General features: G+C 40.1%; 1 long non-coding RNA gene across 1 annotated transcript; it reads right to left on the bottom strand.

Annotated features, from left to right (window-relative positions):
• Nucleotides 1–36,500: 36,500 nt before the first annotated feature.
• On the bottom strand, nucleotides 36,501–133,568 carry LOC116270532. Its single transcript, XR_004178604.1, has 4 exons — nucleotides 132,057–133,568; nucleotides 131,205–131,376; nucleotides 77,663–77,794; nucleotides 36,501–36,726 (listed from the first exon to the last, which is right to left on the bottom strand). It is a non-coding gene; the product is annotated as an uncharacterized LOC116270532 (long non-coding RNA).
• Nucleotides 133,569–144,179: the final 10,611 nt, after the last annotated feature.

Here is a 144,179-nt window from a genome sequence, read left to right as displayed (position 1 = left end):
CAGAAGGGTCAAACAACCTGCCAAACAAACTGACACAACTAGTAAGAGGCAGACCATCACCTTCTGTATTAATACTTGGGATTCCACCATCATACTTCTCACTAACTCTATTTTCTGAAGTAGAGATAGTAGGACTCACCAAAAGTTCCACATGCTCCTCTGTACTTCTCAGGGGCCTTGCAGTAGGCAGGGCTATGTGACTGGTTCTGATCAATAACATATGAGTGAAAGTGATATGTGAAAATAAGCACTGTTGTGCCAAAGCATCCCTGGGTTGAGATGGTGACATCCTATGTTGGAGGGAGCCTAGATCCCAGAGTCTCTGCCTAGAGGAGAATTGCTCTAGAAGGTTGCCTGACCTGCACTGGACTTTGTGTAGCAAGAAATTAGCTTTTATTGTATTAAACCATGGAATGTAGACATTTATCTTATTAGTGTTAAGTGAGGTATATCAGCTGTATATTATACACTGTACATTGACTCTTAATACATTGATCTTCTTCCTCCTATTTCCCTGCTAGCTATAATCATATATCTGGACTTTTGATTACCATAATCTAATTTCATTAGGAAGGAAGTGATGTAAAGGATTTCTAAATTTACCAGTAATCAACAGGACCATTGATTTCATACAAATGGAAGAAAATTTTTTAAATATTGGTCTTATACTTGGACAGTAATACTTCTAGGGATAATTAATCCCTAATTCTTGTTAATATTATTTTATCAACCAACTCATAAAAACCTTTAAAAATTAACACATCATGTTCAAAATTTCAATATACTTATTCAACAATCATGGTTTAGGCACTGACCATAGGCAAAAATGAATGAACTTATTAGCACTTATTTGAACTTAGTCAAAACAGAAAGAACAGTCAAGGACAGAGGAAAACAGGGGGTAGAATTTTGCTTAACTGAATTACAGAGTGCAAAAAGTACTGTACAGCCAAATAGAGAGGTGCTTGCATGTAGACTAGGGAATTTGGACCTTTTCCTATAAAGAGTGAAGGTTTTTGAGTAGGAGAGTATAAGAGTCGTGCTTCAAAAAAAGCCGTAATCCAACAGTTAAGCGTAAAATGAATCAGGCAGAAAGACTGGAGGCAAAGAGCACAGTGATTGACAGTCTGAGATCAGGGACAGCGGAGTGGTGAGAGGAGGAGAGGGCTTGGAGAAATATTACAGAATAAAATCAACAGGGTTTCCGTGTACATTTGGACTCGGGTAACAGAGTGAAAGAGAAGAAGCAAAGAGATTTTCCTTTGAGATTTAGAACCTGGAAAACTGACAGGACGTTGGTTCCATGAATACACAAAGGAAACACATGTGTATTCCACGAATACACAAAGGAAGCAAACGGGAAAGAAAAAAATCACGTATTCAGCTTTATCAAGTTATTTGATGTATATTTTAACACTGTGTATCTCCAGAAAATTAAAAAGCTTCTTTCAGAGATGTCAGAGATGTTGTGTGTATCGATTTTCTCTCTTCCTGGAATTCTCCTTATCAGTTCTGCTCTGAAAAGTCCTTTCATCAGGAAAGGCCTAACTCCAATGACAATTCCTTCTCTGCAAGCCCTTTCCTCCCCAGTACTCACTGTCAGGACCCCTCCTATTGGCTCGTAACCATACATACACCACTCTTTAATATTATGTTATTAACCAACTCATAAAAACCTTCAAAAACTTAGCACGTCATGTTCAAAACTTCAGTATACTTATTCAACAATCATGGTTTAAGCACGGACCATAGGCAATAATGAATGAACTTATTAGCACTGCTTTGAACTGAACTGAATGAACTTAGTAGCACTAATATGTTCTGTTTTGAACTTAGTCAAAACAGAAAGAACAGTCAAGGACAGAGGAAAATATGGGGTAGAATTTTGCTTAACTGAATTACAGAGTGCAATTAGATTGCAAGTCTCTAGAAAACAGAAAGATGTATGCTTCCCTGTGTGCTTTGGCATCATCATAACTGTATAATGAATCCGTTCATTAAGAGAGAGCTAGCCTGTTGCTATATGGGGAAGGGGTTGCTTATTATTCATGTTTGTACTATGGCATTCTCACGGTTGTTAAAATACACACTCAATATTTGACAAATATGAAAGTTTAAGCACTGTTTGCATAGTTCTACCATATGTAATTTGCTCCGATTATTGGAAAATACCATGAGAAGAAATGTAAAAGGTTAATACAAAACAGATGGCCTCTCCCTTGTTGACCAAGATGCTGCCATGAACCCTACTCATGTATTTCAACAACTAAGAGTAAGGAATGGCCATGAAACACTAGGTTTTACAGATTGCAAGACAGACACACTCAGAGAGAACTTTCTTTGAAGCTTCAGCAGTACCAGAAAGAAAACTTCTCTGCTTCTCACACCCAGATTTGTAGTCCCTTCCTTCTGAATTTTCTAAAATGCGTGCATTACCCAAGAGATCATATGAAGCATATCTCGGGAAATCTGAAACTTGAGGTAGATAAATTTATCTTCCCTCCCCTCAGCTATAAAACTGAAATGCAAAAGTGAAATAGGCAATCTGAATAAGTATTAAAAGCAAAGTTGCTTTAGGATCCAATGCCAATTTTTCTCTGAGACAGGGCTCAGATTCACCACTTCTTTCCCAAACCATCAGGCTCAGAGCCCATTTTTAAGTTCACTCAGAGGAGCCAAAGGGTTAAGAGATGATCCAGAAAGCATAATATGGCATGTCAAATCACTCTATTTCCAATTGAAATGCAGTGTTTATTATTTAGACTTCCCCTTTCCCTTCCTGCCCTACTTCCCCCAAGCAGAAAGGCACTCCTTTTTTTTATTAAAAAAGAAATACATTCTGATCTTAATTTAATCATGCAACTAGCATGAAAATGAATTCAATGAATAAAATTGTCACGAGGGGTAAATGATAGGATTCTCTCTTAGCCAAGTGTTCTGCCTAAAATTAGACTGCCTTTCACGATTTACTGCTGTTATTAAGTGAACGTCCTTTTGACAATAAAGCAGTGCTTCTTGGATGGAGAGTGCTCCGGAGCCCAAGCTAAAGTACTCAGTGATGGACGACTTTGATGGGCTCCAGGGACCTCACCATTTCAATGCTATAGCCTGTTCTTTGTTCACCAGATGAAGACACTCAAGAAGGGATATGCAGTTCAAGACCAGCACTTGGAGAAGGGCGCATGTAAGGACGTAGAGTACCTTGTTTCTGCCATGCTAACATGATGAATTACAGTGTATTAAGAAAGTGTTGACACATGTGGGAATAAGTTCTTGACAGGCTTGCCAGTAATTAAGGCACATTGTATGTAAAGTCACTACAAAACATTGCAGTCTGGTTCTTTGTTCAGGGTCCTCTGCCAAGGGGTGTTATTCATAAGCTTGATGGAAAATACTTGTATCTACAAAATCTCTGTGGTTCACAAGATGATGAGGGCAAAAAGGAGAAAGCTTGGGCTTTATAAAAGCTTTCAATGTTCCTGCCGCTAGATAGATACAGCAATGATTTCCCTACTGCTCCAGAGGGCTGTCGATTTGAAAAGATAAATCACCTGAGAAGTATGGGGGCATAACAGGACATAGGGGATGCTCGGGAGAAGCAGAACAATTTCTGCTCCCATGCAATGCCTGATCATTTATCCTTAATACTGCCACCTTTAAAGTTCGATGGAAAAACCAAGAACTGCATAATAAAGCAGTATTTGTGTCACATTCCTTAAGCCCACCTGGCCCCTCATCCTTGGCTACTGCCAAGAGACTGAGCTTCCTATTTGTGATAATAACCAAGTGGACCCAGAGCTGACAAGCCCACAGCCCACGCCAGCTTCAGACCAGAGCCAGCAGACTTTGTCCAAGGCTGTCCCGCTTTGCTTCCAACTATCTGCACAGTCTCATTCTTTAGCCCAGCGCAGACCTCAGGACCAAGCTCCCAGCCAGAAGCCCTAAGGAAACACATATCTGAGTTACCTCTCCGGCTGTCCAACAAGATTTAGGACATATATGATTTGCAAGGGCCGTACTATATGTCATCTGGCACTTTTAAACCTTATTTTCCTAATAAATTGTTTTATTGAGTGATAAGAAACAGAATTGACATCCAAGCCAGGTGTAATGGAAATTCTTGGAGTTGCACATCACTAGGAACCAAACTAAACCTCTTGTTCCCTAAGAAGAGTTGAACTGAAAAGTTCATGTAAACAACAGCCTCACACTGAGTAATTTTCACTGGAGAGCTATTATTCCAAACTGCATCTCAGTGAAGGACAGATATTCAGACTGGACACCCTACACTCAAAGGGCTAAAAAGACAGACTGAAGGTAGGGATGAGCTTTCACTGGTCTCAGCTTATCCTGCCAAAGGGATGGCTTCCACTTCATTTGCTGCTGAAATGAGTCAAAATGTCAGAACTCTCTAAGACATACACGGTGAGCCTCTGACAATGGTTCTGGACCGCACTGCACTTTAGAATCACCTGTGGAGCATTCACCCAGTGCCCAGGAGATCCTTTTAAAGCTTCCTAGATGATTCCAATATCCAGGCAGAGTGGAGGGCCACTGGCCTAGGGGAATCTAAAAGTCCTATGAACGACAGTGACAATAGATACTCCACAAAGAGGCCTTCCCAGTGCAAAGTGGATGTTTGTCACAGAATTGCCACACTGTGTTCAGGTGACCTGTCATTCGCTGTATTCACAACTACTTTCTTCCCTTCAAGAAAATATGATGCATTGATTTTGTATATAAAACTATAAAATTAAATTAAAAATATTTCATGTTCAATATAATTTGGAAAATACAATGTAAAGAAAAATATAAAACCCCGAATCCCACCAATCAGATGTGTGACTTTAACTATTTAAGGTATTTATTTCCAATTTTTTTTCCCTAAGCATAATAGTCTGCACATGCATTTTGTTGATAAAATATTGGCATCATACAGGGTCATACAGGAACAGCTTACTTATATCATTGGGATTAATTTGTTCCTTGAAAGTTAAAAAGAATTTATCAATAGAACTATACAGTTTTGAAGGCTTTTGTGTATATATCTTTGACAGTAATTATTTTCATGATTCTATTTGCAGATACCTTTTTTTACTTTTAGAATCAATCTTGATAATTTATAATTTTCTATGTAGAAGGTCCATTTATTTGAAAATTTCCATTTTTATTGGCCTAGAATTGAATGCAGCATTTCCTTATAACCCTTGCTATGTTCTCATATGAATTATTCTCAACAGGAGGAGGCAGGCAGTACTGAGAGAAACGGTAGCTCATCATCTCCTGGAGGGCATTTTTAGAGCACATACCCCAACATTCTGCTAACGTCCCCAGTGCACCGGACTCCCACCCACCATCTGCCCCTGCAATTGTTGAAACTCACTGAAGTGGAATGAGAGCAACTACTGAGGGGCACACATTACACATGTGAATGGCATAAAGTCATTAAGAGAATGCTGAGAACCACCCCACAAGGGTCTCCTACTCCAGCCCCTCTTCTAGTGGGAGAGACTGCAACATCACTGGGATAGTATGACTGTCATCTGCTTCGCCCGATAAGAAGCATGACTTGAACAAACACACGTTATGCACATGGTCATTTGGGGCTAACATTGCTTAGATTCAGTGTGGAATAGACCATCCAAACTCATAAATCCTACGCATGTTCCTGCTATAAACAATTGGGCTACACAATTAGATTCAATTACTTTTCAATTCCAAGAACTCAATCACCTCTGTCATAAGATGTTCATTACATCTGAATTTTTATTTTTGCTTTCTTGGCAATTTACAATCCTTTTTAACATTGGCCCTGCGGAACACATGGAGAGCTTCCAGACCTGTAAAAAGAACTAGGCGTCTTTCTGGACAGCTCGATGAAGATGTATGCTTAATGTGCAGTGGTAGTCCAAGAAAAAAAGCAATAGAAGTTAGAGGGATTTGGGAAAATATGGGATATATTATTCTGTTTCATAAATCATTCATGGCTTATCTTTATCATTTAGGGTCACTCTCTCCCAAAAGGAAAAAGGATTCCACAAAAGAGCCATAAAAAGGGAACAAGACAGGGTGCAGATTTTCACATACAGAGAGATTGGAAAGAGCAGGACTTTGTTTTAGGAAAAAGAGGGCAATAACTCAGAGTACTTAGAGAATGTGAAATAATGTGCCGAAGTGTAAGAAAATGAATTAAACAAGTGAATGAATGAAAGTTCAGCATGCTATACAAATTAACCAACTCACTTAAAACCTACATAGCCACAATTATAACAATGATTCAGAAACTAACCCAATTTTTATGAACTGACCCAGATTACTACAACATTTATTTAAACTGAATTAAAGACAATTTTTGATATAAAATCATATAAAACTCCAAGTCCTAAAAGACTAGCAAAACAAATTGCTGTCTGACTTCCTTTCTGTACTAGAAAAACTACCAGCCTCTAATTTAAATGTTATCAGCTATACTTTAAGAAATTATGCAAATAGATCAAATTAAGTAGTTTTGGATAAAATACAGTCCTACATAAACAAAGGTCCACCATGAAAATGTCATTTTCCTGGAGGACTCAGTACATTAAATGAAATCTAAAAATCATACAATAAAAAAGCAGCTTTGTTAAAACAAGACTCTCTGGGAAACACTTAATAAAGATGATTAACTTCCTACTTGGAACAACTGAAGAATGAAAAGCTTTGGCACATTTATGAGGGTAATGATGAGCGGCCTCACATAAATGGAGTACACACAGCACCATGGATAATGTACCCTTCCTTATTTTTACATTCCACTTAGCCTATAAATGAGTTAAGAACATAACTACATGTGTCACAGACACAAAGATTAAAAAGTTAAGACTAAGTGCTTAACAGAAACGCACCAGCAACAGACAACCATCCCTACCTCTATCCTTTAAAAGCAAGCTGAAAACTTCTTGGGGGAGAAAACAGTATGAAGACTTAGGCCCTAAGAGCCAGAGGACCAAGGGAAAGACTGATTTGAGTTAATAATGCTTCCAGAAGTATCACACCAAGACCATAGGTCTTCCAAGGTTCCAGCATTATTCAAACAGTAATTGTTTCCTATCTCTTTACAGTATATCTTCTTAATCCTTCGATTGCATACCTAGCAAATAACAAGTAGTTTAATAATTAAGTGCATAGGGTAGCACAGTGGTTAGCACATTGGGTTTGGCATTAAACGAACCTAGTGTGAGTCTCAATTGTGCCACTAACTAGCAAGCCACCTCAGGTGGGCTCCTCAGCCTCTCTGAATGTCAGTTTCCTCACCCTACCTCATGGGCCTTTTGTGGGGATTAAATGAGAGGCAAGTGCTTTGAACAGTGCTTCTCCAAAGGCAAGAACTCTATAATGTTAGAAAAACAGCAGCAACTGCCTATGTTATGTGAAAACATAGACTTGTATAAGCTGCACGAACCTTCCTAAAAAGCATTCTGACAATGTGCTTCAAAAGTCTCAATAGTGTTAATACAATATCCAGCAAAAATGTCACCTCTAGGAATACAGCCTAGGAAAACAGATGCTCATGTGTACAGAAATGTTCATTGTATTAATGGCTTTTATTTAAACTTCTCATTTTCAGATAATTGTAGATTTACATGCAGCTGTATGAAATAATACAAAGAGATCCTATGGACTCTTTCCCAAATTATTCCCTAATGGAAATAACTTACAAAACTACAGTACAATATTATACCCAGGATACTGACATTGATACTGTCAAGATGCAGAATATTTTCATCACCATAGGCTCCCCCATGGTGCCCTTTTGTAGCCACTCCCACTCCCTTCCTGCCCCCACTCCCCGAGTAATCCCTGGCAATCACTAATCTGGTCTTCATTTCAATAATGTTGTCATTTCAAGAATGTTATGTATATGGACTCATATGGTATGCAATCTTTTAGATTGGCTTTTTATACTCCATATAATTCCCTGAGGATCCATCCAAGTTGTTACGTGTATCAACAGTTCGTTCCTTCTTATTGCTGAATAATAGTCCCTAGTATGCCATGTACCACAGTTTAATCATTCACCCATTGAAGGGCATCTAGGTTGCTTCCAGTTTGGGGTTATTAACATATAAAGCTGTTGTGAACACTCGTGTATACGTTTTTGTGTAGGTATGAGTTTTTCTTTCTCTCAGAGGATGCCCAACAGCTCAATTGCTGGACTGTATGGCAGTGAATATTTAGTTTTCTTAAGAAGCTACCAAAATGTTTTCCAGAGCAGCTATACCATTTTACATTCCCACCAGCAATGCATGAGTGATCCATTGCATTACTTTAAACATCAAAACCAGTAAACCACCTCGATTTCTACTGACAAAAACAAATCATGCTATAGCCTTGGCATAGACCATTATTCAGCTATTTAAATTCATACATTTTAATTGGAAGAAAATGCTTACCATTTTATGTTGTTTAAAAATTCAAATATGAGTACAAATAAATATAACTATTTAAATACATACATTGTGTGTGTGTATGTGTATATATATATATACACACACGGGCAGGTACACATGCACATATACACACAGAACTAGAAAGCTAATGAAAATATAACAGGGCTAACTCTGAGAAACATAAAAGTTTTTTAGTACTTACTATCTGGATTTTCTACATTAACTATGTGCCGCTTTTATAATTTTAAAATGTCAATTAAATTAGGATTGTCCCACTAAATCAATATCTTTTCTTTAAAAATTAGCCCCCTAATATTCTACAGTATGATGTATCATTATTTATTCAGTCTATGCCCTGATTACAAACACTGATAATTTTTCCACTTTTGCTACTTCGAACAATGCAATAATAAGCATCTTTGAATATATATTTTTACACCCTACTGGTTTCATGCAGGAGAGATTCTTAAAAGGCAGAATGGGTCAAAGAACATGATAAATTTTTCATTTTAATCTGCTGGATAACCACTTTCTTAAAAGAGGACATTTCACATTCCCAAGTACAATTTATGAGAGCTATTTCTCCACACTCTTTTTACTTCTTGTTATAAATCTTTTACATTCTGGCAAATAAAATGCATGAAAATGATAGCTTGTTTCTGCTTTGATTCACATTTCCATCACAACCGGTAACGTTTGCACCTTTTCATGTGTTTATTGCCTGTCTGATTTCCTCTTATACTACCTATTGATATCCGTTGTCCATTTGAAACTGGACATGAGTTTTTAATTTTTCTTATCAGTTTGTAGAGTTTTTTAAAAAATATAAAAACATTAAGTTCTTATGTTAACATGTATTAAAAGTATTTCTCCTTATTTTCAACTTTGTTTACTGTGTATTTTTCCAAGCAAAGGTCTTTATTTACTTATTTTTATATTGTCAAAGTCTTTATTTACTTGTATTTTGTATTGTCAAATTTGTCAATCTCCTTGGCTTCTGGGTTTCTTGTCTTGTTCAGAAGTTCACCTCAAGGTTATAAAAAGAATGACCTAGGTTGCCTTCTATTATGGTTAATGTCTTATATTTAAGTTCTTAAATTTATTTTATTTTTATATAATAGTCTTTGTATAGGATGCATGGTAAGAATCTACACAGATGGGAAGGAAAGGAATTATTTCCTTACCAATTTAAAATGACAAATTCCCATATGAATTTGTAATTACTCCTGGACTCTCTATCATGATTTATTTTTTATGCTGATGCCACACTATTTTGATTAAGTAGCTTTATAATAAGTCAATTTTCAAAATGGTTTTAGAATTACAATCACACTTTTTTGTTTACATGAACCTTAAAATCAGTTATACCCATGATATATTAAGTGAAAACATCAAGTTATTGAACAGCATATATAGTAGGATCTCATGATCATAAAAAAAAAAATAGCAAACACTGTGGAGGAAGGAGGGAAGTGGTATGTATGTGTGTGTTTGCATTAGTTTGTATGAGTATAAAGAAAAGTCCAAAAGAACACAAACCAAGCTGTCAACAATGGTTACTCCGGAAGGATGAGATTAGGAGGAGTAGAAATAAGCCCTCTCACTCCCCCAACCCTGTCATTTGGTTGCCTTGTGGTTTGGCTTGTTACAAATATGCTGGTTTGGGGGGGGTGGAAAGTCCACTTAAATATTTTAAGTAAATAAAATATAATTTTATTATTAGATCTGGAAGAGACCTTAGAATTTATTTCTTCCAACTCCTACTCAAATAGGAATCTCCTTGGCAATATCTCTGCCAGATGGTCTTTCAGACTGTTTGAAAACTTTCAGAGACAAGGAGTTATCTTGTTTTTGCTCAGCTGCCTGCTCTGTCATTGGAGAGCTCTAATTATTAGGAGCCTCTTTCTTACATTTATCCTAAATATATCAGTTTCTAATATTCACCCCGATACTGGGGTCTGCCTTCCAGAGCAACATAGTATAAAAGGACTTTTTTTTGCAGTTTTCAACACATTTAATTGTATGCTCCACCATGAGTTAGGCCAATCCTTCAACTGTAATATTATTATTAATTATTAGTTATGTTTTTAGAGTGTATCATGTATTAATAGTAGTCATTGTGCTAAGCATTTTACATGGACTTACTTATTGAATTCTCACAACAACCCAGTGATGTGGCTATTGTTACTATCCCCGTTTTACAGATGAGGAAAGTAAACCAGAGAGGTTAATGAATTTGCCTGAAATCATTTCACTATGAAGTGATAGCACTAGGACTCAAATCTAAGTCTGTCTAGCTCCAAAGACTACATCCTCACTACTACACTGCATTCCACTGCTCCCTTATGTGTCTGCAGTAAGCTGGCAGGCGAGAGGCTGGCTGGTCTGGGTTGGCCTCAGCTGAAATAACTTGTCTCTGTTCTGTGTGGTCTCTCATCCTCCAGCACGCTAGCCCAGGCTTGTTCTTATGGTAGGGTTTCAAAAGACAAGGTGGATATACCCAAGGCCCCTTAAGGCCTAGGCTTAGAAATGACCCTCACCCCCATCATTTCCATTGCATTCTGTCAGCCAAGGCGAACCACAGGCCAGCCACATCCAAAAAGATAAAGAACAGATTCTCAACTGGAGGGGCAATACAACCACGCTGCAAAAGTAAGAATATAGGGAGGCCATTAATTGGGGCCACCGATGCAATCAATCTACCAGAATTAGATTTACCCACAGCAGAAATGTATGTCAAAGAAAGACAAGGGCATGGAACCAGTGGACAACATTTGACCCTGTAGGTACATGGAAGAATGCATCACCTTCTGAGTCAATGTGAAATAATGCCATCATCCCTCCATTCTCAGAGTGGTAGGGTGCATCATCAACTGTCACTTGGTCAGTGGCTGTGCCACACTTTCTAAACACTGGCATTTCTTATTATCATTATTATTGGTGGACAGAAGGTCTCAGTTGATTCACAGGCAGCATTTAGTAAAAATATTCTGGCAAACAAATGCTTTATCTAACACCACTATCTCTAAAGGATAGAACTGTCCATAAGAGGTGAAAACTGGCCTGTTTGCACTTGGATAAAGGCCCTAAGACCTCCAGACAGATCCACTGTTGAAACCTCTATTTTCTATGTGTTCTATTCTATGTAAAATTTGTATGTTTTTCTAAGGTTCAGCTGGATAGGACTTTCACATGACCATTCCAGAAATAAACAGACAAGGATTTAGTGACTGTGTCAAAGTATGTCATTTTGTTAACTTACAAATGTTGACACTGACTGTTGACAGGTAGTTAAGAACTGTTTATAAGAATTGTAGGCAAAAAAAACGTAGGCTTTTTCAAGTGTGTATTTACTCAATATTTAAAAAATTAAACTTAGATTTTCTATAATGTATAGGAACACATCATCTATTTTGAACTTAATATGACACATAAACGTGTTTATAAGAATTGTATTCCTTTCTGAAAAGTTTTTTTAATCCCAAAGAATTTTTATGTGTTTTGGAGCATGTATTTATATAATCAAAGGTTTAAAAGTTTTAAGAAGTATAAAAATGGCTGAACCATGTGAAAGAATTCTGAGAAACCATGGATGAGAGGCTAATGAAATATTGGAGAAGAAGTTCAATAAATCCCAAGACTAAAATAAAATTCTAGGATGATAAAGACAGTGAAGGAACATTTGAGAAAGAGAAGAACGCTTCGAAATAAGAGGAAAAACCATAGACAAAATCAAAGAGAAATACCCAAAGCAAATAATTTTTTGGAGAAGTACTTCAAAGAAAACATATGAGTTAAAATATGTACAAGGCAATGCAGATAATGTCAACAAGAGTTATACACATAGAATAAATACAGTCACATTCTGTTAATAATTGCTAAGAGCTGATAGATGACAGTACACTATGTCAGAGATGGCTAGCGTACAACAATGTGAGATGATCACATGCTACTACTTACTAATCTGAGGGTTATAAATCACCTTACATGTGTTAGTAAATTCTTATATCAGCTCAGCTGATGTTGTAGCATCTTCCATAAAGCCAGGAAAATAGGACTGGGGCATGGACCCAGTCTCAGGGCACATTAATAGCATACCTGGAAGAATACCAAAATCTTAACCCATAAACTTGTTTCCTACTCTTGGTTCCACTTCCCCAAAGCAATCCATTGAGATGGTAGACTGATTGTCCCTGAATTAAATTGCCAACTTGTAACTGTTACTTTTATTCATGCAATGCTGCTGGGCTGCAGAAACTCCAGTTTGAAATAGTCCCAGGCTCTGCCTATTAGCCCAGCTACAGGAAAAGTTAAATGCTGGAAACGAACATCTTCATGTATTTCCTTATTTGATTTAGTCAAGCTTAGGGGAAAACTCATGTGCCTATTTCTGTGCCTGGAAAGCCAGCTTGACGACCAGAGCTGTTGAGTCAGGAGCCTGGACACAGGGAGCTCTTGGCCACTCCTTCCTTTGTTGCCAGTTCAGCTCATGTCCCATGAAGACTTTTGAGTTGACCGTGACAAAAGAGAATATGTTGACAGAAAATTCATGCTTGGAAATATTTCTTACACAACTTCAATTTTTCTTTCAATGAAGTTTGTAACCCATTCAATAACTAACAGGGTAGCGACAATGTGTACCAATCAGCTGAGTCCAATCTTCAGACCAAAGGTACTATGTCACCTGTTGTGTACCCAGGACAGTGGAATGTAATTCCACAGCAAGAGAGTTAAAAAAGGCAAAGGCACCCACAGGCACCAGATCCAAAAGGGAAGGCACTCTCCCTTTTCATTTCATCCTATTCTTCATACACAGAGAAAAGGGGAAATATCTCCAGGGTGGAAGGAGTTATTTTCAACAGATTTCAGCAAAGTTGAAAAAGGATTGAGGGAATGAATGAAGACGACCATAGGAATAGGACCCATCATGAAAATTACTGTCATGACAAATAAAATAATGACAGTTTGGAGCATTATGTGTAAAATACAGAAGGAAGACCATAACAGTAATGAGAAAGCAAACACAGAGTAAATGTGCAACACAGAGATCATAAAGGTAGATGTGTGTGACAGAGAGATTCAGAGACAGAAACACAGAGATGGAAACATAAATGAATAAGGCTGACATGCAGATGCAACTTTCTTTCCCTAGGTTTACCTGATTACAGCAATGAAGCCATTGTCCAGTCCTATTCCTGAAGGTTTGGGGCTAGAAATGAGAACAGGAAAGGAAATCAAGAGTAGAGAATGGACCAGCATGTTAAGATTGGCTGTAGCTGCTGAACTAACCTTTAGAGATTGGAAGGCGAGGTCTTGGAGGACTTTGGACACACATGGAACAAAGGGGATTCCCTTAAGCAAAAGCAGAGCAGGCATTCTGGTGATTGACGTTAGATAGGAAGAACCGGGGCTTCCAATGAGGCCATTTTCTTCTCCGTTGAGACTGGACCAACACAGCTTGGTTACAAGCTTCACTCAGGTATTTTTCTGCTTGTCAAAAAACCCCATAGTAGTTTTAACTCCGGGGTCTGCATGAGGAAGTGAATGGAGGAGGCAGGGGTTCTATCCTCCTGTGCAACTGACCCACACTGACCCACCAGCTCATGGGCCCAAGCCACCCAGACACCTCTGTGCCACCCTCCAGGTGTTTTTTCCCTACCCAGTCATACTGCTGAGTTGTCCCAGGAATGGAATGGAGCCATAACAGTGTCTGGCAACCACACACAAATTCACAGTTCCAAAGTAGGATTTGGGGAATGAGTTCAAGCAGCCACAAGATCTAGCCAAGGGCATAAAGCCAAGAGTCACAGTGGACAAGGAGGCTGGAGGGCAACCCGAAGATCATGAGTTATCCAAGAGAAGAGGAAAGAGGAAAAAGCAACTGAGCCTTTTCTTAGCAGATGGTTCTCTGTTGTCAGTTGACTTTTATTTTTCCTCATCAGTTACCACAAACTTTAAATTCCATCTCACAGTTGTGTTTCCTTAAAATATTCCTTCTGGGACTTGTGAATTTCATGTTGCCTCTCATCATTAGCCTATGTTGTTGAGTTTTGTTGTCCTTGGTTGCCTATCTTTTTTCCTGAGTAGTTTCTGGTCACCAGATGACTTTGCTACTCATCCGTCTCCTTGGCAACTGATTTAAAAAATTAGCAGTCAGTACTAATCCCAAGGATTAGCTCTTTATTATTGCATTATTAATACTGTGTTTCATTAGAGACACTTTGTTGTTTTCTTTTGGCCTGGCTTCTGGTCTTGATTTGAACTGTGTGATTTTAAATCTATAGTTTAATACAGTTGAAAATGTTTACACATATGCTATGTATGTACGCCTACGTGTGTGTGTGAAATTATTCCAAACAATTATGTATAATATATGCCAGGTTTTTTAAACTTCCTTTTGTTTTTTTTTAAATAGGCCTAACATACCTGAAAAGTACAGTTCACCCTTCTGAATATGCATTCTCACATATATCTTATATATTTTGTAAGAGTTTCTCGGTCACTTTGGAAGCTGTTTGAGAAGGAGGCTCTCAAATGAATTTTTCAGTCTTTCATAAAGACAGGCAACTATTCCAAAATCAGGCAACAGCCTTTAGAATTCTAATTTCTGCAACAATAATGTCATGCCCCCACAGACAGGCTTTCTACTGAAATATGTTTCACTTACTGAAAAAGCCCCTTTAAGCCCTTGTAAGTATAGCCTATTTTTTCAAACAATGTAATACGCGGGATGAAATTCCTGATTCGTTAACTAAAAAATTTACTACAATGTCACAGATAATAAACTCCGAATTATTTTTCAGTCAATCATAGCGTAAAAGACTCCTTTTTGAAAAACTAGAAGTGGATTTGTTTGTGTGTACGTGTGTGTGTGTGTGTGTGTGTTTTGGTCATACATGTTCATGGCAGAAAAATTCAGAACTAAGAAGAAAAAAGAAAATGAAATTGCCCATCATCTGTAATATGGCTGATTTGTTCATCTCATCAGTCTTTGCAGTTTAGGATTGATGCTAACAGATATCGCAGGTGAGCCAGACAGCTCTCAAAAGCGACTGAAGTATTAACAAATGCTCAAACATTAATTTCCCGGAGAGAGCCAGAGCCTTCCACTTGCTCCAATCTCTCTAATGATAGTACTGATAATAACAACACTCATAATTATTATTTTCAGTTCAGCTAACATTTGAGTATTATATTAAGCCACTAGTTAAACACTGGGCAGACAGTATATTACTTAATATTCACAAATGTTTTATGAAGGAGTCATGATTATTCTCCCCATTTTGCAGGTGAAGAAACTGAAGTAATAGTTCAAGTTCTCATAGGTGGAAGGGGAGGCTCTCAGCCTGGTGATCTATTTCTAAAGGCAGGTTTTACTGTCACACCAGTGGACTGTCAAACTTGAGCGGCCATAAAAATCACCTGGAGAACTCATTCAAATGCCAGATTCCCCAGCTCCAGTTCTTGATACTCTGATTCTGTAGGTCTGGGTTGGGGTCTAGGATCTACATTTTCAAAGCAGCCCAGAGGTGATACCGATGGAAATGGTACACCAGGAAAGTGCACTACTATTCTGCCTACAGGAATGCAGAAACCATGAACTCCCTTCAGATAGCTCTCTGTTCTAGAAGGTCTTTATCCACAGTGCTTCTTAACCTTTTTGGAGGGATCCCAAGACCTCTGAGAATCTGATGAAAGCTATAGACCTTCTTGCAATCAAAATGCACCAAAATTTTTTTTTTTTGCATTCATTTTCAGGGATTTAAAGCCCATAACCCCAGATTAGGGCTCCTGTTTTATTTAGTCTTTCTCTACCTGTTCTTTTCTCTTAGCCTCATTATTCCCACTTCTGAAATAGGGACACTAACCCTGCTGACTGCCTATTTTGCAAGGCTAGTTTGAGGATAATTTTTTTTCATACAAGGATTTTGAGATACAGAAATAGAAACACTGCATGTAAACTTCATGCTCATAACAGAACTAGAGAAAGAGGGAAGAAAAGATGTGAATAGAAAGAAAAACTTAGCACTGGTTAAGAAAATGACGAGCAAACAAACATGAGCATAATCACAACAGTCGTTTGCCATTTGTTGAGCATCTACCATGTGCCAGGCATTGTTCTTCGAGCCTTAAAATAATTTTTTCTAGTGTTCACAACAGCCCTTTGATGGTATCATCTTTATTATACAAATGAGGAAATCTAGGCTGAGAAAAACATTAAATAATTTGCCCAATATCAAAAAGCTAGTAAAGTGACTCAAACCCAGGTCTGTCTGTGTGCAAAGCCCGTCCAATTTTTACGATGTGAGGATACGGCCGCGGCTCCTTTCCAGACCTGATTCCATACATGGACCAGTCATTAGTTTCTGAGGCCAGCCCCTGGAACAGGGAGCCTTAACCACCTCACTCTTCCAACCATCAATTTCCCTCCTATGATGATAGCTTGCAGCACTCCAACAGGCCTTAGTTACCATTATCAATCAGTTGCTTTGCAAAACAACAGAAGGCACTGGAAATACTTAGGTTCCTGGTGGCAGGGCCACAGAAGACAAATCATGGCGTTATAAAGGTTAACATCTTTAGGCTTGCTCTGTGGCAAGTCTACTCTCGAGGCACTTGGGACCAGCTGCATGAATCATACTTCTAGATGTCGTTCCAACTAGTAGGAAACAGCTTTTCCTTTAAATAAATTTCACTTTCAGAAAAGGCTTTAAAGCACATTACAGATAGGCCCATGAAACATTTGGCTACATGTAAATCCTTCCACAGCAAAAGGAAACCTCCTTATGCACCAAAAAAGCGAAAATGAAGTCCAGGAAAGTCTTAGCTATAAGGACCAAAGAGATATCTGGTGGAAAAGAGTGCTTCATTCTCTTTCTGTTTCAAACCCATAACCATTATTTTGAAGGACTCTTTAGTAATAGGTTTTAATAGCTAGAACAATAACCCAGAAAAGTGTTAACTGAAGTGTTCAGCCCAGCAGGTCATCTGCTCTCCTTCCCACAAGTAACTCTACGCCATTCTCCTCCACTGCCTCAGCCCATCCTAATGTCTTTTCCTAGGGCTGCTTTTCACATCCTTGTTTTATGGAATAAAGCAGTAACCCAAGCTTGCCTCAGCACTAACAGATGTTGCAAGGAATCGCTTCAGCTTGAATCCTGTCTCTCTCCCTTCACCCCACAACTCCTCTCCTGTCAACACCACCAGCCTTTGCAAAGAAATTTGTAACTCCAAAGGCACTGGTTATTTTTTTGCACCATTTGGTGAACCTTCTTCAGCAGAGTTTTTTTTTTTTTTTTTGAGACGGAGTCTCGCGCTGTGTCACCCAGGCTGGAGTGCAGTGGCGCGATCTCGGCTCACTGCAAGCTCCGCCTCCCAGGTTCACGCCATTCTCCTGCCTCAGCCTCCAGAGTAGCTGGGACTACAGGCGCCCGCCACCACGCCCGGCTAGTTTTTTGTATTTTTAGTAGAGACGGGGTTTCACCATGTTAGCCAGGATGGTCTCGATCTCCTGACCTCGTGATCCACTCGCCTCGGCCTCCCAAAGTGCTGGGATTACAGGCTTGAGCCACCGCGCCCGGCCTTTCAGCAGAGTTTTTTAAAAGGAGAGCTGGCTCCACTAAATATCTTAGTCTATTGTTGGCTGGTTAGTAGAAGAAATTTGTTACATCAGTCAGTTGCTTTTCTTGTTGTCAGAGATAAGATTTTCTGATCTGCCTTTGCTATTTATTGACTAACTTCATGACTTTCAACAAATTATCGTTTGTCTCTGAACCTCAATTTTCTCCTCTGCAACACTTTCCCTTACCTCTGACATAAGAGATCATGTTTTCAAACACCATAAACGAGGGTACAACTATAATGCTTTATTATAAGTTATTGCCATCAATTTTATATTACATGTCATCCGGAGGTCACTGAAATACCCAGGAGCAATGGTTTATTAACACAACAGACAAGACCACCCTAAACCTAGGCCCTGATGAATAACTTAGCAGGCTCAACAGTTTTCTGAACACAGAATTTAATCCGTAACAGAGTCAACATTTTATTAAACATAATAAAATGCAAAATCGTGAATTTCTAATTGCTTACCACTTACTAGACTATAGTGGAAAAAAACACAATAGCTGGAATTCAGGAATCAAAAGTAACACACCAGCAGTTTTGCAAATAATTGTCTAAAACCAAGGCACTAGTAACTGGGGAGGGAAACCCTCTGTAATACCTAACTCAGGAAGTTTGATTCAGCCCCTCACTGGCAAGTTGTAGGGTCAGGGTTTCCTGCAAAGAAAAGAATTCAATCTGGCTAACTTAAGCAGAAAGGGATTTATTACAATATACTAAATAGCTTACAGAACATTGGGAGGGCTAAAGAAACAAACTCTAGGTTCTTCTAGAAACAACTTACAAGTCACACAACAGAACCAGGCCTCCAAAGTTGTTGCCTGCTGATTGGGAAGCTGAGCTACAAACACACCCACTGCCATGATATAGACTTGGGCAAGCCCTGACTGTGGCTGTGGCTCCAGGACTCCATCAGTTGTGAGATGATCTGTGTCAGCAACAAGGGTGTCCTGTTCCCTGCCTTCCCACATCCATACTCAGTCCACACCCATGGCTAATGGCCAGGCAGTGGGGCCTTTGCTAATACTGCTACAGAGAAACCACATGCTTCCTCAACCATCCTTGCCAGGGGAAGTGATGCAGTTTGAATGTTTGTCCCCACCCAAATCTCATGTGGAATTCTAACCACCAGTGTTGGAGGTGGGGCCTAGTGGGAGGTGTTTGCAACATGGGGGCAGATCCCTCATGAATGGCTCGGGCCATCCTCCTGGTGATAAGTGAGCACTCGCTCTGAGTTCACAGTTCTGGTCATTTAAAAGTGTGTGGCATCTTCCCCACTCCCTTTGTTTGCTGCTGCTTCGCCATGTGACATGCCTGCTCCAGCTTTGCCCTCCGCCATGCTTGTAAGATCCCTGAGGCCTTCCCAGAAGCTCAGCAGATGAAAGCACCATGCCTCCTATAAAGTTTGCAGAACTTTATTGCAGTGAGTCAATTAAACCTCTTTTCTTTATAAATTACCCAATCTCAGGTATTTCTTTATAGCAGTGAGACCACAGCCCAATCAATACAGGAAGCAATGCCCCTGCTTCTCTTTGCCTTCCAAATAAGAATGCATCTAAACCACATCCACAACTCTGACTGCAGAGGACTCCAGAAAATGTAGTTTTTAGCTTTTAAACCTCTGCATTATATAAAGGTCCAGTAGAAGAAGGTTGAAATGGATGTTGAAGGACAACTGCTCATGCCCATCACATAAGTCCTTGACTAAAAGATTCATCTTTGCAATCCCTTCTCCCCACCACCCACCAAGACACCTGGAAGGCATATGGGAAAACTAAGGTGACAAATATAGCAAGGGTTTGGTTGTACAAATAGATGGCACAGAGTTGGCAGAACTGTTTACATTAGGCTTCTTAGGAGGGTAGGTTACAACCAAGTTGAGTGAACTTCCCCTGTATAGTAATCAGGCAGCAAAATTTAAGAAAAAGCATTTGTCTTCCACTTAGGTCCATCAGGGGACATGGAATCGTTTCCCTCCCACTGGGGTCTGAGTTCATTATGTGTCTTTACTATATGCCCTACTCACAAGCCAATATAGGGTGACTTCTCTTCCAGTGAGACAATCAGATTACTTATTGGGCAGAACTTCCTGGCTCATCAAGGGTTCTATTAGACAGGATAGTAGAAAATCATCTATTTGTTAATAAATACCTAGTCAAAATAGCCTTTTCTCTGCAAGGACAGTTGCTGTAGTGTTGATGTTTGTATATATTTCACAATAGGGTCTTGCTTTCAGTCTCATTACTATAATGCTGTGTTTGCACCTTCTGTCATGTGACTCTGAATTCCAAGTTCCCATCACATATTGAACAAAACTCTTTTTTTTTCTGTGATGAGGTTTTGCTCTGTTGCCTAGGCTGGAGTACAGGTATGATCATAGCTAACTGCAAGCTTGAACACCCAGGCTCAAGTGATCCTTTCACCTCAGCCTCCCAAGTAGCTGGGACTACAGGCATGCACCACTGCACTCAACTACTTTTTTGTTTGTTTTAGTAGAGACATGGTCTCACCATGTTGCCCAGGCTGGTCTCGAACTCCTGGGCTCAAGATTCTCCAGCCTCAGCCTCCCAAAGTGTTGAGATTACAGGCATGAGCCACTGCACCCAACTGGAACAAAATTCTATTGTGCTACTCTATGCCAGGTGCAGGAAACACAGAAATAAATAAAACAGCACAGTCCCTGCCCTTGTGGAGCTTACGGTCTAGTGACAGGTTCTGAAAAGATGCTTGGCACAATACACAATACCATTACAGCTCTGCAGTCTGCGTGGGAGTTCTGAGAACAAATTCCTCCAGAGCTACTCACCTTTGGACTTTGTTCCCAAACGTTAAGAAGTCTTAGCTACAAAATAAAATTGCTTCATTGTTTGAATGTGGACGATCCTCTGAAAGAACACACTAGGTCAGGGCAATCTATGGACCAGGTGTAGTTTGCCAGGTGCTAAGGCTAACCCTGGGCAGATATTTCTGTTCTGAAGTGAGGAACCTAGAACTGAAATAGCCCATAATTGAGGAGTGGGGCTTCTGGTGAAGGTTCTGGTGTAGTTATGTCACTGCAGAAGCCTCATGGAAACTCCACCTCACTGATGATTAACTGGCCATATATGATTTCCATTATCTTCCTGGGAAACAGGATGACAAGCAAGCAAAAGTAACCCAGTCATGAATTCCTTCACCGTCTGAATCGTACCTGCTTCCATTTAGCAAAAGAAAAAAATCATTTTTAATTAAATTTCCCTCAAAATCCACATGGGTTTAGATTGGGGGAGGTGTTAAACAAAAAAAAGGGAAAGTTTTGCCAAAAAGATTTTAAAGGAGTTCTCTAGAGAGTTAGCGAAATGCAGACTGCTAAGCTCCCCTACCCCCAAGTCAATTCCAGTTTGTTTTGCATTTACACTGGAATTTGTGGTGACATTTCCTTCTATTGAAACAAGACACACTAGTCACGTTGGGCTTTCTGGTTCCATATTTGACAAGAAAGGGCCTAAACTTTGTGCATAAGACTTCTTTCCAGCTCTTTTCAACAATCTATTATGAGCAAGTGCTGGACATTTAGATTATTGAGATGAGTAAGTTATGATCCTTGCTGTCCAGAAAAAGTGCCTGCACCTCACAAAGAGACCAAGTCAAGTTCCATTAAAAACCAAGGGCCCTGTCTGACAATGGCTACACGTGAGCCATTCTACGTGGGCTTCAGGCAAGTATGGACATAAATTAAGACCAACCAGATGAGAAAAGTAAAGGCTGCTTATTCAGAGTTTGCCATAACAAGAGAGCCAGCTGCCATCATTTGCATTTTGGCAGAGACTCAAAGGAGGGCAGGAGAGTGAGAAAGATTTAGAGTGGAAAAAAGGGAGAGTCCATTCCCACTTCCTTATGCTGACAGGCTCCAATGAGGCCATACCTGGGGCTGTGCCTGAGGAAGCTGTAGCTGAGCTAACCAGAAGCCTGGCCTTCTATGGGATCGGTTAGGGGGCATAGTTGGCTTTCTCTGTTTGGTCCAAGTTGGAAGTCAGGACAAAAATTAGGGAACCTGCCAATTATTAATCATGTCCTGGCCCTTCGGGGCTGATTGTTATAGAAGTTATTGTTTGGCTTCTTGGATCATGACTAAAGATAACGATCTGGTTTCCTGCAAGTCTGACTTCTAGCAGGCTGGCTACCTGGGCTTTTCACTGTAGATAAGAGGATTGGTTTTTTAGGCAGGTTGCTGCAGGCTGTGGGTCAGAGTTTTATTTTTATATGGGGTCCAGCCATCGTCCATTTGTATATTCAGCTCTCACAAGTCTGGGGTTCACTTCTGTCCTGGCCCCAGGACTCCATTTGGCATTGGCTCCCCTTCACAGTGCAAGCATGAGAGGTTCCCACCTGGGCCTCCCTGGTGTCTCCTGACACACCGAGCCTGCCCCTGACTGACTGCCTCCGAGAATGGCTCTTTTTTGCATCATTGCCCTTATTCCACTCTGTGTAACCTAAGAAGAATAAGCCTTGTCCACAAAGAAACAGCAAATTATCCTCTATAAAACAGCAAATCCTTGAGTCATTCAAAACCCTATGCCAAGGACCTGGTTTATTTCTAATGGTTTTAAGCATCTATGGGCATAAGAATCCATTTGCAAGCATAATAGCAACACTAAGGCAAAATAGAAAATATAAACATTACTGAACAAAAAGGCACTTACAGAACAGCAATGTACAGCGTTCCGTTTTAAATAATATGTGTATACATAGAAAAATATAGAGAATAGACAAAAATCTCAGTTAAGTTCTCTCTGTTATAGAATTAAAAGTGTCTTGTTTGAGTGAGTTCCTACATTTTTTTACTATCAGTGTGCATTTCTTAGGAAATAATAAAAATTTTCATTTATTGAAAGTCTATAGCATATTAAAAAAAAACAGGACCTGCTCATAGCAAAACATCTGACTTGTTAATTCAGTAAGAGCCACCACCTACCAATCTCCACTTCTGTAGTTATTATCCTCTTAATAACTACAGCAAACCTATGAAGTGGGTGTTTCTGTCCATTTTACAAATGAAGAAACCAAAGTGCAAAAATTTTTTTAAAGGACTGGGCGAAGAGCAAAAAGCCTGAAACCCGCGGCCTAAAGTGAGAACGTACATCTCTGTTTTCCTGCTTGAATGTTGCCTTTTCCTAAACCAGCCATGGCCCCGCCCCACCCCATCCTTTGCTTATAAAGACCCCAGACTCAGCCGGCAGAGAGAAGAAGCAGCTGGACAATGGAACGACTGTGGCTGGACGTCAGAGAGAAGCAGCTTGACTTCACAGGGACAACATGACGATGTAACTGCAGAGAAGAATCTGGCCCTGTGAGGGGTGGATTGCAGCTGATCCCAGTGAGTGGAACTTGTTCCCGCCAGTACCGAAATGTTTGGCCAGTTCCAGCACTTGTGCACTCCAGTTCCCTCCTCATTTGCTTGCATACTCCCTTCCCTGAGGAGTTGAAAGCAGGCACGCTGAGTAGACAATGCACCCCCTTTGTGAGTCCCACAAAGGGGTCAGGGAAATATCCTGCTTCATATGGAGGTTCTTCAAAAAATGAAAAATAGAACTACTATATGATCCAGCAATCCCACTTTTGGATATTTATCCAAAGGAATTGAAATCAGAATCTTGAAGAGCTATTAGCACTCCCATTCTCATTGCAGCATTATTCACAATAGCCAAAATATGGAATCAACCTAAATATCTACTGACAAATGAACAGATAAAGAAAATGTGATATATACATATAATGGAATGGTACTCAGCCTAAAAAAAAAAAAAAAAAAGGTAATTCTGCCCTTGGGACAACATGGATAGACCTGAAGGATATCATGATAAATGACATAGCCAAACAGAGACAAATACTGTATGATCTCACTTATACGTGGAATGTAAAATATTCAAACTTACAGAAGCAGAGAGTAAAGCAGTGGTTGCCAAGAGCCAGAGAGTGGGGGGAAATGGAGAAGGGATGGTCAGCAGGTACAAAATTTCAGTTATGCAATAAGTTTGGAGATTACTATACTACATAGTACCGATGGCTAACAATACTGTATCACATACCTAAAACTTTCTGAGAGGGTAGATCCTATGTTAGGCATTCTTACCAGAAGATAATGGTGATAAACATAAAGGGACAGGAGAAAACTTTGGGAGGTGATGAATATGTACATGGTCTTGATGGTGAGGACGATTTCATGAGTGTATACTTATGCCCATACTCATCGAGTTGTATACATTAAATATATACAGCTTTTAAAAAACAAAATTATTACTTGCTATGGGGCCTCGCTATGTTGCCCAGGCTGGTCTTAAACTTCTGGCCTCAATTATCTTCCCACCTTGGCCTCCCAAAGTGTTAGGACTACAAGCTTTTCACATGTTAACTATACCTCAATAAAGTGTTTTCTTTTAAATGAATGCTAATCAGACTCTTGTTCTTTCCTCCCCTGAAACAATTAATTTTCAGATTATCTGCTGCTTAAGTTTGGCTATTTTGATTCTATATTTTTGAATTTGAAAAAGGAGTGGATATTCATGGAAGAGATCTGGTGTAGGAATTATCATGCAGAACTTGAAGCAGTATAATTTAATTGTGTAAAATGACCCAAAAGGAAAACACTAAGACTCAACTTCAGAATTTGTGACCCTTGTTAAAAGGTTTTGGGAAACTAAAAATGTCACACCATCTTAGATACCAGATCTGTACTAGGAAACTGAAATTTAAAACTGCAATTATATAGAGTATTCAGCACACATCCCCAGGGGTCCCTTTAATTTGCGTAAACTAAATAAAAGAGATAAATGTTTGCATGGAGTTGGGGAAGGTTAGAATCTTGAATCATCTCAGTAATTTACTAAAATAAACCTCACCATAAACTTTGCTTACTTTCTTCACCCAGAATCAAGAGACCTGAAAGTAATGAAAGAATGAGAGGAGAGGGTTTATATATTTTTTATGTTTATGAGACAGCTGCGTCTTTTACTGTAGAAAATCTCACTGTCAGGGTTAAAGACTAATTTTCATCAAAAACTCTCTTTTGTTGATTGCTTATAAATATATGGTCTTTTTTTCAAAAAAAAAAAAAAAAAAAAAAAAAAAAGACTGTAGCTTCCTTTTGGTCTTGAATGTCTCCGACTCTCAGACTTGGTCTCTGCTCCCCAAGGTAAATTACTTTGCAGCAATTAAACAAAATAGCCTTCAGCAAAAATACTATTTTTCACATTCAATGAAAAGCATCTCTCCCTTAGTGTTGCTCCAAGATATCTAAGTCCAGGACTTTAGACTTGGCAAATGTTTTTAGAAGCACCTATGAAGAGAAACAGAGCCAAACCTGACCCCACTAGCTGAGTGTTTTATTTAAAATGCAAAGGTTTTCATCTACAGATAAACTAAGTGCTGTAATAGGAGTATTTCTGCTCCGTGGTGAAGTCTACCAGAAACAAAATCTCAAAGGGAAAGGCTACCAGCTAAATTGAACTCACTAAAGTTTCCTCCAGACAATAAAAGCCAGGTAAGTAAGACAATTGGAATAATTCATCCTCCAGGATCATAAAGCAAAAGGGGCAATATGAAACGTGATTCTTAGATTGGAAAAAGAAGTATACAAGAGTCAGAAACACCCTTCCAAAATAAAAGTGTGGGTGGAGATTAATTAAATGTTAGAAGTTGCTCTGATACGTTTTAGTCCACAAAAAAGAATTCTTTCCTGCCAGGACTAAGTGTCAGGTAGCAACCTCAAGTCTAGCCACTTTCAAACAAACACACAGGTATGGCAGCAGTTCAAAGCAGTCAGCTGTGAGTTACATCCAGCTGACTTCATCTTGGACCCTGTCTTCTGCATTCATTCCTTATCCAGCATACAGTCCACAGTGTGAGTCTGTCTACGGAGCTGGCAGACATACCTGGCACTTCTTTTGTCTCCACTTTCAGCTTAGAGTTTGCAAAAAAGCCTTTCTTCTCCAGCTTTTCTTTATCTCTGGTATTTGACATCCCCCAAATCCTTATGATCTACTATTATACCCATCCCTATACACACTTGGCTATATTCTCTTAAGAAGATAACTTCAAAATATATAAATCATAAATTGATGAGTTATAAAGAGAACCTGACACATTACAACTATAGTGAAAGATTTTAATGTTCCCAAAACAAATGAGGAGGAAGTAAGTAAAGATACAAAAGATTCAAACAATGGAATAAACAAGCTCAATCTAAGAATGTGTATCACATACAGAATGTCATTCATTTTAACTATACACAAAACAATTTTTTAAATATCTTTGAAGTAAATTAAAGTGGTCTCAACAAATGCCAAACAAATGACATCATATAGACCACAGTCTCCAATAAAGTAAGGAATCAATTAAAATTTTTAATTCATATATTTAAAAACTAAAAAATACTTCTAGATAATTCAAGGGTCAAAGAAGAATTGTAATAAGAAATATAAAATATTTATAATTAAACAATGGAAGCATTTATATTCATGTGCAGCTAAATAGGAAAAGGTATAGACTTAATATCAGATTAGGAACAGAAATTTGTAAATTATTAATTAATACATTTAACTCAAAACATTATTTTAAAAACTATAGAGTAAGGGCTGGGTGTGTTGCCTCACACCTGTAATCCCAGCACTTTGGGAGGCCAAGGTGGGCAGATCACTTAAACCCTGGAGTTTGAGACCAGCCTGGGCAACATGGCAAAAGCTCATCTCTACAAAACACACAAAAATTAGCCAGGCATGGTGAAGCACACCTGTAGTCCCAGCTACTCTGGAGGCTGAGGTGGGAGGATCATCTGAGCCCAAGGAGTCAAGGCTGCAGTAAGCTGTAATTGCACCACTGCACTACAGCCTGGGTGACAGAATGAGACCCTGTCTCAAAAAAAAAAGGAAACTCAGAGAAGGTAAAAGGAACAAAATATGATAAAAGAAGAAATTAATTAAACAGAAGAGAAAGAAAAGACAGTATCAACAAAATTGCTCTTTCTCTGAATAGATAAGTCTTTGGTAAAAGAGAGTAGAAGAAAGAGAGAGTGTGTACAAAATAAACACTATTAGAAATGAAGAGAGACTAAGTATAGATATAGTAAATGTTTTAGTCTATTCAGGCTGCTGCAACAAAACACCATAAACTAGATAATTTATACACAAAAATTTGTTGCTTACAGTTCTGGAGACTGGGAAGTCCAGCACCAAGGTGCCTGCAGATTTAGTGTCTAGTAAGGGCTGCTTTCTGCTTTACGTATGACATCTTCTTGCTGTGCCCTCATATGGTTATGGTAGAAGGGCTAAGAAGCTCCCTTCCATCTCTTTTATGAGAGCACTAATTCCATTCAGGAAGACACAGCCCTAGCGACCTAATCACCTCCTAAAGGCCCCACTTCTTATTCTATAGCATTGTGGATTTGGTTTCAACATATGAGTTTTGGACACAAACATTCACATTAAAGCAGTAAAGATTTTGGAAAACTGTAAGAGAATACCATTAACGAACTTGCCAGTAAATATGTAAGAACTTAAAGATCATGGAAAGTTTCCTGGAAAAATATTACAATTTCCCAAAACTGACTCAAGAAGAAGTAGAAAACCTAAAGGGAAAGTAACTCAGTAATGTACAACAAAAAAATTACCTTCCCATAAAGAAGCACCAAAGCATGAGGACCAGACAGGCTTATAGGCATGTTTTACCAGACCTTTAAGAATTAAATAGCCTTTTTCTTTTTCAAACTATTGCAGAGACCAAAAGATAGGAAAGTTCTCTACTTTCTTTCATGAGGCCAGCAAAATTTTAATATCAAAACTGAACAAAAAACAGCAATAGAAAGTGAAATTATAAGCTCAATCACTTGTATAAGCATAGATGGAAAAATCCTACATATAATGTTAGCAATTAAGAAAGTTTTAAATAGGAATGTAAGGATAATTTAATAGATGTAAAATCTATAAATGTAAATACTATATGAATGAAAAAAATCTCAAATATACCATATTATGTGATAAAAATCTCAACATCCTCATATAATACAGAGTTTTAACCAACCAGGAAGAGGAAAAAAACTTATTTTATCTAGATAAAGTATACATATAGGCCTAGAGCCGTGGCTCATGCTTGTAATCACAGCACTTTGGGAAGCCGAGGCGGGTGAATTACCTGAGGTCAGGAGTTTGAGACCAGCCTCAACATGGAGAAACCCCATCTCTACTAAAAATACAAAAATTAGCAGGGCATGGTGGTGCATGCCTGTAATCCCAGCTACTCAGAGGCTGAGGCAGGAGAATTGCTTGAACCTGGGAGGCGGAGGTTGCGGTGAGCTGGGATCCTGCCATTGCACTCCAGCCTAGGCAACAAAAGCGAAACTTCGTCTCAAAAAAAAAAAAAAAAAGAAGAAGAAAAGAAAAAGTATATACATAAAATAAACCTCCTACTTTGCTATCAATGATGGAAGCATCTGCTTTAAAGTCAGAAACACAATGAAGACACCTGTTATTTACAAAACTGTTCAACTTCTAACTGGAGGTCTTTCCCAACTCAATAAGACAAGAAATAGAAATAAGAGAAAAATAAACAGGGATTCAAAACTGTCATTAATTGTAGAACTTATTGTCCACAGAAAATATTTTGAAAATTACAAACTTTTAGAATAAGAGAATTCTATAAAATTGCAGAGTACAGGATCAATTAATAAAAAATAGATCAATGACATTTCCATACACAAGAAACAACCAATTAGAAAATGAATGACAAATTAAAATATCTATTCCAAAATAAATGGAATTTTTTAAATCTGTAAGGTTCTTGGGAATAAATCTAAAGTAGTAATTACTTGAAAGTATGAAACTATATACCTTTAATGAAAAACGTAAAGGAACACTCAAGTAAATGGAAAGATACATCACATTCATTTACCAGAATGCTTAAAATATCATAAAGATATCAATTTTTCCCTAAACTGATCTAAAATTTGTATTTTCCCTAAAATTTTAGGGAAATTTGTATTTTAGGAAAATTTGTAATTAGAAAATTTGTATTTTTCTAATTAAAATTTCTAATTAGAAAATACATTGGGTATATAATATAATATATATACCCAATAGCTATAATATGTAATAATGTAATTGTTAAAATCATATTCCTTATATTACAAATTTATAAAATAAAAAATAAAAATAGCTACCAACTATTGAGTATTTATTATGTGCAGGGCACTGTGGTAATTGCTTAAGATACATTACTTATTTTAATCTTAACAACTGTATGAAATAAACATGATCATCCCTATTTTCCAGATGAGTAAATTGAACCCCAGAGAGATTATAAGTGGCCTAGCCAGCTAGAGAGCCATGACACTAGAATCTGTCAGACCCCAGACCCCAAGCTCTCAGCGTTTGCATACATTGCCCTTTATCTCTGAAATCACAAGTGACTGTTCCTGATCCACCTATCCACAAACCTGACAACTGTTTCCAATTTAAAGCACCAATAACTGGAGCCATCGAGTCTACTCTGAAAGTCAGATTATGGGGAAAGGCAATAAAAAACTTGCTTGTTTTTACCTGAAATTAATCATTCATTCTGCTGAGAGGAAAGAAGACTCGAAGAAACAAATTGAAGATGTTAATAAAATATCCAGGTAGTACTGGTCTTCTTGATCTCCCCAAACCACAGAACAAAGATTCCTATGCAATACATTCATTTCCTCCCTCAGTCCCAGTGGCATCATTTGCAAACACAATGAAGGAAAGAACTAAACTGCACTTTTTGGGAAAATGTTCTAGCATCCTTTTGTTTGCTTTTCTCTGTGCAGCGAGATATTACAGAAACTCTGAAAGTCTCTAAGTGTAAGGAGATGGAAGCAAAGACACTAATTATTCTTTAGCGATCCTGAAAGTTTGCTGATAAAAGAGAATGAAGTAGCAAGAGGATATGTAGCCAGATTGGCCCAGTCAGAAAGTGAAATTTCAAGAAAACAGAGATTGGGAAAATTGAGACAAGCTGTTCTTTAAGAAGGAAGGAGCAAAGTGTCATCTTTATTTTTAAAGTTGATGGCATATTCATTTTTCAGACGTTTATAGTTTTAAGTTTTAAAGAAGGAAAAAGTGAAAACATTAAAATACTGAATGGACAGAGCAGAACTTCCCATTAAAATAAATACACTTTGTTTTATTGTTGGGAAAACTCTAACGAGTGCCAGACTATTAACTAAATTCTGTCATTTTTTGAACGAAGAAATTTCCAGTCTATTTCCAGAGGGTAGGTTAAATTGGTATCTATTTAAGATATCTTGGAATTATAAAATTAAAAGAAAATATGCTAAAATACTTTGAAAAACTATACATCTTAAACCTCCTGCATAGCATGTTCATGCCAAAACCTGCTTCCTTTGTGTCTGAAATATGAGGCTATTAGCAACATTAACCTGAAGGAGACTCCTGCCTCAGTCTACATGGGGATCATTTTGCTGCATGGCTAAGAATGCCAGCTCAGTTGGTGTTGATCTTATAGGTATATTGGAGACTGAGAAATCTGATATCTAATTAGCACTAGTATTTATGCATTGCTCAATTTATGCATTGCCTCTTTCTCACACTCTACTTTTAATTGACAATTCCTGTCAGCTCTGCCTTCGAAATTTATCTCAAATCCAACTCTTTTTCTCCCCTTCACCACTTGCACCTTAGCTGCCGCCACCATCATCTTTCTCTTAGACTGCTGAACTAGTTTTTGTCCTGCTGTTGCTGCTGCAAAATATTCTGCACAGGGTGGTCAAAGTGATCCTTTTAGAACCTAAGTCAGATAGTGTCACTCCACTGCTCAAATTCTCCAACAGCTGCCCATCTCACTCAGAATAAAATCCAAAGTCATAACCACAGCCCGTAAGGCTCTAGTAGATCTGACCCCTGGTTACCTCTCACACCTCAATTCTTACCTTTCTTCAAGTCCTTCGTCGACATGACCATCAAAATGCTGCTCAGCAATCACACTAACACTCCTTGCCCCATTCATTTCCCCTCTCTCACAATTACTTCTCCTCTCTCCTCAAAGTCCTCTCTCATTCCTGCTCTCAGCTGATGCTCTTGCTCCTTGTTGTGCTAAGAAAGCCCTAGCAATTAGAAGAGTCCACCTGCTCCCATCTCTATGTTTACCCACCTACCAGCAATTAGAAGAGTCCACACGGTCCCATCTCCATATTTACCCATCTACCAGCAACCATGCCCATTGATTTGCCCTCCCCATGGATGTACTGGCTGTGCTTGTATTTACGGCCAATCTCTCTTCTCATGCATCAGATCCCTCCTCTCTAACCTTCATCAATTCTCTCTTCTCCTGTATCAATTTTCCCTCTCCCCTGGATTCTTCTCATCAGCATACAAACATCATATAATTTCTCCCTTCTTAAAAGTAAAAGAGCTCTCTCAACTTTGCTTCTGATTTCTACCACCTTAATGCAGCAAAACTTCTCTTAAAAAAAATCTTTACTTTCTGTCCTCCCATTCACTCTTGAACCCACTACACTTACTCAATGCAGATCTAAGCCCAGTGGTCAGTTCTCAGACTGCGCCTTGTGTGACCTACCAGCATCTTTTGGCATAGTCCATCACTCCCTCCTCCATACATTTTCTCTGCCTGGCCTCCAGGATGCCACGAAATTCAGGTGTTGCTCCTAGTCAGGACTTACTCTCTTCTGCTCCCCTCACCCTATTCCCACCCCAGAACTCAGCTTCTCTGGCCTCATCTCCTATCAGGGTCCCCTCATTCTCTATCACTAGTAACACAAGCTGGCCTCTTTGCTGTTCCTCAAATAAGTCAGTTTAAAAGGTCTCATCCTTGCTCTCATCTCTGCCTGGAATGCTCTTTCCTCAGCTCCTTTAAGTTTTTGTTCAAATGTCACACAATCAATAACACCCTCCCTGACTACCATATTTAATATTGCAATATCTACCAGCCCTTAAACTTACTACTCCCATTTATTTCCTTCATGACATTTACCATTTTCTAACATACTGCAACATTTATTTATTCAATTTAAGTCTTCCCTTTGGCCAGAATATGGTCACCTTATCATTCAAAAGTTATTTGATGCAGATTTTTTATTGCAGACACCTGGCCTGTAGTAAGCATGTAGCCAATCATTGTCAAATTAATGAAGCTTTGGCTTCTAGCATATGCGTTAAAATAAATATCACTATTGGAGACATTATATCAAAAAGCTGAGACATACTTAGGACCCCAAACTAATGAACAAAATATTCAATAATAAACTATGTTAAGTTCCCAGAAGATTGCTCAGAGCTGGCTTGGCCAACATAGAGAACCGTTTCCATAACCATGGTGGGAAATACCAATCTTGAAAAGAGATGCCTCTCAAATCTTTAAGTGAGCCAGTACCCTAGGTAACTAAATGAGTAGAGAAAGTTAGGTTCTGGTTTATACATAAGATTATCCAGTTGCCAGCCCTCAAATGCTGTCGCCCCATGAGTAGTTTGCTCTTAAATTCTTCAAGTCTTCGAGTAGACATAATCATTTTACAGAAGCCCAATTCAGAAACAATTATACTGCAACATAAGCAGTAGAACCATTTCATGCCAAGCTAATGACTCTAGGACATGCAAGGCATGACTCTCTGTACAAATCCACTTTAGAGCAGAGGTCAAAACCATTAAACTAATGGTGAACTTGAGTCCCTGGGCTCTGAGTGCCCCATGACTCCAGGGGATTGAGATTTGTAAGAAAAATACTAAACATAGAGTCATGTATAAACACTCTAAAGGATTCTTTATACAAATGCCTTTTTGTCTAAAATCAGAACTCTAGAAAATAGAACATATGTTTCTACATTTAAATTGTTAAAAATCATTAAAAAGACATTCAAGAGTTGAAGTAAAAGAAAAAAATTCTCAGCATGAAGTATGAAGATATTACTGCTTGACTTTAATAAGAGTTCTATTACATCCGTTCTTTTCTGTTTAAAATGTTCATTATAAAGCTTTAGTCCCTTTACGTTTTCTTAAAAATCCAAGCTTTGCAACTTCTGAGAGATTTGGTGTTAGTGTGATGAGCTACCTTCCCCCTCCCCAAGAAACATCCTTATTGAGACTGAGTTTCCTTGGGCTGGTGGAGGGAGGAGGTGGTGAGTGACCAGGCCATATGATGTCAACATACTACCACAGAAGACAAAGATGAAAAACCATGTTCATGGACTTTTAAATTTAAATATGTAAAATCCTTATAACAAAAAACACTCCTACACAGAGACTAGCTAGCTCTTCACCAAGCATTTTCTATTCTTGCCCCAATTTCCCAGCCTCCCTTGAAGTTAGCCATAACTGAAGGCCAGCCAATGAAATATGAACAGAAGTGATGTATACCATCCCCAGGACTTAGCATATAAAATTTCTGGAGCAATGTCAGTTTGACGTAGATGGGTGTGGCAACCTTAGAAGTCCTAGGTCAGAGATGGCAGAGCCACAGATGGAAGAAGCCCAAGAAAGAGCTATAAATGACGACTTAGAAGAGAATTACCTATTGAAATAGAACCAACATTGGACATTACATAGATGTTAACATAATTTTATTGGCTGGACATAGTGGCTCATGCTTGTAATTCCAGCACTTTGGGAGGCTGAAGTGGGCAGATAGCTTGAGCCCAGGAGTTTGAGACCAACCTGGGCAACATGGCAAAATCCTGTCTCTATAAAAAATACAAAAATTAACTGGGCATAATGGCATGTGCCTGTTGTCCCAGCTACTCAGGAGGCTGAGGTGGGAGGATTGCTTGAGCCTGGAAGACAGAGGTTGCAGTGAGCCAAGATGGTGCCACTGCACTCCAGTCTAGGTGACAGAGCAAAGCCCTGTCTCCAAAAAAAATAAAAATAAAAATAAAAACTTTTTTTTGTCTTGCTGTGTTACTATAGCTCTCATTACTTTAACAACATGGTATCTTAGTTCAGAATGGTAAAACTCAGTGAAGAATTAAATTACTAATGCCTAATCTATTTAAGGTAAGCAACTGTACACCAAGCTCTAACATACATTGTCTCTGAGCACTCAAACTCAACAGGCTTGCAACAGTTGTAAAGAGACTAATACCAGGGTCTTCTTTTTAATAGCTAAAGCTTTCAATTCGCTAAACACTCGAAACTTCCATAAATAATGTAAAAACAAAGATTTTGTGTTGCTCTTGCTACTGTTGAATAAAAAGAGTCATGGCCTTCTTCACTCTGATCAAGCTTCTCCCAATCCAAACCTTCAAGAAGCCTGAGCATTGGAAAGAGTAGGGGAAGAAAAATAAAAGATCTGGGAGAAGGAAAGCGTCCTTGAGCCATTGATCATCTGCACAGGGTAAGGGAAGAAATTTTGGATTCAATATAAAATTGAAGTTCTGATTTTACATGAATAAGACTTTTAGTGCCTCAAAATATCTTAATAATTAAAACAAGGAAAGGTGGAATAAAAACAACAGATAAACAAATAGAAACATAGATATAAATCTTACCATATCTGCCAGTCACCATGGCTTACATCTGTCCATCACTTCAGGAGGCCAAGGTGGGAGGATTACTCTTGGCTAGGAGTTTGAGACCAACCTGGTCAACATAGCAAGGTCCCATCTCTACAAAATTTTTTTTTTAAACTAGTTGGGCATGGTGGCTTATGCCGGTAATTCCAGCTATTAGGGAGGCTGAGATGGGAAGATTGCTTGAGCCCAGGAGTTCGAGGCTGCACTCGAACTCCACTGTACTCTAGCCTGGTCAATGGAGAAAGACCCTGTCTCTAAAAATATAAAATAATTTTAAAGAAACCTAATCATATCAGTAATAACCTTAAAAGTAATAACATTAAAAGTAAATGGTCTAACCATCCTAATTAAAAAGCAGAGATTGTCAGGCTGGATTAAAGAACACAACCTAACCACATGCCATTTACAGAAATCACACTTTAACAAATTAACAATATTGGGAACAAGAAAAATAACAATGCTACAAATTTGACAGTTATTAAAATGATAATAAGGGAATACTATGAGCAATTTTATGTCAATAATTTCAACAACATAAGGAAAAAATGGACAAATTCCTTGAAATATACAAATTATCAAAGCTCACTCAAGAAAAAAATAGGTAACCTCATTAGTCCTATATCTATATCAAAAGGTGAATTTATAGATAAAAACCTTCCCAAAGAAAACTCCTGGCCCAGATGCTTTTATTGGTCAATTCTACCAACATTTAAGAAAATAGAAAATCAATTCTATACTAACTCTCTCCAAAAAGACATCCAGATTGGAAAGTGAGAAGTAAACCTATTGTTATTCACTGATGACATGATCGTCTATGTAGAAAATCCAACAGGTCTACAAAAAAAAGTTACTAGAACTAACAAATAAACTCAAGATTGTAGGATAAAATTAATTTGCAAAAAGTCCATTTTTATTTCATACACAAGCAATGAATATTTGGAAATTGAAATGTTAAAGTATGTGTAATTGCATAAAAATATACTTAGGGATAAATTAAACAAAAGATTGTAAGATCTATAAACAGAAAAATATAAAATATTACTGAGAAAAATTAAAGAATATTTACACAATTAAAGATATATACCAAACTAGTTTCGAAGACTCGAAATTGTTCTCCCCAAATTGATACATAATGGCAATATCAAAATTAGCAGACAGAAGGAAACAATAAAGATTAGAGCAGAAATAAATAAGAGAACAGAAAAAAATCAGAGAAAATCAACAAGAGTTGATTTTTTGAAAAGTTGAAATTGACAAACCCTTAGCCAGACTAACTATAAAAAAGAAAGAATAATTAAATAAATAAAACCAGAAATTAAAGTGGAGACATTACAACAGATACCTAAGAAATTAAAAGGATCATAAGGGACTATTACAAACCAATATATAGGAACAAATTGGATAACCTCAAGGAAATGGATAAATTCTTAGGAAAACACAAACCACAAAGATTTAATCAGGGAAAAATAGAAAGCCTGAACAAACCCATAACAGATAAAGAGATTGAAGCAGTAACTTAAAACCTCCCAACAAAGAAAAGCCCAGGACCAGATGGCCTCACAGCTGAGTTCTACCAAACATTCAAAGAAGAATTAATAACATTCCTTCTTAAACTTTTCCAAAAAATGTAACTAGAGGGAATCCTTCCAAACACATTTTATGAGGCCAGCATCACCTTAATACCAAAGCCAAACAAATATACCACAAGAAAAGAAAACTAAGGCTGATATCTCTGATGGATGCAAAAATTTTAATAAAATATTAGCAAACTGTTTTCAACAACACATCAAAAAGATCATACATCATGAACAATTGGAATTTATTCCTGGAATGCAAGTCGGGTTTAATATATGCAAATCAATCAATGTGCTACATCATATTAACAGAATGAAAGATAAAAACCACATGATCATTTCATCAGATGCAGAAAAAGCATTTGACAAAATCAACATCATTCATGATAAAAACTCAACAAAATGGTTACAGAAGGAACTTACCTCAACACAATAAAGCCCACATGTGAAAAGTCCACTGCTAACATCATAATCAATGGAGAAAAACTGAAAGGTTTTCCTCTGTGATTCGGCACAAGGCAGGGATGCTCACTCTTGATACTTTTATTTGATACAGCCAGAGCAACTAGGAAAAAAAAAAAAAAGTAATGGGGAACCAAATCAGAAAGAAGTAAGTACAATTGCCTATGTTTGCAGATTACATGATCTCATATAAAGTAAATCCTAAAGACTCCACAGAAAGAACTGATAAACAAATTCAGTAAAGTTGCAGGATTCAAAAACAACACACAAAAAATAGATGATATTTCTATATACTAGCGATGAACTATTCAAAAAGGAAATTAAGAAAACAATCCCATTTACAATAGCAGAAAAAATAAATAGGAATAAACTTAACCAAAAAGGTTAAGATTTGTACATTGAAACCTGTAAAACTTTCGTGATTAAATTAAAGACACAGACCAATGGAAAGACAACCCTTGTTCATGGGTTGGAAGAATTTATGTTGTAAAAATATCCAAAGTGATCCACAAATTCAATGCATGGCATTCTTTACAGAAAAAGAAAAAACAATCCTAAAATCACAAAAGACCCCATTACGCATACAATTTGTTTTTACTTTAAGTTCTGGGGTACATGTGCAGAATGTGCAGTTTTGTTACATAGGTATACATGTGCTATGGTTGTTTGCTGCACCCCTCAACCCGTCACCCACATTACGTATTTCTCCTAACGCTATCCCTCCCCTAGCTCCCGACCCCCGCAACAGGCCCTGGTGTGTGATGTTCCCCTCCCTGTGTCCCTGTGTTCTCATTGTTCAACTCCCACTTATGAGTAAGAACATGCGGTGTTTGGTTTTCTGTTCTTGTGATAGTTTGCTGAGAATGATGGTTTCCAGCTTCACCCATGTCCCTGCAAAGGACATGAACTCATCCTTTTTTATGGCTGCATAGTATTCTATGGTGTATATGTGCCACATTTTCTTTACCCAAGGACCCTATATAACCAAAGTTATCTTTATCAAGAAGAACAAAGCTGGAAACATCAGTACTCTCTGATTTCAAAATATATTACAAAACCATAGTAACCAAAATAGTATGATACTGGTATAAAAATAGTTACATAGACTATTGGAACAGAATTTTAAAATCCAATGTCCAAACTCAAGAAAAATAGAAGCAAAATAGGAAACCAGAAATAAATCTGACTTATAACTATAAAAGCAAAAATTCTAAATAAGTATTAGCAAAGAGAATCTCTCAATATATCAAAAGACTAAGTAGAGTCTATTTCAGGAATAATAGGTAGGTTACTATCAGGAAATTAATACATCCATTGAATTAAGTGCAGCAAAAAAGCAAAAGATAAAAGCACATATCCTATCAATAAATACTTAAAAGGCATTTGACGAAATTCAGTAGCCAGTCCTTACTAAAATAGGGCTAGAAAGAAACCACTTAAATTCAACAAAGAAATTTTCTAAAAGCTAGCAGCAAATTTTAAAATCATAACTACATAAAGATGATCTGTTTCACATTATGTTAATGCTATTACAGGTATTATAGTATATGTAACATGAAAACAAATAACTGGCAGAAGTATTCGAAAAGATGAGAAAAAACTATTTTTGGTGGTTACATGATTGAATACCTGCATGCATAGAAAAAAAATCAAAAATTGTAGTAAAAAATTATAAAATTAATTTTAAAATTTGTACTAATTTCTGAATTCAAAATAAATATTTTTTAAAATTAGCAGATTTTCAGCCAGGCGTGGTGGCTCACGCCTATAATCCCAGCACTTTGGGAGGCTGAGGTAGGTGAATCACTTGAGGTCAGGAGTTCAAGACTAACCTGGCCAACATGGTGAAACCCTGTCTCTACTAAACATACAAAATTTGGCCGGGTGTGGTGGCAGGCACCTGTAATCCCAGCTACTCAGGAGGCTGAGGCAGGAGAATCACTTGAAGCCAGGAGGCAGAGAGTGCAGTGAACCAAGATCACGCCATTGTACTCCAGTCTGGGCAACAAGAGTGAAACTCCATCTCAAAAATAAAATAAAATAAAAGTTTATTTATAGTATGCAAAAATCTCTTACAAATACATAAGAAACAAGTAACTCAATAAAATAATGGGCAAAGACAATTCACAGATGGGTAAATCAGTGGCAAACAAACAAATGAAAAGATATACAAATTCACAAGTAGTAACCATGGACATGCAAATTGCAGTAATATGATTATCACTACCATCCATCAGACTGATAACAATTTGAAATGCCATAACAGCTATTGCTGGCTGGACGTAATGAAATGGGTACTCTCTGAGATTGCTTATGGGAGGGGACGTGTTTGGACCTTCGGGCAAAGCAATCTGGCATCATTTCTTAGAGGTAAAACACACACCCACACTTAGGCCACTTAGCAATAACGTTCCTGTGTGTTCCATAAAAATCAATTTCTTTGTAAAGACATATGTAAAAAGATATTAACTGTAGCATTATTTTGTAAAAATGCAAAAAATTAGCCAGGCATGGTGGCAGGCACCTGTAGTCCCAACCTCGGCCTCCCAAAGTGCTGTGATGACAGGCATGAGCCACCATGCCCGGCCAAAGTATACTTTCTAATATGTTCAAATATATAGGATTTAAAATATTTTAGAGAAAAATATGAATACATCAAGAGACAAAATTCTGCTTCTCTAGTGATCAAAGAATTCCAAGGTGAAAGAATGAGTTACCATTTTTCCTTAGAAGATTAGAAAAGATTTTAAAAGCTGATAATACCAATTGATTGTGTGGATGTAGAGAATTAAACACTCTGGATGCTTTGTGCTTTGTGAATGTAAATTGTTAGAACCTTTCTGGGGCATACTCTGGCAATATTTATGAAAAGCCCTTAAATAATCAGTGTACAATCCTACAGAAATGTATATAAAGAATAAGGATAGTCAGTATTATCAAGAAATTATAAGCAAGTTACCTAAATATGTAAAGTGCATAGTGCAAACTTGAAATATTATTAACATTCAATAAATGTCCTAAAACTGAGGGATTTGGTTAATCAATTGGTAGTTGATATGGTTTGGCTGTGTCCCCACCCAAAGCTCATCTTGAATTGTAGCTCCCATAATTCCCACGTATCATGGGAGGGGCCCAGTGGGAGGTAATTGAATCATGAGGACAGGTCTTTCCTGTGCTGTTCTCCTGATAGTGAATAAGTCACAGGAGAGCTGATGGTTTTATGAAGAGAATTCCCCTGCACAAGCTCTCTCGCCTGTTGCCATCCATGTAAGATGCGACTTTGCTCCTCCTTGCCTTCTACCATGATTGCAAGGCCTCCCCAGTCATGTGGAACTGTGAGTCAATTAAACCTCTTTCCTTTATAAATTACCCAGTCTCAGGTATGTCTTTATTAGCAGCATGAGAACAGACTAATACAGTAGTCAAGCTCAGGAGGAGAAAAAAAAATAATGAAATCTTTAATAATTAGTACTAGCATCCTGGAATGGAAAACAATGCAAGTTTTTAAAATGATAATGCAGATCTATGTTCTGATTTAGAAGAACATGAACAAAACCCAAAATATTATTAAAGGGAAAAAGGAAATTGTAAAGCAGTATCTTTGAAAATGCATTTGCAATTATATTTTGTAGAAAAAAAAAATCTGAAAAGAAGTGCCTAAAAATGTTAACAGTGGTTATCGCTGAATAGTGGAATTTCTGAGGTTCATTTCTTTTTTTCCATCTATGTTTTCTCATTTCTTTCACAATCAGAGTACATTGTTGCATAATTTTTAAATTTTCCAAAGCATCACAGTGTGGATGAATGTTTAGAATAGGGAATCAGAATCCTAGCTCCTTAATGTAATAGCAGTGTGACATTAGGCATTTTACTTTTAAAAATCTGTTTACACATCTGTTGATTAATGATACAGAACCAAAATAAGCCATCTCCTGGTCATTCCAAATCAACAGGCCTTTGCCGTACTTGAATCCACAGGCAGTGAGGAAGAGGGTGCATGCTGACATTAGTTCACACTAGCAAAACTTCATGTTGCTCAAATAGATATTCAAAAGACAGGCTCAGATGCAGGAACTTGTGGAGTTATTTTCAAATGTCTCATGACTTGAAAGAACAGGTGTTGGAGGAAACTGTGTCTACATACTTGCTAGGAAAGCATTCTCAGGTTTCTTTTCTAATCATGGAAAAGATGATACATTAATGGGACTATTACCCCTACTTTCTGAAAACAGCCAAGCAACCAGATGCATGAAACCCATATTCAGGAGCAATGAAGTCATGGTTAAAAGTCCCAAGCATTCTAGCAATGAAGCTAAAAGAATTATATAACCTACAAGTCCCAACAAGTTTCACCAGGTCCACCATGTACCTAATAAAACTCTTCTGAGGACCATTAAAAGACAATTCTAAATTCATCTATCAGGACCTTTGGATCAACTCCAACAAAATACAGAATGTCTCTGACGGGGCTGTTTAGAGATACAACTGCTGCATGCTCAAAATTACTTTGGAAGACAAAAGGAATTTTTGATTTACAAACAGAAAGAGAAAAGGAGAGGACATTCTATTCTGGAATCAATAACCTACAATGACAATGAAGAGCATGAAGAGGGGTTGAGACCTTTATGCTGCTCAGGGAGGACAAGAGAGGTAGGGCAGTGAGACATTACAGGGACACCCACATCCTCCACCAGCCCAGCACCGTCCTTGGAATCAATGAGCCTCTGATTTTCTTTAATATTTAGAGCAAACAATTCCGCTTTGGGAAAGAATGAGAGGGCCGAGCCTCAGGATGAGTTCTGTGTAGCCTAGTAAAAATGATGTAAGCCTACCGCGCGCGGTGGCTCACACCTGTAATCCCAGCACTTTGGGAGGCCGAGGGGGCTGGATCACGAGGTCAGGAGATCGAGACCATCCTGGCTAACACGGTGAAAACTCGTCTCTACTAAAAATACAAAAAAGAAAAAATTAGCCAGGCGTGGTGGCAGGCGCCTGTAGTCCCAGCTACTCCTACTCAGGAGGCTGAGGCGTGAACCCAGGAGGCGGAGTTTGCAGTGAGCGGAGATCGCACCACTGCACTCCAGCCTGGGCAACAGAGTGAGACTCTGTCTCAAAAAAAAAAAAAAAAAAGATGTAAGCTAAATCCAATGTGAAGCTGAGCTGTTATCTCCCACCTGGGCTTCTGCAATGGCCTCTTCACTGGTTTCCCTGTGTCTGCAGTCTACCTTCCAGAGAGGTCTTTTTAAAACACAAATCAGATCATGTCCCTCCCTGAAGCTTCTCCTCACACTTAGAATAAAATCCAAAGTCCTCACCTTGGTCTATAGGGTAATCACAGGTGTTCGTTTTCCTGGGACAATCCTGGTTTATGGCTATTGGTGTTGCTCCCCTCTGATCTTCCCATGAGTTGGCCATTTCTTCATTTGATCCAGGTCTCTGATCAAACGTCATCTCCTCAGAGAGGCTTTCTTTGACCTCTCTGTTGAAAAAAACAACTCCCTAATCCCTTTCCCTGCTTGACTTTTTTTCAAATATCTTATCACTACTTATTATGTCACATTTTTATTTCTTAATTTGTCTGTTTCCCTGACTGGAACTGCACCCTGGGAGGGCAGCTCTTTGTGGTCTTCACTAAAACACCCTGGACTGAGAGCTGGGCTTGGCACCTGGCAGTGGCTCAGTAAATATCTAATGACTCAATGAACGAATATATAAATGAACCTTTGGCTCTGCATAGCGAGTATTCATTTACTCCAAACTTGTATTGAACATTGCTTAACCTAGTGATTTGTAAAACTGATTCTGCCAAGTGCCACTTTAACACTGTCAAACCAAATTTATATTTTTCTTCTGGCTGCTTTGCTAGTTTTTAGTTGTTATGAGCATTATCTATGAACAACGTCTCTGAGAGAAGTCCTGAGTATGGATTTCCAATAGGAAATTGCTGCTCTGTATGGCAGCTTCCCCCAGTCCCAGAGCTAGGCTTGCGGGTCCTTGTCTACTTAGTATACACCCCTACCCTTGAACTTCACCTCTCTGTTTGCATGCCAGAAGAAATTAACAAGGAGCTAAGAGTAAGCCTGATTTTACACTTTGTATTAAAGTGCCCGGAGAAGCACACACACACAAAAATAGAAGTTACCAAAATCCCAACACATCCAATTTCTGTTGGAACAAGCCAAGCATCCACATCTTAAGGGTAAGGAAATTAAGAAAATTTAAGAGATATAGTTGAGTTCATGTAACTAGTAAGTGGCAATGCCCAAACGTACAGATACATATTTCTCTGGCGTCAAATTCTACGCTGCCTTCTAACAAAAACAAGGAAGCCAGTCTTTAAAGGGAGATGGATTTATTTTTCTACAAAATTTTAAGTAGCCCATGCCCCAAAGGGGAACCACAGAGCTGAACAAATGACCTGAAAACATATTCTTGACTGAACAGTAAATAGTTGTCAACCATGGTTCCCCAATGACCCAAACTCCAACTGAGCCTATCCACAAGTTCAGTTTTCCCAAGCTTTGAAAAAAGGCCGTAGACAGATGGGCTCCAAATACTGCAGCCCAGGCCTTTACACTTGGTTTGGTTTTGTTTTTTGTTTTTTTTTTTGTTTTTTTTTTTTTGCCAACAAATCGTTGCTCTTGAATAAGTACACTAGAGGGAAAAGTTGGCCTTCAGTGCAACTCTCAGTAAACTTAAAGTTACCACTTAAATTACTCAAAAACTAGAATTTCTTCTTATAGGCCTGAGACTCCAGCGGCAAGGCCTCTATGGGAGAAACTCGATCTCCCATGGGAGGTTCAGAGAGTAACTCCCCCAAGTTCCTGTTTCATTACTCTGTCTCAAAGCAGGCACTTGAGATACCAGCCAGCAGCCCTACAGCACCCCAAATTATAAGAACTGGACTGTATCTGACATTGCCAGATTTTCAGCAGTGGGAGGGGGAGGGCTCCTCTGCATTGTGTCTTTCTCTTCAGAAGGATTAACCTGGTGATGATCAACCTTTGCGTGAGGATGGGGGTGCCAACCCTCTGGCTCTCAGAGTTCTCCTTACCCTCTACCCTTGAATTTCACAAGTCAAGCTCATTGGTCTTCTCTTGTCTTCCTTCTATCTCCAAGTCTAGGATCTGAAAAACAACCTCACATCTCTGGGGGCTCTCTGTGATATCCATCAGACCCCTGAACCAGCGGTGGTGGGGGGCAGTTCCTGAGGAAATGAAGATATGGGGTGACTGAGAACCCCAGGAGTCAACCTCTGCTGAAAGCCCACCCTCTTGGCGTGGGTCTCCAAGGCTTCACACACTCTCTTATAGAGGCTGCTGCCCTCAGGCATGAGAAGGCACATGCTGAGATCCAGGGCGACTGAAAACAACTATTTCCTAGGATTAAGGAGGATGTACCCTACATCCTGAAGCCAATCTGGCTCCTGCTGGAGAGGTTCAGGAAGTGACTGAGGGCCTCACCAAGGAGCAGCAGGGCTGAGATCAGTACTTTATCCACGCAACTCTTACAAGATTGTAACAGGTTTGTATAGAAATCTAGTCTTCAAGACACTTTGTTATGCAATCATACCTTGACTCACACAGAGTGAGGTATGAATGATTAGAATCCCCCTTTGACAAAATCTAGAGCAGTACTGGCCACAGAGAAAATACCGAATGAATATTTGTTGAATAAATTGCAGAACGGGTGAAAGGAAAGAGAGACTCAAAGCAATCAGGGAGTGGAGAACAGGATTCGCGGGTGTCACCTTTAGGCAGGTACAGGGAGGGATCTCAGGTCCAACAACTCACCTCTTGACAGCCTCATGCCTTGTCTAAGAACCTGCAAGGCTATTAAACCCAAACTCCGCAATTACTGAAAATAAAAGGCAGCCAAAACAACACCCACCTGTCACTACTCTAATTTTCAGATTCCTCTCTATTTTGTATCCCTAGGTATTTCTCTTACTTTCTTGAGAGCTCAACTATGCACTTTAAAAAAAATGCCTGTTATGGTCTAGCTGGCATTTCCAAGTGTTTTTAGCAGGAGGGCTTCAGGTTATCTTGTTTGTCCGCATGACTGAAAATGGAACTATGTTTCTTTTTAATATGTTTTTCAGGGATAATGGAATTATACTTAATTGTATTTACCCTAACATTACTCACCTAATGTCACCCTACTTCAATATATATTTGAAAAAAATATACCAGTGAGTGCATATTCTGTTCTGTCCCTAAGCTCAGTGAAAATGTACATTCCCTGAATTGCCTTACTTCTTGTGAATATCCGCTTCCCTTCCCACACTAACGCTCACGCAGGTCCATTCTCCTTTCTTTCTTCTGTTCTATTGTGGAGACCCTTCGTCCCCTGTTCTCAAAATTCGGGGCTTAATCACTCAGCCCAGGTCCAACAACAGCCTTCTCCCAATACAATGCAATCACAACCAAGTGCACAGACTAAACCAGATTATAATTTCAGACTTGATAGTTTGCAAGGTACTTTCACATAACATTATCTCACTTTAGTCTTCTCAGCATCCCAGTAACATGGGTGCTATCATCCTCTTATAGAAGAAAGAAAAAGGGCCCAGAGAGTTTAAGAGGCTTGCTGAAAGCTAGAAAGTGGTGGACATAGCTTCAAGTCTCCTCAATCAGCATTCAGTTACCCTGGGACATAGCCAGCAGCTTCTGACAGCACCCCCACATGCCAGAGAGCCAAGTGGATGCACCAGTCAATTCTCTTTACACCTACTATAATATTTTAAAATACATTAAGCAAAGAATTTAATTTAAAAATCTTTTAAGAACTAAAATAGTCTAAGGATGGAAAAGAGAAACAGCATGTCGTGACATGCACAGTATTTCCCCAAAGGAATTTCTGTATCATTTTATCCTTTTGCAAACTTTAGAAACAAGGCTACCTTATATTTATTTATTTTACATAAAACTGTACAATGGAATTTATTTGTTTGCCCTTAAATATCTGTTGTTTTTGTTTTGTTTTGTTTTGAGGGACTATTTTTAGTTTGCAACAACATTGACTAATGGGGGTAGATGATGAGCCAAAAATAGGTGACCTTAATCAGGCATTCAAAAACCTAGGTTAGCCAACAAGTGCAGACATCTCATCTGGAATATTCCTCTTTGAAGACATACTCACTGCTCTTTGGAAATTCATAATACAGGCCCATCAGAATTGCATTTTCTGAAACACCGTTTCCCAAAATGTGTTCTGGGAAACACAAGATTCACGAGATACTTACTGGGGATGAGGAGGAAGCAGTCTGTGAGCAAATCAGTTTGTAAAGCTGTGTTTTCTGACAATAAGAATAAAAATAGTAATTATAACAGCTAGCAAAGACTTGGGCCCTAGCAATATCATTATTCACAACTAAAATGAGAACAGCAATAGAGAGCACTTTGCTCAGTCCAATTGTACAACCTAAGAGGAAAAACCAAGCCGGCATCAACGCTTCATGAGACGGATTCACTCCACAATCTTTACCATAGAACATTATTTCCATCCTTAGCTGCAACACAGAAAGGTCAAGAGTCTGACAAATGTTCTCCAGCACGTTATTCCTTCATAGCATGTAATATTTTACAGTACTTTTCTTTCTTTTTTCATTATTTACTGTCTCTGTCTCCCACCTAAAATGTAAGCTCCAAAAGAGGAGAATCGCGGGGTCCCAGCTGACTAAGCACATGCTTGACATACAGCCAGGAATAGTTGTTAATTAAGTGGACGGGTGAAGTTCCCTAATTAAGGCCTGGCTTCTAAGGTCTAAAATTTACTAGGACCCATCAAAGAGATGGATTTTCAAGAGTAACTAGAAAAACATATCACTTAAATTCCCAGAATTTTATCTGAACTTTTCAGCTTTTCTCTGCAAGCCCACACAACTTGCACTCATAAGGTCAACCTAGTTTCACTGTGTCTCATGGAGTCATCCTGTTAGGCCACAATATGGGGTCACACGGGTGTGGCTGACTTCCAATTCTGCCAGCCAAGTCTGCATCTCTTGTGTTTTAAATAAATCTGCTTGATGGAGATTCAACCAGATAGGGCCTGATGGCCACTACCTAAGCTCTGCCCTTTGTCCTGTGAGCCAGTTCATGGGAGCCTGGGTTCTAGAGGACAAAGCATCCCTTGGCTCTCAGCCATGACAGAGCAAAGCCTCATGGAGCCCTAACGGAGGACCATGTTCCCCACAGAATGTCCCCTGCAGAATCCACATCCACACCTGCTCAAACTGATTTCTCACTCTCTATAGTGGAAACTTCACTTGCCACTCGGAGTTTTACCTTCGTTTTAAGCAATTCCCTTGAGAACAAAGGAACTCAGTCCAAAGGCCAAAGTGACAATCAAATAATGAAAGTAAAACAAAAATTATAACAGCCAACACTGCTGCGGTATTTCCCGAGTCTAGTTTTTGCTAAGCCCTGTGCATACATGATTATTGTATTTAATCCCCTCAAACACCTTATGATGCAGCTTCCCCTGTTATTGCCATTTCACAGATGAGGAAAGAAAGGCATGATACATGTTAAATCAAACAACGGCAACCCAACACAACAATCACAAAGCACTGCATGCCCCATTCTGCCTTCCCACAAATCCAAAACCTGCAGTGACCGAGGGGATAGAAACATGGTACCTAGGCACGATTTATGCCTCCCCTGGCCACTCAGCAGCCATCTGAGAGGACTTTATTGTATTGATTCAGCTCATCTCAGATGCATATACCATAGGTCTAAATTGACTCCTAGAACTGCATTAGTTATTCCAGACACTTTAATCCATTACTTAATGCATTACTCAGATCCTGCTACCAGAGAGGGAATGGCAAGAAGTCAAGGTCGGTTAAACACGGATGAAACAATAATAATCTTGAAAACACCTGCACCTGTGAAGAAAGAGCCATAGTTGGGAAGCCTCTCACTGTCTAAATGTCTCATCATTTGTCATTTAAAATGCTTGCCATGGTCTTATTTTTAAGCACATAGTATCTTTGTGTTAGAGATCAAATTTTAAATAATCATCCTCTAATTAGAGTAACCCCCAATCAAAAATGAGTCACTGACCTTTTCCTCAGTGTTTTATTTCAGTAAGCCAGAATAAACACATGAAATTGTTACTATGGAGACCAAAGGTACTAAAGGGACCCAGCCTCTCATTAAAAAATTGACACACCAGCAGGAAAAAAAAATGATGAATGTTGTAGTTATTTTAGGGAAAAACGTGTCCCAAATGTTGAGGTTAAATCAGCCACCCCTTTTCCTCCAGGGGAAAAAAAAAAGTTTCCAATGCAAATGGTTTGAATTAATGCCATGGATATTTATAACAACAGTCTGGTTAGGGAATTTATTTGCTATTCATCAAGCCAATGTCCCTGAGGATTAAAAGAGCCCAAAGAAAATATTTTTAAAATAATAAGTGAAATGTCTTTTGGGTTGGGAAGCCACTATATTCATATTCAGCACCACGACTGCCGGGCTGCGTCCTCAAAGCCCAAGGCCTCTGGGACTGGACAATTCCACAGTGCCTTTGGAAGAGAGTAACAGAACACATGTGTCCCAGCTGACTTGCCGGTAGGAGAGCTGGGTTTTCTTAAATTGACACCCTCAAGTAGTAAATAAGAAAAAAGGAACCAAGAGTGGCCCAATATGCAGATCTAAAAAGTGGAAAAGGCATTGACTGTTTCTTTTTTAAACAACTTCTTTGGTTGGATTCTGGAGAGAAAAGGTGGAGAGGGAAGAGGTGTAACTCTTTTCACATATCATTGGAAAATACCATCCTCACTTTTTAAAAATAGCACTGCATGATGAAATATTGTTTTGGTGACATGATGCCTAAAGAAGCACTGCTCATGCATCACGGTGACTCTGACAGAGGCCTGGGTGAGCAGTAGTGTAGACAGTTGCACAGAGGAACCCAAATGTTGCCCGAGACCCAAGAAAGCCCTGGTGAGGACAGCACCAGGCTCACCTGCCCACCTGGTCCCCATCCAGGAGTCCAGAGACCCAGGACCAAACTGATCCCGTCTTTATGTTCAATGCGGAGATCTTGTTCAGGTGTGGATACTTTTGGTATTTATTTTGATTTTTTAAAACTGTATTTTAAGTGTTTATTATTTACCTATTTTTAAATGTTGCATTAAAATATTACTTATCCCTTAGCCCAGCAGGTGTTATGCACCTGTGGTCCCAGATACTTGAGAGGCTGAGGAAGGAGGATCATTTGAACCCAGGAGTTTGAGGCTGTAGTGAGCTGTGATTGTGCCACTGCATTCTAGCCTGGGTGACAAAGACCCTGTCTCAAAAATGTATAAGTAAGTAAATAAAATATTATTTATATTGATTACTGGATTACTGGATATCTAGTGTCCCCTGAAATGCTGTGCCCAGGACAAGTGCCTCACTCGTCTCACCCTACTGCCTCACCCTCCAATTTGGGAGTCTTTCGGGGTGGTTCAGAAGAAAAGCACCCTCTTTGTAGGACAGGCAGTAGGAGAACACTCCTCAGGGAGAGGTAGGTACCCAGATTCCCCCTCAAGGCAACAGCTTCTACTTAGACGATTTCTCTTCCCTCGACAAACCAGTCCAAGCGGAATCTGCAAGACACCATCAAACTGAAAGCAAGATTGGACTTCTGGCTTTGGACCCTTGGTTTCAGACCCAGTCTGCCATTTCATCGGGTGGGCATCCAAGCTTCAGTTTCCCTCTGTGTTAAACGGGGATAAGAAATCCACCTCCTGGGCTCACTGTGAGGGTTCAATGGGGTAATCATGTCAGTAGCTGAGAAGCACGAATATTTGATCTATGTCAGCCATTATTACTGTTTTCCAAATCTTGGTTCCTCCACTAGTGACTTTACCTCTTGGAATGTTAGTCTCCTTTTCTGTAAAATGGAGAAATAATAGTACTATCTCTTAAGGTTGCTGTAAAGATTAAACGAGTTACTGTACATGAAGTACCTAAAACAATGTGTACATATAGTGTTAACTATTACTATTACAACAATCACTACAACTACTACTGTTGTTCATACTATTAATAGCTTATTCTCCCTCCTCCTCCTCCTGCTATAACTACTACTATTACTTCTACTGCCACTGTGGCTGCTGTTGTTGCCCTGGTAGTTGGGTAGTTAATACAGTTGCAATGAGATCTAGAAATGGCAACTCCCTCCTCTGTGTGAGAGATCCTTAGCCTACGTTTAAACATTCAATTGAGTTTACTATATGCTATGCTTTTTAACATGTTTTAAGCTATTCAAACATTTTTATTTTCTGCACATAAGGCCAAATAACCTGTTGAACTGATTGCCCATTTTTTTAGCTGAGTTGTTTGGGTATGCTGTAGACAGAACCCGAGACAACAGAAGAGTTAGTGAACTTCAATTGTTTATAAAGGAGCGGCATAAAAATAATCTTTAAAGCTAAGAGAATGTTAATATTTAGATCCATCTAAGGGAAAATAATAACAGTTTGTGATTTCCTCCCGCCTCACTTCCAGGGCAAACATTTTTAAGGGAGGATTTGATTTTGTAACATAAATTGTTTTCTATATAACCCCAAAGACATGAGTGATTAATAGTGAGCTATAGAAAGAGATGCCCATAATTAGTAGCTTGGGTACAGTCAGATATAAACATATATTTTGTTTGTGAAACATGTATCTTGAAAAAAAATACATCCTGCTAGATGTCACAAAAGGGTCAAGATGCTAAGAAAAAAAGTCAAGGCAAAATTTTTAAAATAAAATCAAAATCAAATATGATAAATACATGCACACCCAAAGCACACTAAGCCTGAGACAAAATTTTATCCAGGTTTTTAATCATCAATATCATCGTTGTTGTTATTACTTGTATCAATGTTGGTATAATATTGTGATTCTGATTTTAATTTTAATTACAAGGATCTTAACCAAACATACAGTATCTTAAATGCAGATAAATAAATGCTTTTCATATAATGGGTCATTAACATTTTAAGACCGTAAAATGCATCTTGTTTATTATCACTAATAATAGAATTATTAATTGTATTACAATTCACTAATATTCACTAAAATATTACTAATAATTCACTAATAATCACTAAGTCACTAATAATTGTTCACTAATAATTCAGTAACATATCATTAATAATCACATTATTATTAATATATCATTAATAATTCTATTATACTAATATATTACTAATCTATTATATTAATATATCACTAATAATTCTATTAATTCACTATAATTTTAATAATTCTAGTATTGGTGATACATTAGTGAATTAGTGAATTATTTCACTAATAGAATTAAAATTAATTAGTGAAATAATTAGCAAAATAAACTAGTGGAAAAAATTATTTAGTGAAATAATTCACTAATAATAGAATTATTAGAGATAATAATGACATAAGTCACATCCGACACTTATTGGGCACTTATGAAGCATCAGAAACTGGCCTAAGTTCTTTAAATGACTCCTTTTGAGAATTCCTGTAGAAATTTTCATTCCCACTTTATTGATAAAGACACTGAGACAGAGAAATCAAGTAACTTGACCAATGTCACATTTTCAGAGACAGAGTTGGGATGTCAACACAGGTGTGTTGAACACCAAAGCTTGCTCGCCAAACCACAGTGCTAAACAGGGAACCATCCGAGTAGGCAGCCTCATCTGCTCACCATGAACATTCAGTATGCCAAGGTCAGCTCTCCTAGTCCTGCTCCATGCATTCATATGGCCACTCAACATATGTTAGGAAGATGTTCACTCAATTCAAACAGCAACAACACTATGTTCCACCATTTTATGACATTTGCTAAGCAGGAGAGCAGGACTTTTAGTCAGGATCACTGCCTCTCACCATGCAGGATGAGCACCACACATATCCAGGGGAGCCCCTCCCAGAGTACTGTTTGGCAGGCGCACCCTGCAGTTGTGCAACATGGCAGCCCTGCCCTGACTGCTCAGAATGTGGTTTGTGACTCAGCACCAAAACACTCCAGCCAGTGATTGGACAGGAGTAAACACTTGACCACAGGGAGCCAATCAGATTCTGGTTAGTTGGACACTGACCTGAGAGACACAAAAGAGTCTCCTCTATCTATGAGGTCACTGCTAGAACTGGACAGGTGTGAGGCCTGGGGCAAGGCCATCACAGTCTCTGCGCAGGCTGGGGTGGCAGAAGACTCTAGAATGAAGAAGGACAGGCAAGGCACACAGGGAAAAATCAAAGCGTCCACATAGCCCGTTATGACAGAGAAGGAAGGTCATTTTTAACTTTCCAAGAATCCCCTCAGACCCTGCTTTACTCTTCTGCTTGGTTTCTGAGAGATTTTTGTGTATTTTTTCAACAAACCCATCTCTGTATTTGCCTGAGGTTAAGGGCATACTGATCTATGCAGGACAGAGAAGTGCCCATTCTTAGCCAGATTTCATCAAATGAAAGTTTTCTTTGTTATACAAAGGGCAGGCTTGAATCTCAGTCCCCAGATTCATGTGTCCAAGAAATATAACTTTATTTTTCCATACCACAGCTGAATTTCTATTTTGAGAGCCCAGCCTGTGACAAGGTAGCAGAAGCCTAATCTCAGCCACATGGGGATTCTAGGGGTTGAGCAGGGCTAAGCAGGCAGGGATGGGGTGGCGGACATTGGGTCCTCAGTCATCTTGAGCTGAGCACAGTGGCATCTGCTTTGATGCCCCGGGGCCCACCTGGTCCTGGCTACCATGCACTAAGTTCACTGCTGCCCAGCCCATGTTCCCACCTTTGCCTCTGCTCCTCTTTCTCCTTGCACTCCTCTCTGGTGCCCAGTAATTCACTCACCACTCTACACCATGCTGGGGTGTGAGAAACTGTGGGGCTATTCGAAAGCCCATCTACTTGGCTCAAAGAATCATTCTTCCCATGGAAACTGGTACGATTGAAGGCCCTTTATCGCTGTACATCCATGTCTCCTTTGAGCACTACCCAGAAACTGAGGCCCAGGCCCTGGGTAAACACAGCTCCCACAATTCTATTGGGGGTTCTGGAATTGTACTTCCCAGGGTTCAGTCTGGGTAGAGACTGAGCACCAGTCCTCTTTCTCAGAGATGATCCACATAGACACTTCCAAATATGTTCCCACAACTCCCTGATGCTTCTTGACACCAAGGAATCTTTACCCGCTTTGGGGTGGATAACCGGCCCTCACAGCTCAGGCATTTTAGCTCATCTGTACCAGGTTCTTCACTTTCTAGAGGGACCTAGGCTTTTGGAATTCAAAAGGCAATACTTTACTTCTTTTTCTACACTTGCTCTATGACAGACCTTCCCTAAGACAATGAAGCCAGACTGACCTAGTTTACTGAATGGAAGAACCAAGGGACCCCAGTAAATACTAGAAAAACCTCAGCTGATATTTTAAAACATTGCCCCAACACACTGCTTTGAGACCCTTGGGCCTCACAAAGTTTGGTTTGGGTCTCACTCTCCGTTTTGTCTAGATGATGTTGGTCCAGCTGAAGTTGGGGTACCTCCATCTTTCAAAAGCAGAGTTGGTGGCACTATGCTGCTGCCATTTTAAACGTGATAATGGTGATAATGCATGCTGAAACATTCATCTGGTTTTCTTTAAGTTGTGGCTTTAGAGCAAATCTTGCATTGTGAAGTTTTGGAAGAAAAAAATTGTAAATGGAGATTTGTCTTCTTTTTGTCTCACATCTACTGTGATAAGCATTAAGAAGATGTTTCCTTTACTTGCTAAAATAACTGTCAGTCCACACCAAAAGGCTCATAATTTATCATCGTTAATTCACTTCTCCATCTTTTTAAATATATTAAATAGTACTTTTCCTTATACATTTCACTGTCTCATATGAATAAGATTTCAATGTGGACAAAAGAACTCATCAGTGATTTATAGAAAATACATCCTCATGAAATAGCACTTTAACAAAGAAATTAATCATACTGCTTTATCAGAGTCAATATCAAAAGTGAGAGCTGTGTCTAAACCTGATTAAGATATTTACTTTTTCTTATTTTCTAACCCCCAAAAATCTTACCTTTTCCAAGATTCCCACAAAGGCTTATACCTGCATCGCAATCTCTTAACCAAACAACTACAATAGCTCATTCTTCCCCTGATTCATTCAACAGAGATTTATTAAGAACCTACTGGTAAGGTTTGGCTGTGTCCCACCCACATCTCATCTTGAATTCCCACATGTTGTGGGAGGGACCAGTGTGCTGTTCTTGTGATAGTGTATAAGTCTCACGAGATCTGATAGTTTTAAAAAGAGGTGTTTCCCTATACAAGTTCTTCTCTTGTCTGTCACCATGTGAGATGTGCCTTTCACCTTCCGCCATGACTGTGAGGCCTCCCCAGCCACGTGGAACTGTTAAGTCCAATAAAACTCTTTCTTTTGTAAATTTCACAGCCTTGGGTATTTCTGTATCAGCAGCATGAAAACAGACTAATACACCTACTGTGTTGGGCACAGAGATGCAAAGATGACTAAGGCAAGAAACTTGCATTGTAGGCCAGTGGAGGAGACAGGGGTTACAACACAAAGTTAAGTTCTATAACAAAGATTTTACTAGCATTAGATTCTGTTTTCTGTGTTCTGTTCCAGTGTCAGTTCCACCATCCGTCCAGCCTCCACTCTGGTGCCAGTTCCTTTCCTCCAATCCAGTCCAGATTAAACCCCTCTCCTACCAAAAAACAAACAAACAAAAAACCAAAAAACAACTCAGTGGTTCTTCAAAGTGACAGTGGCATTTCCCAATCCGGTTTAGGGAAATACTAGTTTCAGGGAATCTGAAAAGGGGGCCTATGGTTTGTTCCCCAAGTAGAGGGTAACTTTAACATGCCTGAGTTTTTCCTTGTATGTCTTTCCACTTACAATGCCCCTTGCCATTCTCCTTTATTTCACTTCTCTCTCCTCCATCTGAACTCTTATCTATACTGATCTATACTGCAAAACCCACTCAAATCTTCTCCATAATGCCTTCTCGGATTTTTCCAGTCTTAGTAAATCAATCCTTTTTAACATTCCCACCTCTTGTTGCATATTGTAGCACCAATCACTTTGTGTTACTCTTTTCTCTGCCTCCCTCAATAGATTGAAAGCCCCTGGCCTTTCTCTTTTAGCTCCAGCATGCAGTGCATTGCCTGCCACGTAAATGATTGTATACACATTGAGCATTTCATATCAATTGTTCACACATTTTTTAAAGCTCCATTACTTCCTTTCAAGCCACCAGAAAAATCAGGCGTGAATTTGGTGTGCATCTTTCTCTTAAATTTAAATTCTATGTTTGAAACTGGGTTCCTATCAATAGACAGGCATCTGTGATGGCTACACAGGGATTCCTAAGTCACTCACCCCATCTTAGAGGTTTTCTTTTTCTGCTCTATTATAAAATCACATGCTGTTAATTTCTCTAAGTGTTTTTTAAATTGTATTAAATGTTGCTAGGTATCTCCCTATAAGCAAAAAGGAAAAAAGCAAGGAAACTATATTTCATCCCTTCACACTTTATGCTACCGTCCCTGGTAGCATAAGTGAATATTTGTTGGAAATGTTTAAAAAGCTGTACTCTGAGAAAAAAGATAACCCCATCCCAAATCCCAGTTTAGAGCCACGCTGCATGCTCCCTGGGCTCCCCAGGTTTTTCGTCTGGATTTTCTCTTTTTTTATTATGTTTTTATCTGCCTCCTAGTTTCCAAGCACTTTCAGATAATCAGACAAACAGCGGGGCTATGTTGGTCTGCACACTGGTCCTCCTCTACCTGCCCCATCTCCCCTCCCCGTTGCCTCCTTTTATCAAAGAAACTCAAAGGGAATTTGTTCACTTTACCAACAACTCAGCCACTTACAACTCAGCAAAGAAGTTGGCTTATTTTATTATCTGATAAGAAAAGAAACATGACATTCTCCTCATTATTAAAACACCACTTTTTCTGACTACAATGGGAAATTTCAGCATCGTATATCCCCCAAACATTTTGATTTTTAGTTAAATGGCATGTTTCCTTCACATTGTAAACCCTCCTGACATACATGTCACACACACACACACACACACACACAGAGTTTCTCATGGAACTCTAAACAGCCTGCCCTCCATCTTCCCCTTCTTTCCTATTCCCCTCTCCCCAACTCTCCAGGTCTGCACCCTGGCAGTCTGGTCAACCCTGCGAGCTCATCCTCCTTGGTGCCTTCATGCCTGTGATTTCTGTCCTCATCTTCAGGCTTCCAAACACAGCTCAGGTCTCATCCACAAAGCCTTCCTTCACTGACTACATGTACACAATGACCCTTCTCTAACCCACAATGTATTTTAATGCTCTGGTGCCTATGTTAGCCTTTATTCCAAACGTTTCTAGCCTTATGTTCATTGTTATGTCTTGACTATCCAACCAGTCAAGCAGTGAGCTGGAGGGAGGGCATGAGCTCTGTAGTCAAGCAGCTATTAGTTCTGGATCCTCATATCTGAGCTACAAGATGCCTGGTTTTAGTTTGTTTTAAATAAAGAAATTAACACCCTCACCCCTCGCAAAATCTAACTTTCCTGTGAGCATTAAACGAGGTCTCCCGTGTGAAGCACCTGGACTTCATGCCCTTCATGAACTATCCTACTGCTTCCCTGAGAGCAGGACCATGTCTTACCCCAGTCCTGGGTCCAAGGAATGCCTAGCACAGTAAAGCAGGATGTTACCAGCAGCAATGGTTGAAATGCCCAGAATTAACAAAAAGCTGGAAACACAATCCTCCTTGGCAAGGAAATGAGACAAATCTTTCACTATTTAAGATCAACGTGCCTCTAGAAGTGAAATGGAACATGAGATAGCATAAAAAAACAGATCAATCACAACACGCAGATCATTTCTACACTTAGAAGCCATTTTACTGAGCACACATAGAAAAACAAATGTCTAACACCTTTGGCAAAGGCTGCCTGGAGTCTCACAGGCGTAAGCATGAAAAAGTCTCCTGCCTTTTTAATTAACCGAGTTCTGACTAGATTCTACAATGCATCAGATCAAAAGGCAGGGATTGAAAATACTACAATCAGACATTAAGTGCGTTTCTTTAGTTTCTAAGTGAGTCAGAAAACGCGGCACAGTTAAGCTATAGACGTTTGCAGGCTAAGTCTTCTCCTTAACCTCAGGAGTCAGGACAAAAACAGCAGGCCCTTAGTTTGAGTCTTCTCAGCTACACAATGGGTGTGAGGTGAGCGACTCTTTCCAATTTGCATGATTCCTATAATTTCCCATCATGAAATGGAGGAAAATGCCATTCATCCACATAAGAAGTCTCACTGAAAAGCGAAGCACTTCTCTCTATTTACTTAAGCACTGGGCTAGAATACAGAGAAGTACAATAAATTCTAAACATGGTGCACATCTGGTCCAAAAACCACAATCAGTTTATTGCTGCATCTGAAACATTTTCAGCAACTGTCATATAATATATTTTCACACATTTCTAACAAGACATTTTCTTGGAAACAAAATAGACAGGTATATCTGTCAGTTCCATTTCTTGCAAACGAAACAGAAAAATGTTTGGCTCAGATGTCTGTACCGTCTTTGGAGCAGTGTAACTATCATATGAGAAGGGTATTAGTCAAAGATGCCAGAAGCTCGGCGGTTACTTCCAAAGAGTGGAATTACTGGCTATACAGAAAAATAAGATATATGCATGTATGTATGCACCTCCCTTCTTTCCCATTCCAACAGAACCATTTATTGCATTTACTCTAAAGAGATGTACCAGGGTCTTGTTAAACCCATCTATCTCCCAGTATGAAAATACTGGGCTTCCTATTAAATAGAATCTTCTCATCCCTGTGGCTCTTTGAGCAGAACTTTATTCAACATTTTATTAAAAATTAAAATGCAATTGAAATCACATTAAGATGCTTAAAAGCTCCACATTTTTACCCTAAACCCCTCATGGGAATTCACAAGGAGGGAACAGAAAGGTATCTGATAGCCAGAGAACCCCAAACCCAATAAAGAAGGTTGCCAAAATGTCCCAATATAGGCCCCAGTGAAACCATTTACTGGCTCACTGTTGGCTGCATAATCTGCCTTTAAGCACTTTCTCCTCTGCAAAAACCCCAGGACTCCTTTAAGAGCCATGTCTCAGCACACAAAACTTTCAAGTGACTCACCCTTCCCTCCCCCTTCCCTGGCCCAGCCCCGCAGCCCCTAGCACCAGCCATGCAGTCTTTGACCTTTCCTGATAACCCACTCACAGCTCATTCTGCCTGCAGGGCAGACAAGAAACGCACAGGGGCAATTTTACTGAAGCTTTGACAACATTCATAAAAGAGAATGGACATAGCCAACCCCCTTGCACACTTCTGAGCCTTTGCCTGTGTGGCTGCCTCCACCAGGAATGCCCTGGCTGACTTTGGCGAATGACTCATCGTGCTTCACAGCTCAGTTCAACTAGCGACTTTTGGTGACAGCTTTCCCTGACACCCCTTCCCTTACTGAATGAGGTGGTCCATCCTCTGTCATGGGGCGGAGCATCCCATACATCCTGCTCCCACTCCAACCTATTGCGCTGGTATCCAATAGAAGGCAATACGTGTCACTGTGTCTCACGTACCAGCCTGCAAGCCCCTTTAGGCAGGGCCTTGGTCATGTTCTTGTATCCCCAGACCCTGGGATACTGACTTTTATATGGAAGGGACTCAGCAAATGTTTACTGAATAAAAGAATAATGGCAGCAATCCAGAAAATTCCTGACTGTACCCAGACTAAAGGGCTTCAGTTGCTCCTCCATGAACAGAAAAGAGAACCTCAGGAAATGGCCAGTTGAGAGTTTTCAGGTCTTTCAACCAACAAGGGCTGATGGTAAGGATGTCCAACGGACTGTATGAACACAAAGGAGGAAAATGCATGCTTTCTCAAGCTGGGCCTGAAGTCTTGCTATTAGAATTAGAGAAATATGAAAGTGATAAAGGAGACCACCCAAGAGAAGGGAATTTGGGGGACTGCAGTGAAGAGGAGGCTGAAGGGTGAGCACTCTCCACTCTGAAAGATGGCAGGTGAACAAAAGGCCAGGATGCAGGTGAGAAACCAGGGCAGGGGAAAGTGGGACAAGGATTTATTTGTCAAATTACAGCACCCTAGAATGGCATAGGGTCTCTTGAAAATAAAAAAAGGTACATTCAGGAAAAATTTTGAAAGACTCTCCCCACGTGAGCAGATTAGTTTAAAAGACGAGCACAGAAGGGATTAAGGCCCACGGAAAGAAGAAACCCCATGTGGCACTCATTTGAGTTGAACAAAGAGACCTGCGCTGATGAATACATATGAGGCCGGTCCTGTACCTAAGTTCCCAGTCCAGAAGAGAAGTCAGAGGAAACCAGGGAAGTTCAGAAGAGCTCGGTGAGTGACCATGGGCTCACACACACAGGGCTGTGGGAGCCCACAGCCCACAGTCCGCAGCTCTGAGAAACACACCGCGTTCCGCCTGTGGGGCAGTGTCCTCACAGCAATGCAGGTGTGTTTGAAGGAGAACGCCTAGCAGCAGCTGAAATAACCAAAAACAAGGTGGTAAATGGCTGCCCTGGGCCAATACAGGGACAAATTGGCAAAGTAGAATGTTCCTCGCAGAGCTCTCCAACTGTTCGAGAATTCCACCACCTCTCCTGAGGTGCCCTGGAAAAGGCGAAGTGGAAAGGTAGAGCCTGTTAAAATTTTATATGGTTTCTGAGGCATCTTAATTTTTAATAAAAAGTTCTTAATAATGTTCTGGATAAAAGACTGTGGTACTTAAAAGATTCTTTTTATAATGCCAAACTCTTTGTGCAATGTATGTATATATTTTTTAAAAGACCATAGTCTGGCAAATACTGACAGCCTGTAACACATACCACATTCTCCTTCCGCTTACTCCACCACCTCATACTGTGGCCAAGGGTAAATCCATTCAATTCTCTGGCCCGGCTTAGCTTCACTTCAAGGTGAGGAGTTTAAAGTGAAATGTAACACAGTGGTAGTTTCCAACAGCCTTCGCCACTGAAATGTGTTCATCCAGCTGACACTGTTTAACCCCGGCTTCTGGCACATTCTGTAAGGCCCAAGCATGTGAAGAGACATGCATCTCAGGCACGTTTCCAGGGATGAAGGCTATCTGGGGGTTGGTAGTCCCAACTAAATAAGACAACTACTAGTAAGTGGAGGATGGAATCCTTGACACTCTTCTCTCCTTCAATTAGTGCTTCATAATTTTCAAAGTGCCTTTTTGAGGTTTGGAGAAGTTGCTTGATTCACCAAGATTCTGCAGCTTCATGCCAGGGCCAGAAACTTCACAGACTTTCTTCCTTCAGGGTGAGGCTCTGAAGACAACCTTACTGCAACACCTGTGGCCCAGGTTGGTTCAACAGTGAAGTGTACTGAGGAGCAGCTCAACTCTGCAGCTGTTCAGAAGTGGCCCTCGAGCTAGACTCAGAGGAGGAAGAGACCAGGAGAAACTGTCATAGCAAAGGCAACAATGTAGGATGGATTGAGCACTGTGTTCTCAGCCTTCCTCAGCACAGGAGAGAGGTGGTCTCAGAGCATGGTTGGGATGAGAAGTGAAAGGCTGGGTTGTAGAAGACCAGACATTTTCTTTTTTATTTTTTTTTTTTTTTTTTTTTGAGACAGAGTCTTGCTATATTGCCCAGGTTAGTCTCAACCTCTGACCTCAAGCGAACCTTGGAACTTGGCTACAGGCTCACACTACCATGCCCACCTTCCCCAACTTGGCCAAACATTTTAGGAAGAGAACATTACATTTCATGGGAACTAAGGATTGGAGAATTGCTAAGAGTTTAAACTTAAAGAGTAGGGTAAATATGTCATTCACTTAGAAAATGAGTCAGTTGGTTGCATTTCGTTACCTTTTGTTTGAGGAAGAAACGTCAAGGATGCTGGGAAAGGCAGGGTTCCCTCAGCAACAAACTCTGCGAAAGCAATGGATTTTTCCAAGCTGTTGGTATCCCATTTGTGAAATTCGATTTTCTCCTATGCTTCTTGAATTCATATGGTGAGTTTCAAAAGTCTCTTCTTAAGAAAAAAAAATTAATTTTTCTTCAAAGGACTAAGAAGTTAACAATATCCTGTGAACACAGGGCAAACACACCAAACTTGAGAAAGAAAAACCAAGTGACAAGGAAGTGGGAATGTTCACATTTATTCACACATATGGAACTTGACTCATTTTCTAAGCGAGCGACACATTGATCCCACTCTGTAATTTAGCATTTTTGAGCCTCAGTGTTCTTACCTATAAAGAAGGAAAAATAATAGTACCTACCCATGGGTTGTTGCAGAGATTAAATAACTCACTGTATATAAATACCTGGCACAGTGGCCAGGATAATAAATGATAGATAAACATTAGCTATTATTCTTATTCCAATGAGTGCTTTGGTTTGTATAAATCATAAAAAGCGATCTTTGCACACATGGGTGCAAACAGTTTCCAGTGGTTCGTTAGGTCTATGAAATTTGATATTCCTTGCTTTTCCTTGGCAAGAATCTTAACTAGAAGAAGTTATTGATCCAGGTAGCGAGATCCGCAGCTCTACATGGCTGTTTCCACTCACTGCAAATTTCCAGAAAGTAATCGTTTCAGGCTGACATTGTCCATGCCAGATCTCAACCCTGTGGAAACATGCTTGCATTGGAAGATGAAAACAGAATCCATACCCCGCTTCGGAGTACCTAGAGTGGAATAAATAGATTTTTTTCTATCCCCAAATAATGTCTTTTAGCAGAACATTAAAACATCATTAAGCATTTTAAGTTGAAGCTTCCCTGAGTCCTGCATACAATAAATGTGGGACCACCTGCTTTGCCAGTGATAAAAACACTTGCTTTGAAGCTCTTGTTATTTTTAAGGTGTTTTGTTTTTTTTTTAACATCCCTTGAGACGAAGTGTTCTCAAGTTGAAAATTTACTTTTCATGTCCCAGTCTTTCAACTAAAATACTCCAGATTTTAACAGTTAACATCTCTAATTTTTTTCTCTCATGTAACTTAATATATCTTACAGCTTTGAGATGCTGGTAAAATGATTTTGAAATGTATTTTTAACAGAGATTAAATGCCAGAAGCCCTCTGCTCTCCCCCCCAGACCTATGCAGCCATGGGTCCTTATCTTCATGATGCCGATACGCTGATACAGTGTTTGGAAAAATCAGTTTTTCAATTGCCAAACCAAGCAAGACCTGCAGCTTAATCACTAATATCCATAGCTCCTAATCCAATGCCCTCCACAACGATAGGTTACTGAGTAAATACATGAATGGGCTTGGGGTGGGCCACACTAGCAGATGGTTTACTGACTGTCGTTTACTTGCCTGAATACTTTTTATAGAAATGCTACAAGGTATCTTTTATTATAAAAACTACATTTCTCTAACATAAGAGTCTCTTTTCTCTTTGTCCTCGTTACCACCAGCCACCAGCAGCCAAGTTATAGAAGCAGTGGCTACACATACTCAAACCCATGACCACTCAGGGTTATGGATGTTTTCACTGCGTGGCAATCACAATCCAACCTGCCCGAAGGAAAGCGATTCAGCAGTGAGGCCTCTCTGAACCTTCTCCCCTCTGCCATGCTGCCCAAAACCAAATAATCAATTCTGATTTAAATTAGCAGGGGGATGTTGATACAGGAGAGCAGCATTCAAGCACCTCCTCTCACTTGACTCTGAATCAGAGCAGCCACTAGTGCTATGTCAACTCCCAGGTCACGGGTGCAGAAATGATGGCCTGGAAAGCTTGCCCTCCCTCACAGCTCCACTTAGACAAATCAGAGCTCTAGCCAGCCTAAAGCTCCTGAAAGACAAAGGCCAAGTCATTTGCTCCTTTGTATTCTCAGGGGCCTAGTGCAGTTGGTTGGGGGAGTGGGCAGGGTGGTTAGGGAGGGAGTGATCCATAAATATTTGTAGGACAAAGACATAAGGAGTGAGAGAGAGGGGGGAAAGAAGGAGGGAGAAAGGAAGAAAGAAAGGAAGAAGGAAGGAAGGAAGGAAGGAAGGAAGGAAGGAAGGAAGGAAGGAAAGGAGGGAGGGAGGGAGGGAGGGAAGGAGGGAGGGAGGGAGGGAAGGAAATTGAGCCTTCCCAGACAGGCTCCAAAGCCCCCATCTTGCTAAAATATTACTTCGAGCACAGCTGTTTAGCAAACAGCCAACCTGCCCTACCTATGTGCTGTTACCTCAAAATTGTGTTAATTCCTTCTCCCTTTTGTACCCACTCGTCCATCCCTAATTTCATTTTTTAATGCCCTTTTTACAACAAAGCAGGCAAATGGTCAGCAATCATCTGATCTAAGAATATAATTTGTTGTCCAGCACTTATGATCAACTGTGTTAGTCTTCTTGAGCTGCTCTAATAAAATACAATAGACCAGGTGACTTAAACAACAGAAATGTGTTTTCTCACAGTTCTCAAGGCTGAAAAGTCCAAGATCAAGCTGCCAGTGAATTCAGGTCCTGGTGAGGGCTCACTCCTGAGTTGCAGTCACCAACTTCTCACTATGTCCTCACGTGGCCTTTCCTCAGTGAATGCATGTGAGGCAAGCAAAAGATCTCTCTCTTCCTCTTATAAGACCACTAATCCCACCATGCAGGCCCAACCCACATGATCTAATCTAACCATCATTACCTCCCAAAGATCCCATCTCCATTATCATCACATGGTAGAAGCGTTAGGGCCTCAATGTTTGAATTTTGGGGAGGACATAAACAATATTTGTAGAACAAGGAAATAAGGAGTGCAAGGGGGGGAAGAGGGAGGGAGGGGGGAAAGAAGGAAGGAAGGAAGGAAGGAAGGAAGGAAGGAAGGAAGGAAGGAAGGAAGGAAGGAAGGAAGGAAGGAAGGAAGGAAGGAAGGAAGGGAGGGAGGGTGATCTATAACACCCTATCTTTTAAATCCGGAGATCTCATTCATATTTGCAGCTTCTCCTGAAGAACAGGAACACTTGCCTGCCCTTCGCCTGTGTTATCACTTGGAATAAACTGGATGTGTCTAAATGGAACCTGCCTCCTTTGGGGAGCGCATACCCCCGCCAGGTCACCATAGCCACCAAGACCACCTCATGTTTCCCATCCACCTGTTTCACTAATTTGTGCCTGGACCATTTTCAGTTTTCTGGATGACATGAGTGAGGAGGAGGAAACTCAGGTAAACGATAAAGTTTCGATGATCAGGATGGTGAGTTATCTTGTGTCTCTGTGCCTGTTGGCTTACTTTAAATGTAGTGTACATTTGGAAGTGGGAGTGGAATTTAAGCAGGAAATTCCATAACACATGGAATCACATTATGGAAAATCATCAGAGGCCTTTCCTTGAGCTTTTGAGGTTTGTAGGCATGGGAAATTAGAGCCTTGGGGCATGTGATGATATGGAGGAACCAAAAGACCAGATTCTTTGATTAAGCTTCAGGCTCTTAGAATCTCCTGATTGTTCATCTCATACTAATTATCTGGGAGAAATATTAGAAGGCGAGTTAATGATACTTGCTGCTGACTCTGGATTGGGAAGGAGCTGCCTGAAGTATCAGTGATTGGCTAAAGAAGAGAAATAATTATAGGCTGGCTGGATTAGAAATTTAATCTCTATAGTATTTTCCCACAAGTAAATGAGATTCAATTTGTAAAATATCAGGGAGGAAAAAATTATCACACACACTCATCTCTATGCACCTTAGAAAACTGGCTACTTTGGGACCCTTAGCTATGTGTTCCTTAGAGCTACATTCCAGAGGGTATTCCCCATACAGGGTGTAACTCTCAAACAGGAGACACTTAGAAAGGGAAGCCCTTGAACCTAACTCACCAGGACTGAACGCCCGAGCATGACCTCCACCATTCACGATTCAGTGAACACTAGGCACTTCCCTGGGCTAGCCACTTGTGCCAACACTAAGAATAGAGACAGGGAAGGGCCCACCTCTGGGCTTAGAGTATAGTTGGAAATGGGTCTTTCTTGGAAAGAAGAACAACAGAGAAGAAACTACATCCCTAACTTTGAAACTTCTGGGTGAACTTGGGATTTCCACACTGGGGAGCCTTGTCTTAGTGCGAGTTCCTCCAGCACAGCTTGCCTAGGCCTCCCACCCTTTGCCGACAGAGGACACCTGACCAGGTCTAGGGAGGCTGTGAGGCTTGGAGAGTGGCTGGCCTAGCCCCAAGCTGTCAAAGACAGGAAGCTGCCATCTGTACCCACTGCCCCCCACCTCTCTGCTTTTTTCCTCCAGGAATTCCCAACACTTTATGCCAGAACCACTGAGGGCATTTTTAAAAATATAGATTCCCCAACCTACCTCAGCCCTGCTGAATCAGAATCCTTGGATTGGGTGGAAACTGCTTTTTGAATAATCTTCTTAGAAAGTTAGAGAACCACTGGGTAGTAGAAAGACCATAGCCATCAGAGCCAGTTAAACCAAGATTTGAAATCCAGCACTGACACTTAATTAACATAATTAACCCTAGGGACCTGGGTTAATTACTTAACTTCTTTGTGACCCAGTTTCCTGTGCAGTAAAATAGAACAATGCCCAGCGTTGTTATGAACTTAGAATAGACTATGCTAAACACTCATCACTGAGTTACTATGATAATCGCATCCCACCTCCACCAGTGCCTGTCCCCAGTGTTTTATAATCTGGTTAAATTTAAGTCAAATTTCTCCAGGATTGTTGTCCTCAGGGTATATTCCTATCTGCAGAAAGAAGAGATTTGTTCACTAATTTTTTAAATCCAGGAAATAGATTGTAAATAGAAATGATTCAGGGGATTGAGTTGGTTTTAGCTATGAGTGTGAGCTATGGGTACCCCTCCATGAAGAGTCAAAGTCAATTATAACCTGTCTAACTGGGAGCAAGAGACACAAAACTGATAAGAACTGTAGGAAAGGAGAGAGGTTGCCATTCTTTCTCTTTACATTTCTGTGATGAGCTACCTTTTATTGCATGATAAAAATGAGAAGGGCTATGGACTAGGAACCAGAAGACCTGGGTTCAAACCCCAGCCATGTGACTTTGGACAAGTCAATCCTGTCTGAACCTTAGTCTCTTTGTCCAAAAAATGAGAGATTGGAGTGCTAAAATCCTACTCCGCTGACCAATGGGTTTCATATATTTTCAAAGTACAAAATATTCACCTAATAGCCACATAAATGAGGCAGGCACCAGAACATGAAGAAAAGGAAGACCTGCCAGGCTGCAAGCTCCCACTCTGGGAGTCTGGATGTAGGATCTCTCACAGGAGTCTGATGTCAGGCAGTGTTTACCTTGAATTTGCCAACCCCCAAGCACTTTAGTGCTCACAAGAGTTGGCCTCAGCCCAAAGTTCCCAGTAGAAAGAGGAGTGAGCAGAGTGTCCACATGTCACCTGTCTCTGGATGCTCCAAGGGCAGGAGGGAGCCAGAAAATACTTAACCCCAAATTGGGATAGAAATGAGATCCATCCAAGGCAGTAGACAAAAGGTAAAACTGCCCAACTGGTTTTCCAAGAAAGTTTGGAGAAGTTCATCAGAGGGTGAAACCCCTATCAACAGAGCCACATGAGAGTTGGCAGTGGTGCAGCCATGGTCTCTATCACCAGCTTCCCAGCAAAGGCACAGACACATTTTTATTTCTCTGTCAAGCCAACATGATTTTGTCAAGGTCAACAGCTGGATTACTCTTGGGTTGGGGTGTTCCTGCTTGAGTGCCACCTGGGGCAGGTGTAGCAATTAATGGGATACTTGGGGAAGGAAGGAATTGAGTGTGAAAACCCTAAAGAAATGAGCATTCTACTTCCTTAAGATTATGCAGGTCCTGGCATGGACTTCCTTAACTCTGCTTTCTCTCCACTTTCTAATGTAGTCACCTTTCTTCTGATCTTTCCTTCCATCTCCCCTGTCTTAGAAGACAAGATGTCATCCAACCTGACAGTTTTGCCTCATTGCCTCTGCATAGCCACACACCTCTCTCTCCTGGATTACCACAGAAAGACTAACTCTTCTTTCTGGACCTTCCTATTGGCTTATTTTCCTCTACATGTCCTTTAAATGTTGGCTTCCAAAAATCCAGCCTGAGCTCTTTGACCTCCTTTTTGCACATTTCCTCTTGGAACAATCTTTCCAAATCTATGGCCTCAGTCATCATCTTCATGCCACAGACTCTGAATTAATATCAGAGTTCCCAGATTCCATCTTAAGGTTCTGACTTAAGGTTCAGATCTCAACCATCTCTTTGGTCTCTCTTGTTAGCATAAAAGAAAATGGTCTGAGCTACAAGAAGGAAACCTACAGTAGGTTGCTTTTCAGAAGGGCTTTTCCCTAGGAGGCCAATGTGAGGACATTTTCCATTTCCCCATTCAAACCACTCCCCCATCCCCATCCCATAGCTACTGAAGCAGTACAGGGGTGGTTCAGAAACATTGGTACCTAGATTTGAATTTTACCTCCACACTTAGGCAACTTGCCCAACCTTTCCAAGTCTTAGTTTCATCATCCGTCTTGAGAGGTTGTAATAATATCTGCATTACTGAGTCATGATGAACATAAAATGAGATAACCCCTACAAAGTGCTTAGCACAGCGCTCAGCACTAAGAAAGAACTCAACAATGTTATCTATTATTATATGGCCATGATTATTATGCAAAACGGTGATTCACATTTGAACTTCTGCTATCTTAATAGGGAAAAAAGTTTTCATTTTCATTTCAATTCTTTCTAACTCCTTTAACCCTTTCCTGCCCCGTAGCTAAGTCTAATCCAAACGGTAGGCACCAACTCCTAGGGCAGTTAGTGAAAGATGCTCATGGAGGGAAAAGGGCTTCAGTTCTTTTGAGTTTCTTTGCCTAATTATAAGTGTTTCCTATCAGCCAGGATGAGCTCACTCATGCCAAGTATCCTCTTACGCATAGTGAAGCTGAGAGGAAAGACACATGCCTGAATTCAAGCTGCAATGAGAAAAAGAGATGGACATCACGCAGAATCGGGGAAACAAGGTGCCAAGTACAGGAAGCATGGGTTTTGGATAAGAATTTACATTTGCCAAATTTGTTCTGCTCTCAAGTTCCATCTTCTGCTCTTAAATTAAAATGTCCTTCTTTTCACTTTCAATCAAAACGGGTGGGACTGAGCAAGTTTGAACTCCCACAAGAGACAAGGGACAGGAAAGATGAATTCTTGACCAATTGGAATAATTCTGTTACTTACACCTTTTCCCCTGAGACATGGTGGGGGGAAACACTAACAGTCTTCTCAGAGCTTCATTCTGCGTGGCTTCCCCGATGCTGTGTGTTTGTTTGCACTCATCACGGTGAGGCATATACTTTCCTCCCTGCTGAAGTCCCAGCTTTCATTTTTCTTTAGCAAGCAACACTTAGTTCGCTGCAGCCTGCTGATTACAAGGGTGCACAGACCCAGATGAATCATAGAAGCAGGCAGATGGCACAAACACAAATCCTCTGCATTGTGTCTTACGCCCACACTAACCTTCTCATGTGGCCTCTCTTCCCAGCATCCCTTTCCTTCATTACCTCATCCATACCCAAAGGACAATTAGTGCATTCAGGCACTAGAGACAGCTAACTGTACAAGGGAGAGTACAGCAAACAACCTCCTGGTTCCTGGAATCTAGACACAACACAAAGGCAAAAGAATTGAAAACAGTCATCGTATCTGCGGCAAGTGCTGCAGGGTGCCATCCAGATCTCTCATCAGGTCCTAAGTATTCATCCCCCAGCTGCCAGGAGTGTTGACTTCTGGTGGCTTAGCTGAGTTCCTTTTTAAGTTATGTCCACGGGCTAGGGGGGCTGCCTTTCCCAGTGACACCTCCCTCCCAAAGACAGACAGTATCCAATGCAATACCTGGTCAATGTGTATGTGTTGGGTGGGTTCAGTGGGGGATAGGGGTGCAGTCAAAGCTGATCTTTCTGCTTCATTTCAGAACAACTCTGAAAGGCCATCCCAGGTCCAAAGCTCCCCGTAAGATTGGCAGGGGCTTTTATTTGGACTGCATCGACATTTGACTTCTCCTTCTGCCCTGTCCTTCTCCTATCACTCCCCAAAAGAATTTTCTGTGTACAAATCTCCATCTCAGAACCTATTTGTCATTGAACTTCACCTAAAACAGGAACTGTGACAAATGAATGCATCAAGGTTTGAGGAAACTAGTATTCCAGAAACGTCCACCAAGACTTGAAGCACTTCTTAAGATTCATGGAAAGTTATGGGGTAGTCTGTGGTGTTACAGAGCCAGCCAAATTGGCCCCACAGTTAGATGGATGCACAAGTTAGGCTCTGGGGAATGACAGGACCTGGGACTGAAGCCAAGATGCCTTGGGCTCTGTCCCAGCGTTTCTTCTGTGTGCCCTTACGCAGGGTTTTTAGAGCAGTGCTTCTCAAATGAGCAGTGTTGGAGGACCATTTTCATTTTCAATATATCACAAACCAATTTATTGTCAAGTACACTAAAATAAATTACAACTCCACACTCCTTAAGTGTGGCCTACACATACTAACTTCCTTCAAAAGAGCATAGTATGAAAGTAAGGACAGGGAAGAAGATAACTTTACAGTAAAGAAAACTGGCAAAGACTGCCTCTGTCAGATGACCAAGGTCAACATCAACAACAGTGATAAGTCGTGTGTATAGTATGTAGCCTTGATATGATGTGGTGGAAATGGCACTTCAGCTCTCTGGTCTTCCTCCCCCAAACCCATAAGCCCAGTTTAATCATGAGAAAGGCAAATCCCAATTGAAGGACATCCTACAAAACACCTGCCTAATAATCTTCAAATCTTTCAAAGTCATGGAAACCAAGAAAAGTCTGAGAAATTGTCATAATCAAGAAGAGACATGATGATCAGTGGTAATATGGTATCGCTGGATAGGATTCTGAAAGAGAAAAAGGACATTAGGTTAAAAACTAAGAATATCTGAATAAAGTATGAATTTCAATGAATCATAATGTATCAGTATTGGTTCACTAATTGTAACTAACATAATATATTAATTTTACTATCCTACACTATAAGATAGTATAGACTATGTGGGAACTCTCTGTACTATCTTCTCAATGTTTCTGTAAATCTAAAACTGTTCCCAAAATAAAGTTTATTATAAAAAATAAAACAAATGACAACATACCTGGACTTTTAAAGACATATGAAATATAGGCCTAGATGACTTAAAATTTCTCTGTCAAATTACCTTAAAAGTTTTTAAAAACTTACTCTCACTTTCTATATTCCAACCACCAGGAGTAAGTGGTTCTCAGACTGGCTTCAATCTGTTGACTATCTTTGAACTCTCAATTTGACTCTAGGGTTCAGTTTCCTCATCAGTAAAATGGGAGCATAGGGCTACGGGATCACAGTCCCCTCTGGATAGCCTCTGGATAGCCTCTGAAGTGCTGTGCTGAGTGATCTGCCAAAGCAGCAGGTGCTCAGAACCAGATGCCTAGAATCAAGCCCCCCTCCATGATGATGACATGAGGTACTCACTATCCAGCATTATGAACAGCTGTCCTCTCCCTATACCTCTTGAACTCCAGTAATACAAAGTCTCTGGCCCTTTTTTGTTATTGTTGTTCCAGTACAGAACTAGAAACGAGGGAAAACATAAAAATAATGCCATGTGTTCAGGCTGTCACATATGGTCCCCAAGCCAGGGTGCTGAGTGTTCTTTTTCTCTCTCTCATTTGGAACCCCAGAAACCCAAGAGAAGACTCTGGTGCCGGGAAACTGATGGAGTTGCAACCCAGCTGTGGGCCAGGAACCAGAGCGCTGTCTGCACACCATGATTTGTCATAGTACAGACAGGACACAGTATGAAAGAAGACACATCACATATGGGAAGCTGATAAAATAATTAGAAGACAAACCTTCCTACGAGCAAGAAAGAAAAAAATGGCAGTTGAAAACCAGATGGTGGCAACCTGTCCCATTGAATAGGTTTTTGAGATGTGACTGGTAGGTTTTAAAACAACCAAAGGAGATAATTATACATCTGAGATGGCCAGAGATTATTCAGTTTCTTGTGGATCTTGGAAAGCCAAGAGGTGAAGTCCACAACTAAAGCCCCAAGAAACAGGATACACACAGAGCAAAGGCCAACAGGGAATTGGAATGAAGAACACTGGTCATCACTCAGGCTCCATGAGTGAGATGAAGGATATTTAAATATTATAACCTGGAAGGAATTTAAATATTGAAACACTTTGGGAGGCTGAGGCGGGCGGATCACGAGGTCAGGTTCAAGACCGGCCTGACCAACATGGTGAAACCCCGTCTCTACTAAAAATACAAAAATTAGCCAGGCATGGTGGTGCACACCTGCAATCCCAGCTACTCAGGAGGCTGAGGCAAGGGAATCACTTGAACCCGGGAGGCAGAGGTGGTAGTGAGTTGAGATGGCGCCACTGCACTCCAACCTGGGCAACAGAGCAAGACTCCATCTCAAAATAAATAAATAAATAAATATTGAAACTCTTATTCCATGTGCCATTCATATGTTATCTCCTACTAATTACATATTATTTCCTGTCACTTAAACTTCTACTACAAAACTCTGTGGTCCATCTCCTAGCAAAAGAGTCAGTCTATGTATTTGACCCATATTTTAGAAATTCTTAGAGATGGAATGTTTCAGCAAGGGTAATATTTCATAAGAGTAACATATTGGCATAACAGGGACATGCTGGCATAAGAGTAGCACATTGGCAATGCCATGTTACTTGTTTTAATAAATAATCTCAGAATCTCAGTGACTTAACACATAAAGTATGGTTCTGTACAGGTCAGCAACAGGGGCTCTGCTCCAGGTGGTCTTTGAGGAAGCAGCCTTCTCCCATGCTGTGGTTCCTCCATTTGAAACACAAACCAGCAGAAATGAGTAGGGAGAGTAGAGAAAGGAGAAAGCCCACCCACTCTTACCTGTCTTGGACTAGAAATGATGCACTGCTTTTGCTCACATTGCATTGGCAAGAACTAGTCACATGACCTCACCAGACACAAGAAGGCTGGGAAATAGTTTGATTCTGTGCCCAGGAAGAAGAAATAGGTTTGATGAGTACTAAGATGATTGCCAGGAGTAATCATAAGAGGCACTCTCAGAAAGCTGCCCAAACATGTTGGTCTTCAGTAGTTTCACATGGCTCATAGAATGAAATGCTCACAAAACATGGGCACTGTCTAGACAACTTTCTTATTAGCACTTGAGTCAGTGCCCCACCTGTTAGCACTTATTCACAGGATTAAAAGTGTGGGTTCTGGAGTTTGACTGCCTTTACTCAAATCTGGCTTCTGCTTCTTGCCTCCTATGTAACCACTCTGGGATAAATTAAACCTCCTCTTTGCAACTTGGTTGTCTCCTTTTTACTTAGATATTGGTACAAAGGATAAGGATATTGTTACTTGTTTCAGAGGGCTGTGAAGTTTAAATAATTCTCATAAAACACTTCCCATAGTGCCCAGTGCATAATAATTTCTTAACATTTGTTAAATACTTGTTACATACCAGGGAGTACCATAAGTGCTTTACATTCATAAACTAACTTAATGCTCACAAGAACCCACAGAAGTCGGAACAGTTTTCTCCATTTGAGACGTGGAAAAACAGGCCCAGAAGAGTTAACCAGTTCAAAGTGATACAACCAGTGAATAGAAGAAAAAAAACAGTAACCCAGGCATCCTGGTTTCAAAGCTAAATTGATTTACCCTATCATCACCTGCCTTTCAATAAATATCCCCTATTTATTCCTATTAGCACCTTTATTGAGGTGTAAATGATATAAAATAATGTACTTATACTTAAAATGTACAATCTGATAAGTCTGACATTATACATATACATATACCTGTAAAATTGTCGCCACAATCAAGATTATGAACATATTCATCATCCCAAGATGTTTTTCTAGCCCCTTTGAAATCCTTTTTCTCCACTACTCTCCACTCCCCCTATCCCCAGGCAACTACTATGTGCTTTCTGTCACTATAAATGTCTGAATTTTCTAGATTTGTGTATAAATAGAATCATGCAATATGTCATTTTTATCTGCTTCTATCAGTGTAATTACACTGAATTTCACTCATGTTGCACATGCTAATAGTTCATTTATTTTCATTGATAAGTATCCCATTGTATAGCTATACCACAGTTTGTTTATCCATTCATCTATTGATGGACACTGATGGACACTTGGGTTGTTTCTAGTTTTGGACTATTATAATAAAGCTTCTATGAATAATCATGTTCAAGTCCTTGTATAGACATATACTTCGATTGCTCTTCAGTAAATACCTGTAAAATGACTGGGTTATTTGCTATCTATATGTTTAGCTTTTAAAGAAACTAGCTATTTTCTAGAATGATTGTACCATTTTACACATCCATCAGCAGTACATGAGAGTTCCAGTTGCTACCCACCCTCAACTTGCCGTGGTCAGTCTTTATTCTAACAGATGTGTAGTGCTATATCAGTGTGGTTAGCCCCTAAGGAATAATGATATTGAACATTTTTAATGCATTTATCTGCCATCCATATGTCCTTTCTGGTAAAGTATGTGTTCAAATATTTTGCCCTATTTTACTGGTTTATTTGTTCTCTTATTACTGTGTTATGGGAATTCGTTGTATATTCTGTATGCAATTCTCTTATTAGATATGTGATTTGAAAATATTTTCTTCCAATAGGTAGCTACTCTTCATTTTCTTAAGTTTCTTGCAAAGAGTAGAGGCTCTTAATTTGAATGAAGTCCAATTTATATTTTTTTCTTTTATGGTTTATTCTTTTGGTATGGGATTTATAAAAACTTTTCCTAATACCGTATCACAAAGATGTTCTCTTCTATTTCCTTCTAGAAATTTTACATTTCTAGATCTTGAAAGTAGGCCTATGATCTCTTTTGGATTTGGATATGTTGCAAGGTTTGAATCAAAGGAGTTTTCTGCCTTTTTTTTCCTGTTTTTACGAATGGATGATCAATTGTTAAGAAGTCTATGCTTTCTCTATTGAAGTGCCTTTAAACCTTTATAAAAGTCAATTGACCAGATACATGAGATTTATGTTTCCATTTTATCTACTTATATATTGTCCATTTTGATACCATTACCACACTACCTTGATCACAATAGTTTTATGTCTCAAATTAGGTAGTATGAATCCCCCAACTTTGTTATTTTTCAAAATTGTCTTGGCTATTCTAAGTCCTTTGTATTTCTATGTAAATTTTAGAATCATCTTATCAACTTCTACCAAAAAAAAAGCCTTCAGGGATTTTCACTGGGAATGCTTTGAATTTATACAGCAGTCTGGGGACAATTAACAATATTGATTCTTCCAGTCCAAGAATTCAGCATATTGTTACATTTATTTATATCTTCTTTAGTTTTTCTTAGCAATGTTAAGTAGTTTACAACAGGGATCCCCAGTCCCTGGGCCGTGTGGACCAATACTGGTTCATGGTCTCTTAGGAGCCAAGCCGCACAGCAGGAGGTGAGTGGTGGGCGAGCAAGGGAAGCTTCATCATATTTACAGCTGCTCCCCACGGCTCACATTACCGCCTGAGCTCCGCCTCTCGTCAGCGGAGCAGCATTAGTGCAGCAGCATTAGAGCCTCACAAGAGCGCAAATCCTATTGTGAACTGCACATGGGAGGAGTCTAGGTTGCATGCTCCTTATGAGAATCTAATGCCTGATGATCTTTCACTGTCTCCCATCAACCCCATATGGAACTGTCTAGTTGTAGGAAAACAAGCTCAGGGCTTCCACTGATTCTACATTATGGTGAGTTGTAAAATTATTTCATTACATATTACAATGTAATAATAATAGAAATAAATGAATATAATGTGCTTGAATCATCCTGAAACCATCCTTCAACTGCCCCTGGTCTGTGGAAAAAACTGTCTTTCACAAAACCTGTCCTTGGTGCCAAAAAGATTGGGGACTGCTGGTTTACAATATACAGATATTGCGATTATTTTTAACAACTTCTTTCATATCCGTATTATTTCTATATACAGATTATATCTAAAAGTAGCAGGTCACTAATACTTCTCTTGTGTCTTCACTGGGCCTCCATTTCCTCATCTGTGAAGACAGAATGAAAACAACTGCTGCCAAAGTTGGGCACAAAATTGCATGTGTAAGGCACCTAACATTTGTGCCTATTGCACAATGCTGCTGGTCTGATTGCAGAGTTAATAAGTTTTGTTTAATAAAAGGACGAAGAGGGAAATAGAGGAGTCATAAGGATGAGGCAACAAAGTGTGGGTTCAAGGCAAGAGGCATCCAATCTGATAAGACTGAGCCTAAAAAGGAAAAAAAAAAAAAAGAGAAAAATAAGAAACAACAATGACCACAGTGGCATTAATTGCTCAGAAATTAACCCCAAGACTCAGATAACCAAATGAGGTGGCATGGTAGAAGAAGTTGTAATGCACCTGGCTAGACAAAGAATACATAGTAAGAATCTGTTGTGTGCACATACATTAAGAAATTAACAGGTGATGTTCCAGTTATAGGAATGGGAGCAACCAACAGAAATTTAGCCAGGAAAGGAGCTTGAATATGTAGCACTGAATACCCTCTGCATATCTGGGTAGTCTGTAACCTTGTCCATGTCCAGATAAGAATTAAATAAGACTGACTCGTGATGCTTCTTAACCTCTATTCACCTGCTGATACAAGGAGTCCATAACCCATTAGGAAAGGGGGCTCCACCCACTCGGAGTGGGTACTGATAACAAAACACCCAGCAAAATGCTAAGTGCATAGCAACTTACAATAAACTCTTAGTTGCCCAACTGTGAAAACATTTATAATCAGGGTTCTGAAATTTATTGATTGGCAGGTGTGTAGAGAATAGATTTATTAGTCAAGGTAATTAGCACTTGCTACCACAACAAGCAAACCAGGAATCTCAGAGGCTTAGCAGGATAAAGGTTACTTTGACAGGACATAAAGTTGTTGTTTGTTGGACAGTGCTCCCGCAGCTCACAGCTACAGCATCTGGAACACATGGCCTCCAAGGTTGCCATACCCGAAAAAGAGAGCCACAGAGGAACCACATTGGTTCTTCACTGCCTCAACTCAGAAGATCTGCTCATACCCATTGGCCAGAACAAATCACACGGCCCTGAACTAACTGCTAGGGAGACTGGGGCATATAAAAATGCACACCATAAGCATTAACTGTCTCTCCTGCAGAAAGAACTAGGTTCTTTCCCTGACTCCACTCCATTTTTCTTCTGCAGAAGTGGTAGGGAGCAAACGGATAAGCTGTTCAAGCAAAGAGTCTGCTTTGAGGTATGTTACATGGCCAGGGGTGAAAAAAATATGAAAATCTGACCATGGTGATGGAGACAGTTCAGTATTTATGGAAGCAATTTTGAAGCACTGCTCTCAATGACAGTGTTCCTGTACCCAAATCTTTACACCCAAAAAGGTCTGAATATGTTCCAATGTACCGAACATGGAACCAACGGGTGGAAATAGGAAGGATTACACTTGTCATCACTCCCAGTAACCCATTGGGGGATTTTTGTCCTTCCTCCCCCATAATTCTGGGTTCTGCAGGCTTTGACCCTAGAAGGGCACATTTTTGCCAGAGGACACAGCAAGTGTCCCATTGAGCTATAATTTATGATTGTTGACAAGGCATGTTGGACTCCTAGTGTCCAGGAATCAGCAGTCAAAAAGGGTAGTCAACATATCGTCTTATTATATGTCTGCAGGATCTGTAGTAATATCCCCTTTTTCATTCCTGATATTGATCATTTCTGTTCTTTTTCTCTTGATCAGTCTAGCTATGGTTCTATCAATTTTCTTGATCTTTTTAAGAATCAACTTTATTCCTATCTGTGTCTTTATACTTAAACTGCATCTCTTATAACCAGCATAGTTCTTCTAATGTTGTTTTCTATTTTGTTGATATCTGTTCTTACCTTAATTAGTTCTACTCTTTTACTGCATTGGGATTTAACTTTTCTAATCTTTTCAGCTTTTTAAGGTAGCCTTAGGTCATTAATGTAGACTTTTCTTCTTTTCTAATACAAACACATAAAAATATAAATGTTCCTTTAATTACTGTAGTAACAGTTGCTTTAAAATCTACATCTATTAATTCTAATATCTAAGTCATCTCAAGATTGATCTTCATTGATTGTATTTCCTCTTGAGAATAGGTCAGGAATCTGGTTCCTGCTCTTTGTATGTTGGGTAATTCTGGATGGTTTCCTGGACATTGGGAATGTTTTGTTAAGGAGATTCTGCATTTCTGTTACACTTCTCCCAATCAGTGTGATTTTTTGTTTTGGCAAAACTGCAAACTCCGTCTTTTGGGCAGTAGCTCTTATCTCAGTTAGGTCATTGACCTTTTACCGAGCTTCTTGCAGTGTGCCATATGCACACAAAGTTTGGGACTCAGCCAGAAAGTTGGGCACCTGATGCATGGGATTTGGGGATCCCCTCTCTGGCCCTCTTCTTTTAGAGGTTTTCTCTCACTTTCTCCTGGCTCTGGCTGCTCTCAACTCTTCCTTCTAGTTCATCAGGCCGGAAAGACTATGGGCTAAGAGCTCTCTGCTCTTAAGCTAAAAACCATAAATAGGGGAAGACACACCTTGTCTTATCCTTTCACACATGTGCCAACTAACCCCCATAATCTGCTTACAGTTACTCACTTTCCAATGCCTTCAGATAGTTGTTCTTTGTATTGTTCATCTGTGGTCAGTCTGGTAGCAATTCAGCCATCCCAGGAGTGAAAATAAGTATGCATATTTTAAAGTAGCAATTAGGTGTAAGACATTTAAGTGTGTGAGTTAACTTTTTGTGTTCATTTTTCCACAATAAGAAGACTTAGAGGAGCAAAAGAACACAAGACAGCTTGGAAGTGGAGAATGAAAGTTTCTGGAAGTTGAGAAAACGCAGAAAAGGAGGTAGAGGCACCACGACAGCATAATTATGGGTTGAGTTGATTCTCAGTCCAATCTGGCAAGAGTGATGAAGGTTACTGGTAAACATGTGGAGAGCCACATGCTGTGCTCCATACCTGCTGTTTGTCCCTCAGCCCCACTCTCCACTCTCCACCTGCTGTCTGCCCTGGAGGCCAATCTATATGAACACGGAGTCAAGGGTTCCCTTTTCCTCCGGCTTCCATTTGCATTCAACCAGCAAAGAATACCTGCAGGAGATTAAAGGGAGGGAGGAAAGTGAGGTCAGGATATTTTTTCCCCAAGATCTCTCCCTGGTAGGTTTCTGTGAGTTGATTGCATTCCTCTACCAAAGGCCGCAGTTGCTATCAGGCAGCCTTCTCAAAAACCTCTCTAGGTGCTGGTAACACTCCTTTCCTTCCACCCTTCTGGCTTAGTGTTGGTAATGGCCCTCTACTGGGGCTCTGCAACATCCCTTGTTGCTTTTCCTAAATCCTGTGCACACTTTTGTAAACAGTTCCTTTATTAAACTCTTCCCAGCATGAGTGCACCATCTGTTTCCTGCCAGGATCCTGATGGATAGAGCACGCTCAGAAAAATAACTTTAACAGGGCCTTAGAAACAGGATGGTAAAATATCAGCCCACTGTCAAGGAGGGGAGAACACATTAAATACCTCCAAAATAATAACTCATAAGCTTTATTCACACGTATTGTCTAATTTAATGCATTTAACAACACTCAGATTATATAGGTAATGATATCATTTCCACTTAAAGTTGAGAAAATTGAGACTCTAAAGCAGGTGGGCCACTGGGATTCCCTGACCTTCTTTAGGCTATAAATCCTCTTACCTTCCTACTACCCCTAACCCATTTCATTCAGACAACACACACCACCAATGCTGAAGTGCAGAGCTCTCCACCTTCTGGGGCAGCCAGGACATTTTTAAAGTCCTTGAAGCCCAGGAAGGGCGTGGTCATCCCAAGTTTGCTCTGCTTCTGTTAAAGTCCAAATGCTAGAAAAATAGTTCATGGTCAATTCAGCCAGTTTGTTCAGAGACCTGAGTGTATTGTTCAGAGACCCCTCTTGCATTTCTTTTAAAGAAACTATTTTTTAAAACTACAATACAATATGGGAGTTGTAGTGTGTACAGCTCACTGAAATATTCCTTAAACATCACTCCAGGGCTCCACAGGAGTTCCCAAGCTTCAGGGTATGAAACCAATGATACAGAATTTAAGTCAGCAGAATAGATCAAGACCTCAGGCTCTGGGAATGGGCAGATCTGAGTTCCTTTACAACATTTGCTAGAAGCCATATTCTAGGCAAGCTGCATAATTTTTTCTAATCTTAAGTTTTCTCGTCTGTAAAATAGAGATAATAATAATACCTACATCATAATGTTAAATAAATTAAATAAGCTCAGGCATTTTAAGTGCTTAATACAAAGCCTGGCTCACTATAATCACTCAATAAAATACAGCCGACATTAATACTCAGATTCAAATTCACAGCAAAGGCTCATCTTATTATAATATGGCATGTAAATATTAAAAGAAAAATGTCTTTAAATCCTTTTAGACACATATTAAAGCTTCCCAATTGGGAATTTACAAAGAAATTAAAAAAAAAAAAAAAAAAAAACAACTAAGCCTTAAGAGTATCCAACATTGCTCCCATTTCCATTTCAATAAAAGACTCCGTAAGTTGCTGGTCCTCTAAATAAGCCTTGTCATTTCCTTAAGTAAACTTTCTGTACCACTGGGTATAAAATGTAACAGAAAGCTATGTGCTCAATTTATTTTATAGTTTCTTACTTATTGTTTTCCATTTCCTGTTTCAAAGCTGTAAACGTTCCTTAAACTGCAGCTAAAATTATTATTGTCATTGAATTACCTAATTTCTTAGTGTAGAGTCTGGATTGGAGGGCACTCCATCCCCCAGTGAGCTACAAACAGGCATGTTGCTAAGCAAGGGCTGTGCAGTTTACTCCTGCATGTGGTTCTGACTTTGCCATTTGATGCAGGTGGGTTCTTTCTGCAAATTGCTCATTAGAAAATCTGGATCCCAATTTTAACCATGGAAGTTATTCTAGAAATACTTAAGGATTGATTGATCCACCAGAAATGGGAACATTTTGACCATATTTGGTCATCTTCCACAGGGAGACCAGAGTTCCCCCTTATAAAGGCTTTCAATCTATTAAATATTTTATCCCCAAATTCCAGTGAGTCTTTGGAAAAACCTCCAATCTATCCTTCCCTCTTCGGTCAAGGCCAGGATCATAGAGCCCTGCCCTCTAAGATTAGCCCATGGAAAGCTCAGGGAAGCACACTCCTCAGACATCAGTGTCCAGGTGCAAGCAAGGCCTTCTGGGGACATCATTCTGTGGAGCTGGATGCAAGGCCAACATCTAATCTGTTCCAAGAATCAGAACCTAGTTAATGTCTCCTCTAGAAATGACCATAAAGTTAATGCCATAATCAAATATTTGGTTTTTCTGTTTATTGATTTGTTTTGTGCCTCCTTCATAATCAATCTCTATTCTGAAAAATGAGAAGTGAACTACAGCTATTGGGATTTTCTGCAGATGGTCTCCCAGATGGACAGCAAGGTCCCCAACATAAGACTCTATACACTTATGATAATTTTTATCAGCCATAAACAGACATAATCTCAACCACAATGACTTTAGGCATCCCAAGGCTTCAATCAAATAAGTTTAGATGTCTTTGGTGGAAGAGAAGTATTCAATTTTTATTTAAAATGTCACCAGAACTTCAATGACTCTGAAAACCAATCTTTCATCTTTCCTTAATAGTACCACTGCCTGATCCGACAGACAGGATTCCTGCTATTCTTGGTATAAAGGTTACTAAACTGTTAGACAAAATGTCTTCAACAAAAAACAGGTTTCAGTTTTCAGTAACCCAAAATAGCATATCACCGTGGCCACTGTGATCTTAGGTAGATCCACCACGGGTGAGGGAATCACTAAAAAAATGGGAGTTACAGAGTGGTGTGGCCTCAAGCCCTGTGAGCCACCAAACCTTGATGCCAGAAAGTCTGGATGTCACACAAAGTAGCTGGAAAGCAGGCTACCTGTTGCATGGTGGTGAACTGATGGCATCATCAGGCATTCTGCCCTCCCCACCACAATCTAAATATCAGCAGATGGAATAAACTCGGCGCCAGTGCTGAAGTGGCTCCAACTGTCTCCATCATCAGACATGCCCCCTGGCCCTGGCCACTGGGAGGTGCCCCAGGGAGAGCAGGTGGGGCTTCTGCTCCCTAAATACAGGAGGCCCTTTCAGCTTCTACTCTAAGCTGCTTTTAAACCACCACTGGAGATGGGAAAAATCAAAACTTCACAGCAATGATAAGAGCACTGACAAGAAGCAGATTTCCTGAGTCTTGAAAGGAAGGGGCATTGGAAGATAATGTTTTTCTCACTGCTCCGCCTGTGTTTTCTTAGGCCCAGCTAAATCCAAGGCGGTCTCTCCCAGGCCTAGGCTGTCCGGAGGACCGCGCGCAGGCAGCTGCCGAGGGAACAAGGGAACTTGCTGCCCAAAATGTGTAGCTGTGAGTCCAAGAAAAGGACACAGAACCCTCAGGAAGAAGGTGTGTAATATTTTTGTTGAATCAAATCGTGATTTTGTAAGGGGAAAAAAGACACACATAAAAGGCCATTTAGCGTTTGGCAAAAAGGGGCAAAAAAGAGCTTTCCATGTTCAGTACAAACTCACTTCAAGGGAGCTGTAGATCAAATTACCAGCCTGTGACATGTGGAGATTGGCTGAGCAGCGGACTGACGGTAACTCAAATTCCAAAGCTTCTGCACTGTTCCCGAGCCCATAAACTACACAGAAAATGATCCTGTTTGCTGAATTATTTTCAGTTGCAACAGCTGCTATAACAACTCAGAGAATTTTAATATGTATATACAGGGCTGGTGAGTAACCACTTCAAATATTCTACAATGGGGTCCCATCTTCCCTTTTAATCCTTTTAGGTGGAGGTGCTAGAGCTGCTGTGAGGGGCCTAGAAAAATGAATGGGCTTGGGTGCATATTCAGGGGTTCACACAAGAAGTAGAATTAGAAGTGGAATTCCAAGGGGAAGATCCACAGGAGGAAAAGAAATGTATATTTTCACAATAAACATATACATATGCATGACTTTTATAATTCAAAAAGTGAATTTTTAAAAAATCTGGATAAACACCATATATCATCATGATGAAGAAAGTACTGGATAAAAAAGATTCTGAAATGAATTTGAATTTAACAAGTGAGTTTGCAATTTAATTTACTAAGAGGTGAGTATATGAGTGGCATTACAGAGACTACAGACAAGGTTTGGTTGGCACCTGTGTTTATGGACCCCTTGTAATAAATCAAGGGAATATGGGGATGAGGCCCAGGTTGTACTGGAGCAGGGACTGCAATTGCCAGACAGTCCAGGTAAGGACTTATTTATTCATTTGGGCTGGCACAGGGCTTTAAAGCATTGGAATCTGAATGTCTTTAAATGTCCCTTCATTGTGACAGCAACCACCGCATGTCTTTATTCTACATCCCGGATTGGCACATCCACAGGCATGGTCCCTAAGGCATTTGAGTTTCCAACACCTGCTGTCCAACCTCATCACTTCCATTTCTGATCAGGAAGTCAAATGTCAGGATATCAGTGAGTGAGAAAGGAGAAAACTGTGTTGGAAAGCAAATGAAACAAATTAACAGCATAACAAAATTGATAAGCACCATTCTAGCGGTCTATCAGTTTGTGGGGGCTGCCCTTAACAAAGTATCACAATCGGGTGACTTAAATAACAGAAATGTATTTTCTCGCAATTCTGGAGGCTGAAAGTCCAAGGTCAAGGTGTTGACTGGCAGGGTTGGTTTCCTCTGAGCCTCTCTCCTTGGCTTGCAGATGATCGACTTCTCCACATGTCTTCACGTGGTCTTTCCTTTATGTGTGCATATCTGTGTCCTCATCTCCTCTTCCTGTAAGGACTTCAGTCATATTGGATTACGGCCCACCCATATGACCTCCTTTTCCCTTCATTACCTTTCTAAAGGCCCCATCTCTAAATACAGTCACATTCTGAGGTATTGGGGGATAGGACTTCAACATACAAATGGTCGGTAGGTTACTATTCAAAGAAGAAAAAGGTGTCTATACTCTCTCTCTCTCTGTCTATATATATATATACACACACACACACACATATAGTCAATATTGGCCCACAAAAACGTTCCCCCTATAAAACCTTCTTTAGCCAAACCAACCCATAATAAATCATAATACAGAGATTCACGAACTCTTCCACTTATACTCCTGGGAGTCTTAGAGGATGTCTCAAAACAGCCTTCAATAAGCATAAAATTCCTTTGGCATCTCTATTTTGCAGGCTATTCCAAAATATACCCATGTTTATTTTAATATAAAAGTAACTTCCCTCAAGTCTACTCACACTTCAGGAAATTGCACTATGTTCTGCCTGTGGCTTTGTGTTCTCTTTGACAAACCATATCTAGGCCTAGGGGTAACCACTAAGCCTCATTCCCCTCTCTGCAGCAGCGGCGGAGAGAGGGGATCTCCTGTTGTCTTCCTGCCTCAGAGTCACACCCATCCTGGGCCATCAGAAATTTCTCCTACAGATCTCCTGCCATTACACTTGGCATTTCTGCTACTGTTGTTGTTTTCATGAGAATTTCAATGGCAAGATGGAAAAGGGCAAATCTCTCCATTTTAGATTATCACGTTATTTATGAGAGGACTATGAGTTTAATGTTAATATGAGTTTTTTTGGGAACCAACAGTGAAGGTATGAGGTATCTGATAAGGGGGCCAGGCAGATGACCAGATAGAACACAAGCTCTGCAACTTCAATCTCATCATCTTGGCCAATATATACAGGCTGCTCCTTTCCCCAGCCAGCATCCAGGACCAGAGACATTACTTGGTTTTACAAAATAGTAAACACATAAATGTTATAAAGGAGTAAAAAATAAAAATATAAAATAAGAACTAAAAAGTTACAACAAAAATATAGAAAAACAGATAGTAACATAAATAATACTCAAGACAAGACCAAAAATTGAAAAACAGATAATAACGATAAAAATTGTTCTGTTTTTGTGTTTTTGTTTCTATTTTCTAACTTTTACCATGAAAACATTCAAACCAACAAAAAAACTGCATAGTGAAATCAATGCCTATATATCTTGCACTTCAATTCAATAATCGTTAATATTTTGCCTCATTTACTTTGTCCATCTCTCTCATGAATGGCCTAAGGATAAGGATATTCTCCTACATAACCCTGATACCATTACCACACCTAAGAAAGTGAACGATTATTCCAGTTCATATTCAAATCTCCACAGTTGTCCTAAGAATATCTTTGCTTGCTGTGTTTTGTTTTGTTTTTGAGCCAGCATCTAATCCAGGTTCCGAAGTTGCTTGTGGTTAATTCTTGTTCTCTTTTACTCTAGGACGGTCTCACCCTATCTTTTGTTCCCCCCATACCATTGGCTCTTTTTGGATTTGTCTGAATGTGTCCCTATGCTATTGTGTAACTTTTCTCTATCCCCTGTATATACATGTGTGTGTGTGTGTGTGTATATATATAAAAAGAACTTTTTAAAGGTGCATTAAAAATATATGAAAAATGTTAACCCTAAGGCAGCATTAAAGAAAATAATTATTAAATGTAATTAAGCAAGTAGAATATAAAAATAAGAAAAATAATTGAAATTATTGGACAATAGAGTTTACCTTAGAAATAATTTTTAGCAATAAAAAATTCAGAATGATAAATTTAAAAGGAACTAAAACTTTGGGTATAAAACTGGATAACATAAGAATGAAAATCGAATTTAATAAAAGGAAAAGGTCGGAGAACATGTATATTTATAAAAGGGGGATAATAATAGACCTACACATATTAACATACGGTGAGTGCTGAGAACAGGGCCTGGTACCTTCTGATGGCTATATAACTGTTTTCTATGACTGTCGTCATCATCATCACCACCACATAAAATGGATATCGAAAAGCAAAAGTTACAACAGGAAACCTAAAGTATTTATGAGGAAATAAAGAGAAGATAATATTATAATGAGCAAGAATAAAAACCCCCAGTCAGTAAAACATTTCCATTGAACCCCCACGCAATTCACAACATTGTCATTCAGGAGAGGAAAAGGGGGCAAATGCCCTGGAAAAGTCCACCAGCCTCCTGGTGACAGGTAAGGGTCTGGGATTTTGCACCTGTGTCCATACACTTCTGTGGACCTATCACAAATGACAGCAACTGTTTTAGAGCAAAGGACACATCGCCATGTGAACATCTTGGAAATGACAGAGGCTGGGTCACTTGTGAGGGCCTCCTGCACCAGCACACATTTTGCACCACCCACCCACAGTTGCTGCCATGCCAGCCCAGGAAGAGTCCCAGCCACTAAAAGAGAAGGAAGACATGTATCTGCACTGCTGTACACCTAGGGACTGCTTCCCGCAACTAAGTCAGCATTCTTTTGGAAACAAAAAAAATAGACTGTGGAGATCTAAGACATTCAACTTTTTGAGGCTTTCCCCAGGTTTGTCCATATAACAAAAGAAAATCTCCACATAAAGATTTTGAAATTGCTTCCAAATTCACAAGAGTGGCAGTTACTCCCTTCTCTCCTACACCTGATCATCCTTCTCCAACAACACAAACACACACACACGCGCACACACAGCCCTCCCAACCTCTCAACACTCCCACAGCTCTTAGTCCCTAGAGTGTGGCCTTTGTCTCTCTTCTCCTCTACTGCTAACCTGTTAAGGGTCAATTATAGAACATAAGCTTTGGGGACCAATCCGTAAATTTGCAAGGCTGGCCACTTGTTTAAAAACAACAACAATCGAAGATAAATTTGTTTTGGCTTCAAGTTTCCCCAAATTCTTTTGTCCAGACACGATTGTTAACAGATCACAAAACTTTCTGGAGGAAGAAAGTGTTCTAGCTGGAATGATGACAGTCACACGGCTTCCCAAAAGTTCTGAGGAGAAGCACAACATGGAGAAGTACAGGTCAATTTTGCCAATTTGGAATGCTCTGCAGCCCTCGGCCTGCTAGGGGCCTGGTCAGAGCTCTTGAATGGCCCCATCTCTCTTATCTCAGACAACAAATGCTCTGTGCTGCTATCCCGAGTCTCCATTTTTCTACCTGGGATTGAAGAGTTCCAAGGGCCCCTTCAGCTCCAAAAAACTGGGTTCTAAATAGAACCCAAGCTCTAGTTCATTTACTAAACTGCACTGCACATCCAGACCACTTATCCCAAGCTTAAAGTTTCAGCGGTCCCCGTAGGAATCCATTGACTAGAAATACTTAACAGAATGCCCAGTTGAGAAGAGACCTTATAAAGCACTTCTGTTCAATATAAGTAGTCTCTGATCTGTACTTTTATCATTGCTACTCAATGCTCCTGACCCTAGTGAATAATAAATGAAAACGTTTTCTTACTCAGTTGAAAACTAAGAAACACTTGATTTGACGACTAAAAGAAAAGGATTGGATTCTTTGAAAATGTTTCTAAAGGAAAAGGGACATCATTTGTCAGGCAATGAGAAAAGGTTACCAATAGTATTTAAACTGAGATTTACCTGTGTTAAATTAAGTTTAGCCTAAAGCTGGCTTCTTACATATTTTAAGTTCAGCCTAAATGTTTCTCCATACATAGTGAACTGTAATCTAACTGGATGTGTAAACAGACTATCACCTATGCTTGTGCCAATCACACCAAGTTTGGACCAATCAAAGGCAGCTAACTGTTCAAACTGTGTACAAATAAGGCAAACGTGGAGCTGTAACCAATCCAGCTGTTTCTGTATCTCATTCTGTTTTCTATATATCACTCGCCTTTTTCTGTCCATAAATCTTTTTCAACCACAAGCCAGCACAAGGTGACACTCTAAACCTATTCTGGCTCGAGACACTGCCTGATTTGTGAATCATTCTTTGCTCAATTAAACTCTACTAAATTTAATTTTTCTAAGGGTTTTTCTTTTAACACCTGCAATACAATCATAAATGAACCTGTAAGGGGAAAATAAATCGTTCTTATTTTAAACAAAAACCAATTGCAGTTACATTTGTTTTTAATTACCCATGTTTACCTTTCTGTTTGTTATTTGTCTATTCACCTTTCCTCCTGTATCTCAGATGTTTCTTCTGGAACCATTTCCCTTCTTCCTAAAATATGTCCTTTGGAACTTCCTTTAGTGAGAGACTTTGGATAATAAAACATCTCAGCTTTTGTGTGCTTGAAATTGTCTTTATTTTACCTTCATTTGTGAAGATCGTTTCACTGGGTATAGAAATTTATGGTTGATGATTACTTTTGTTCAGGATTGGCCTTCTAAAGGAGAGGTGGAATCAGGAATAGATTCCTGTTTTGTTTTGTTGAGGAAAATACCTTCATGGGTAAGGATAGGCCTTTTCAGACAAGGAATGGGAGGCCTCCTGGGCTCCTGGTTGTACTGGGGCAAATCCAAGAGAGATGGATTGCTCTGCTTAGCAAAGTGAGGGGAATTTTGCATTTCTAAGGCAGCCTAAAAAAGAAAGAATATGCATCCATGAGTGAGGTAAAAGGGTGATATTAAGAGGGTCTAGATGAAGAAGGAACTTCAAAAATATAATGGAAAGTGAAGAGGTTGTGAAAAGAAAATAAATCTTGGGGCCCTGAAATCACTAAGCTGAAGGGAAAAGTCAATCTGGGAACTGTTTAGGGCAAACCTGCCTCCCATTCTATTCAAGGTCACTCCTCTGATCACTGAGATAAATGCATATCTGACTGGCTTATTTGGAGAGGCTAACTAGAAACTCAGAAAAAAGCAACCATTGGTCTCTTATCTACCCATGACCTGGAAACCCCCTCCTGACTTTGAGTTGCCCCGCCTTTCCCTCGAAGTGAACTGAACTGAACCAATGTACATCTTAAACATATTGACTGATGTCCCATGACTCCCTAAAATGTATAAAACCAAGTTGTGCTCAGACCACCTTGGGTACATGTCGTCAGGACCTCCTGAGGCTGTGTCACAGGTACGTGTCCTCAACCTTAGCAAAATAAACTTTCTGAATTAACTGAGACCTGTCTCAGATTTTTCAGGGTTCACAAGGAGAGGAGACCTACTCAGTGAGATTAAGAATGACCTATAAGTTTCTAGAAAATTTTTGTTAATATAATTGTTTAGTGAAGAATTAACTTTACACATACACAAAAACAAACTCTGGCTTTTGCCCTCAGATACGAGAAGGTAATACAAGGCCCCTGGAGTGTCCTGTCTAAGGGGAGCATCTTTGTTTGCCTGGGGACTTCGGCCATGAGAGAGTCTAATTACATGATTTGTGATGGAGGCTTCAAGCCATGTTGTATCAGTTCACACTTGCAGAGGAACTGGGGATAAAAGATACTAGCCAAAACTTCTGGGAAGGTCTGGAGACTGAAGATCAGCCATGCAGATAGTATGTGATTAGGTCTCAATAAAAATTCTGGACACCAAAAGCTCAATAAGCTTCCCTGCCCAGTCATGCCCTGCATACTGCCACAAACAGTGGTCGCGAGGCGGTAACACTGCCTATGATGCCAGCGAGAGAGAATGAACGGGAGCTCCACATTTGGACCCCTCTTGGACTTCGTCCAAGGCATCTCTTCCTTGGCTAATGTTAACCCAATATCCTGTTCCTGTAATAAACCATAAGTATGGCTTTCAGTGAATTCTGTGGCTCTCTCTGGTAAATTATCAAACTGAAGGGGTTGTTTGGCGAACCCTCTAAACTTGTAGCTGGTATCAGAGCAAGGGCAGCCTCAGCCCTCTGAAAAGTCAGCTTCACACAATCATCTCATACCAGCAGTACTCTAGGGGAACAAAGGACAAGAGGCGACACCCTGCATAGGAGAAGGCAATGCCAAAACAAGAATGGCCTCTGGAGGTAAAAGCGACCACGGAAACCAAGTGACAGCAGAGGCACAGCGTAGGTCCCCGATCCTGCATCCCCGCAAAATAAACTTCTTGGAAATAGGGGCTCCGATCTTTTTGTTGTGCATTAGAGAACAACTTTCCTTTTTCACATGACCGCTGTGTCAAACAATTCATGCCTTTTTATTTAACTAAAGTACAATCCCCCAATCATCCTATACCATCCCCATAAGACTATAGGATTTAAAGGCTCCCAGGAGGCAGATTGTTAGGTTGTAATAAAGCCAGGCACATTAATAAATAAAAGTCTAAAATTCTTTCTTTGGCTGGGCCTTAAACTCTTGAATAAAATGCATGCAAATATTTTTTAAATATATGCAGTGCATGGCGCCTAATAGATATTCAATTGATGGCTTTGAACAAGGGAAAAATGAATGAATAAATAAAGGCATGAATAAATATAGTTTATTCTCAATGGCATGTACTTATTCTATTAGAGAAAACATGAATACTTAAATAGGTAATCCACAAAAGTCCAACCTACACATTTAACTGGTAGCCTCACGCTTCTCCCAGAAGTTCTTACCAGAGAAGCAAACAGGCAGTAAAAATGACTGGCTCAAGTTTCATCTCTTCAGCCTGCCTGTGCTTGGTGCCTTGAAACTTTTAACTAACAGCAAAATTCCCCAAATGCCCTTTCGACACCAACGGCAAAAGAAAGAGTCTTACTGCCAATAAATAGGATTCTCATGCCCTGTTCCACTAAGCACATAAGATGAAAAGTTACACAATAAAAGCAGCACTGCAGTTTTTATTCCACTCGAAGCCATTATTTGCTCACATAGCATTTGTGGTAACTATCTTTGATCGTTGACTAGGGCCACAGGTGGTTGGCCCTAGCTAGTATATCAGGAGTGTAATCTGAGTTGTCTCTAAACACATCACAGCAATGACAGATTATACCAATCAGAAGCAACCGTGTAATACCAAGCTGCAAACTGCAGACATTCTTTGGGTTTATGCTCTTAATTTACTTGCCACGAATGGGCTCCTTGAACTTTGTAAGTCTTTCATTTTCCAAAGGAAGCACATCTTCCGGGACTTGAGTTTAATTTGATGCTACTGCTGCCAAAACCAGATGGGATGCAAATGAAACTGGGTTCACCTTTCCCCCCCTGCACTGCTCACTAGGCAGTTCAATAGATCCATTGGCAGAAAAACAGAGAAAATTGTAGTGGTATTCTGCGACAAAGAAGCCAGAGCCAGCACTGAAAATTATAGAACTAGCAACCTCATTGCAAAGCACTAAAAAGCTCAGAAGGAAGGCTAATGCTCTGAAATCAAAAAGGTGGGACAATCAACACTAAAATCCAGAAGGTTCTACAGGAGAGGGGAAAAGCCCAAAAAGAAGCCATAGAAAAGAAAGCTTATCTATGAGAGGCTGCTGGATTGATGTGTAAATTAGCATGGACCTTTTGAAGGGTAATTTCCATGTGTATTCGAATCCTTAAAACCACGCATATGCTGTGACCTCACAATTCCCCTTCTAGGACTTTATCCTGAGAGATAATTACAAATGTGTGCAAATATTTTCCTTCAAGGTGATTTGCCACAGACTGATTACAGTAGCAAAAAAACAAATAAACAGCCAAAATGTCCAACCATTGAGAATTCATTGAACCTTGGACATACAATAAAATATGACGTAATAATTAAATATGTTGTGATAAAAAGAAAAAGATATTTACAATAATGAAGTTAAAAAAATAGAAAACAGTGTATGTGGTATGCACCCATTCTTGTAATTAAGAGAGAGAGAAAAAGCCCTTCACAGATACATACCAAAATTTAACAGTGACTGTCTGAGTGAGGGTAACTATAGGTATTTTTATTGTCTGCTTTGTACTTAATTGGGTTTTTAACTTAATTGGAAGGTCCTAGGTCGATCTAGGAATAAGGTTACCTCTTTGCCCCTCTGGTGCAGGCATTCCATCAACCTGTCTGTAATCTGCATCTCCTGTCTCCCATCCACAGCTCCTGACACGGCCTATCAGCCACCCTGCCTCTCACTCTGCTTTTCTCCTTCATCTCTTGAGGCTTCCACCTACACCTGACTGATTTCCTCAGAAATCCTCAGGGACCCTGCTGCTTCCCGGCGGCCTCTATGTGTTGTTTGCTAATTCACTGGTCCTGTCCTTGACTGGCAGTTGTGGCCGGTCCACGATCTGGCCAACCTGGAATCCAGGGCCCACCCCCATCACCAGCCGTGATGAGGGGAAAAGTCCAATTATGGCTGCCTACGAGCAGCAGTTTGTTAACTGAGTAGTTTTCCTTGGTAGAAAACTGAGGGTGTCAAGACATTACAACTGACCTGCCAGTAAGACAGTACCAATATTTCAAACACTGTATGCCTAGAACACTGTTTCTACATTAATGAAATCTGCTTAATTTTGTTCAAAGTAAAGTTTCACTAAGTTATGTGGGCACAGAATCCTTTTTCTTTTTCCAAAACACCTGCTGTACTAATAGCAGGTACCAAGTTTAAGAATTGCTGCTACAGAGCAAACTGTCATCACAGAAAAAACAATTAACAATGATATTTGTTCCATTTTTCTATGCCTGTATTCTCTGCATAAGTCATTTGGTTAAGATCCTCCATCTTCTTCAGAGGAATGAAAATATTTTACCATGAAAATATTTGGCAAGCCTAGATTCATTCTTACTATAAAAATGAAGAGTTATTAAAAATATTAGTAAAATAAGAGCAGCTTTCAGTTACTAAGGTCCTCTTGGGGATATAGAACTTCTAAATTAAAGAAATAAATAATCAGACTTAGAAACGAACTTGTAAACAGAAGTTTGTGAGTTTGTTGGCTTTTCTCCCCTGTGGATGGTTCATGACATAATTTAAAAGGGGAGAAGTTGAGCAGTTGAAGCCTTATTTAAAAAAAAGAAAGAAAAGAAAACAAAGAAAGAAAAGGGAGAGACAAAAGCAAGGAAAGGGAGAAAGTCGAGATCTAGAACAAACTGAGAGAGTGGCTGAGAGGTCTGCAGTCAGAAAGGAATCAGAGAAACGGGGCCCAGGAAGTGGAGGTATGAGTAGCAGGTCATTTTGATACAATTCAGAGGTGGCTGGTAGCTGGCTGCTTTGTGTTTTGCATGTCTTTGTTGTTGTTGTTATTGTTGTTGTTGTTGTTGATGATGATGTTGTTGTTGTTCTTCATGCCAGTTCACCATGACTTTGGTCTGGACTCTGTGCTGATCCAACTCTAATCCCTCTGACTCAGCCAAACTGCCAGCTCTGGAATTCCTGGTCATCAGAATCACTGTGGTTAGAATACTTGGGTCTTGCTGAGAAAAAAAGGCATAGAAATCTAAGACAAGTGAGATGTGTGCTGCTTGTTTTACTATTTTTGTTTTAGTTTTGGTTTTTATCTCTTTAAGAAGAGGACTTCTATTCATACACAATCAAATGAAGCTTAAAGAGCCTGTTCAGTAACCAAACCAGATTAAAGATGACCACTCACATCACTTGTTATGTGCAAGGATATTAAGGTCAAAACCCTGTGTAGGAGAGGGAGAAAAGAAGGAAGGAAGATGAAAGAGAGAAAGAGAGAAAAGGGGAGGGGAGGGGAGGGGAGGGGAGGGGAGGGAAGGGTGAAGAGGGAGACAGCCAGTCAGACAGGAATGGGGGGTTAAAGTGAAAAGGAGAGAAAAGGGAAGGAGGAAAAGGAAAGAAGAAATGGAAAAGAAACATACATGAACCCAAAATAATTCCAATGCTGATAATAATATTATAATATCTGATTACTTTTACCTATAAAAATAAAAAACTAGTAACAATAGCCACTGTTATTGCATGCTTAGTATACGCCAGCACTGTGCACAATTTATCCAATATGGAATTTTATTCTCAGGACACCTCTTTGAGACAGACACTGGTACACCATCCCTCATTTGTAATTCAGAAATCCAGAATCTCTGAAAACTGAACATTTTTTCATAAGTCTAAAGCAAACTTACTTGGCAACAAAACCTAACAAACTAACATGAGGCTACTTACAGTCTTGATTTAACTTATTTGGTGCACATTTCACTACAGACAAATTAATGTTTCATTAAGGGATATTGCCCTCCAATGCCTCTGAGTGTTCTATATAACAAATGACAATATGTACTTTATTATCTTTCTATAATACTGAAAATTCTGAATACTGAAACTCATCTGGTTTCAAGAGTTTAGGATAAGGGATTGTTTCCGCCTGTTTTACAGATAAGGAAACTGAGACCAGTTCTGTTTGCCTTCAACGATGTATTTGCCTTGGAATTTTGGTTTGTATCTTTGGGACTTCGCTTTTTTGGTGATGGTTTAAAATTTTTTTTCTCCACACTATCTCCTTTCACTTATGCACTGATGAAATTTTAGCAAGTTCTCTGAGGGAAAAGTTTTTTAAAAACCTCTTTTTTCCCCCAACATGGAAAATGCTGACATCCTCAAAAATTTTCCTTGAACCCAAGTGAACTCACTTTTAATTCCCCCACCCTTCATTTTCAGATTACTCAGTGTATTTAATGCTACCCTTCCTCAATTCCACCCAAAGCTCACATGGCGACATGAAGGGCATTGGTGAGGAAGCGGGCGAGGAGTCTGCATGAGCCTGAGACATTGCTAAGCTCTCGGACATCTGCGGTAAGAGTGTCTACGCGAAGATTACCCATGCTGGGCTCCAGCGTTTCAACCCCAACCCCACAATGAGCGCCTGGTCACTCTGTGGTCTAAACTCTGAGCAAAGAGAGCATTCCATACTATACTACACTTCGTAAACAATGATTTGATACATGGAAGAAACCATAAATATTATTTATCTTACCATGGGCCTCAGAATGTCCAAACACCACAGCTAATTAGGGTTCAATAATAGATTCAATAAGCTGAAGCCTGTTTTTCTGGCTTATCATAACAAGTAAAGCAATGTCCATTACGTTCTAATTTGTAAGCATTTTGTTTGATGGCTTTGAGTAGAAAGTGCTTAGCTTTGCCTGTCCTATAGGAGGTCCAGCCACCATCTAAAGTCAGCACTAAACTACATCTGTTGCCATTTACAATACTTTTTTCCATTTGTGGAAACAAGTTATTTGTTATAACCAAACATATATTCAAATACAGAGGGAGCTTTTGCTAAAAGATTAGAAAGTCAGTATTTCCTAACCAGCAAGGAGAAGGATTTGGTCAAAGGAAGCCAATGAGAATTTCTTCTATGACCAGTCTCTCCCCAGGAGCTGGCTCCTGTGAAGATTATAACTCACGTGCTGCAGATGGGAGTACAGTTGACACTGTGAAGCAAAGCATACTAGTACATTTCACCATCTCAGTGTAGCCCAGTTGAAAAGTTTTAATCAAGACTCCCTAAACCATGATTTCTCAACTTCAGCACTATTGACTTTGAGGGTAGATAATTGTTTGTTGTAGGGGCTGTCCTATGCATTGTCGATGTTTAGCAGCATTCCTGACTGACACCCACTAGATGCTGGTAACATCCTCCTCACCAGTCATGACAACAAAAAATGCATCCAGACGTTGTCAATGTCCCCTGGGGAAGAAAAATCACCCCCAGCGATGCTCCTCCACTCCTTGTGCATGATAGACATTAATATTTCCATGGAGGTGACTTGCCAAGGTTCATAACCTTGTCCTTAAGCAAGAATTTGCATGTGTGTGTACCCTTATTTTCTTAATGAATGGAACATTTATTTAAAATCATATTGTGCTATTTATAGTATTCTTGTCTTGCATGTTTTACTTAATCACATATCCTCCAGAACTGTAAGAAGTTTGTTTCTGCTGTTAAGCTACCTAGTCTATGGTATTTTGTTATAGAAGCTCATACTGACTAAATACTAACTAATTAAATCAGTCTCTCTCTCTTTCTCTTTCTTCATAAATTTATTTTTAAAATATCTTTAAAAGAATATACTGTGAGCATGATTTCCATTCTTAACTTATTAAACATTCATTTTTCACTTTATAATGATACCAAAACAAAATTATCTGATGTTATGTTTTTTAAAACTAGATAATAAAATTTTTATTATTTAAAAAATTTATATATACATGTATAAGTAAGATGTAAAATGATACAGCCACTCTGAAAAACAGTTTGGCAATTTCTTACAAAACTAAGCATGCAATTACCATATGACCCAGAAGTGATTGTACTATACCTGGTCGCTTATCCCAGATACATAAACTTATGCTCTCACAAAAACCTGTACATGAAAGTTCACAGCAGCTTCACTGGTAATAGCCAAAAATGAAAACAACCTAGATATCCTTCAGTGAGTGAATTTTTAGAAAGAAAAGTGATATATTTACTTATTTTCATAGTATAAAAGATTATATTATGAAAGTTAATATTAAAATATATAAATCCTTGATGCATTTGGTGCACAGTGAAGGGTGTAACTGTGTGTGGCATGTGTGTGTGTGTCTGTGTGTGTGTGTGTTTTCAAATGGCCACCCAATTATCTCACTCTTTATAGAATAAACTACTCCAACTGGCCTTCCACTCTACCACCCACTATATCCCTTTGCCCTTCATCTTTATCCTTTTCAAATAGCTCTTGTGGAAGTTGAAATGCATTCGGTCGCATATCTTCCTCTCTTCTTTTCAAAGAGGTCTGTACCAATATTATCACTTGCCTAAAGAGTTTTTTCATTAACACTCAAAACTGCAGAAGAGAAGCCCTGCAACTCTTAGAGCCTCCTGAACCCTACACAAAGCGTGCCTAGGTGGAGAGCTGAACAGCAGACTGCCCAAGTCCAGCTTTGACAAGAAGGGAAGCTTGGGCTTTGCTAGGACAGCAGGTCAGGAACCTTCCTGTGACATAGCCTAAGGTGGGGCTTCCCAGGAATAGTGCTGGGGGCTTTAAAGAGACTTTCTCCCAAACCCAATCCAGAGGCTGAGGTTGATCTGCCCACCTCTGTGTCCTGCATACTGCAGACCCTGGAGCAATTTCTGCTAACAAAGCTACTCCTGTGAGGAATCCAGCTCTGTCCTGCAAGCCATTTTCACAATATTATTTTCAACTCCCTTGTTGGGTCTTAAGAGAGGAATTTCAGGGAAGGGAGGGGAAAGGGTGTCAAGGGCTTAAGTTCACACCTTATTATGCTTTTACTACTCATCATAGTCACATCTCAACAACTCGTGGTAAGAAATACTTTGGCTCTTGGCGGAATGATTCCAAGTCACTCTTCGCTGCTTAGTTCTCCCTGGCTCATGGTTCAAGCTTTTCTCTCCAACAGCAAGTCCTCCGTTCTCCAACAGCGAATCCTCCATTCTCCTCACCTCACACCTCCGTTCCTAGAACAGCCTCCTCACCAGTTTTCTTCATTCCTCCCTCTCTACTCCATGCCACACACAGCTGTCAGAATAACCTTCTAAGAATCCCACTTACATCATGAAACTAATTTAATTACTCCTGCTTCTCTCTCCCTCCCCACCTCTCCCGGCTCAGTCTGAGTTCTGTCTCCTCCCTGAACTGTTCCGCAGTGGCCCCAGTCCCTAGAGACCTTTGCTCCTCAATGCTGCCATACCAGGGCTGATATTCATGGGGTACAGAGTGTCCACTCCCACAGTGTGTTCTGATGGGAAAGGCATCCATCGTAATCCAGTCTGATGCCTGCGCAGTATTGATTGTTAGAAATTTTGGCAGATATTTTGACTGTCATCCTTGTCTATAGCATCTGTTGTCTGGATCACTCATCTTGGTATAAACTACATGGCCTTGCTATTTAAATATTCCCAATGTGCATATGTTTTTACTTTCCTACCAGATTGTGATTCATTCTCTCAGGGCAGCCATTCTTGCACCCAGTCCCCAGGAAGGAGCCCAGAAGCACATGCCAAGCTGGTCCCTCCAACACTGGCTGGAGGAATCAATGGATGGAGTAAATAACTAGTTTACAAGAAAAATTTAAACACTGCACTTACTTCCCATCATCCAGCCTACAAATTTTAGAGCCTCCTGCCTTGCCTTAGTGTACCCGCCTCCAACTCGCTCCACCTGTCTTCTGCCCTCTCCCTCTCACTGTTTATTATTCCCTGAATGTGCATGCCCCCGCCTGGCTGTCTCCCTCACACACTGAAAATGAAGTCCCTCTGGATGCTGCCCAGTGACAGTCCCTCCTCCCCTCTGTGTGCTTGGGACTTCCTACACTGGTACTTGAAAGTTACTTCTGAGAGACTTTAAATTCCCACTCAAGATTCCAACATGTCAGAGTTTTCTGGGCAAAGCATGGATGCCAAGGAAGATATTCCAGTTTCTTGGCTGACAAGATTTATTGATGACTTATTTTAACTCTAGCTGAAGAAGACCATGAAACTAACCACGCCATTTAAAACTGAAAACACACTCTCCTTGCCCCCAGCCCTCCCAATCTTCTTCAGTCTGTTCTGTTTCTATATCACTCATCTCCTTCTATAGCTAATGATTTACATATTTAATCTGTTTACTGTTCATGTCCCCGAACTAAAACATGAGCTCCATAAGGGCAGAGATTTTTTAAATTATGGTGAAATACACACACAACATGAAATTTACTATTTTACCCATTTTTAAGTGTACAATTCAGTGGCATCGAGTACATCCACATTGTTGTGCAACTATCACCACCATCCGTCTCCAGAACTCTTCATCTTCTCAAACTGAAGCTCTGCACCCATTAAACACTAACTCCCCACTTCCTCTTTTTGCCAGCCCCTGGCAACCACTCTTCTACTTTCTCTATGAATTTGACTGGTCTAGGTACCTTATGTAAACAGAATCATATATTTGTCTTTTTGTAACTGGGTTATTTCACTTAACATAATGTCATCAAGGTTCACCCATGTTATAGCATATGTCATAATTTACTTCCTTCTGAAGACTTAATAATATTCCATGTGTGGTAAATGCAATAGGCTACATTTTATTTATCTATTCACCTGTTGATGGGTACTTGCATTGCTTCTACCTTTTGGTTAATGCTGCTATGAACATGAGTCTACAAATATCTCTTCAAGATCCTGCTTTCAATTCCTTTGGGTATATTTCCAGAAATGGGATCTATATTTTCAATTTTCTGAGGATCTACCATACTGTTTTCCATAGTACCTGTGCCGTTTTACATTCCCACCAACAGTGCACAAGCGTTTCAATTTCTCCACATCCTTGTCAACACTTGTTACTTTCTGAAATGGCAGGGATTTCTGTCTATTCTATTTGCTGGTGTATGCCGAGCATGAAGAACAGGGCTTGACACAAAGTCAGCACCTGATAAGTATTCATAGAATTCAACTGTGGAACTGGTGTTGACAAGTGGCCCAGGACGGCCTGGGTTTGAACCTTGGCTCACACACTTAGACACTCCACATGGACACATTATTTGGCCTCCCTGAAGTTCAGGTTGTCATTCATCTGCAACAGCACCTGTCTTGAAGGGTGTTGTCAAAACCCAGTAAGATGAGAGATGTAAAGCTCCCTGCCCACAGTGTCTGATACAGGACTCTCTTGCACATTTCCTTCCTTCCACACTGATTCTCTTGAACAGCACATTAAGCTGACTTGGATAAGAAGACTATCCAGTAATCAAGGTTGGTTAGAGAGAAGTCATTGTGTATTTTGGTTAAGTTTCATTTGATTACCTCTTGATTTGTGAATCTAAGAGAATTCCCATTGACCCACAACCTCCTACACTGCCTTTTTTCTTCTTCATAGCACATATCATTACCTGAAAGTATATGCAATGTCTATTGTTTTTATCTGTTTATCCATCTTCTCCACCAGAACACAAGCTTCAGGTAGGAAAGGTCTTTATTTATCTTGACTACTGCCATATCTACAAGGCCCAGAACAATGCCTGCAACATAAAAAGTCTCAAGAAATATTTGTTAAATGAATAATTCATTTAAACAGTTACTAATCACCTGTACAGGTATAGGCACTGCGCTTACTACTGGGCATCCTATATAAATAAAATACAATTCCTGCTCTCAAGGATCTCACAGTTTAATTTAAAAATGATTACAAATGAACTATTAAATATAGTTTGAGATGCACAGTAAAGGAGCAGGTAAAAAATTATACAAAGAAAAAAGGTATTAAGTCTATCTGGAGGATGTTGTCAAAGCAGGCTTTCATAGGAAAGTGTCCCTTATGAATATTTTGAAGATTAACTAGGGTTGTTTCAGTAGGAAAACAAGGAAAGGGCATTGTAAATTTAAGTGATAGTTAAAGTTACAAGACAAAACACATAAGGCTTTATTGCGGAAACAACAAGTAATTTTGTGTAACTAGATATAAAGCTAAAGGGAGAGTGTGATGGAACAGGAGCCCAGAGCCCAGAGGGCATAAATCATGGAGGTTTATTCAAGCATCGTGCTTAGACTTGGTGCTAGAGATGATCAGAGCCACCACAAGGTGACACACAAGTAGATATTTATTTTAAGGAATCTATATGGCCCTGGGATGGCTGGAGGCCAGGTGGGAACCCCAGAGCTTCCTAGAGGACACCCACTATGGGCATGGGACCAAGCATTCCATTTTCATTCTCTGGGGGCTGCAATGGGCTGCTAGACTGGCAGCTGGGTGCTGGACTCAAATTTGAGACTTCTCATCTTCAAACTCTTCATCTTCTCAAACTGAAACAGCAAATTCTGAGAGTCTGAATCTTGTTCCAGCACTTTAAAGAATGTTTTATCAGGGCCCTAGTCATTGGGGTTTTAGAACAGCTGCTTGGGTTAGGGTAGTTATATAGAATGTGGAATAAATAGCCACTGGACCTTTGGCTTTAACATTACACATTTCAAATTCTGTTTCATCTATAGAACTAACCCAGCCTATACTTGTGTTGACCCACTAGTAAAAAAGAGAATGTTTATTAAGCTTGGGCCAATTTATACTCTTTGAATGAATGTGTTCTGTGTGGTGGGAGGAGAAAGATTTCGCCATACATTGCTACATCCCATTGCCCAACGAAGCACCACACATTGAGTGGCTTAAAACAGAAATATATTCTCTCACAATTCTGAAGGCTAGATGTGTAAAACTGAGGTGTCAGCAGGGACATGTTCCCCCCTAAACCTGCGGGTGAGTGTCCTTCCTTGCTGCTCTCCTAGCTACTGGTGATTCACTGGCAATTTCTGGCATTCTTTGGCTTGTAACTGCACTAATGCCAGCCTCTGCCTTGGTTGTCACATGGTATTCTCCTCCTGTGTCTCTGTCTTCACAAAGCCACCTTCTTACAAAGACACTGGTCATACTGGGTTAGGGGCTACTCTGGTCTGAATGTTTGTGTCCCCTCAAAACTCATTATGTTGAAATCCTAACCTCCAAGGTATTAGGTATTAGGAGGTGGTGACTTTTGAGAAGCCATGAGGGAGGAGCCCTCATGAATGGGATTAGAACCTTTATAAGAGAGACCCCGTAGAGCTAGCTTGCCTCTCCCCCATGTGAGGACACAATCAGAAGGCACCGTCTGGGGACCAGGAAATGGGCCCTCACCAGACACTGAATTTGCTGGTATCTTGATCTCAGGCTTCCCAGCCTCCAGAACTATAAAAAATAAATATGTGTTGCTTATAAGCCATCTAGTTTACAGTATTTTGTTATAGCAGCTCAAACAGACTAAGACATGAACCCACTCTGCTGTGAGGGAGAACCTGTCCCAGGCCTCTCTCCTGGCTGCTGGTGGTTGGCTGGCAATCTTTGGCGTCCCTTGGATTGCAGCTGCATCTCCCCACCTCTGTCTTTATGTTCAAGACATTCTCCATGTGTACAAATTTCCCCTTCCTATAAAGGCACCAGTTATCTTGGCTTGGGACCCACCCTACTCCAGTACGACTTCATCTAAACTAATTGTATCTACAATGACCTTATTGCCAAATAAGGTCACATTCTGAGGAAATGGGGGTTAGGACTTCCACATATCTTTTGAGGGGAAGATGTCATTCAACCTAGAGCAATACCTCTTCTTTTGGCTGTTCACTTGTAGTATTTGATCCAGTGCTATGAATGTGACGGTAAGTGTCCCAACGTGAATTAAGTCACCAGGCCAGCTCTGCCTACAAAAGCGCATAGTAGCACCAAGTTAGTTACCTCCCACTAACACACCAAACAGCTTCACTTTCAAGATGACTGGAGAAGAGGTTGAGTGGGGTTTCATCAAACTTGTGGTCATTCTGACTAAAAGCTGGAATGGAAACTTTTCATTGTCACTTAAGACATAATGGCATTGTTGAACTTTAATGGCACAGCAAATAGAATATCAGTTTATGGGGCACACTCGGGTGCTTCTGTGCTGTCATCTCACTTGAGGCTTTTCAAAGGACAGTGGTACTTTTAATCACAGCACCACTATATAATAATTAGTAATGACAATATGTCCTTTGAGTTGCCCTAGAGGGTCACAGAATCTCAGGCTGCCACCCCTGCAGTTAGACTAACAGCTAGCAAAAAGCCAAATTAGGGAAAGAGGGGAGAGATCTACTACCAAATTCAATAGGCGTTTGTTTTGAATTAAGCATTCAACCTCCTGGTGGGGAAATCTACTCTGATTGTACCCTGCCATTTATATACGTAAAATACGTTAAAAGAAAAATACATATTCTGTACCCTGCTAGCCATTAACAGTTTTCAGAGTTCTTTCTCATTAGGCTATTTCCAATGGGACCCAGGAGACTCAAGTTCACAACTGAGGGAGCTGCCCCTATGCCAGAGAAGGTCCCCGAGAACAACCAGGAAGACGCCGTTTGTGTGCCCCTGATTTATTTTATTTCATTCAAGCAAACAGTTGGCAAAAGCATACATTTCATATTGCCTGGGCGCTGTTTCATCACTGTTTAAATATTTGCCATCCTATCTTTGTTTTGGTTAGAGTTGCTGAGGTAATATAATACAGATTGGTACCCTCTGCTGAGTGAAATGTAGATTTCATCTTCTGAATTAGGGCTATATTCACTGGAAATAGTTTTCTCACTCCCCACCCCCACTGCTTGTCTTTCATTTTATACTTTATATTAATCCTTTTCATAGCTTCTCAAATGCCTACAGGTTACCGACAAATTGCCCCCAGGCAGTTTCAACACTTTCGGTTTCAGCAAACCTGGCCTTATGTGTGACTCATTGTGAAATTTTAAGGACCCTTAAGTCAGTCTCTGAGTACCAACTTAGAAAAACATCCATCCTAGGCAAGAACCTCATCATCTGATGGACATTCTGAGGTTAAGGTAAAATGAGTTCCTGGCCTCAGGCCAGTTTCTGACCAGCAGCAGGTTTGAACCAAGGACCCCTTCTGTTAATGAAGCTCTGCGAAGGTGGAGCTGGATCCGGGCTAACTTGGCTTGTGTGTAACCTGATTTCCCCCAGGCCTCATAGGCTGGGTGTACTTAAACAGTCACCTTAACAGTCATAACTCAGATTTCACTGCCTCTCACTCCCACCTGTTGATAGAGAACCTATGGCTCCATATTTTGCAGAATTTTTATAAAAGTTCATTTCAATTTTAACAGACATTGAACTCTCAATGTCACACTTCACAAATCGAATGGGATCTGAACAGGAAAGAACTATGAGCATGTGGCAGTATTCTCACTCTTTCTCCTCCTCTCTGATAACCCTGATTCAGTTCTCTAGCAAGGCTGTTGTTTCCGGCTCCTTCTCGCCTTGGAACAAGCACCCTCTCACTCCCACGCTCCTCAGTCCTCAGCAGTAGGTTCTTCTGCAAGAACTTGCAGACTGGCCAGATGGTGAGTTCTCAATCCCAACTGGACTCTACCTTAGGACCCCAGCAGACCTGAAATAGCTGCTCACTTCTCTGGAAAAAAAACTGTGTTGAAATTAAAAGGTCTGAGGCCTCTTATTCCAATAATTACAGACTAGGTAATTACTACCAAACCATCTACAAAAGCAAACTAGAAAAACTGCATAAAATATTAAAAATATGTTTGATGAAACAAGAAAGTAAACACAATAGTAAATAATCATCACAACAGAACCCAACAGAAGACATAAGACAGAAAACGAATGAGAAGAACCCTACCAAAGCCCTAACTTACTGACATGAAAGTTTCCAGGCCGTATCATAGGAATGAGAAACTCCAGTGCAGCTCAACAGATTCCCTACAATGAAGAAATGAAGCAAGGGTTTGGAAAGACCAACATGGCTAACGTTGGCAGGACAGAGGGGGGACAAAGAGCTGCAGGGAAAGAGAACCGGACATCTGTAGATGGTCTCCCTGAATATTCAACAGAGTACTAATCAGTGCACACAGCTGAGGAAGCTAGCAGAGACCAGGGGAAGAACCATCTGAAAGAATTACAAAGAACAGCAACTGGAGCTCACATGAGGTCAGAAAAAGTGACTCTTGCCAGTAGCTAGATTGGAGAACCTTATAATTTTACATATAATTGAGTAGAATATTCAGAAAGATGTTGCCTCAGTAGTAGAAAGTTATTAGCCGTAAGTTACATGATGTTCTAGTCTTGCTTTCCAAATATGAAAAGTAAGCCATAAACAGATCAGTTTCTATGTAACTTAACTGCATCTCAGAACAAAGCCCAAGACATTTACAGGAATAAAAAAACAACCATCACAATGTCTGCCATTCAAACAAAAGTTATTGGGCATGCAAAGAATTGAGAAAACACTGAGGAGAAAAATCAGTCAAAAAACAACCCAAAACTGACACAGATGTTAACATTAACAGACAAAGGAATTTAAAAAGATATTAAAACTGTATTCCATATATTCAAAAAGTGTAATGGAGACAGAGGAGTTATTTTTAAAGACCTAAATCAGATTCCTAGAGACAAAAACTGCACTGGAAGGGATTAATGGCAGGTAAATTCAACTAAACATTTAAGGAAGAAATAATGCCATTTGTACATAGACTATTCCAGAAAATTAAAGAAGAGGGGAGATTTCCCAATTCATTCTGCAAGGCCAGCATGGCACTGATAACAAAACTAAACAAAAATATTTCAAGAAAAGAAAACTACAACCTAATATTCTTCATAAAACAGATGTAAAAATTCTCAATGCAGTTTTAGAAAATCAGATTCAACAATATATAAAAAGGATAATACATCACAACCAATTGAGGTTTGTCCCAGGAATGCAAAGCCGATTTAACATTCCAAAATCAATCACTGTAATTCACCATATTAACAAACTAAAAAAGAAAAACTATATATCATTTCAATATATGTATAAAAAGCATTTGACAAGATGCAACCTTCATTCTGATAAAAACCCTTAGCAAACTAGAAACAGAAGAAAAGTTCCTCAAATAAACAAAAGGCATCTACAAAAAATCTACAGCCAACATCCCACTTAATCATGAGAGACTGAATCCCTTTCCCCTAAGATCAGGAACAAAACAAGGATACCTATTCTCACCACTTTTGTTCAACATTATACTGAAGATTCCCACCAGCACAATATGTAATGAAGTACAAACTAAAAGCATAAAGATTGGAAATGGAGAAGTAAAAGCAAGAAAATGACAGGATCATCTGTGTGGAAAATCTGCCGGAATGTACAAAGAAGCTGCTAGAACTAATAAGTATGATAACTAATACAGCAAGATTACAGCATTGCAATACTAGTATACAAAATTAATTGTATTTTGTATATAAGCAATGAACAATCCAAACATGAAATTCAAAAAACAATACAATTTACAATGACATCAAAGAATACAGAATTCTAGGAATAAACCTGACGAAAATGTTCCATTATACACCAAAAATAATAAAACATTGCTAAAAAATTTAAGATGGTCTTAATAAATGAACAAATATACCTTGCTCACGGACTGGAGGATTCAATATTTTTAAGATGTCACTTTTTACTAAGTTACTAAGCTGATGTATAGATGTAACACAGAATCTGATAAGGAATAAATACTCAAAGTATTAAATTGGTACAAAAGTAATTGTGGTTTTTGCCAATAAAAATAATGGTAAAAACCACAATTACTTTTGCACCAACCTAATATATAAACTTCTAAATACAACGAAACCAATTTAAAAATGGGCAAAGGACTTATATAGACATTTATCTAAAGATATACAAATGGTCAATCCACACATGAAAGGATACTCAACATCACTAATCATTAGGGAAATACAAATCAAAATCATAATGAGATACTACGTCATACCCATTATGAGAGCTATTTCCCAAAAAAAAAAAAAAAAAAAAAAAAAACCCAGAAAATAAAGTGTCGATGAGGATGTGGAGAAATTGGAACTCTTTGCACTATTGGTAGCAATGTCAAACCATGTAGTCGCTATGGAAAAAAGTATGTAGGTTCCTCAAAGAATTAAAGATAGAACCACCATATGATCCAGCAATTCCACTACTTCTAGGTATATACTCAAAAGAATTGAAAACAGATATTTGTACACATATTTTCATAGCAGCATTATTCACAATGACCAAAAAGCAGAAGTAACCCCAGTGTCCATGGACGTATGAATAGATACGCAAAGTATGCTATGCCGATAATGGAACAGTATCTGGCCTAAAGAAGGAAGGAAGTTCTGACTCATGCTGCAACATGCAGGAACCTTAAGGACATTATGCTGAGTGAAATAAAACAGTCACAAAGACAAATAGTATGTGATTCCACTTATATGAGGTACTTAGAGCAGTCAAATTCGTAGAGACAGAAAGTCCAATGGCCATTGCTAAGGGTTTGGGGGAGAGGGGAAGGGAGTCGGTGTTTCATAGGTACAGAGTTTCTGTTTGGGAAGATGAGTTCTGGAGACTGATAGTTGTACAACACTGTGAATATACTTAATGCCACTGAACTGTACACTTAAAAAGCGTTAAGACTGTAAATCTTATGTGTATTTTACCACAATAAAACATTTTTTACAATACTAAGTTAAAAAAAAAAAAAAAAAGACCTCTCAGCCTCTCGGCCAGGCTTCTATGCCTTATGTGTGAATAATGCCTTCAAGGAGAGGCTATTGGCCAAACACCAATCACCCATTGCCAGAACTTGATTCACCAGAGAATTGACTTTAAATTGTTTTTTCACATGTGCTGATGGTTGTCAGCATCCAGGGTAATAAACCAAGCCAGGACAGGCACCCCTGTGTTTTCACGAGTCATCATTTGTTCCTAGCAATTCATTCACTAAGCACACCAACATTAAGCATCTTTCTGTGTTCCAGGCATTGGACAAGGTGCCGAGGTTTCAATGGGGAATCAGGCATAATCACGGCCCTCATGGAGTGCTCCTAGTGCCTAGTGCCTGGCAGGGTGGTGAGGGTCAGGGAGGGGGACTAGAGAGAGAGAATAAACAAACAAACAAGCAAACTTAATATTAAAAATTGTGTGGAGTGAGGACCGCACAAAGATTTTCTTCTTCCTTTTCCGGGGACATTGTCTACAGGCACTCAGAATGGTCCAGCATTTGACATACCGATGTAGGCTTTCCTACAATACAACCTCTGACAAAACTAGGCTGTCTGGAACCCCTGGTAATGGAATCATTTACCTTTATACCAAGAAGGTTGGGAAAGCACCAAAATCTGCATGTGGTGTGGGACCTTGTGCCTTCAACACTTTCACAACAACTTTCTGTTCCTCAATAAGGAAAGCACGCCTGATCCTGTCATGAACACATTTAGCACACATGGAATCACCACAGGCCCTGCTGACATGTTTCCTTGTTTTGCACAATCTCATAGGAACTTTAGGTCTTACAGCATGAACCCCTCGAAGTCTGCCTGGGCATCTGAAGGCATAAGCACAGAGTCAGAAAGCTAAATAAAAAAATGAGACTTTTTGAGTAATAAAAATGAAAAGACTTGCAAAAAAATTGTGTGGAGTGAATAAACAAGTGCTTCTTTGTCAAGAAGAAGCTGGAGGAGGATATTACAGGAAAAAAAAAAAAAATCTGAGAAGCTGCCTCCATAGAAGGTAACTCCTTGAATTGCTTACCAGACAGGTTAAACAGCAAACCCCATGAAGCTATAATGAGATGCCCCCATTTGCGAGAAAACTGTAGATTCTCTCCTTTAGACTTAGATCGTTTTGGAAACCCACTCCATAAGCACACTATTAAAACATGTCAGATGGAAGAAAAGTAGGTGTACTCATACATATATATATATATTAATATATACATATCCAAATGGGTTCTTTCAAAGAACGACAGGTTTTGCCTCCCTGAGATCGCTGGAACTTAGTATTTTATCTATAGCTTTCTGTTTTCATGTTTAGGATTTCTTTTGAACAGCAAGTTTTGCACCTGTACAGAAAGTTTTGAGCTGACTTCAACAACTCAATTCATCCAGTTGTTCCTGAGTGCCCGCCTGCCAGGCCCTGCCCTAGGCACCAGGACACAAGAGTGATGGTGCCTTGTTGAGACATGAGCGTCCTAGCACTCAAGGAGCCAGCAGACTTTTGCTGAGCCCCAGGGATAACATGAGTTCCTCCCAAGGTGATTTTCCCTGGTTGGGAATATCGTATCAGATGACATCTCTGGTCTCAGACCAAATTATAAACTCAAAGAAACTTGGTAGGGTGGAATGGCAGGGCAGGCCTGTGCACGCAAAACAGGGGCCCCGGCTGGCCTTCTCGGGAGGGCACGTGTTTCAAAAAATTTTTTGGCCATATTGGTTCCTTCACTCATTAGTTGAGCAACATCTACACCAGTGTTTATCCCAGTGGCTATGGGGGCCAATGGCCCCAACAGGAACTCTTTCCCTTCAGAGCTAGGGTCTCAGGACAAACGAGAAACACCTTGTGTGGAATAGGCTCCTAGCTCAGGGTCACACGGCAGTGGTGGCAGGGCTGGGATGAAAGGGATACACACACGCCTATCAGCCTTTGGGGGCAGCCTTCCTCTCCCCTACACCTCCAGCACATCCCGAGGTTGCATCAGGTGTGATGGCGCAGCTGGCTCTGACCTTGGCATGAGCCTAATCTAAGCAGAAGATGCCAGGAAGGAGGTACGGAGTGGCATGCTTTCCCCGCCTGGTGCCTTCAAGGCTGCGCTGACCTTGGGCTGTGCTGGTGAGTGGAAAAAGCTGGTGAGACAGTGGATACAATGAAGTCAACCTGTGATCTTAACCTGGAGGGGAAGTACTCCTTGTTGATGGCCTAGAGATCCCACCCTGAGGAAGAGTTCTCAGCAAACTGAGGGCAAGGCACACTCATCAAAGAACCCACTAGTTTGCAGAATCAGTCAAGCAAAGCGATTTATGCCATCATCAAAGGAATGATGTTATGCACAAACTACCTAGCTTGCTGCAGACACTGGCAGCTTTTCCTTGCCTCTCCAACTGCAAAAGCAAATCGCACTCTACCTCCAGAAATGAAAAGAAGCACTCCCTCTCCAGGGACAACCCCAGTAAGGCATGTGGGAAAAATATAAAGCTCATCCAGCGCTCAGCTCTCTCCAAAAGTCACCTCTTCTATTCCATGTGTGGCTATGGCCCACTGTCCACAGGAGGCATTTCTCTGCTAGGAAGGTGAAGCTCTTCCAGTCTTCCCAGCCCAACAAGAAGGCTCAGTCTTTGTGGTTCTCAAGTAGCTTGCAGGGAACAAGAAGCGGTGAAGTGGGAAATTCCAATTCCTCTGGAGTAAGGAGATGCTGTTTCTTTACTGGGGAAAGAGAGTGAGCAGGTGCATATATAACAGCCACGCTGTTAGAAGAGAAGATGTAGGATTTGAGCACATGAGAATGTTTTATTAATTTTGTATTTTAATTAGGTTTTGGGGTTTTTTTTCTCTCTGTCTTCTGTGTGTGTGTGTGTTTGATTTGCTTGTTTTTCCTGCATGAACAAAGAAAGAGAATGGCATTGAGAAGGTGTAAAAGGGTTCTTTAATAGTTCCACCTCCTTGGATATACAGCAGTAGGAAGAAAGTTGGTTTACTTTATACTGGGTCTTTAAAAAAAAAAGTCTGGTACCTTTGTCTACCATGAGCTGATGTGAATGGTAATAGTGCCAGCCTCCTGGACTAAGATTCCACCAGTTTCCCCTGTGATGCGGCCAATCCTCCACCCCCACTCCAGCTGAAACAGAGCTGAAACTCAGAAAACCCAGCCACGCCTGCATTTAAAAATATACTTGCAAGTCATCCAGGGATTTTATTTCCCTCCTCATAAAACTGAGAGCCTCAACATTTATTTTGTGCAGAGGCAGAGAAAAGTACCCCTAGTCTGTGGGCTGACCCCAAAACTGAGTGTCTGCGGCTATGACTCTTTGATAACTGGGCTGCTACACTTGTAAGGTTTCATTTCTTTATTTCCTTCAAAATGAAAGAAAGATAAACAGTGAGAGTAGTATTTTATTGTTTGAACACCAGTTTCTCCCCTTAACAATCCTGTGTTAGTATGACATTTTCTTGATGTGATTTTAAACCTCAGTGTGTACCCAGCCAGTTCTGTACTCCAGAAGCTACTGTCTACTGCCAAGAGCTATTAATCAAAATAAATGGGTGCTTGGGATCCTGGAAGTGGTGTGGGGACTCTGCTTCTCTGCAGACACAGACTACCCTCTTCTGCCCCAGAGTGGGGGCAGCAGGAGGACGATGGTGGTCAGGGAGGAGCTGTGACATTCTGAATCCCTGGTGGTATAAGCAGGTGTCAACACAGCCTATGGATAACAGGAGAAGGGACTAAAATGTACTTATACTGCCCTAAGACTGGACAAACTCTGGGGACACTTCCAGTTCATCTCCCACAATTTCTAGAGGCATCTGCACGCCTGTCAGCTTGGGTCAAGTGCACGGTAAACTCCATCTATGTCAAAGCTAATTCCTGACACCCACCCAATAAGCCCAGGCTACTTTCATTTCTACTCTGTATTCTTTTACGACATTTGAAAGACAAAGAAAAGAAAGTGGTCTTAGAAGGTAAAAATGTTACTTGAGTTCACAGACTTGATACTTTAGAAAGAGGCTAAATTATTCCAAAGTCTTAGATTTAATTTGTGCCATCAGTGACCAAATATTTTCAAGAGTTAGTGGGTATAATGGACTGAAAAGGATGATAAAGTTACTATCAACATTCAGGCCACAGAAAGGGAGAGGAGGGAGAGAACAGTTAGAAACATATTAAACCAAAATCTAGTCCAGCCACCCCTCTAGCCCTTTTATTTTGTACCTGGGGTAGGGGGTGGGGAGAGTTGATGTTAGCTTTTGGGCTTTTGCTTGTAGCAAGCATATTTCATTTTGAGCCGGTTGTGCCAGTTAGTGACATAATGTCCACATGGTAATATGATACGGTAAGCACAAATGCAGTGCACAAACCAGACTGTGGCCTGGGAAAGACAAGCTCTGTCCATATATCAACGGGAATGGCTTGGAACTCAGAGAGTGAGTATTTTGAAGCAATCGCACATGAATTCACCTTCAGGAGATTAGAGGCTGATGTCACCAGGAGAGTGAAGTCATCAGAAATGACCTAAACTGATGGGACCTTGCCAGAACAAAGCTGCGCTGTGCAGACACACAGCTTAACTCCTTCTGGGTTGAAGATTTCTCCAAGGCTGTTTTTGTTTGTTTGTTTGTTTTTTGTGAATGCGAAGAGTTTCTAACGGAGGACAACAAAGCCAATATGACTCCCACACTCCTAGGCATCAGCTGGTGTTACTTGATGAAAGAGCCCCCAAATAAGTACATTCCACTAACCGGATGTCCTAAGCCTTCACCTTTTCATCCAAGAGTTCTACCCTGTCTCTATAGATTCTCAGGGGAATAGCACTAGTAGGCCTTTCATAACAGCAATTGAATTGAAGTGAATGAAATTAAGCTAGCAACAGCAGACCCCCCAGAATGGCAATAGTTGGGCCCACAGAATGGTGGTGGAACAGCACTACAGAAGACAGCCCATTTGAAAAGTGGCTGGCTGCCTGAGTCTGCCTGTGATTCTCAGTGGAACACTCCATGTGCCAGGAAGCAGTAAGATGCTGGCTGTCTCTCCCCTAGTCGAGCTGCTTAGCAGTGAAGAACCATCCTCTTCTCCTTGTTACCATAATTTCTGAGAGCTATTACCACTTGCTTATTTCATTCTCTCTAATGTCAACCCTTGGCTACTACATATACCATAAGGTCAATCACACCTTGCTTAGGCCAACGAATAGCAACATAACTTTAAAAGTTAATCATGCATGGAAAATACCTTCAGATACATGTGTCCTCTTATGGGCAGTGGCCGTATTAACACTGCATCATAAAAACAAGCTGGATAAGATCATACTAGAGGTGATCTTAGGGGCAGGGAGTTAGACCCGGCCTCTCTTCTGGGATGAACCTAGCGTCTGGTGTGTAGAATCCATAGTCAAGTGGGATAATGTGAATAAAAGCACCTTCCCAGCTGCAAAGTATTCACTGAAGAATATTTTGATTTCATGATGGTCCTCCACAAAGCAAGGATAAAGAACCAACATCAACAGGTATGGCCTTAATATAGGCCAAATGGGAAGATGGCTGCCGACACGACGTAGTGGGAGGTACACAGAAGAGGTCTCCTGCCCCTAAACCTTCCTCCTGATGCCTGTTGTGTGCCTACAAATCCACATCAAACAACTTGCTTGAGGTCAGTGCTTTTCAAATTGCTCTCATCACAACCTTTACAGTACCGTTCAGTACTCTCTTATACACATACAATTGAAACAAAAGTTTTTGCAGAAGCAATACTTTCCCTACTGCCTAAGATGTGCTCTGACACTTCCTAATATATTTTATATGACTTCATTTTTCACTACTGGTTTGACCCATTAATTTAACAACTACTAATGGGTCAAGATTCACAATTTGAAAAACACTGAGAATTAATTCCACACAGGAACAGAGCAGAAAAAAAAATGTAAATTAGGGTTTTCACAGTAGGTAATTGAGTCCTGAAGGGGAAAAAACCCCACCATGCTTTAAGGCTAGAAAGCAGAAGGCTGGAGAGAGCAAAAATCAGCTTCTACTACTTCATGGGCCACCAATGGAGACCCTCATCATAGTGTACCCATCTTCTGACTACACAACTCCTCCTCTATTCATCCACTCCCAAAGTCATACACAATCACAGAAAGATAATCCATTCCCACCCCTCCGCCCAGACAGAATCTAACAGAAATCAGTGTGCATTCTTACACTGAGACCAGAGAACCAAAGAGCAAAGGGACAATGACCAACAAGTGAACTGAAACCATCATGAATACTGAGACTAAAGTGTGCTTTTGCAGGATAAGAATCAAACCACATTGAGGTGAGGGCGCTCTTGCATCTACTTACACATGAAATGGGAAAATTAGCTCCACTTTATCACATTAAAGTACCTATGTCAGGTTTGGAAGCTATGGCTAGCTTTCAGTGCCACTGAAGCACCAAGAGATTTAGGTTGACTTGGGCTACCCTATCTTGGGCTACTGGATGAACTACTCTGACCAAACCTGTCAGACATTGGGTTGATTTTTAAAATATAGCAAATATTTACTGAGCTCTTACTAAGCTGTGCATGATAAAAAAAAATTGTCAAGCTTTTTACTTGATTGTATAGTCCAAGTATTTGATTGAACTCATAGAATTCAGAGTTACAGTTATGCTGATTATCATAACCCTGAACTTGAATGGCCTTCAGACCCTGGCACATTTTGTGGGTTTTTAAAATACTGTCCAGCTTGCCACTGTCCATCCTTTGGATATACTTTTCTAAAACGTCAATAACTTTCAAATGCTCAGATTAATTCTGGAATAAATACATCCTCTGCTGAGGGAGGTAATTTACTTAAAAGGGGGAAATAAAAGTGGTCAATTTCACTTTCTGTTTCCATTGAAACTAATTTTCTGTGCACCTGCCTTCAGGGTTTAGAATGAGTGAGAAATTTACCTGTATTTTTAATGAAAATTCATGCTGTTTCCTTTTTTGAAAGTAGCACACCAAAAGAGATAGCATGCTAGTGTGGGCCTGTTCCTAGTATTTGCAAGATCCAGGCAAGAACACAGGCAGGGACCAGGACTGGGCCACCCTGTGGTTTCTTACCAAGGTCGAGGAACACTGATTACATGCATGTGAACACTTCAGCCAGTATATGCAAGGTCTGTCTTCTTTCCCATCCCACCCTCATGAGACACAGGTGTGTGCACACCACAGTAGGCGCAGGGCCAGGAGAGTCTCGGTGCTGATCCTAAGCATAGTCGAGAGTGGGTTGTCAGGGTGGGCATGGGGGATAATCACAGGTAAGCCAGAATAGATGTGGAGTCCAGGGAAGAAGCAGCCTTAGTTGCCTCAAACCTAAAGGGGGTGGGGAGGTAGGAGGAGCGAGTACTGTCCTAGTATTAATCCATTCAAATCAATGCATTTAATGTGTCCTATTGCGTATAAGACACCCACAATCACTTAATGAAACCCATCGTTACACCAACAAAACAGACATGAATGCATGCCTCACCCTAATCTAGAACCCAAGTTGTAGCATATCACTCATAGAAAACAAAATAAAACAAAGATTTTATTTTTACTCAAGTAGCCTTTTTATTTTTTAAAAGAAAAAGCTAATATTTCTCATACGCTCGCTTCTGTATTTTTTTAACATTGCATTTCAACTTGGGACCCATTTTAACCTGAGCCTACTTTGAGCAGGTTTGTAAAGTAGTTGAGCCTGATGTTTTCTTTTGCTGTTGATGCATCCAGGCCATTTGCAGGGAGCATAAAGAGAGAATGATGGAAATGCATGCTTCCCTGGCTTAAGCAGAAAGCAGATCTTTTTCACAGGTCTATGTATGAGAAGAATGGAGAAAAGGGGAGGAAGGGAGCCATTTAAGCCCATGTCTCTGGACATCAGCCTGGTATGTCTTAATAGCTTGTCTATTACAGAGTGTCATGTAACTTGTAGGAAAGAAAACATTTCTCAAACACCTGTAAGTCCATTCCATGGTCCAGATGTGGCATCTTTTCCCACAAGGGACCACCGCAAAGCTAAAATCAACAATTAAGAACAGCTGCAGCCTTGCAACCAGCTGCCCTTGCTAACCCCCATGTACGGAGGGCAAGGAGAAGGGTAATCAACACAGAAGACTGAAATTATCCTTTCCTTGCATTACTTTTCCCTCTTGTGCAATGTGCTGGAACTTCCCCCGTATGCTGAAGATGTGTTCCTAAGGCTGCACTTCTATTTACAAAACGTCCTGCCATGTTTCCAAGCCTTCGAGTCTGTGGTAATGTCTAACCTTCTGCTTCACAGAGCTGGGCTCGCAGCTTCAAACTGCTGCAGGATTCAAATATGCAAGGAAATTCTATTGCTTTTGAGAAAGCTTCTTCAGGAAGCCATCAAGTGTGTCATTTGGTCACAGGCTGGAGGGCCCCTCAAGAACTAAATGAATAACAGAAGACCAAAAGCCACTGATGAATCATGTGTGTGGCAAATCCTTTCAAAGGATCGACCTGCCCGTGCATCAGAAAAGAAAGAAGGGCCCTAGCTGAGTGATTGGAAAACTAACATGACGAATGATACCTCATAGGTATCACGGGAGAGGAAACTGGGAAGAAAAAGGATTTCGGGGTGGTTGGAGGAAGATTAATGCCATAAAATCCTCTGAAAAAAAAATAATCATCTGATGAAACCTCCTAATACTGATGACTTTCGTGTGTGTGTAAGGACTATCTCCCCAAGAGAAATGGCAGGAAAGTCATCAGCCAAATCGCTTCTAATGAAGAGAGAGAAAAATCAGAAAATAGATTATTCAGACATGCCCCTCCTCTCCCAAGCCTTTCAGGCAGTAAAGTGGGGAGTTCAGTGAGATGACCTCATGAGCTCTTCCATCTCTTAATCTTGTTCAGAGTGAGAACCTGTTTCTGGCTGTCTTCCTCCCACTTCTTTTGCCTGTGGTCCTGCTGCTAATGGAGCCGTCCAAGCCACAAACCTGGGATGCACTAAATTTTCATCAACCTTCTCCATTTCACTTTTAAACAAATTAGGTCACCTTATCAGCATAAATTGTGATTTAGAGAGATGACAGAGGAATAAATCAGGTTTGCAGGCCCTGCTGCTGTGGCTGTTACATGGATGTTTGTCCCTGGGCCAAATTCAGAACTTAGCTTTGGTGCCTTCTTGGGTTTGCCCTTTCTAGGACTTGATGATGTGAAATAAAAAAATAAAACTAGCACCAAAAAGTTGATTCTCAGATATGTGATATCTTGCCTAACATGCCTAGGTTGCTTGTTTTCAAAACATGAGCACACACATCTGTGAATCTGTCAACAAGTCGTAGGTCAGGGATCCTGACCTGAATTTGTTTTGCTATGTCACTACACACCAAATGTTTGATTCAGATGTTTTCAGACCTGAAAATCAACCTATTTGAAAAGTTTTTGTTTAAACTTTTAAGAAAACTATTCATAGCACCTACTCAAGAAGAGCCAATAGAATTTAAAATGAAAAGAATTCATAATGCATTCAGTTTTAATATTACGGACTTGGGGTTCATCCAACATCCCTTCTTTAACCCTTCTCTTCTGACTCACCATATTTCACTCCCTTCCTTAAGTCATTCATGTCAACTGGTGTCAACCAAGTGGGATTCTTACATTTCACAAAAGTGAGAGGCATCCCAATGCTCTCTTTAATTTCTTTTTTGTTTTTTGTTTTTGTTTTTTTTGAGACAGAGTCTTGTCCTGTTGGCCAGGCTAGAGTACAGTGGCATGATTTTGGCTCACTGCAACCTCTGTCTCCTGGGCTCAAACAGTTCTCCTGCTTCAGCCTCCCGAGTAGCTGGGATTACAGGTGTGTGCCACCATTTCCAGCTATTTTTGTATTTTTAGTAGAGATGCGGTTTCACCATGTTGGCCAGGCTGGTCTCGAACTCCTGACCTCAGGTAATCCACCCACCTCAGCCTCCCAAAGTGCTGGGATTACAGACATGAGGCACCGTGCCTGGCCTCTTTAATTTCTAGCAAAAGCTAACTAAGCTGCCATGAGAATATGCCTTGCAAATATCCAGCTACAGGGAAAGTAATTGACCAAGGTCTTCAGCTGCTGCACTCTGAGATCCGCCATCACGTTTGTACCACATCCACACTGGCTGCTCCCAGCCAATGACTGGGTGTGGTGGGCAAGCCTGTTCCTGGGACACAAGGGACTCCTCTGACAGCCAACTTTGGTTCACAGACTCCACAACAACCTTGCTGAAGCTTCCTTAGGGTGCACAGTGGTCTGGGACACTTCCACCTAACCTTCCTTCCCTCTCTCCTTTACCTGTGAGATAGACTTGCTTCCTAGTCTAACAGCTCTCTCTGCTCCCTACCCATTTTCTCTCAGACAGGTATTTCCCCTAACAAAATCCTTGCACATTTAATCCCACCCTGATGTCTGTCTCTCAGACTAAGACAGCTTGCTTTTTCATTCTTGGCCTTTTTCAGTAAATATGGGAGGGCAGTAGTCTTAGTATGCCAATATAAGCTCCTTACATTCTGCTAGATTGGGTCACAGTTTGGAGAAAACAGATTCAAATCAGTGTAGTAGAAAACAGATATCACATCTTCTTTCTTTGAAGGTACAGATTACTCTATATACTAGTAAACAGTCTCAAGCCTGTTTGAGGGGAAGGGAAAGAGTTGATAAGCAATACTAAAAATCATCTTATTAAAAACATAAGTAAGATAATTCAATGCCCTTTATGTAGTGTACGTGACAATGTGAACTAGGGCTCGTTTCCCAAAATACTTTTACGATCTTTTGTTCCAAAACTAATATAAGAATTTTTCTTACCAGGGGATGCATTGGGCTGAAATGTCATGGAATACTTTTCTGGGACTCTCAGCTCCATCAAACCATAAATGAGATTGGGGGTGGGGAGAATCTTCTCTGGCCTATCCACTTTCCATGGGAACCATCATGGCCATCCCATAGGCTTACTAGAAGAGCTGCTGTGACCTTTATTCCTGCTCAAACCAATCTCAGCAGGTCAGGGAATAATAAGAACCACTGATTCCCCTGAGCTGCGCCAGTGTAGTTCCAGCTGTAACAGCAAAAGCCCTGGAACACTGCTCATTTGATAAGAAAAGAAGGTATCACTTCCTCTCTTCTTCCTTCATCCCTACTAGTTTTAGAAAAATTAGGGACTGAGCCAGACCTCACTAGTTGCCTGTCCATTCTCCTCTTTTTAAAAAATCTCAGTTTTGTGCAAAGTGACAATAGGTCCATCTAAAAATACTATATTTTCTAGTCTGCAAGCCAAGGAGAGAGCCCTCAGGAGAAACCAGCCCTTCTGACACCTTGATCTTGGACTTCTAGACTCCAGAACTGTGAGAAAATAAATTTCTGTTGGTTAAGCCATCTAGTCTGTGGTGTTTTGTTAAGGCAACCCTAGCAAGCTAATGCAAGACTCATATTCAGAAGATATAGAGAGCTTTATAAAACAATATTAAAAAGACAGTCAATACAATAAGAACTGTACAAAAAATACAGAAAGCACTTCACAAAAGAGGATATCCAAATAACCAATAAACATATGAATATGAAAAGAACCTCAACTTTAGGTGATTCATTAGTTATCAGAGAAATAAAAATTAAAAACATTATATGATACTATCACATACTCATCAGAATGGCCAAAATTGAAGAGATGGACAATACCAAGTGTTGACAAGGATATGGAACAACTGAAATTTTGTACACTACCAGTGGAATGATAAATTGATAAAAATACTCTGGGAAATTATTTTGCAGTAGCATAGCTAAATATAAACACAATCTACAATCCAGGGATTCTTCATATAGGTATACATCCACAGAAATGTGAACATATGTTTACCAAAAGATGTGTACTAGAATAGTCATTGTAGCATAATTTATAATAACTAAAACCTGCAAGCTACCTGAATGCCCAACAATACTGGAATGGAATTTTAAAAATTTATATTTATACATTAGAATAATATAGCAGTGAGAATAAATGTTCTACAATTCTATGAAATAATATGGGTGATTCTCACAAACATTATGTTAAACAAAAGAAGTCAGATACAAAAGAGTATCTGCTATATGATTCCATAAAGTTCAAAATCAGGCAAAATTAATCTATGCCATTCTTTGGGGTATATAAGAGGTATTTCTGAGCAAATAAGGATTCTGAAATGCTGGAAATGTTCTAGTGTGTCTCCTGGGTGCCAGTTACATTGGTATGTTCACTTTGTAAAAATTAATCAAGCTACATACTTGTGATTTGTGAACTTTTCTGTATGTATGTGTCACTATAAAATTTCTATGAAAATGAGAGAACCAACTCAGTAGGTTTGCACTTTTTTCTTTACATTTCCCCCTTTTCATTCCTGGAACACAGATGTGATGCCTAAAGTAGAACCATGAGATGACAAATGAAAACAAAACCTACATGCTAAGGTTGCTAGGCAGAAAAACAGAGGTAGCCTAGGGGGCCATCGAGTGCATTATAAAGCTCTGAATTGCCTACCATGGTCAGCCTTCTTGCTGAACATACACACACAAAAAACTTAAAACCCTAACTTATTTAAGCCACCATCGAGTCAAATTTTCTGTTATTCACAGCTAAATGCAATGCTAACTGACAAACCAACTCCTCAACAGCTTCCTAAAAAATGAAGTAGATGAAGAAAATACATGTTGCATGTGATGACCAAGAATGTATGACCAAGAAAGATGAACAGGGATGATCTTGACCAAGCTTAACCCTACCCTGCCTCATCCTTCCCAGTTGGTATAATCGTACCTACATGTGACTCTGAGTTAGGTTTCAGGCAAAGGAATTTAAGCTCAGAGGGATACACTCTCTGGAAGCCTTTAATATGGGACTGAAACAGGCAAAGAATTCAGACATCAGTATTATCCTGGAAATGCGTAGGAATACTACAAAGAAATCTTATTGTTTATGTTAGTCTTATTACATATATGATTCAACTACTGTAACATAAATCCAAATTAGCAATGGCTTATTTTAAGGTAGCCTCTCAGTGTTAAGGTCCCTCAGTTTTAGAGACCTAAGCTCCAATTATATTGTTGCTCTAACATCTCTAGGATGTTGCTCTCATCGCATGGTTCAAGACTGCTCACCATTACTACTCTGCACTCCAAGCAGCAGAGTAGAGAAAAGAGGGCAAAGAAGATGTATCTCTCCCTTTAAAGGCACAACTAGGGGTGGCATTGTCACTTCTGAGCACATCCAATTGGCCAGGCCTTGGTCAAGAACAAGGGAAGGGTAGGTAATGTAATAGTTAGCTGAGTGGCCATGATCTCACTTAAAAATTCTGCTGCTATGAAAGAAAAGGGAAAAAAATGGATATGGAAGAGGTAGGGACTAGCAATCCAGTACATGGAATAATATACTCTACTGAGATTTCATCTTTGAGAATCTACACACCAATAAGAACAAGAAGCAAATTTTTTATATCCTCAAAGCAAGTTTCTGAAAGGAAGAATGATTTGGAGAATGACTTAATTAAAAAAAAATTTAATCTAACTCTTGTCTCACCACATTCTTCTATTCCCTGAGAATTCTGTTCAAAGTTCATCTTTCCTGTTAAGCGCCCCAGATGAATTACACCTGGCTCCAATTGTTCTGATCACTTCCCCAATTTCACCAGCAGCACGTATCTTTGTGTAGCACTAAGTGATTATGCATGTGTACACGTCTTTTACTGAAGCTATATGTATTTTTCTATGAAGAGGCAGAGATCATACAACTTTTGAAATCTGGCAGACATTGATTCAAATCCCAACTCTGTAGCTAAGTGGCTACATGCCCTTACTACACCCCTCCCCACTGATATCTTTGGTCTCAAAAGAGGGGTCTGCTCTAGTTCACCCCATCTCTTCACCCCATCCCTCCCAATTGTTCTAACAGCTATCCCCCTTATGCCTTCAATCTGTCTTTCTATACTAACTTCTTTCCCTCATTATAAACCAGACCACATTTATTTAATTTTTTCAAAACTCTCCCCCATCTTTCTTTCCCATACTAGCTAGCTCTTCTTTCTGTCATACCACACTATAACTTAAAAATGTACACTCCCTTCCTTGCTGTGGGTCACCCCTCTCCTGTCTGATTACCTTCCTATTACAAAATCAGTCTGTTACAAAAAGTCCTGAACACTTCAAAAAGCCAATCCACTCATCGATTTTCTGCAGTCTCAGACAAAGTTGACCATTCCTTCCTTTACAATTGTTCCCCCCAACCTTAGCTTTCACAGCCTTATCTTCTCATATCTCTTCCCTGTCTCTCTGGGCTTCCCATCTGAGGCCTCTTCATGAACTCCTCTTCCTCTCCTACCCATCAAAGGTTGGTTTGCTCAGGAACCATCTTTGACCTTCTTATCTTCTCTCTCTCCATGTACCCTATGAATGTTCATCCATGCCTATGGCTTCCATAAATTCCAAATCAGGGTCTCTAGTCTAAACTCTACTGAGTTCTAGACCATTCCAGTTTTCTTGGGACTGAAGGATTTCTTGGGCTGCAAGACTTTCAGTTTTAAAACTGAGAGAGTCCCAGGCAAATTAGAACAAGCTGGTCACCCTAGAAACTCTAAGTACCTACTGGACATTTCTATTTGAATGTCCTACAGACCCCACAAATTCAACATGTCCATCCCTGAAGTCATTGTCAGCGTCTCACCCCAAGCCTACTCATCTTCATGTATTCACTGTCCCGGTGAATGGTGCCATTGTCCGGTCTACAACAGAAACAAAAACCCAGGAAGCATCCTGAACACGGACCACTCTCTCACTCACCATGTCTGCTAGTCACAAAAACCTGAGAAGAATTGAAATGTGTCTTCATTGCCTCACCTAATTCAGGACTTCCTCATCTCTTGCTCGAACTATCATTACTACATCCTATCCTCCCTGCCCCTAGTCTCGTCCCTCCAATCTACATAGCCATCAGAGTGATTTTTCTAGAACCAGAATCTAACCATGTTATCCTCCTGCTTTATCAAAGGCTCCCATAAAGCTCAAACTCCTTGTGTTGGACTCATACAAGTCCTGTAAGATCTATCCCCTGCCTGTGACTCCAAAAATCCTCTTTCTCCTTTCACCAGCTACTGAACTCCTGGAACTCCTGAGAAAGAAAATATTCCTTCACAGACCTGTTACTTTGCTCATGCTGTCTTCTCTACTTGAAATGTCTCTCCTGCTGCCTGACAAGCTCTTATGGATCCTTCAAGGCTCAGTTCAAATGTCTCCTTCTCTGAGAAGCCTTCCCTGTATCTACAATATACCTCTATCATACATCTCCCTTAACATACGAAAATGCAATTATAGATGTATTCACATGTTTTTTCTACCAGACTGGGTATAAAACTCTTGAGGGCAGGAACCTTGTATATTCATTTTGTGTTCAAGGACAGTATTTGGAACAGTCAGAACTAAAATATATTTTTACATGACTGACTCAACTCTGGGTCTGGTTCTCCGTCCTTAAGAATGTTACCTCTATATCAGGTGTTACCCCATCTTGAAGAGTATATTGCAGGGATTTACATACAGGAAAGTATCTGTCCTCTGCCTGGAACTCAGCAGATCATCTCCTCCCTTTTATGGATAGATGACGACCTGTATTTTCTGAATCCTTTGTGATGTCTCCAGTAGAAGCCTGATTGATACTTCTCAATGCCTAACACCAGGGTTTGGAGCTGGGGACCAGTAAAAAGTCCCCTTTCCTCCTGGAGGAAGGCAAGAAGTCAGCTTAGGAATTAGTCAATGTTTCTATTAGTATTGATTCTCACCAGTAACAGGTAATCTCTACAGAGTTATTATCTGTGATGCTCCACCAGCTTCGTTCATGGAAGGATAATCTTGCTCTAAAATAATTCTCGTTGGTGCACCACATACCTTGCACTCATCGCCACAGAAGTGCACAACATAAGAACAGCTGAGACTAAACATTTTTAAAGGAAGAGTAAAGCCATTTCACATCCACTAGATTGACAGAAAATTTTTAAAGGCATGGCAGATGTTGGCAAAGATGTGGCACAAGGGAGATTTTCATGCACTCCTGGTGGGAGAACAACTTGGGATAAACACTTTAGGAAACAACTGAGCAATACCTAGTAAAGTTGAACATGCAATTACCTTAAGCCCAAGTAATTCCACTCCTATGGAGATACTCTGGAGATACTCTCATGCATGTACCAGGAAATATGTGCAGGAAAGTTCATAACAGCATAGTTTACAGTAGTATAAAAATTAACAAGGAAAGAAGGAAGGAAGTCTCATATATTTTCAAGTAGGAGGCAGGAGCCTACCTTCTATGGAGGGAGGGAGGGAGAGTTCATAATAATAAAAATGAATCAACTACAGTTATACATTTCAACAAGGGTGAGTCTCAAAAATTAAAGCTTAAAGGAATAATAACAGTGAAATTTCATTAATATAAAGTCCAAAAAGTACCCCAAATCAAACAATACATTGTTTAGAGATCTACAAGTATGGTAAAACTGCAGAGAAAAACACAAGATTAATTTGCATGAAATTTAGGATACTAGTTCAGGACTGAAGTGAAAAGAGTCAACCAGGAGGGGGTACTGAAGACTTTCAAAGGTCTGAGTATGTTCACTTTCTTAGTCTGGGTGGTGAGTAAATAGCTGCTTACTCTATTTTTGTATTATTATATTATTGCTCGCCAAACTGGACATGTACATTTACATTCTCTTTTGCATTCAAGATAAACTTTAAATTTTTAAAAATTTTTTTTAAGAGAGGCTAAGTAACTTTTTCAAGGTTTTGCTAATAAGCAGCAGAGCCACGACTGGAACCCAAGCCTGTCTGACCATAAAGTTCATGGTGGTTTTCCCTCACACACACACTGCCTTCCGAAATATTGCACTCACGTGTAAGTTGTAGTCCTTCATCCAAATGTTCACCAATGGATAAATGAACAAACAAACTGTGGTATATACATACAAAGGAATACCATTTGGCCTTAAAGTGGACGGAAAAGCTAACACGTGCTACAACATGGGTAAACCTTGAGGACATTATGCTAAGTGACATAGCCAGTCACAAAAAGACAAAAACTGCATGATTCCACGTAGGTGAGGTACTTAGAGTAGTCAGACTCATAGAGACAGAAAGTAGAATGGTGCTTGCCAGGGGCTGGGGTTGGGAAAAACAAGAAATAAAAAATAGCAGGTGCTGCTGAGGCAGGGCTGGTGCCCAGGCGTCTGTGGGACTCACCTCTTCAGCCCATCACTCTCTAACCACATGGCAGGAGGCACAAAAACAGGAAGGGGTGTGGCATCAGGAAGAGATGAGAAACAGAATCAGCACCTGGAATGCTAGCACCAAGAAGCCAGAATTTACCACGAAGTTGAGCTCTGAGCCTGAACGCATCTCCAAGAAGGATTTAGCTCATGTAAAATTTAGCAACTTATGCCTGACAGAAACACAACAGAACATACAAACATACATACACAGATATATCCCAAAACACAAGCAGAAAAAGACAGAATGCAGTCATCTGGATAACTTACCTGCATCATATCAAGAAGCCAGCCTTTGGACAACTGACTTAAGTCTTTGCGTCTGACTTTTTGGCCTCAGCATGCCCAAAAGAGTTGAAGTCCAACAGCTGGCTGGCATTCTTTGTCTATTACATTAAACCTGCCACACAGTTATCTTAAGAATTCTCATGGTCAGTAGAGAACATATATGTTAAATTAACATTTGAAAATGAAATGTCAGCCGGGCACAGTGACTCACGCCTGTAATCCCAGCACTTTGGGAGGCCGAGGCGGGCGGATCACGAGGTCAGGAGTTTGAGACCAGCCTGACCAACATGGTGAAACCCCGTCTCTACTAAAAACACAAAAATTAGCTGGGCATGGTGGTAATCCCAGCTACTCAAGAGGCTGAGGCAGGAGAATTACTTGAACTCAGGAGATGAAGGTTGCAGTGGGCTGAGATTGCACCATGGCACTCCAACCTGGGTGAAGAAACGAGACTCTCTCTCAAAAAAAAAAAAAAGAAAAAAAGAAAGGTCACTGAGATAGTGTTTGTAAGCACTTCTGGCTCCATGAGGATGCTATGGGAGGCAGCCTCCTCCCAGGGCTCCAGAGGAGAATACTGCACACATATCCCCTAGCCTTGAACTCAGACTTCTCGGTATGTTCTGACATCATTCCCTTTTACAGCCAACTCCACTGGATGAGGGAGGGGCAAGACACACAGCCCCTTCTCTGAGATCCTGCCACCGTCCTCTCCAATTCTCTACCCCATCTTCCTTACCCAGAGGGCTTTGTCACTTCTCTGTTGTGGAAATCTGTTCTACGAAAAGATAGAACATCCAGCCCCATATATTTTCAAGTAGGAGATAGGATGCTGCCTTCCACCAAGACTCATATGATGGAGGAATCCCCAAAATAGGAAGGCCTCAGAACCCTTCAGAGATGAAAACAGGCTAATATCCACAGCAAGGACCAAGACTTTATTAGTATTATTAGTATTATTATTATAGTTAAAGTTTTAGGATACATGTGCACAATGTGCAGGTTTGTTACATAGGTATACATGTGCCATGTTGGTGTGCTGCACCCATTAACTCATCATTTACATTAGGTATATCTCCTAATGCTATCCCTCCCCCTGTCCCCCACCCCCGACAGGCCCCCGTGTGTGATGTTCCCCGCCCTGCGTCCAAGTGTTCTCACTATTCAATTCCCACCTATGAGTGAGAACATACCATTTGACCCAGCGATCCCATTACTGGGTATATAACCAAATGATTATAAATTATGCTACTATAAAGACACATGCACACATATGTTTACTGTAGCACTATTCACAATAGCAAAGACTTGGAACCAACCCAAATGTCCATTAATGATAGACTGGATTAAGAAAATCTGGCACATATATACCATGGAATACTATGCGGCCATTAAAAAAAAGACTTTTAAAACTAAGAAGGGAGAATGTGACTTATTTTGTCCCTGGCAATTAAATTCTCTCCAATTCCCTCTTATCTAGCTACCTAAATAAAAGAATGTCACAAGCTGAAAGGAAATGTGAAGAAAAAAACATATGAATTAATAGCTCATGATATCCTACCATGCAAATTTTATACCCATAATTTCTTATAATTCCATCAATTGGTATTTTTATTCCTATCTTTAGGTGAGACTGTCCAGTTTTAGAAGGATTCCCTGTGATCTAGGCAATTTCCTTTTCTTTACACCTCCGTGTCCTCATCCATAAGTTAGGATATATCTACCTCATAGGGCTGTACTCATGACCAAAGCTCATAGCTCCAAGCAACGACAAGCAGAGCTCCAGCGATGACAGTGTAGTGTGGAATGGACACCACTAAACAGGGAGGGCCTCAGGCACACTGGCTTCCACACTGGCTGCCACAAATCCTCCCTGAACCAGAAACACACCTCTTTACCTCTCTGAGCTTCCATGTTGCCATCTGTAAAACAATAGTGTTAGACTATTGCCAGACTCCCTCCTATCTCTCAAACTCATTGTCCACGAGTTCACCCTGCAAGTCAACTCCTAAGCCCTGACAGAGTCCGTGGGATGGGGCTGTGACCAGATGCTTGCTTCTCCTCACTGTTCCAGTTCCCAGAGGAGGCCTGGTATCTCCCCTCAGCTCTGGAATAACAGTTTGATCTGACATGTTAAACTGTGAGCATCAGGTACTGGTGTGTGCTACACTCACAGCAGCCCTAGGATCATTTTCATTTCATCATCATGCTGTCTTTCATTTAAATAGAAAGATAGCATGATCAGAACAGCATGCAGTAAACTACAAAGCCCACAGGAGAGAAATGCAAGGACCCCAAGGCAGAGGGACAATCTCTGATGACAAGGTCTGTAAAGAGTGTAGAACCCAGAAGTTCATTATGAGTGGGTGCCACTTAAGATTGTTTTTATTTTTCAGGTATAGTTCTTGCTAACATCACCATGTCTTGTTGAAGGAGTTAGGGATATTATAGCCATGAGTTCATGCTGAGATCTCAAAAGAGGAAAAAGGAGAAATGATACTGTCTTTGCTCTGTGGCGCCTCACGATGGAAATAACAGATGATAGATGTGTTTGGAAGAAGGAAGGCAGGATTGATGGCTAGGTGAGGTAAAGAAGAAGAAAGCCTTGCCAGGTGCAGATCTGCATTTGAAACACGGCAGCTTGGAGTGGACCATAGATGTCACCTAGGGCCACATGCTGCTCCCAGCTCTCTGATTTAATTTCCCCCTACATGGGGATTTCTAAAGTGGAGCATTAGTGACTCCCTCCTTTGTATTCCCACAGCTGTTAGGCCATATCTTTATTGTACTACTTCAAACGCTAACTAACCACAGTCCATCCCTCACCCCAGACTCTGAGGGTCCCTAGTGCCTTGGCATCCAGCAAGTTCTAGGTCATGCTCATTTTACCAACAAAAGCAGCAATTAATTCCAGCGTGGGAAGCAGGGGTTGGGTGAAGTTCCACAAAGGTTTTAGCCTATGAGCAGGACTGTTTTTAAGCAAGGATTTTTCCAGATGAAAAAGCAGAAAAGTTTTGCAAACAGTGAAAAACCAAGGAGAGAGGAGACAAGGCTAGAACAAAGAAAGACCCATAAACCCAGGAGGAGACTGGGGGATGAGGTCAACTTTTGGGAGACATGGAAGTTAGTAACTGAGGCAGAGAACAGAGGACAACAGAAGTTTGAGATGCTTGTAGGAGACCCAGGAGATGTCCCAAGGGGAGGCAGTAGCATGGGTATGGAAGTCAGGAATCTGGATGAACCCAGACGAGTGCTGAGGGGGAAGGGGTGAGGGCCGAGGACGTGGCTCTGAAGACAGGAACATTTCAGGGCCCAGAAGAGAATGCATGAAGGAGACTGTGTAGGAACAGAGGTGAGGCTGCGCTGGGAAAGCCATGAGAGAAAAGAGTTTCCCAAAGTCAAAAAACACATGCAACTGAGCTACCCTTTTAGATTTAGTCCAAACAGCACAAGGAGTGGACATCATTTCAAATCCCAGAGCCAGCTCTGGTTCAGTGGCCTGGCCTGGGTCACCAGGGCCCCACCTAGCCCCTGGCAGTTTTCATGGAGACTGTGCAAATCCACTTTGGAACCAATGAATGGGCTTGTGTTCCAGGCTTATTGGAAAAGACTTAAAGTTCTGGTATCTTAGGGGAAAAAAAGAAAAACTGGTAACTTTTCTAATGCATGATAAAGAAAATGTGTGAGAATGTTCCCTGAGGTGATGGGTAGTTATTTTCCCACCAGTAAACCTCTGTGAAACAATCCGGGACTGTCCTTCCTTGAGGAGCTGAGGCCGCTCACAGAGGCCACCATCTGGGCAAGCAGGTGTGGCTGAAAAGCACACTGACAGGCCCGCCGCGAACGCACGTGCAGAAGCTGATGTTTATTTAAACGCTGCAGCTGCTACTCATAGATCCTGACGCTGTTTGTGCCTGGCTACTAGAATCGTTGGGGAGTCGGAGGGAAGGGGGATGTTTAATGCCTTAGCTCTGCATAACCTATCCCAATTCTGTTTGCTACATAATGTGTATTTGTGTTTCACCACAGTGCTTGAATCTTGCAAATGTGTTACAAAGCTGCAGAGACTGAGTTGGTCAGCAGCAGGGATCATTTCTCAGAAACTCACCTAGTAGTCTCACCTAAGGCTGGATTGTAAAATGTCTTAGGTCCATCCTGAATTCAGGCAGGAGAGCTCACAGATTCCCACGTTTGCCAACTGGGCCTGAAATTCCTAAATGCAAATCCTTTGGATTGGAGCATTGTCCTTGGGGACAAAGAAATGCCCTTGGGCTTCTAGCTAACAAACAAGAGAACCTTCTAAAAAATGTCCCCACCAAAATCACCTACATGAATGAAGGAAAATACCATAAAATAAGAAAAATTGTCCATGCAATAACATAAAGTCTTAGAAATTACAGCACTCTCGATTCCAATACAACATGAAATAATCCCCCCGGCTCTACGGCAGGCAGCCAGCCCCTATGCTTGTTCCACTTTGGTGCCTCAGGCTCTGGAGTGTGTCTTCCATCCTGCACTGCCCCGAGACTGTTCTGTTTCCACAGGAAACTACAGGTATATTGACTTCCCTCTACCCATACGTCTGTCTCTACCTGCTCCCAGCTGGTCCAGTTTGCTCGTGGTCCAGGAAATGGTGTTTGTTGATCGAAGGCACGAGAGCAAGTCTTTTCTCCCAGGACCCTGTTTCTCCCAGGTATCTGTGCTGCAGGAGCTCGGGAGCAGCTTCCAGGAAATGAGGTCCCACAGCTGCAGCCACTTCTTCCAGCCCCACCCCCTCTTCCAGGTTGCCAACTCAGCACCCTCCATGCGTCCTTTTCACTCCTTTTTTGAGACCCAGATAGCACCCTTTGTATCTTACCAAGGTGAGGCTGTGCCCCACTGAGTAATTCCTGTGTCTTGTCTGCTTTTCAAAATTGGGACTTCACAGACCTCTCTTCACACAGATAAGTAAAGGAGAATAAACCTGGGCATGTGGAAATATTCCCAAGCACAGAGAGGAGAAGAAAGGCCAGAGGACTCTGAGGGACTCTGCCTTCTAAAGCACACACATTGCAAGGACAAAGAAGAAAACGATTGTAACACACGCTTCATGTTGTTAATAAAATACAAAAGCACATACATAATCTGTGAACAAAAGGAGAAGCCATAGTAAAAGCAGAACTATTCAAATGTCTATATATATTTGGTAAGGATTTAACCAAAATAAGCATTTCTAAAAATAAACAATAAAACAGTACAAATAGATAAAATACTAGAAAAAACTATCCTGATTTTTTTTTTTTAAATCCAAGTCTGGATATAGAGAGTTCTCACAATGATCCAGGCAGCAGTTTTGAAAAGAAGTTTATACCTAGTTTGTTCTAGTAAATTTTCTAAATTCCAAAAAGAAAGAAAAAATTCTAGAAGTATTCAAGCAAAAACCACAAGTTACCTGTTGTTTTAGCCTCGGTTTCTGTAAAGACAAAGCCTGAGGCAAAGATTTAGGTGCTATTATTTTGGTGGGTGTACAACAACCCCAGGGAAGCATAAGTTGGAAGAAAGGAAGATAGCAAGGAAAAGCAAATATCCAAGGTATCCTTAGTATCAAGCCTAACAGATTTCTCAAAATTTCACGGGGCCTTTTGAGCTACGGCAATTGTGTCCTGAGAAAGAAGAGAAAACATTTTACCCACTACCTCCCCACCTCCTGTTGGCCAAAAATGTGCCCCTGGTGATGTAAACTTCCACGCATTTCTGGGGTGCACATATGTCGTGGTGAGCAAGTCCCAAGATGTCCAGTGCCTCAGGATCAGCAGAGAAGCCCAGAGCCGAAGGTGAGGGATGTGGGACTGACAAGGCAAGGCATGGTCGGCTTTGTCCACATGAAGTCTATTGGAGGCCACACAAAGCCGGTCGTCATAGCAGCACCTGGGGCAGGACAAGTGCCAGGGGCCCCAGAGAATGGTTAGGCCTAGAGAATGGGAGGTGGCTGCTTTTCCTACAAAGGATCAAAAGTCAACTTTAGACTTATCCTCAGCAACTCTAATTTTGAATAAGCTTGGCAAAGCATGCCAACTTCATACAAGGCACTAGACACTAAAGCAGTGGAGCAGCATTTCCAGAATTTAAGTGAAAAAAAAGTCTGACCCAAGAATTCCTACACAGTCATTGACCTTCTTGTAGAAAGACAGCAGAAAGGCATCCTCAGATGCAGAGGCTCAGAAAATCTCCTAATGTCTTTCTGAATAAAGTTCCTGAGTACACAGTCCCTAGTACACAGAAATGAAATGCAATTAAGAACCCAAGAAGAGGCCAAGTGCATTGACTTACACCTGTAATCTTTGGGAGGCCGAGGCCAGTGGATCACTTGGGCCCAGAAGTTCGAGACCAGCCTGGGGAAAATGGTGAAACCCAATATTTCCAAAAAATACAAAAATTTGGCCAGGCATGGTTACTGGAGAGGGTGAGGTAGGAGGATCGCTTGAACCAAGGGAGTCAAGGCTGCAGTTAGCCGTGATCACGCCACCGCACTCCAGCCTGGATGACAGAGTGACACCTTTTCCCAAAATCAAAAACAAAACAAAACAAAAAGAACTCAAGAAGAGAGAAGCTGTAACTAAAAAGGATTATCAGGAAACATTAAAACCTATTAAATTACAGATATATTAGGTTAGTGCAAAAGTAATCATGGTTTTTGCCATTAAAAGTAATGGCAAAAAATGCAATTACTTTTGCACAACTTAATAGGTTTAAATAATCACTGCAAATCTTAACAGAAAAAAAGAAAAATATTTTATAAAGAGATACGTATTGACTACTTTAAAAATTTAAATGTGGCATTTATAATCACACATTAAACTTTTAAAGTCCCACATAGCTCAGTGTTCAAAATTTGGAGTCATAAATGCTTATTTTTATTCTTGATTTTGATATTTCAAAAAAGACGAGCTTTGTGAGTTAGGGTTTTATTTATTTAAGGTATATATTTGCAGACTGAAAATCAGGATCTTTACAGAGAGGCAAGTACAAAGCAAATAGTATATACAGTACAAATTAGAATAAAAGGGAAATACAGACACAGAAAGTATAAGATGCCTGAAAGAAAAATTTATTTAAAGTGCTGGGAATACATATAAATGAATCAAATGTCTGTACTAAAAAAAAAAAAAAAAAAAAAAAAAAGGCTTTCGGACTGAATAAATAATAATGAGCTATCTATAAGAGATTTGACATATTGTTTTTTAAGTTTGGCAAAAATATATCAGACAAGTGTAATGTACAATTCAAAACAAATGACATTACACTTTAAAAAGCCAATTTTTAAAAATTGATAACGGTACCATTCATAATAAAAATTTTACAATTAATATCTTTTATACATCTAAGAATAAAGCACCAATAGAGAAACCTGACTTCAAGCTCAGAGACACCAGTACCAGCCAGGCAGCACCTCACCATCACCCAGACACGTTAATATCATTGATGGTCTTATTTTATAGGTAAGGAAACCAAGACTAAGTAAAGTTAAGTGATCTACCCAGAGTCATATAAATAATTACTGAAAAAGTTCAGAACCTCCTATCAGGTCATCTGAGGAAAAATCCTATTCACTATACACTTAATTTTGTGTCATCCACGAACACCTTGTTTCCATCCCAGTGGGTGTGGTGGTCATTAGGGCCTTTCATAAACATGGCGGTTCCCTCCTTGCAGGCACACTGCCGTCTTGCACACCCATTCACTTGAGGTGTGTGTGGTTGTGCATCCATATGGGCTTTCCCACCATCTCTTTTCACATGCCTTGGCAGCCAACAATGTTCCAAATAATGAGTGCAATTATAACCCAAAGCGAAGACCCCACCCACCCAGCCCCCATCATCTCAGGATAAGTAGGTGAGAGAAATCAATCTTTATTGTTTTAAACCACTAAATTGGCAGTGGGGATGGGGTGGGGGGTCTTCAATACTACAACATGATCTAAATCTATTCTGACTGATTCATCATTAATAACTTTTTTCTCTAAGACAAGGCCAAGGACAAATGCATGGCAGCATTTCACTGGAAACATTTCACAGGCCAAAAGTCATTATTCAGTCATTTGTGGCTTTAACCATTTAACCAGTTACTAATCCCCCTAATTGTACTATTGATAGAACAAAAGCCTATCAAGAGAGACCCTATCAAAGACTTACTGAAATCCAAAGATATGTCTATTGCATTGCTTTATTTATCAGATAAGCCATAATGCCAAAGAAGAGATGAAGTTAGTGCAGAATGACTTCTTTATCAGCAATCCACACAATTCCTGGTGACCACCGCTTGCTTTCCTAAATGTTCACAGATCCTTTTCTTTAGAAATTTACCCTAGGAGGTAAGGAAAGGTAACATTTGATCTGAATCTTAAGAGACAAATACAATTTTCACAGGCAGAAACTGAAGGAAAAGGTTATTTCAGGTTGAATAACAGAATAAACAAAATTTAGGTGGGATAAAGTACATGGCTTTCAGTTAACCAACCCTTTGCATCCATTTTAGCCCATGATACAAAGGTGGGCTAAATGGTGGTAGTGACTTCATAATGTGTAAAGATTGTTAATGCATGCAAAGGGCTTTGGAAACAAAAAGTGAGTTGGACTGAGAAAATTGCATGTTTTAGCCTTTGGCATCTTGTAATAACTGATATATTACTTTATCTTTAAATGAACCTAGAAGAATTTTAAGTATATAATTACATATTAACCTAAGCACCCCGGGCAAAATTGCTTCCTAAAGTAATAATAAATTTCCAATGACAAAATTTAATTAAAAACGCACTCTTAAGATTATAGGCAGATAAATAAAAGACTTTTAAAAGTGTTACACTTGCTGGGCGTGGTGGCTCACACCTGTAATCCCAGCACTTTGGGAAGCCAAGGCAGGCGGATCACTTGAGGTCGGGAGTTCGAGACCAGCCTAGCCAACATGGTGAAACCCCATCTCTGCTAAAAATACAAAAAAAAAAAAAAAAAAAAAAAAAAAAAAAAGCTTGGCATGGTAGTGGGTACCTATAATCCCAGCTACTCCAGAGGCTGAAGAAGGAGAATTGCTTGAACCTGGGAGCCGAAGTCATACCATTTGCACTCTAGCCCTCCAACCTGGACAAGAGCGAAACTCCATCTCAAAAAAAGAAAAAGAAGTGTTACACTTGAGGAATGAGTTCTTCTTGCTAAGCTTTTTTCCCTAAAGCGAATTTGTTTCACATAGGCTCAGTGACTAAACTCAGAGATTTCATGACAAAAATAATAATAAAATAATAGAAAATGTCTGCACAGTCATTATGGGCCCTCCCTGGCTAAGTAGGAGAAGGCATACCTCACCTTTATGCTGTCATGACCTCAGAAGTCAAAGGTCTTCTGTCTAGTGCGCAAAGCTGGAAATTTCCAAATAATCTAAGAAAACATTCAAACAGTTTCAGACAGTTTTTTCCATTATTTACAATGCCGCCCATGATAAGATGGAAATTTTCTGAGGGTGGTGTGATAAGCTTCATGTAAGCAAGACACAGCTAATGGCTTGAAGTGTGGAATTCCGGGGCTTCTTGAATAGGCCGTTTTAGTACAATCTTCCCTTGACAGGGTTAAGCTGCTTATAGATTCCTTAGATAACATTGCAAGGCAGACAGCAGAATGGAAATCCAACTCTAATGCCTCAAGACAAGAATGACAGAAAATAACAAACTAAATACCAAAGAGCAAGGAACTTCTGAAAGGCGAGACATTTCTCTTTCTATATCCTTCCATTTTTCTGCCTCCACTGAAGATGAAAATGGCAACAAGCTATACTGTTTTTGGTAAATTACGGGGCATACAGTCAGGTGAGCATTGTTAGACTGAATGAACCAAACCCTAGATTTTACCAAAATTGCCAATGGATTTGAACCACGGATTTGAGTTTCCAACAGCTATAGTTAGTTATCTACACGGCCGTCATATTCAAGCGTGTCTGCTCATGGTCATAAGACAGGAGACCACAAGGATGGTGCCACAGAGCCACGTTTGGAAAGCGAGAGAGCTGCGTGCAAGCTCCGTGCTTGCTGTCAGCTGCTGTTACTCAAACTGCCTCCTCTGGGCATCAGAAACCCCTCTACAAAGCTGGCCAAGAGGCAGGCAGGGGCTCATCCCGATATCTAGTCCTCACTAGCTCAAATTTTATAAAAACAGGAAACAAAAATCCTAGAAAAGTGCAAGTTCCTATTTTCACAAGATTTCTCAGACTATTTTACAGTTTCGAAACACTAAGCTGGTGCCTAAAACTACAAGAATACAGAAGTGTTAAAACTGCCAGACACTTGAAAGATCGTCTAGTCCAGAAAGTCCTTACACAAATAAGGAAGTAGAGGCCCTCAGAGGGGAGGTAACTAGTAAAGATCATGGTGCTGGTGGTGGAGCCAGGCTTCAGATTTCCAATCCAGAGCTTTTTTCCTCTACGCTATGCTGTGTCCTTTGTTTTTTGTTTTGTTTTGTTTCGTTTCGTTTTGAGACAGAGCGTTATTTACTCTGTCACCCAGGCTGGTGTGCAATGGCATGATTTTGGCTCATTGCAACCTCCGCCTCCCAGTTTCAAAAGATTCTGCTGCCTCAGCCTCCTGAGTAGCCAGGATTACAGGCGGCCCCTCCACTACACCTGGCTAATTTTTGTATTTTTGGTAGAGACGGGGTTTCACCATGTTGGCTAGGCTGGTCTCAATCTCCTGACCTCAGGTGATCCACCCACCTCGGCCTCCCAAAGTGCTGGGATTATAGGCACGAGCCACCACACTTGGCCCTCCTTTGAGGATCAAGGGGAAGTGGAAAAATTCTACCATCTAAATATCTCCTGAGTGCATTCCTCTCTAGCCCAAATGATACTACCTTCCTTTTTTTTTTTTTGAGACAGGGTCTCACTCTGTCACCCAGACTGGAATACAGTGGTATGATCATAGCTCACAGCTGCCTTGACCTCTTAGGTTCAAGTGATCCTCTTGCATCAAGCTTCCAAGTAGCTGGAACTATAGGCGCCCGACTAATTTTTTGTACTTTTTGTAGAGAAGGGGTCTCGCTATGGTGCCCAGGCTGGTCTCAAACTCCTGGTGTCAAGCTATCTTCCCGCCTTGGCCTCCCAAAGTGCTGGGATTACAGACGTAAACCACCATGCCCAGCCCACACTTCTTAAATATTGCTTCTAAGTGTAACTTGCTTTTTTTCCTAATGGATTGCCAGGACTCAAATCTCATCTACTCCAACCCTCTTCTTCACTATTTTTAGTAAACTGAAATAATTTACCTAAATTTCCCAATGTCAGTGTGGCCCATATCACTTTCCTACTTAAACCCCTGTAATGATTTCTCATCTTTTATGATGCAGAGTTTCTCAGCATGGCCTGAAAATTGTATGATCTGATCACGCCTAACTAATGCCTGCCCCACCATGTATGCTGAGCTCCTGCTGCAGGCATTCCTTACATGTCATGGTTTTGGTTTCTTCCCTCTGTACCCTTTCATGTGATGGGTCCCTTATTTGGAAGATTCTTCTCCCTTTTGTTTGACTGGGTAGTATTTATTCCTCTTTCAAAACATGGCTTAACGAATATTCATCCCAGTGACCAATAATTATTGAGATCTAACTATTAGGCAAACTTCTAGTGACCACACATCATGTCCCCAACTGCCATATTTATTAGGCACTGCACCAGGTTACTGAAGTATCTTATGTGCACTATATTAAAAATTCATCTAGCTTTCAAACATACAGACAAAATATCTGATTAATAGGATAGGGACTTTCTGAGCATATAAAAGCTAGAAATCAAAAAGAAAAGACAAGTAGATCTAACTACATATAAATTAGAAACTTCTGTTAAATAACTTGGAAAACTTTGCGTATGACAAATGATTGGCATCCCTAATAAATGAAAAGTTTTTATGAAGCAAGTACCAAAAACCACAATAAAGAAATGAGCAAAGAACATAAACTGAGATTCATAAAAGAAGTACTAATAACTGTATAAAAAAGAATTTAATCAGCTACTCAGAAGGCTGAGATAGGGGAATCGCTTGAATCCAGGAGGCGGAGCCTGCAGTGAGCTGAGACTGCACCACTGCACTCCAGCCTGGTGACAGAGAGAGACTCTGTCTCGGAAAAAAAAAAAAAAAAAAAGAATTTAATTCCATTAAAAGACCAGAATAGAAATAAAAAGAAGATAATATTTTTCAACCATCTGATTAATAATCATCACATTCAGCAATGACAGGGTAACCAATAAGATAATCATTCTCATACTTTGCTAATGGGAGCTAGATTTATATTACCTATCTGGGAAGCAATTTTGCAATACATATCACAACCTTAAAATTTCATTCACTTTGACCCTGTTATTTTTCTTCTCAAAATCTAGCCTAGGAAAATTGTCATAAACTATAGAAACTTGTACTTCACAGCATTATTTATTGTAGCAAATGGGACACGTTATTAGTGTTCAATAAAAGAATAATTACATAAATTCTGATAGAAATATAGAGTATAATGAAGTAAAAAAATTTCCTTTAAAGATTATTTTATGACAAGAGAAATGGTTGTGATTCAATGAAAATTTTTAAAACAAAATGCAAAGTCATCTTTGCAATATGATCTAAATTATATTTTTAAATCTATGTATGTCTAGAAAAAAAGTTTAGAGATTGGTGGGTAGATAGACATTAACATTAATTATTTCTGGGTACATTAAATTTTTTTGTAGTTTTATGATATTCCAAATTCTCTACAATCTCTTTACATTGCTTAATCACACACCCATATATATGTATACATATACATACACATGTAACATATACACAGATATAAATATACCTATATGTATGTGTGCTTCTATGTATGTATGTACATATATCTGTTTAAAAATCAATGCAATCCAGCAACCCATCTACAATCTACATGATTAATTACTAAAATATTCCTTTTAAGACCTCATAAAAGTATCTAAAGCTGATAGCCACAAAAAAATGGGATATAGCAACCTCAACACTGATGAAGCCATCACACAAAAACAGTCTTCCCTAACAACCTCAATGCTCATAACACCATAAACCATAAACATTGGTTACAATTTTACAATGTTTTTGTGTAGTTCCCCACTAGACTGTGAGTTCCATGAGAGCAAGGATTATGGATGTGTTGCTCACTATTGTTTGATCCAGGGCATAGAATGCCTGGACACATATAAGGTGCTCGATAATTTCTTTTAATTAACTATAAAGGGAGAAAGATATTAAGGATATTTAAAGTCGTGGGGGCCTCTAAAAGAATGCAACAGTTGACAATAAAGCTCTTATTATCTCACAACCTACTTCCCCACTCCCCATAGTCAGCACCCAGAAGGAAAGCTGGACTCTAACTTTTCTCTTTTCCTCAAAGCCATTCTCACTTAAAGTTCTTTTCACTGAGACTAAATCCTTTTAGATATTTTATCTAACTAAAGCCTCCAAAACTCAGACATAAATTAACAATCAGCTAATTGCAGCCAGAAGTGTCTGGACCCATAAAGAAGCTCTTATTCTCTGGAATGAAGCCCCCATTAACAAAATGAGAGGCCAGGGAACGTCTTCATAAGCTCCGGACCTTCCAACACCCCTTCGGCTGTGTTTCTGTCATACAGCAAGTCCTGTTCGGATCTTAAATAACAGAGAGAGAGACTGACAGATAGACAGAGTACTCATTTATTTTCACACTGCCGTAAAGACATATCCGAGACTGGGTAATTTATAAAGAAGAGAGATTTAATTGACTCACAGTTCCACATGGCTGAGGAGGCCTTGGGAAACTTGCAATTATGGCGGAAGGGGGAGCAGGCACATCCTACATGCTGCAGGTGAGAGAGAGTAAACAAGAGCAGGGAAAACTGCCTTACGAAACCATCAGATCTCGTGAGAACTCACTCACTATCACGAGAACACCATGGGGTTAACTGTCCCCATCATCCAATCACCTCCCTCCCTTGATACATGGGGATTACAGATCCCTCCCTTGACACACGGGTATTACAATTTGAGATGAGATTTGGGTGGGGATAGAGAGTCAGATTATATCGGACAGATGCTGCCAGGGACTCAAATAGACTCCACAGTGCTTACTAGTGAGTCTCCCATCCCCAACCTATCCCTCCCTCAACTCTGGGCAAGGACAGCCACAGTCTCAGTAAAAGCAGTCACTGATGGCTAAAAGAGTACCGTGGACTGAACCAAATACTAGAAAGGAGAATGCTACCGGAAGCTCGCCTGGGTTTCTCCGTTCAACAACTCATTCAGGGCAAACAAACAATTAGGCCAAGAGGACAGTAAAGAAAAATGCCATAGTTCTACCATCTCCATGCCTTGTGAAGGAAGAATGGATTGGTAATTTTTTTTAGCTAGTAAAACATTTTGTTTATTTATAACCACGTTGAGAATAAATTCTACCACAAAGGGGGATACATAACGATTTTCCAAAGCATTAAATAATACTAATTTCCCCTGAGCATCCAAAGTGTGTGATTTATTGATCCTGTCTGGAATTTACATATAAGAAAAGTGAACTATCTAATTTTTTATGAATCCCATCTTGTTCTCAATTTTCAGAACACACACAAAAAATACCACAAAACATTCACCATTGCACAAGAGTCTTTGCAATTAAAAGGGAGTGCTGACTTTACCATCAAACAAATCTGGTTTTCAATCTGGCTCAGGCACTAAGTAGTGATGTGACCTTGGTCAGATCTCTGTCCTCTCTCAAATAGAGAATGATGGCAGCCACCTCAAAGGGGTGGTACTGGGATTAATCAAGGATGCCTCCTGTGGTTCCTGATACAGCAGCCACTCAATAAATGGTCCCTATCCAGATACGAGCAGGAATACAGCCATGTAACCCAACATTTATCAATAAAAACACCTCAAGTGCATATAGACATTGCATTTAGACTATTCCCTTTCGTTGAATGTGAATTGCACTGTATCTTCTTGTTTGCACCAACCTCTTCTCATTTTACTTCACATTATGCCTGAGAAGTAGCAAAAGCTGTTATTATTAATCCCCATTTTGAAGTTGAGAAATTAAGGCTCAGACAAATTCAATGACTTTTAAGCCATCACCACCATAGCTAGAAAGAAGCAGAAATGAAACGCAAATCCAGGAATTCTGGGTGTTCTAAGTACTTTACTCTTTCTATGTCCCCAGGTAGCATGGTTTCTAGACAAATAAATCTGAGATGGCCACCGGACCAACACAGTCAACTGAACAACTAACTTAGGAAAAGTTTCTCAAAACAAGTAATGGAGGCATAAAGGACTATGTCCAGTAGATCATCCGAAAGAGACACCCCTGCAATCTATAGTAAAAGAAATATATATTGGAAAGCCAATCAGCTCGGCAAACAGCAGCTCATGGACTGACAGTAAGATAATGACTCAAATCAGAGAATAGTATTTTGAACTTCCAACACAGGAATTACTTTATTTATAACCAAAAAAGATTTTGCAGACAGACATATGCCAAAAAATAAAAATAAATAAATAAATAGGGACAAAGATTCTCCAATGCTGTTAGGCTATGCTATAACATAACATTTTACGATGAAATAACATTTTTCTGATTAGACACCCTTGATACAGCAACTCTTTCAGCAAAGCAAGACAAGGACAGGTGTACAATTACTTCTCAGCAATTCCAAAATTCAAAATGCTCTGGAAACTAAGGTATTTTTGTTAAGTGTGGCACCAAAGTTCATTTGGTGAACTAACATGAGGCTATGCTATGCAGTGTGGATATTCAGATATTCCATATCAGACACGTTATGCTTGATCACACTCCAGACCCCAACTATAATATTGTGTAATATAGGCACTATATTATCTTTCTAATATCTCAGATATTTTGAATTATTAAATATATCTGGCCACAAAAGTTTCAGATAAGAACATGCAGGCCTATTGCACTATTATTTCCATTTTAATTTTCATGTCACTATGTAATACTAACCTTTGGGTAAAGATACTCAAAATATAGAGAATTCTGCTAAGCAGAAAATCCATATGACAATTATTCTTAAAACTCTTCTTGCACCTGGAAAGAAACCCAAGATATGTCTATAAAACTAGGAAAAATTAGTTCAAAGAGGAATTAAATCATGTACAGAGTTCCCAAGGTTACATCTTAATTACTGTAACACGACTGCTAAAGAAAATGTTTTTTATCAAACTGCATTGTTAAAACCATTGAGTTCTGATGTAAGAGAAAGATTTCAGCCAAGTCATCTGAGAAGTGTTCATAAAGATATCCCAGACTATTCACCTATATTTTCATCTCTGCCTTGATGTGTGTCCTGAGACAGGCTGAAGTCTCCAGACCTCTCCTCTCTTGGATAACTGCCTAGAGCCCGGGCTTGAGAGGAAAAGAGAAAAGTTATATCCTGAAAACAGCAACATAAAAAGATCAAACAAACCTACGAAATTCCTCTGTCTGAGGAAGAATTTTTTAAGAGTTATGAGGTCTCTGGGTGGGGCTTAGGTGGTTTCAAGGTTTGCACAGCTCTGAATTATTTGGGGTTGTCACATGGAGATGGGGAGCGGGGAGGCTCCCGGTGGTTTGCTGTAAGTCATCTGCTTCAGATCAAATTATTGGCTCCAAGCTTGGCAATGAGGAACTAATCCCAACGAGTACCAAAGCCGAAAGAAGAAGTGAGGCGGGATGGGGCAAGACAGGGATGGAGAAAGCATTATACTCTGAACTAGACTCTCCAGAGTTCCCTGGTTCTTTTTAAGCTAAAGATGAGCCCTGACATGAATATTCACTCTACGCTCCCGCTCCTCCCCTGCAGTAGCTGAGCTAGCTGCAATGGAACAAGCAACAGTGCTGTTTCCTCTGCCTGGAACAGTCTTCTCTTCTCTTCACCTGCTGAACTCCAACTCATCTTTTAGGTCCTAGCCTAACAGTCTCTTCCTGTAGGAAGCCACCCTTGGTCCACCTACAACCTGTCCCTGCACTATATTAGGTCTTCTCCTACATAGCCCGCAGCTCCTTGCTGCCCCCATCATAGCACTTACTTCACTTGGTTATAGTTGCTTTTTTTCTCTCTGCCATCCCTGTTAGATATAACCTCCCTGAGAGCAGGGGCTATATTGATCTCAGTCACCATTATATTCACAGAACCTGCTACAATGCCTAGCCCATAGTAGATATTTCATAAATCTGTATTATTTCTGTGTTTTACATGTGAAAAAAAAATGTAAAAGCAGTTTTTTAAAGGGTGTTGCAGTACCATAGGCTAGTGGCTTTCAAACTATAGCAACTTCTGGTACCACCTCATTGGGCAAGGGATTGCTCTCAGATCCCTTCTCCCACCTTCAACTACAGCAGCTCCCTTCCGTCCACATCATGTAATAATTTTTACATATCTTCTTATATAAAAGAGTTTTCCTTCTGGAAAAGTTAGAGAAGAACAAAACTAGGCAATAGTACTTGGGGGATATAAGTGGGGATTTTGGAAAGGGACATTTCATTTGCATCAACAGAATTTGGTATTTGTGGAAAAGGAAGAAAAATGACCTAGGTTTTGGATTTAAGCCATTTGAAATGGGTAGTGGCAAACTTTACAAAGGGTAGGATTAAGCAGAAGAAAAATATTTAAGGAAGATAACCACTTTGGTTTGAGTTGGGTTGAGTTTAAGTTACTAGAGGACAATTCCATGAAGATTATCAGTTGAAAATACAGATCTGGACATCATGGGGCATTATGGACACCAGTATATGGATGATGGTGAAGCCATGGTGTTGGATAAGATTATCAAGGAAAAGGAGACAAAGAAAAAAAGAAAAAAAAGTCAAAAACCAGAAAACCCTCAGGAAAACTAGCATTTCGTTCATTCCTCCAATAAATATTTATTAGATAAAATAAAGTGATAAAAAGAGAGAACAAAGATAGTAAATGAAGCAAAGAAGGAAGAGAGAAGAGTAGTAAGAGAAAAAAGTGAAGGAAGAAAATGTGCCTCAGTCTCCTGAGTAGCTGGGATTACAGGCGGGCACCACCATGCCCAGCTAATTTTTGTATTTTTAGTAGAGATGGGGTTTTGTCATGTTGGCCACGCTGGTCTTGAACTCCTGACCTCAAGCAATCCTCCTGCCTCACCCTCCAAAAGTGCTGGGATTACAGGTGTGAGCCACCGCACCTGGCCCAGCCTCTGTTATTAAATGGTGGGTACAACAAGACAAGCCTCTGCCCTCATGAAGCTTATACCTTAGTGAGGGAGACAGACGTTAATCAAATAATCATACACACTAAATAGAATATGTCAATTATGGCAAATTCTAAGAATAAGGCATCAAGCCATGGGAGTCTACAGATAAAAATTTGGCAGAATAAGAACTTGTCAGGGAAGGTTTCCCTACAGAAATCATGCTTAAGTAAGACAGCAAACATGAGTGGAACTTAAGTAAACAGGGAAGAGCTTGTGCAAGGCCCTGTTATGTAAGCCCAAGATGTGTTTCAGGCATTGAAAATCCAGTATCTGTAGAGCAGAGAGAGGAGGGATGAGTGAAAGTAAGAATGGAGGCTGGCCATGGCGGCTCATGCCTGTACTGCCGGCACTTTGGGAGGCTGAAGTAGGCAGATCACTGGAGAGCAGGAGTTTGAGACCAGCCTGGCCAACATGGCAAAACCCTGTCTCTACTAAAAATACAAAAATTAGCTGGGCGTGGTGGCACACGCCTGTAATCTCAGCTACTCAGGAGACTGAGGCACGAGAATCTCTTGAACCATGGAGGTGGAGGTCACAGTGAGCCAAGATAGTGCCACTGCACTCTGGCCTGGGCAACAAAGTGAGAATCTGTCTTTAAAAAAAAAAAAAAAAGAAAAAAAAAAGTAAGAATGGAGAGGCAGGCAGAAGCCAGACTGTGTAGGGCTTTGGAGGCCAAATGGAATAATTTTTTCTCAATATAGCCTAAGAGTACTAGTGACCACAGCAGGGTTTAGTGTGTGGGAGTGGGGAGGCTGGCAGGGAGATATTATCGGATTTGCAATCTGGAAAGATGGGTCCAGTTGAAAAGATTGAAAATAAGAGGAAGCAGAATATCTGAACAAAGTTCCTAGAGACACAGGAGATCAACCAGAACGAGAATAGGTGGTGAGGATGTATTTGAGAAGGATGTGTCTTCTTGAGAGATAGAAAGGATAGAAGTAAAAAGATGTGAAACAATGGGCACATTTGGAAGTAGAAGGAGAAAGTGTAGTTGAAAAGTTAAAAATTTGATTTATCTGCTAAAAATCTGCTTAAAATGAAGAAAACATAAGTAGAAAGTGAGAGTACAGTTTCTGTTATGGGGAAGGCTTCCATCAATATTTATTGGATGTTAATGAATGTAAAGGTTTGGAATAGCTGCCATAGCAATTGAGAAAGGGATCCCTCCAGGGAACATAAGAATTGCCCAGAAATCCAACGCCCACGTTGCTCATTCTACTTAGTGTGGGTCATCAATACCCATAGGGAAAAATGCGTAGGCTCCAAAATATCATAAATTTGGAAACATTGTGGACACCTGCAATAGGAAAATCTGAATCATGGCATCATATTGCTTTAAAATGCTCAAAATTAGGGGGAATGTCTTCAACGCACTTGATTACCACCTCACAAGGGGAACATTGGTCATCCTGTGATTAGTCATAGGTGGTTTGAATGCTTTGGAAATGATGTTTGCTGCTGGCATTTTCTAAAGAAGCATAAATTATAACTAAATTTCTCCTGTTTATATGCATTGCCATTTCTTCCCACAGCTTTCATCAACAAATAACAATCAGAGCACTATAACTAACAAAGTAACAGCTTGTTTCTGACACTGTCAAGCTCTACTTACTAGACAGCCAGATGTTGTCTATGATCTCTTCTTTCCCCTAAGTCATGCAGGGCATGAGGTGAGACATGGTAGCTGCTGCCTTGGAAATCAAAAGCAGCTATCACAAAATATAAGGTAAGTTTGATCATTGTGATGAGCAGGGAACGTATTTTTTTTCTATTCTGGCGTCTTAGATGTAGAAAGGCATTTTACCAGTGGTCTACTAAGTTGGGAACAAATGACACACCGGGGTACAGAAAGAAAAATATTATAACTTAATATCTTATTTATTTTTATTTTTAGAAGGCAAGGAATTAAGCTCATTTGTGATTTATTATATGACTTGGCACTGACATTTTGCTCAGCCTGAACATCAGATGCCACATGTGATGTACTGAGGGCAGAGTGGGAGCTGCACAGCATTGGCAGTGACATTCTTTCTTATTGTGTCCAATAAGGTACGTTATAAGCAACCTCAGAAGACTCATTTTTGCTAAGATGTCAATTTTCTCCAAACTAATCTATAAAGATTTGACACAATCTCAATCAAAACTCAATTTTTCAATAGCCAAAAGTAAATTTTTCTGTAAAAATTGAGAATTTAATTCTAAAATTCATATGGAAGTGCAAAAGACCTGGAATACTGAAGCAACTTTGAAAAAAGAACAACACTGGAGGGCTTACATGCCTTGATTTCAAGTCTTATTATAGAGCTACAGTTAACAATACAGTGTGGCATTGGCATAAAGACAGACAAATAGATCACTGAAGCAAAACGGAGGGTCCATAAGTAGATCCACACATATACAAACAATTGATTTCTGCTAGAAGTACAAAGGTAAGTCAGGGAAGTAGTAACAAACTTTTCTATAAATGGTGCTGGAACAACTGTATATCCACATGCAAAAATATAAACATTGACCCATACTTTAAATTGTATATAAAAACTAACTCAAAATGAAACATAGACCTAAATGTAAAACCTAAAATTATAAAACTTCTATTAGAGAATCTTTATGATCCTAGGATAGCTAAAGATTTCTTAGATATAACACCAAATGAACAATCCATAAAAGGAAAAAATTGATAATTTGAAACTCAATAGACTTTTGAAGAACAGAAGCTTTTAATTTTGATAAGAGAATAAGAAGAAAAGCAAAAACTAGGAGAAAATATGTATAAATTACATATCTCACAAAGAACAAATTTTAAAACTCAATGAGAAGAAAACATGAAACCAATTAAAAAAATAAAACATTCAAATAGACACCTCACCAAAGGTAGACAATTGGTAAA

Source organism: Papio anubis, chromosome 15 (genome assembly GCF_008728515.1).
Source record: "Papio anubis isolate 15944 chromosome 15, Panubis1.0, whole genome shotgun sequence".
NCBI classification, from domain to species: domain Eukaryota; kingdom Metazoa; phylum Chordata; class Mammalia; order Primates; family Cercopithecidae; genus Papio; species Papio anubis.
This window is presented reverse-complemented; position numbering and strand designations above follow the sequence as displayed.